Source organism: Trachurus trachurus (genome assembly GCF_905171665.1).
Source record: "Trachurus trachurus genome assembly, chromosome: 1".
Lineage (NCBI taxonomy): Eukaryota > Metazoa > Chordata > Actinopteri > Carangiformes > Carangidae > Trachurus > Trachurus trachurus.
Window position 1 is genome coordinate 15,256,860 of NC_139891.1, and position 128,328 is coordinate 15,385,187.

At 41.6% G+C, this 128,328-nt stretch overlaps 5 protein-coding genes across 5 annotated transcripts; 3 read left to right on the plus strand and 2 right to left on the minus strand.

Annotated features, from left to right (window-relative positions):
- Window positions 1-10,242: 10,242 nt before the first annotated feature.
- Window positions 10,243-87,050, plus strand: grin2bb (glutamate receptor, ionotropic, N-methyl D-aspartate 2B-b; the record flags this gene model as incomplete). The annotated part of the gene is made up of 14 exons (XM_083980249.1): window positions 10,243-10,941; window positions 48,507-48,650; window positions 50,413-50,683; window positions 53,318-53,510; window positions 63,085-63,199; window positions 63,376-63,581; window positions 65,888-66,059; window positions 68,418-68,571; window positions 69,615-69,740; window positions 71,095-71,324; window positions 73,603-73,763; window positions 75,536-75,723; window positions 80,782-81,020; window positions 84,648-87,050. The coding sequence occupies exons 1-14, from the start codon at window positions 10,261-10,263 to the stop codon at window positions 87,048-87,050; spliced, it is 5,283 nt and encodes a 1,760-aa protein (XP_083836375.1). The 5' UTR covers window positions 10,243-10,260.
- Window positions 87,051-94,046: 6,996 nt separating this feature from the next.
- LOC310987190 (uncharacterized protein) lies at window positions 94,047-97,325 on the minus strand. The gene is made up of 4 exons (XM_083973383.1): window positions 97,288-97,325; window positions 96,567-96,702; window positions 96,105-96,234; window positions 94,047-94,578 (listed from the first exon to the last, which is right to left on the minus strand). Exons 2-4 carry the CDS (start codon window positions 96,679-96,681, stop codon window positions 94,278-94,280), a joined length of 546 nt encoding a protein of 181 aa, XP_083829509.1. The 5' UTR covers window positions 96,682-96,702; window positions 97,288-97,325; the 3' UTR covers window positions 94,047-94,277.
- Window positions 97,326-99,864: 2,539 nt separating this feature from the next.
- Window positions 99,865-103,929, plus strand: nfam1 (NFAT activating protein with ITAM motif 1). Its single transcript, XM_083972263.1, has 6 exons — window positions 99,865-100,176; window positions 100,577-100,846; window positions 102,520-102,641; window positions 103,357-103,482; window positions 103,612-103,716; window positions 103,808-103,929. The coding sequence occupies exons 1-6, from the start codon at window positions 100,083-100,085 to the stop codon at window positions 103,868-103,870; spliced, it is 780 nt and encodes a 259-aa protein (XP_083828389.1). The 5' UTR covers window positions 99,865-100,082; the 3' UTR covers window positions 103,871-103,929.
- Window positions 103,930-104,501: 572 nt separating this feature from the next.
- On the plus strand, window positions 104,502-109,291 carry f8a (coagulation factor VIII associated). Its single transcript, XM_083972241.1, has 12 exons — window positions 104,502-104,611; window positions 105,048-105,094; window positions 105,240-105,312; window positions 106,507-106,666; window positions 106,904-106,972; window positions 107,080-107,200; window positions 107,334-107,426; window positions 107,675-107,739; window positions 108,228-108,309; window positions 108,453-108,499; window positions 108,951-109,006; window positions 109,124-109,291. Exons 1-12 carry the CDS (start codon window positions 104,553-104,555, stop codon window positions 109,203-109,205), a joined length of 954 nt encoding a protein of 317 aa, XP_083828367.1. The 5' UTR covers window positions 104,502-104,552; the 3' UTR covers window positions 109,206-109,291.
- A 1,530-nt stretch (window positions 109,292-110,821) lies between these two features.
- Window positions 110,822-114,247, minus strand: LOC310986390 (epithelial membrane protein 1). Its single transcript, XM_083972269.1, has 5 exons — window positions 114,132-114,247; window positions 113,145-113,235; window positions 112,555-112,654; window positions 112,218-112,358; window positions 110,822-111,097 (listed from the first exon to the last, which is right to left on the minus strand). The coding sequence occupies exons 2-5, from the start codon at window positions 113,217-113,219 to the stop codon at window positions 110,940-110,942; spliced, it is 474 nt and encodes a 157-aa protein (XP_083828395.1). The 5' UTR covers window positions 113,220-113,235; window positions 114,132-114,247; the 3' UTR covers window positions 110,822-110,939.
- Between the last annotated feature and the right edge of the window lie 14,081 nt (window positions 114,248-128,328).

Consider the following 128,328-nt stretch of genomic DNA (forward strand, 5'->3'; position numbering starts at 1 on the left):
CACACATTTAATGCTGAAAAATACCTGAAAATTTCACCATCGTATACATAAGACCTCATAGAGGGCAAGTGTCCTACTCCTCGTTACAGCCTGACCGCAGTTTGTGTATAGGTGGTGAATCTTTGTTCTCTGCTGTTTAATGATCTGTATGTGGTTCATCATTAACAGCTCTATTATCATCACATGTTACCTGACACTGCCTGTGCACCTGCTTAATAGTCGTCTACACTAAATGTAAATCTGATCAGATTATTACAGAAAAGAAAATACTAGGTCATGCTCAAGGTGAATAAGGGCATAACCCACCCTCAACCCGGTTTTATTCAAATATACACACAGCACTCTTTCACTGCTTGGTGAAATGGAGTGTAGTTATTAATAACTAATGCTCAGTCAGTAACATTTCTTGTCACACCTTTTATACAGCTGTGTGAATTACAGTGGTGCCTTGTGTGACTCACCAAATAGAGAGAGTAGAGTGCAAACCCAGTTCTCCAAGCAGGAAACGAGTTAGTGTGAGAACTCACAAACACAGCTAAAGCCGCATTGTGTTCTCCTTTTAAAGTTCAGTTTAAATTTGTTTGATTATTTCAATGTGAGACAGTGATGCACAAATGCTGGTAAATATGACTCATGGTTTGAAATGATTGATCTATAAAATGTGTAATAATCTGCATTATTCTGCAGTTACACATTTCTAATACGGTATGTACTTTTTGTTTTATCTATCCAATGAAATCCCAAAATATCAGGATAAGATTTGATTTGATGTGTGGTATTATTTGATATGACAGACCTGGTCCAAAATCACAAAACACTTCATTTGAATCCTCAAAAAAATATATAAGACACACACAAAGAGCATTTCAAGGACAGAAAAACAGCCTGACATGTGCACGTGTCTTTGCTCACAGATGGAATCGGAGCAGATGTTTTGTGGTTGTTGTGTGGTTGGTGACCAGCAGGCAGAAGGGCTTGTGATGACTAAAAAGACTCAGGATCTTTTAGATTTGGTCTGTATCAGTGGAGAACAGCCTGGGTGTATTATTTATATGACACTTAAATACATTTGATAAAATATTTTAGCCGGACATGGAGGGTTTTCTAGGAGGCGGCACAGCCACAGGTGTTAACAGAGGACTCAGGATGCCTTGGGGGAGACTCAGGTGGGGTCTTGGAGTGAGGACTCAGGTAATTAAGAGGAATTAAAGAAGATACACACAGTGGATATTTAGTCTGTCATTACAAATACTCCCATGGGTCCTAGGTGCCGTAGGCACGCTATCAAAACCTCAAGAGAGCTTTAGCATTTGAATACCAAAATTGTGAGAGTAGTTAAGTAGCAGATAGAGGAATGTGGACAGAAGATTCCTCTGTCAGATTTTAGCTTTTCAGAAAGACCACTGAAGGAAACATGTGAAATAAAATATCAGCTGTGGCTGAAAAGAGGGTGTAACTGGTTCTTTATAGACTGCGCTGCCTTGTATAAAATAACATATTAAATCAGAGTGAGTTATAATAGACTTTAGAAAGAGGGGAAGAAAAAAACAGGCCAGAACCAACAGTATCCAGCGTGAACCCTTCTGACATATTGTATATATTGCAAAAGTCTACATGTGCTGTATGAAACAGTGGTGGTCCAGACCCTCTGAGGCTCTAAAGGCCCCTGTATCGCTGCAGAGAGGGCCACGTCACTTTGCAGCTAAATTAAGTCCGAAGCAGGAGATATGACCTCAGTGGAATAAATGGCTTCAATGAGGTAATGAAGACCCTGGGGGATAGATGGATCCTGCATTTTCTTCATCCCTGTGTCTGTGTGTATGTTTTTGTTCTTGTGTGACTGTGTATATATATATATATATATATATATATATATATATATACTGTATATACACACACATATGTAAATGTATGTATGTATGTGTGCATGCATATGTATTACACTGGTGTGGCCATATGTATGCGTCTGTCTCTTGCAGTTTTGTGTGTGCGTGTCCTCCTAGTCAGTTTATTTGCCTCTGGTGAAGAGACCATATCGTGTTATTTAGAGAGCTGAGGCGACCTCAACGCAATGGTAGAGCTGTATATGTAGTGCTTCTCTTTGTAAGTGTAATTAGCAGTGAGAGGATTCTTGACCAGACTTAAGTGCACTTAATGAAACCAGACCAGAACAGTGATTCTTTCTTTCCTGCCATTGTGGTCCTTGTGCAAGACAGTAGTGAGATGGCGTGTTATTCAATAGGAAAGAGAATTAGCGGATCACTCAAACACCTCAATGATCTTACAGTACCTGCTGCTCTTGATGCATGCTGATGGTTTCAGCCCCTTATTTGTCATATATTGTGATCCCTTGACTGTTTTCACTTGCTGCCACCACTTTCCCAATTCTGCATCTTTCGCTCTTTCTCTCCCACGTGTCCAAAAATATCAGCTTGATTTAAAGGATATGGCTCTAAGTGTTCTGCACTTTTCACATTGCCAGTAAAAATCCCATGAAAAGACCAAAATCAACAATGAATTCATCCTTCAACAAGTATTGTCAGCGTATTCAGACTGAGACAGATATAGTTTATTCCTCTGTGCCATGGAGCTTTATTGTTGTCCAAAAACTGTTCCAGTAGCTGACATGTTCCATCATTATGATGAAAATAGGCATTGTATTTTAGTGTTAGTCCGTCTCACAAACACTCATATGCGTTAACCCACATCTGAAAATAGCCCTGGCAAACACCCTAATTACTGCTGTTTGAGTAACTTTTACTAAAAACTTAAGTACCAGTCTGTTTTAGGAAATTACTGAACCTTTTTTTAAGGCTTTTACCATTTTCAGTGGGCACAAATGGAGAAGGGGCTCATACACAAGATAGTAGGAAAGAATTAATGTACTGAAACGCACAATCACATTGTTGGTTTTGGTCTTTTCTTTGTTGACAAGAATAAAAACAGACTTTAATCTAACTATCAATCATTTTATCCCATGGTTAACAGTTGCACAGCCTGAATGTTTTTCTTCTGTTATCATTGTGACAGTATAGCATAGAGTGAATATATTTTGCGGTACACATTCACACCAAGAGTTGACTTTGTGAGAGTGAATTGAATAATTACAGAGGATGTAAATAGAGTTTGTGTTAGCTTCCACCACCACTGCAGGGTAGTCATTATAGCTGCATGATGTCTGATTACCTGAGCCCATCACGCAGCTCTGACTGATGAATCAGAATAAACGTCATTCATTCATTCTTTTGATCCATGTACGTTTTTTTTTTTTTTTTTGTCAGAAGCATTTGACTATTCACTCGTTATGAATAAAGAAAGCTCTTAGATGATTTAGTAACAGGCCAGTGATGGCACACACAGGTAATAGATTTCACACATTCAATTATTCATTTTTGGCAAGCTTGAAACGCCGTAAAAAGTTGATACGTTAAATATTTTAACAGACAGATTAATATAAGCATCAGCCTAATATGTTTATGTCTGATATTTACTCTCCTTTTATCTCTGGGTTGTTTTCCACCAACTTTTGGTCGTAGAAGGACCAAAACAGAAAATTTGTTGGTCAAAAAACTAAATCTGCATGCATACGGTGACGCAAAAGTCTGTGTAATTCAATGTTGTATGCATGCCAGGAGCCTAGGTGGCAGCATGCCACACAACACACAACACCACCAAGTCCGCACGCCTGTGTATTCTTCTTCCTCCTCTTGATCCCGGCAGGCTGTACGCCGGCCGTCGTTATGCTGCCCTCCGTGCCCTCCTCAGGTCATTGCAATCGGAGCAGAGGTTTTGCGTTTTCACCCTTTACACAGAGACGCAATGGCGGAGCGTTTTTAAGATTTCCACTCTGGAGGGTGGTTTCACTTTTTTGCGTTTTCAAGCCCCGAAAACGCCGTCACCGTCTAAACGAAAGACACATCCGATGAAATATTTTGCTGTTTTCATCCGCGAGCGTTGTCGTGTAAACAGGGCCTAAAACTGTGCAAAGAACTGAGGGGAACTAATACTGATACTGATACTGATACGAATACGAATACGAATACGAATACGGAATACATACAAATACGAATTACTTTATTAATCCCCAAAGGGAAATTCATTTGTCTGTCAGCTCAATTTGCAGAAGAATCAAAAAATCCCAATGGCTAAAGGTACAAAGGATCCTCTATATTTATCCGTCCTGCAGCAAAGAGAGAGGAGCTGTCCACCACCGCCGCTCTCCTGGTCCATCAAGGTGTTGTGAAGTGGTCATCTCTCCACCACATCCCCCAGTGAATCCATCAGGGAAACATGACTGAAGTCTCCTGATATCATTAAAAGTGCCTGCATTGGTGGCAGTCCCCACAAGTATGATTTGAAAAAAATGTCTACTTTCTGAGTCATCAACAATATCCCCAGCTCTTCATCACTCTTGTTGGGCAGAGAGCTGACATTTCCCATGATGACTGACGGCAGAAGATGTGCGGTACATCTCCACTTCCAAGCCTTCATCTTTGCACCGACAGCAGCACAACAACCACGAAAGCACCTCTTCATCTCAGTTGGAACAGGGTGACATCCTCCAGATCTGCACCATTTTCAATGAAAGAAGGTCCTCTCCTGAAGAATCTCCTTTCCCCACAGAAGTATCCATCAGTAGTTGACAAAATACGACAAAAACATAACAACAAATAAAGCAATGGTTTAGTAAAAACTCCGAGCTACCAGACTTTGCTGCTACCAGTTGAAGCGGATGTTCTGGAATCGTCTCTAGTTGATGATACAGTAGTTATGCTCTTGTTTTAGACATTTATTCCTTTTATGTATATCCTTTTTTATTCTTGTAATTAAGAACAGAATATTTGCCATGGAAACACAAGACTTATGTAGGAAAAACAGTCCCAGAAAACAAAAACACACACGCTTGTGAATTATAGATGAAATAATGGAGTTATGAAAGTAAACAGAAATGTCAATCAGTGTCTCATAGTTGAGACATTTACTGAAGCAATAATCAAGTCTATAATGGCTTTTATGATTCATTAAAGCAGAGCGTTTAGTGTGATTTGTTATAATTTATAAATCATGTCTGATGCAGCATGTGCTTTAGCGGAGATGACCAAACTACCACTCTTACCTGTAACTGACCACCCACTGAATGTAAATGCGCTCCTTAATAGATATGCCTGTCAGCTTATGTTATCCACAATGCCATTCAAATGCTATACGGCGCAGCCCACCACATCAACTCTCCAGGGATATAGTAGAGCCTGATAATGATGGCCTACGTGTGTTTTAAATAGCGTGGCAGATTCAGTTTTACTGTCTCTCAGGCTGCTGCTCAGAGGCTCTGCAGTGAATACACCACCGTCTGTAATCCACTGCAATATTCAGGAGAAACGTGACCGTTAAAAGTCCACACTTATACATTATAGTGGGAGGTGACGGGGGGGCGACTTGATCAGGGTGCACACTCCACGGCTTGATTGATCATGTGGAATCTTTATTGGCAGATCGAGAGTCCATGAGAGTGAGTGAGTGAGTGTGTGTGTGTCTGTCTGTCTCAAACAGCGCTGGTTATTCTATTGGTGGCTTGTGCCATTTGACAGAGTTCTGTGATCAATGCTCTTTGTAAATGTTAAGTGCCATATGACTGATGTCTCAGTCTTTTTTGCATGATCTAGCTCAACCCAGAGCCGCTTTATGCACATCAACATGATGTCTGTGTGTGTGTGTGTGTGTGTGTGTGTGTGTGTGTGTGTGTGTGTGTGTGTGTGTGTGTGTGTGTGTAAGGTCATACACAGGGCTGCACATGTTGGAAAAACAGAAGCCCTCACCTGCAAACCGTGAGGGCTCAGATGTCTGAGCGCATGGACACAAACAGTGTTTGACCTACAGTGCTCACGTTCAAACCATTTGCTCGTCCAGCTCTGCATTCATGCATGTGCGTCTGTATCAGAGCACCAGGGAGAGGGTTAGTCACGTCTGCAGTAAATTACTGGATACAAGCAATGCACACATGTGGGTGTTCTGTGTAGCCGTTCATCGCCACTTATCCATGTTTTCTCTGCACTGCATATGTTATTGTAATAGCTGTGTAAGTGCTGTAATGGGCACACGAGTGCACATAAATTCATATGTCAGCTTGGATTCGTTGGCGCCACGTTAGATTGTTTACTTATGTTCTATTATGCTGCGAGTAAATGATCCACTCTTGACACCCTCCATTTAAATGTTATTAATTGGGGACTGTTGGAGACGGGGGAGATGTTGTATGAAGGCCTGATTAGTCCAAATGTCACAGCAGCTCGTGCTCAGCCAGTTTCCTGGCTGGATACTCCATCCATCGTGTTATTTCTGTTTATTTGCCTGTAGCCCTTTTTGGAGATTCATTTTTAATGTGAGGTACACTAAAAGGCGGAGCAGTGGATCATCTCGATCTGCAGGAGTGCATTAACTTATCTTGTATGTGTGTATGTGGGTGTGTGCATGCGCATGGTTGTGTGAAGGCACTGTGCTATTTATTTTATGTTAAAGGCATTTTATTTTTGTCAGTGAGAGTCAGCGCAGCAACATGCACCAGCTTAGATGAAAGTAAATTGTGTATTATTAGGTGAGGGCACACGCTGCATGTAGTGTACTGCATGAATTGCTGCAAGTTGTGTATATCTTCCTGTCCATCACAGTGTTATGTGGAGGCATATTTGAATTGTTACTATGGAAACTGAGCACTGCTGTTATATAGAAACACATATCCGAATGGGCCTCTGTCTTTCTCTGCTGCCTCATTTACTGTCACACATCTTGTGTTATTTTTAAAGATTTATTTTCTAATAGTTCCCCTCCACTGCCCCCTGTTCAGTGGATTCATCATCCCCTCTGCACAATTTCCATCCGTGCATTGGGACCTTTTTTTTTCTTCCTTCCTGCTCTTTTCTTCTTTAGATTTCTTTAACCTCCCATCCACCCTGTGCTCTTCTTTTATCATCTTGTGCTAATCATGTCTTCTTTTCATCTCCCTTTCTTCAGCTGCATTGCCCCTCCACACCTCTCTCCCTCACTTTCTCCCTTCTCCCTCCCTCCCTCCCTCCCTCCCTCCTATGGTTTCTTATTGCTGTTCTTTCCTCCACCTCCATCTCTTTTGTGTATGTCTCTATTTATTCTCTCTCTCACCCCACTCTTCTCTTCTCTCTGCTGCCTTCCTCCCACTCGCTTCCTCCTCCTCCTCCTCCTCCTCTCTCTCTGTCTCTCTCTCTCTCCCTCTCCCTCTCTCCGTCTCTCCACTGGTGTGTTCTCGTTTACAATTAGTATGTGCACCTGCAATTAAGCCTGACAAACCTCTGATAATTAGACCTTTTAGACAAACAGTTTTTTATGTGAACATTTTCTCCTCTTTGAAGTTTCCACCCTGTTTGGCCTCCTCTCTTTGCTCGCTCCGTATTTCACTGTTTTCTACCTCTGTCAGATTTCCATTCCCTTTGCAACTTCTCTGTTTTCCCTTTGTTTTCTTTGGACTCTTGTTTTTTGGTGCTGACTGGATCGGCTCCACAGTGCACAGGGTACTTGATAAATAACAGATTAGTGAAGGTGTTGTGTGAGTGATGAGGAGGAACAAGCCTTTTCCTTTGCCCTTCGTTCGTCAATCTCTCTTCCAAAGGGCTCCTCTGTGCTTAATTTAGAATATGAGCATGAACATATATACTCATTAAGATTCCTTGTCTTTATCCGTGCAGAAAACATGCCCAAATTTGTACTCCAGATACCTTTGTATGTGCATGAGCTCACACACGCAGTATAAGAAACCACAATTTTCACATCAGGCTATGACTAATTGTGTTTCTCCCTGCCTGTCACCTCCCTCTGCTTAAATCTTTCTCCCCGCCTCTCTCACTTTCCTTCTCCTTTCCCCTCCCTCCGTCACTTCTCCTCCATACTCTGCTCCACCGCTCTTTGTATGGCTGATAATATAGAAGCAGTAAATAATAGCAATAAGTAAGGGATAATGTATAGTTCGGAGGTTGTTATGGAGAAATAAACCCCGACAGGTTGTATGGAACCCCGACGCGAAGCGGAGGGGTTTCATTCAACATGAAGGGGTTTATTTCTCCATAACAACCGACCAACTATACATTATCCCGCTTATTACACGGTTTACGAGTGAAATAATTAATTTGAAACATAATGTTGACCAAAATACGACTTTCATCGATTTAAAATTGAATTTAGCGAATCTGCAAGACCGGTCACTTCCGCTGTTTTGCTGAGCCTCCTCCCGTTCGTGCATTTGAAGCCTTTGATAATCAATCAGTGGATCGATGGATTACCATACACGTGTTAAAATGTGTGTATTGTGTATAGTCGTATCTGTCATAAACAAGATATTAACTTTACTGTTTATGGGGTGCGTTTGTGTCGCGGAGCCGCGGTGCCAGCTGCACCAAGATGAGAGGAGAGCTGACACCGGGTCAGAGGCTCTGATCAGCAGGTTTGGTTTCCAGCCACGATGTGGAAGGAGCCTCCACTCTCCTTGTAACAAGTTACCAGTCATTTATCTAACATCACTATTAGTCCGAAGCTGTTTAATGACGGTAAAAATGAAACACAAGGTAAATATCCTGCATAGTTTCTCTCTTCTGTGCTGCGCTGATCAGAGCGGCGTCCCTAGCAACGGTCTGTTATACTTGACGACGGTCATTATTCAGAAATAACAGACCGCAGAACGCAGCGCTGGACCAATCAGAGAGCAGGATTCAATAGAGCCGTGTAATAATAGTAAATAATAGGTCTGCGGTTGACTTCAAAGAGCAGTGTCGAGATCTCAGAGGGTTGGAGGGAGCAACAGAAAGAAAACAGGTTTAGAGGCTAAAGGGGAGAAAGGCAATACAACTAGTGTGGGAGGGGGAGAGAGACAGTCAGTGAAAGAGAGAGAGAGAGAGAGAGAGAGAGAGAGACACCAAGTTGGGCCCAGTCTGAGTGTCTAATGGTCACTTAGCCTGGCAGCTAGTCCATGAAGCTGTGAGGCTGTCAGTCTGTCAAAAAGCAGCCAGTGCTGTCCTGACTCACTCGAAACACACACACACACACACACTTTGATGTGTGCCACAGGGTTCCTCCGAGGAAGTCACAGCACAGTATAATGGATGTGGCATTGTCACTTGATGCTTACAGGCCTCTCTCTCTCAGTGTGTGGTTTGATACCCAGTTATGTGGCTCACTTAGTTATGTTTTTGTAAGACCCTGACCTATACTGGATTTTCAAGCGCTCTTTATTAGTATTAATAATATCGAGCCAGCATCGATGAGATTATTACACTTTTTTTTGTCAGTGAGCAGTACTCCACATAAAGTGGATCCATCTAATGAGGAGGTCAGGTCAGGTCCTCACACTGACTACACGGACTGACTGTTCACTTATCATCTGATGTGTCCCATGACGTGCAACGTTACGAGTTAATTAGGTTTATTAACGTCACCTGTGAGTGGTTATAATGTTTTGACTAATCTGTGTTAATTACGAAGTAAAGCAAGTCCTGCTTATCAGGAACTTAAGTCAACCATTTCATCTAGTCAATGTGTTTGACCATTCTCATGTAAACAAAGGTTGGTTCGGAATTTTTTCATGTGTTGAATCTTTGCAGCCACTCAAGCTCTGAACCGATGCTCATCTCTATTGTCCACTTTCCCCCGATGATACAGAATGATGGTTAGGAGGACATAGCAAAAATTGAGTCATAAAAGCTCCTTTTCTTTTTGTATACGAAAAGACCCATGAATACAAGTGGCATGAGTTTCTCCACAGTCTCTCCACAATTTAGATGAAATTGATTGATTCTTCACTTGCTTGAGGGGTGTAAAACAACATGCTTTTATCTCCCATGCTTGGACTTCATTTTGAAGCAGATACTAAATTGTTGTATTTGAGATTTAAGAAGAGACGGTTTAAATGACATATCAGCAAGTAGTTATTTATTAAACAGAACACATAACATAAACAAATGTTTTTGATTTAAGGACATTTTGCAGCTTCTAAATTACAACAAATACGTAAGGCATTTCTGAGCTGCATTTCTCAATGCTGCACAAGCCTGTGTGGTGATATCTTTGATTACCTAAACAGATGATATTGATCTGGAAGATTCAAATGCATAGTGTCTGATGTTTTTACACAACATGTTTTTAATATTTTGTGTTAAATATTGTTTTCTGTAGACCATTCATTACCTTTCTCTGTCTTTCTTTCCCTCTCTTTCCCTCCAGGGACGCCATTTACACTCCTTCACAATGCTTGTCAGCCTCCACCCTTCTCCCTCTCGTCTTCAGGACAAGCGCTTCGTCTCCCCGGCCTCCTCCCCCGACGGGTGTCCTCCCCCCTCTCATCCTCCTCAAGACCACTCTCTGCATCCTCCTTATCCTCAGCCTCGGCTGACCCCTCCCTTCCTCTCCTTGTCCTTCTCTCTGCTCCTCCTCTCCGTACTCCTCCTGCCTGTCTGCGAGTCTCGCAGGGGTGGAGGACCAGGTACAGGACCTGGAGGTGCCCCAGGAGGACAAGGTGGCCAGAGGGGAGGCAGCACCCAGAGGGGTGTCGTCATCCCCCCTCAGTATTCTCCTGGCTCGCCGGCTCTCCCACCAATCAATCCCAAAATAATCAACTCACTCAGTATTGCTGTCATCCTGGTAGGCAACTCTAGTGAAGTGTCCCTGGGGGCTGGACTTGAGAAGGAGGACTTCCTCCACATCCCTTTCCCTCCCAAAGTCGACGTGGTTACCATGAATGAGACCGACCCAAAGAGCATCATCAATCGGATCTGTGGGCAAATGACGAGAAACTCACTGCAAGGCGTCGTGTTCGGTGACGACACGGATCAGGAAGCCATCGCTCAGATCCTGGACTTCATCTCAGCCCAGACACACATCCCCATCCTGGGCATCAGGGGAGGGTCCTCCATGGTCATGGCAGCCAAGGTAGGAAAACTAAAAATGTATTTTATTTTATTTTGGGGAAAAAAAAGGAAGTGTGAACCCATGCATCTGTATTTCAAAGCTGCTGTGAACCATCACTTGTTGGTATTTATTTATCCAAAATTCATGACAATAATATTTTATATCTGGACATCTAGAATATCTAAAATACTACAAACTCTCGACTGACAATGGCCCTCATTTAGCAAACTCGTGCAGGATCTGGTGTAACTATCAGCGTGTGCCAGGTGTCACATGTGATTTACAATAGTGTGTATGATGCCAATTTCAGTGTAGAACCGACATGGTGTTGATAAATCTGGTGACTGAAAACGATGGTCACGCCCCGATATATTCCTGCTTTAGAGGCCTTGTCCTGCCCACTTTACGACATGGAGACACAGAAGACGGCCAAGAAGAGGGACCTTACTGACATTACCACATTCAACAGGGAGAGGGCGGCACCATAAATGATCTGAACATTAATAGAGTGATACTTTCTGTGATTGATTAAAGCATAATCAGTGGTGGATGGAGGCTTCAGATGCACGTATGTGCACAGCGATCTCATTAAATGCTCTTTTAATCACAGTTTGCTGAACATCAGTGTTTGGGAAATTATAATTAGGTGCCGTGAACATGACTTTATGATCAGCACTGATGACATGGTTCGGCTGATGGAGGGTTGTGAAACAACGGCCCAATGACAGGTCGGACACTGGAGCGGCTTGTCTCCCTCCTCAATCCCTCCCTCTCAGAGAAAGAGACTGAGCAGCAGTTCATCACTGCCCTGCAGGAGATCTTCTACCTGGAGGAGGTTTCTGTCTGTGATGTGTAGCCTACTGCTCTAACATTAATAGGTCTGTCACTGACTGTTTCTGTTTAAACAGCTGATTGATGAGCATCTGTCCTGTCACACAGTAGGCTATATCTGTCTGCGCCTGGCTTTGAATTCACATCAGTTGCTCAAAATAAAAGTCAAGTTAAGTTTCCAACAAGGTCTCCATGAACATGTGGAAAAGGAAAATTTTATTTAGTGTGATTTTTTGACGGACAACTCGCAAATGGAGAGTAACAGTAAGGATTTTCTCACATTTTGAAGATGCATCAACTTCTCACTGTGTCGAACAGCTTCTCATTCTGACTCCAGTCTCTCTGCTGATTGATTTTGCTGTTAATTGACCCCTTGTTGCTTCACATCGAAGGCAGGGCAAAGCAAGACGATTTTTTGGATATCCATTTTTTACAAACAGTTTGTCTCAAAGGTCTTTACATAGCATCATAACAACATCCTCCTTAGACCCTCACATCGACTGAGGAAAAACTCCAAAGAAACCCTGAACAGGGAAAAAAAAACAGGAGAGACCTCAGGGTAAGTAACAGAGGAGTTATCCCTCATCCACGATGGGCAGATGTGCAATAAATGTTGTGTACAGAAAAGAAAACAGTTCACAACATCGAATTTGGGATAAATGGGGATTGTTCAGTCAAGGAATAGCTGATGGAGGCAGCCTCTGACGGGTGGGCTGGGCCATATACAGGGAAAGCAGGGAGAACAGGCCATCTTAATGGGAGTACTGGATGGCAGGCTGGTTCATAGGAGAAGAGGAAAGGAGGTGATGCAGGCAGCGGTTGGTGCAGAGGGATAGAGCTCTGGAGAAATCTGTGGAAATCACAGAGAAAGTGCAAAGCCAAACTACAAAGTACAACAGATAATGACAGTTCAAAAAATGAGGAGGGGAAGAAAGGGAGTCCATGTAACCCGATGTGTCCCCCAGCGGTCTAGGCCTATGGCAGCATAGCTATAAAACGTTTCACGGTTACCTGAACCTGCCCTAACTAAAAGCTCTGTCATACAGGAAGGTTTTAAGGCCGGACTTAAAGGTGGAGAGAGTGTCTCCCTCTCTGACCCACGGAGAGAGCTGGTTCCACAGTAGTGGAGCTCTTCCTCCTAGTCTGTTTTTAGAGACAACAAACCTGCATTTGTCTTTAAGAGCCTTAAAAGTCAGTAGAAGGATTTTGAAGTCTATTCTATATCTTAAAGGAAGCCAATGCAGAGAAGCTAAAATGGGAGAGATGTGCTTTCTCATACTAACTCCTGTCAAAACGCTCGCTGCAGCGTTCTGGACCAGCTGAAGACTCTTGAGAGATTTTTTTGGACATCCTGACAAGAGAGATTTACAGTAGTCCAGCCTAGAGGTGATATTACATGGACCAGTTTCTCAGCATCACTCAGAGAGGATATTCCTAACCTTAACTATACTGTGCAGGTGAAAGAAGGCAGTCTTAAGGCTGTTTTCCACTAGCTCGGCTGGGCATCGCATGGCTCTACTCGTTTTTGTTTTTTTTTGCTTTTCCACTAGCCTCTAGTACCTGATACCTGGTACGTCTTTGGTAAAGCCTCAGCCCGGGTTCCAAGCGAGTCGGACGATACTAAAAGGTGACGTCAGCCGACTGCCTTCCACTATCATCTGGTTTTATCGATAAGTAGAGCTGTGTATCATCAGCATAACAGTGGAAATTGATGAAGTGCTTGTCCCCTAATGGAAGCATGTAAAGAATGTAGAGTATCGGCCCTAATACAGAACCCTGTTGTACACCGTAAGTAACTCGATTGTACTCGGAGCGGTCATTATTCACATTGACAAACTGAAACCTATCAGACAGATATGACTCGAACCTACTGTAATGGTTGATCCTTTAATCCCAATTTCATGGTCCAGTCTCTGCAGTAAAATACTGTGATCAATAGTGTCAAATGCAACACTGAGGTCCTGAAGAACAAGCTCCTGACAGTGAGCTGATTCGACTCTGAGGGGACTCGTAGTGTCAAATAAAAGAGCACTGTACCCTACATAGCAAGTCGAAACCCATCTCTGTGGGAGCAGAACACAAGAGATTTGGCACAAATCAGACTGCATGAGGATAATCTAAGATCCTGAAATGGAACAAAAGCTTTGAAATGTATCTTTAAATGATGTTGCATTAATGGGCTTAGCTGTGTTTACATCTCTCACAGAAGAATGATGAAATCCATACGATGCTGAGTTTGAGCTTTTATTAGCTTTTATGGTTGGTGCAACCTGGCTTCTGGAGAAAATAGGACAGTTGAGATTTCCTGCATTTTTCTTAGTGGTCTGGACAGTGGCTCTGGTGACGTATATTTGGTTTAGTTGACGCAGGATACAGAATGAAGGATGAAGGATGAGCAGGCTCAGGATAATCTTTCTAGTTGCAGACAGACCAATTGTTTACATAGTAATTAGTAAACAAATAACTTCTGTACACAGAGTGAAAAACATAATGAAAAAAAACTATTGTGAGTTTTGCTGTGCAAGTAGTAAAGCGTGTTAGTAGCTTGGTGTGAAATTTTTTGGAGAAAGAAACCTGCATAAATCCAGGTAAATCACTGGGTACCATGATTTTTCATTACTCCTTTGTCAACATGGTCACACTCTGTGGTTGCATTATATAGTCTACTGTTGGTTTTACTGTGTCCAGGCTGCATGTAACAGTAGGTTTTGTGTTGTCAAGAGTCATGTATAACTGTATGATGACATTTTTGTGAACAAATCAAAAAACAATACATATTGGGAACTAATTTTCCTCCTGTTGAGCAGCTAATCCGGTTTTGAACCTTGATGCACAAATCTATTTGACTGTAATTTCTTGAAATGACGTTTGTGAAAACCATCTTACTAAGGACATTGGGCCTCATTCACCAATATCTTCTTAAGAACCTTCTTAGATTCTTTCTTAAGTTGTTCTTAAGAAAACCCTACGTCAGATTCATCAACGTGTTCGTAAGCCTCAGAATTGTTCGCAGCTGTGTTCTTATGCCATCTCCTCGTAAGTTGAGGGCGTGTGCCAGGTGAGTCTAATTAACATAGGATTAGCATAGGTAACCGCCCCATCAATGCCCATAAAAGGGCATGAGACTGCAGGGCCGTGTGCACACAGAACCCACAGGCACTGAGCAGAGAAGGTGGAGTGAGAAAGAAAGTTGAAATGCTCAAATGAAAATCTGGGAGGGAGCACCAGACTCCAAATGTAAAAAGAACTTAAGTAGTGAAGTGGCGCTACTGCGGCAGGAATGAAACAAAGAAACAAACAAAAGGCTTATATTTAGTTTTAGCAGTGGATGCAGCTCTTCGGTTGTTATCAGAGAGACCACACTCTCACGTGTGCCATCATAAATATCATCATATTATCACATATGAAAAAAAAACTGTTGTGTGTAGTGTGAACACTTACAGTAAGCGCACTGTTGCAGCCCGCAATTAGGAAAAAAAAAATCACATCGGCAGCTGTATGTTAGGCACAACAACAAACAACACATTTACTACCCCACCCCCCAAAAAAAGCGAAAAAAAACTGATATGAATTAGGTGTCTATAATGTTTTTTAAGAGACTGCAATGATTTGTCAATTATTATTATTAATATATATGATTATTAAAAACATCATAAAAGATGAGAAAATTATTCTTATTCAAATCATATAATATCACACAACTGCAGAACAAAAGAAAACGCTATAATCGGTTATTACTGCAGAAGTCTCAGCACTTAAAAGTGCGTAAGTATACTCCTGACTGTTCGTAGATTTTGTTCTTAGTTAAGAACAAATTCTGGATAAGAAAACATTCATGAATGCCACAAACTTCGTAAAAACTTCGTAAGTGAACGGTTCGTGAATGAGGCCCAATTGTCCAGTGTGAAGAATCCTATCAGACAAATTCAGTCATCATCAGCTTATAAAAGAATGATTAAAGTGGTTGTGTTTGACACCTTACCCTCCCACTCTCCATATAACACATGAGTGAACATATCATCACCTTACTGAAGTAGTAATTTCTTCGGCAGCTCACTTTTCTCTGACTCTGCCACACAGTCCATGATTTCCTCACTATCCAGCATCTTCAGAACATCTGCTTAAGTGGCCATGAGCATAAATGCCTCCAGGTGCTGCTGAGAGAGAGAGTGCTCCTGAGCCTGTCTTTGATTCATTTTAGGGTGTTTTCACACATACAGATGCAAGAATGATACATTATTTCTTTTTTCAGCTACAGCAGTGCGGTTCCCGTCTACATGTGTTTGTTTTCACTCTAAACGCTGCACCACTCGCAGAGGTAACGCTAAACTTTAACAATGGAGACATACGTACATACAGTTCTGTCAGGACCACTATGTCAAAATAATATTTATTTACTTGCACAGTTTAATTTGGCGGTATGGTACTGTTCTGGGACCCCCTGCTCTTCCACGCGCTTGCGTGGAAAGCCTGAGGCAGGAAGAGCACCTCCCTGCCCTTCACGAGCCATCATGAACGGCATAAGCAGGGAGCGCAGCAGCAAAGAAAACCCAGACAGAGCAGAGCAACCACAAGATACAATGACAGGAGGAGCTGGGGTGGAGGTGGGTTGCAAAAAAGCCGGCAGCAGCAGCAGCAGCAGCAAGGGAGGTGACGTCGGACTAGAGCAGTTTAAATAGCGCGCTCTGAATGCAGTTCCCCAATAGGAAGCAGCCACGGGGAGTCAGCTGAGCCATCAGCTGAGCTGCACAGGTGAAGACAGTTACGCTTTGCTGATTAAGAGCTTGACGTCATGGCCTGCCAGAACTAACGCTATACGCTTAATTAGTACACAAGTACGTGGGTTATTTGTAGAGCTGGTCACTTTTTGGGGGACTTTGGAGGGAGATGGAGTTGCTTTAATGTCCTCGCAGCTAGAAGATACATCCAATGGCCTGTCAGGTTCAGACACTTGTGATTCCCACAGGGTTTTTTCTGCTGCATATAAAAGTCGAGTAGTGGTCAAAGAACGTGATAGAGGTAAAAATGATGGGAGAGGGCGGGGAGGTTGAAGGTTACGAAATAACACAACTTGTGTGGGTGTGAAGGAGGAAGAGGATTTTGCTCAACATATAATTACCACATTTTACAGCTGACAGAGACGGAGGGCACAAACGGAAAGTGACAGGAGGGAAATCGTAGACAAGAGTGTCACACACATAAAGCATTGCTGTTGGAATAGAGTACTGTGTGTGTGTGTGTGGGTGGAGGGGGAGGGGGAGGGGAGCTGCATTAGACATCATTTTCTACTCGCCATAGTTTTTGAGGAAATCTCCGTGTTTTCCCCTCGTTCACTTGGCTCGTTCTCCTTAAACCTTCATTCTTCCTCTGTTACACATGTTCACTGTCAGTCACACACGCACGCACACACATACGCACACACACACACACACAGAGTGAGGGTGATGAGTGCGGTAGATACTGTTGGCATGGCAACCACTTGCTTATATATTTCTCTCCATGTTCTGTATTAAAGCAGTTACAGAGGGAGAGAGAGAGGGAAAAGAAATGAGTATTTCTGAGTGTGACAAAAGAAGCACTTGAAGAGAGGAGCAGTGATGGGGATGGGGATGGGGATGGGGATGGGGATGGGGGGGGGGGGCTACAGAATAGATTAGGTGTAAAAACAGAGGTGGAAAGAAGATCAAAAATATGGTGTTAAGAGTGAATGAGAAGGATGTTGAGGTGAATTGCATTTCATTGTTGTAAAGTTGTCTAGTGTTACTGTAGCTGTTTTGATGTTCTTTTTTGTAATGTTTTATTTAAGCATATCAAAATACAAGAAAAGCATAAAAACACACACACACACAAAAAAAAACCCTGCATCCCGACATCAGTAGCCACCCATGTCCTCGCCTGCAAACAAAAAGAAAAAAAGACAATGAGTAAAAGCCTACAATAAGAGCTGAAACAGGTGGCCAGTTAATTGTCTGATTATGAAACCAAACATTTCATAGTCCCAGCTCTTCAAAGACAAATATTTTCTGGTGAGAGAATTGATTGTTTTTGTTTTCTGGACACTTCATCAAGCAAAATATGTGACTTTTAACAAGTTGGTTTGGGTCTGGGAAATTTAAGTATTTGCCAGACCAAACACCTTGTGGACTAATCAAGAAAATGAAAAATTAATAAAGACAACAACCTAAGTTGCATCTCTATGTAATACACAAACAGGAAGTTATTGCAGAATGAGATGATTACAAATAACAAGTTGTCTTACACATCATATCTTTTTCTGTACGGGTGCATCACAATGTAAAACATGTTGTATTTCACAACAAAAGTCTGTGGATAGTAGATAGTATCTCTATCTCATTGTTATGTAGCACACCAATTGACACCGTCTACAATCAAGAATGTCACTTCTAGTGAAGTACAGTATTTATCCTGAAGTGTTCACAGGCCGTCCAGTCAAAAACTGAAGAGAAATACCATTAATTCTTGTGTACAGTTCTGTTGTCATGTGTCTACGTGGTTCAGTCAGTCAGGATTATAACTGTGTTACAGATTGTCTATTTCAAAAGCATTTGAACTAATATCTTTGGAGTGATTTGACCTTTCCTTACCGATTTTGTACAGGCACAGCAAAGCTCATGCACGCGTCTTGGTGCCTCGACCTCGAAGCTTTGTGACTACTCACAGTGTTGAAGTACTGGATCTGACAAATTAACATGCAAGCTTTACTGAGTCATTTTAGGCCCCGAGCTTCCTTCTACCTTCTCTGCTCTGTGCTTTTCATGCATTTTGTCCACAGGATTGTCCATAATTGAATTCAATATAGGGTTGTACTGAAGAGGGAAGAAGCTTTCCCAGCGATCAAGCTTGCCAACTGTCATTTAGAGAGTTTATATTTTTTAGACATTTTTTTTTTGTTTTGAATCAAGTTGTATTTCTACTCTTAAGACAGGTCAACAAAATAGAGAGAAAGTGCTGCAGGATTTTCACAAAAGCAAGGAGGAACATGAAGCCTATAGAGTCATGAAGGGCAGTCAGATGAACCTACTTTAACCATGTGCACATGCCCGTGTGCATACATCTGTGAAAGAGCAGTTGAGTGATTTTCCAGCATCAATAACTCAATTCTCTCCAGGTTTCCAAGTCCATTACTTATCAGTTCATAATTATGTCTAATCTATTGTGCTCTAAATCCTCCTGAAGTCTTTACTCTAGGCCTCAATGTAGGGCAAACTACTTGATTTATCCATATCTGGTCACTGAGCAATAAGATTTCCATTTGAAAAAAAAATTGAACATTGAACTCACGTGTCCCTTTTAGGGGTGGGTATCGAGAACCGGTTCCTCTTCAGAACCGGTTCCAACTTGGATCAATTCCTTGGGATCGTGTGCGTGTCCGCTTAACGATTCCGCTTATCGATTCCACTTTTCCCATGGGCGAAAACTCACCAAACTTCACAGAAACGTCCAAACTCGTGCCAGATTTACTCAACTCCAAGGACATGTGCTATGTACAATAAGCGATTAAATTTAAAAACTTTAAAAATTCCTACCAAACCAACGGTAGATGCTACAGTTTTGAAACTTCACCACAATGTAGCCCAGATACTGCTGAAACTTTTGTCCACTTAAACTCATTACAAATTATGAAGTCCATCACTCTGTTTTTTTCAACAACTGTAAAACTTTAAAAATGTATATCTCCTCCCACAATTTTTGCTCAATTGACACCAAACTTGCTACAGTGCATCTTCAGACCGTCCTCCACAAAACTTGTTTCTCGGATTTTTGATTAAGCAAAAATTGAGCCTACAGTGCATGAAAACGTTTGACTGTAAACAGTACTGTAAACATATACCATCAAATTCTCAAACAAACCCATTTCTCTTTTATTCCCTCACCCAATGAGATTTGATAAGAGAATCAATAAGGAATCGGATCGATAAGCAATATTGATAATGGAATCAGAATCGCTAAATTCTTATCAATTTCCATTCCCTTTAATGACATTTGGTCTTTAAACTGCATTATTCCACATGCTTCACAGCCCCAGTAGACATAGTGTGGCCAAATGAACTGGATTGATACCTCGTAGCACTCCTGGCTTTATTTTCCTTTGCAATACCCCATTATAATAAATCAGTGACAGATGCAGGTAGGCCCATTATGCACCAAACAATTTGCACGCTTCCATTTAGCCATTAATTCACTCCGTGCCATGTGTTGGTATTGGCATAATAGGACGACAGAGTTGGCCCCGGCCAACACTCAACCCTGGCTCTGGAGACTAATGAGGTCTTCCAGATCTATTGTTTGGGACTTAAGCTGTGTGTGTACATGCTTTTGTGCATGTGTGTGTGTCTGTGTACATGTGTGGAAACGTACAACCTGCTTGTATTCAACGATAATGGCCTCTTTGCCTGTGTTTGGGGAGATTACAGCAGTTGTTTTCACTGCAAACAAGGTACCAAGAGGCGTGCGGTCTCCTGTACCATTTCTCATGAAAGTCTGCTCTAAAGTTGTTGTTTTTTTCTTCTAGGATTTTGTTTGTCCATTCAACACTGTCTACTAGCTTTTAAACCATACAGGGCTTAAAGTTCCTGCTTGTGGAATACAAATCTCTCTTGGGGTGAAAAACTGTGTGTCGGTTGGTCAATAGTAAAACTCATGGATGAATGGACCACTGTGCTGTGGCTCTCTTGTGGTGTGATTCTCCTATTGAAGGAAAGATAAAATACTGTGTATTAGAAGAACAAGCTGCCATTGCAACCCTTAAGAAATAAAATGTTATTTTGATATACAGACACAGCACTTTCTGCCAGCGAGGACTGATTCACCACTCCATGATTGATTACTGCAATTATACAGCCTCTCTATCTTAAAATAGGCATCCTTCGAGCACAAATGTGAGAGGACTTCTTGTAAAACAGGCATGACGAGGGAAGTAAATTGACCTGTTTGGTTACTACATTATTTGACGTGGGTCAGAGCAGCTGGTAGCTCCACAGTGATGTATAGGTCCGTGCCAATCTGTTGCAGCCGACATGATCGTCTGAGCCGAGGGTGCTCTCTGTGGTCTCATCTTATTGTTCTCATCTTATTGTTCTTGCTCCCAAGTGGTTTTATGAGTCCTCTCCTTTCATCCTGCATGCACCATGTATCCCATTATGTCTGGTGGTTGTACATGAGGGGATAATGGACTGCCTCCGTAATGCCCCCTTTTGCAATTAGGACCAATCCCAAAAGACAAGAGAATTAAAGAACAAACTGCAATAATGAACTGCACACTGCGTATTATACCTCATGCAGCCATTATCAGATATTATTCTTTAGTTTTCTTGCCTCTGTCACTCTCATTTGTAAGGCCTATTCAGACAGGATTAGTTTTCAGGAAAATGTGCGGAACGTAATCGTTAACGCAGGACATCAGTAATGTGAAAAGCCAATTTGCAAAGGAGATCTCTTCGATCAGTCTCAGAAATTGCACAGACGGGAGCATCTGCTCCATTTGTGCATTGTCACTGTGACAAAAAAGCTCCATATGTCACATGTAACTTCAAAAATTGATTCTTATACACTATGACAGCAACAATATAGCCTGTTTACAAGAGGAAAGAAAAGTCTGAGCAAGTTTGAACCAGTGGTCCTGCTCTAATCTTAGTAACACAGAGGTGGTTGTTATCAGTCTCAAAGACTACATTTATGACAGGACCTCTTTTTGAGATTTGAAATTATGACTAATGTGTAGTTGTGCACAGTGGCTGACCGACCCGCTTTGGGATGTGGCTCAAACAACAGATGTGCTCCAGTGGTGATTACTTCACCCATCTTCTCCCCGTAAAACTAATCCCACCCTATTAGAGTTTTAAACACACTTTCTTTCTCTCCCACTCACTCACCCTGGCTTTGTGAGATACTATGTCAGTCTGTGTTTGATTGATGTCCCTATTTTCCTGCCTTTGCATTACATTTAACCCTTTCAGAGTCCAACAGATTGGAGCCTGTGGTTAGAGAGAGAATCTGCCTTAAAGCTGTGTGTTGTGTGTCATTCCTGTGCTCTTTGACAGCTGAACGTAGATACTGTATGAGGATGTGATCGTCTGCCTCTTGGAGCGAAAAAATCAAAAGAGCTCACTATAATCTGCCATGTCATGAAACGACAAAGCACCGTCTTGTATGGAAGACGGCGTTTGTGAAAAAGTGACAACATCCACATGCGTTTTCTTGAGCTGTGCTTAGTGATTTATTTAAATTTTATTTTGAGTTTCTTAATAGATGACATTTGTATACCACTAATTTGCAACAAAAATACATTTGGGAGGAATGTAATGCCGCCTAGATCAGGATTTTTATCTCCATAATGTGCTAGAAAAAAAGTTGAGCAGTCATCAGAGTCATTAGTATTTGTCCTCTGGGGACCATGAATGCGGCCATCAGATTTCTAGTTGGTTGTTGTTGTGTGCAACATAGAGCTGCCGATACGAGCAGAGTTTTTTTTTTTTTTAATGTATTGCCTGATCCGCGGACCCTGTGCCCACGAGACATCTTTCACTTAAACGAGAAATATTGTAACGTTTTAATCTCGGCATGAGATCTGGTCAGACCCCTACCTTTTACCCATCATTGTAGTCCTTCTGTCTCATGGTGTGTACACAGCAGCAGCAGAGAGGACTGTACAGTAGGTTTACGCTGAAGGTTTGTGCAGCTGAATGTCAGTGCTTTATACTGAGAGTGAGCCAGTAAGATTGTTTTCATAATGCTCCCAGGATGAGACCGATTTGCTCGTCATATTTTCCTAGTCTCTCTCTCTCTCTCTCTCTGAAAACCAGGAGTTGGATGAGGTCAAAGAAGATGTGAGGCTGAAGTCCTCTCTGCCACTGTCTCCTCCTTTTTCTTCCTTCTCACTTTCACTATCCTCACTTTTATCGCATTGTCCTCTCAGATGACACCATAAACTGTTTATGAAAGTGGTCCAGCCCATCGCTGTCCAATGAATACACTCGACACAATAATCTTTTACTACTCTTTAATTTTTCCCTGATAAATTTCTTAATTTTAATTGTGTCCTTCAAATGGGCTGAAAATCCTTTCCTCAACTTCTCTTTCACCCCCCCACCCCTCTCTCCCTCTTCCTCCTTGTCTTTCTCTCCATATAATGAGTTCGTTTTATCAGCAGCTCTGCTGTGCGTGGACAGGATGAGTAATTTTGAAGATCACAGGAGACTTCTCTGCATTGCACTCGGTTACAACAGGTTTCAGAAGGCTGTGGGAGCCTTGCTGGTCTTTTAACATTCCAGCTATGAAGCCTAATTACCAACTAATTTTATTACGTATGGTTAAGATATGATGATATAGCATGTGATTCAAATGAAAGCAGGTAAGCCAGATAAACCTGATAATAACCAAGATATTTTTTTTTCAGATCCCTCACCTGCCGATCCATTTGAGACTTTGAGATTTTTTTGGCTCCTGACAAGCTTTACTGTTTGTTTCCATTTACCTGAAGCCAAAGCAGGCATGATTTAATTAAGATGAGTTTCTATAGCACTCCATAATAAAATGATCAAATATAAAAGACATGGTAAAGTAACTAACAACTAATTAAAATGTAAAAAGCAAGAAAAAAAACAGAATTTGTGTCATGGATGGTCAGCAAAGGACTCCTTAAAAACAAAAAAAAACCTAAACCACAATGTTTAGTTTATAACCTCAACCAAGTTGTTTGTGTAGTTGCAGCAGCATTTTTTTTTTGCATTTTGCATTTTGTCTTGAAATATAGTCACATCTTCGTCTAAGTATCAGAGATGACAAAACAAACTATTCTGAAAACACACAAAGCGTTGTGTTGTTCTTGTCTGCTGAATGACTGATTTGATTACCTCTGACCTTGTTCTCATGAATTTAAATCCATCAGTGAAATATTCACAGTGGAGGTTGGAAAAAGTATGTGAACTTCTCCGCTAATGGCATTTATACACTGGACTCAGCTAACTGTGCGTTCACACCAAAAGCTTCCAAAGCGTCAAAACGCCGGAAGTCAATTCATTTTCAATGAGAGCCCAGTGACACTGAGAGACCAAAGCGTCAACTGGCATCACTGCACTTCCAAAGCGTCCAAAGCGTCACCAGACGAGAAGTTGAGCCATGGTTAACTTTAGGGTAATTAGCTATGACGCGGTTCGGCGGCAACCTGTCAGAATAGAGAGGTCCTTCGGCTGCCTTTATTTTCTTTTTTTGTCCTCTGGCTCCCCAATTACCAACGCGATCAAACTTTGGCATCAGTCACGTGACGAGCAACCAAAGCGGCTAAAAATATTTGCCGTTTTGGAAGCTGTCTTGTCTGAAGCGCACCCTTGAGCGTTTTTGACGCTTTGGAAGCTTTTGGTGTGAATGCACAGTAACAGGTTCAGGAGTCAGCCTGGTGTCCAATCAATGAAACAAGAATGGAGGTGTTGGTAAGAGCTTCTTTGACTCATGAAAAACATTTTGAGTTTTGTGTTCATCCGTCTGATGTGAACCGTGCCTCATTTAAACAAAAGAAAAAAAGAGAGAGAAATCTCAGAAGGCTTACGATCAAGAACTGTTGATTGCACAAAGCTGGAAAGGGTTACAAAGTGATTTCAAAGAGTCTGAATATTCATCAGGCCACAGTTAAACAAACTCTATAAAAGGAGAAGATTTGGTTCTGTTGCTACTCTCCCCAGAGGTGGGCGTCCAACTAAGACGACTCCAAAGGCACAATGCAGAATAAACAGTGCCAGTGAAATAAAAGCAAAGCCCATAGAAGCAGCTAAAGGACTAAAGGAATCGTTTTAGCTGCTCATCATCTCTGTTCTTGAGTACGGTACATCATACACTGATAATGCATGACCTCCATGTCAGGACACCAAGAAGACATCTCATACAGGATGATGTTAGCCAATGATAAGACTGTATAACACTTCATGATTGGGGCTTTGCTGCCTCTCGTCTCAGACATGTCATTGTTGAATGAATCCTCAGAGTTTGTCGAGGTATCTTACAGGATAAAGTCAGGGTCTCTGTCTGTCCACCAGCTGATCCTGAGGTGAGGATGATGCCCTTAAACCACAGAATCTACCACAGAATGATTTTCTAACAAAGAAAATGGCCCAGTCAGAGCCCTTAACCCAGGTCAGGGTCACCAACCTTTGTATCAACATATTGCAATGGCAAATAAATAGTGATGATACCCCCAACAGACATCATATTGGGAAATTCTCAGATGTGTTACTTTGTAAGGAAATGACAAACAACGTGTTTTGTTCAGTGCAGAGGACTTGCTGGTATCACTGCGTGACAGACCTGTTCCTGTGACCTTTGGAAAACAAGCATTGATCAGATTGAGTGATGAACTGCTGTGTCGTGTGTTGTTCTGTTTATGTGCCAATCACAGCAGCTGTCTGTGTTGGTTTAAAATCAGAGCATCGAGTGGTTGCTAGTGGGACTGAACATACTAATGCTGACAGATGTCTCAGTTATGGCATGAAAACACTCAACTGTTCAGTGGAGTCTCCTCTGTGCGCACAGTATTTAAAGAGCAGTCAAGTATCGAGAGTCTTAGACTGATAAGCAGGTGGTGCATGCATATAGTACAGGACACATACTGATGATGGTCCATTCTGCTGTAAGTTTCTCCTCCATAGCACACTATTCAGCCCCCACAGCAACATCCTCAAGGCAGTGCTCGTCTCCTGCCTGAAAAAGTTCCAGATGACCCTGTCTGATTTTCACCATCAGTGTCATTCGGGGTTCAAACTTAAAACAAACTGTCACTATGTTTGGATCATTTTGTCAGAGGATGTACAAGAGGAAACTCTGGTGCCACCCTTCATGCAACTGAGCTTCATCATGCAACATTTTTTTTTACGTTTGGGGAATACAGAGAGGAAGAAATAGTCAGCGAGAGATACAAGATTTAAAGATAAGAGCCGGTGGAGAAACAAATTGTCACATAATGTGGTGGTTTTCATGGTTTTGCATCAGGCTGACAAAAGGCTCTTAAATATGGAGAGAGCCAGCTGACTTGTGGGTATTTAATCCCAAACAGGCAGAAAAAGGTTGAGTTTGGTCTAATTGCGTGGAGCATCGGAGTGCAGTCATTTACATTCATCAGTGAACTTCAATTTGTTGGAGCGGAGATATGGAAAGAGAGAAAGGGGAACAGAGGAAGCAGGGGAAAGAAGTGTTTGTTGCAGGAGTAAAGTTTTGTTCTGAAGAAGAGAAAAAGCAGAGTGAAACCCCAGAAAAAAGACAAAATGATCAAAGAAAAGTTTTTACTTTTGAACAATTCAGACAAGGTGGCATATTTTTCAAATACCCCTTGATGTTGCAGGACCTGCTTCTGCTTAGTATAGACAAAGTATTCGAGTCGAACAGCCACTCAACACCACGTCCACACATGGAGTGTTTTACTGCAGTTTTTGGAGGTCTATGTCACAATTGTCTAACAAAATCACAGCAGTTTTAATCAATGCATCTTTTATAATCTCTCACTTGTTCTTGTTTTTACTTTTCACCACAGTGACTGCATTTATCATACCCAATTTGTATATATTCGCAAAGAGCGAATTTCTCAGCCCTGTGTGTTGCTTCTCTGCTGCAGCCTGTGTGCGCTAGCGATGGAGAGCAATATCTGTTAGGGACAGCTGGTGAGCCTCTCCAAGAGCAGAGAATGACATATCGGGCTCAGTGGTCTTTATCTATGGCGAGAGTGATGCCCCAGTGAGTGGCACCTTCACTGGCACTCACTTCTCATCTCTAATAAGCCTTGGCCCTTTCTCAACACTCACACTACGCAGCACTCAGGGCCTCCTGCTGTGTGTGGTTTATAACTACATCCATCGACCATGAGTGTGCACTTGAAGCCTCGTTTTGCGTAATTTCTGTCATAGTGGCCCTCATTTATCAAACCTGTGTACACCCTTTGAATGGGTGATTATGCATTCATCGATCACAAAAACTGTTTCTCTATTAATGTAGCTACAGGTCATTTGTAACGCCGCCCTCTCCCGGTTGAATGTGGTAATGTCAGTGAAATCTTCTTGGTCCTCTTTCGTGACTCCGTGTTGTTAAGTGGGCTGGACTAGGCCTGGCTCTAAAGCAGAAATACTGCATATCGGGGCGTGCCATTTAAATTGTTTTCAGCCGCCAAATTTATCAACATCACGCCAGTTTTACATTGAAACCAGCAACATGCACTCCTTCAGTAAATCGCACGTGACACCGAGCAGAGGCTGATTTTAACACCAGGATCTACTACATAGTTTGATAAACGAGGGCCAGTGTGTGCAGCTTGTTGCAGGTAACTTCTCTCATTTGTCTGGACAGTTGTTGTTACACAGCTGCTGAGCTGTCAAGCTGTCACTCTGCAGAGAACTGAGTCCCCCAACTCCCGCTGAGACAGCTAAACAGTGACAATGACGGAGTTATAAAATGACTACCACATAATACCCCATGTACTAAATATCAGTGCCTCTCAACCCTGGGGGCTACTTTCTATATTTAGAACAAGGGATTTGAAATGCAAGTGCACAAAAATCCTGAAATACACTACAGTAAGTGTCAGGCGCTGCAGAGCTGGTTTTATATGAGCACATTGGAACCTCACAGAGAGGAAATCTTCCACCTTAGGAGAGAGATGTAGCTGGAAAGTCAGGTTAGCTCGTCGTTGGGGTGTTCACTCACTGAGGCTGATTATACCGGGGCGAAGGCAAGAGGTGATGTGACACTGCAGCTGTTAGCCCCTGCAGAGCGCTAACACACACAGTTCTGTTTATTCGACACGCAGCGGAGAGGAGCGCCAGACTCCAAAACGTTCAGCTGTAGAAAGGGAGTCTCTTCTTTTACTCTTCCTGGCTGTCTTTCTCTAATTTTTCATTGCGTTTCTGTGGATTCCTCAGTCTTCTTTCTATTTCAACCTTTTCTCTATCATTATACCACATCTCTCCCTCTCTCGGCTCTTCTCGCTAATCTCCCTTTCTTTCCCTTTTTTTTCTCTCTGTTCTGCATCAAAGTAAGCCAGCGCTCACCGGCAAACACCGGCTCAAAGCTTACATTCTCACCCTTCAAAGCCACTGTGTTGTGTATAAGTTGAGAAAAATGAAATGTCATTCAACATTTTTTTGTACTTAAGACAAGCTGAGCGAAAAATGCAAGAGTAAAGGGGAAATGAAATGAATGTGATTCATCCTCCACCAATGAATGAGTCAACACAGTACCTGAAAATCATGCATTATTGCATTATGTTATCTTTTATACAGCAGGTGATAAATCTATTTCCTCTGCTTCTACACATAATACAGAGTTACGCAGTAGCTTAACAAAGTCAGGTCTCCTCAACATCAAGTCAATAGGAATTAAATGTGTGCAGTAAGTGGGGAGATTCAAAAGCAGGCAGCTCATGTCTGCTTCATGTTTATTGGCACAGTGGGTGATGAGCATCACAGCGAGATTAGAAAACTAAATGTGTTGACCACCGCTACAGGAGCCGTGTCACCTGCCACAGTCTCATGCAAAGAAAACTCTTAGGTTTTACGTCTCTAAAGACTCTCAAATGTACAGTTGTTCTCAGAGCCGTCTAGCTTGTAAAAGCCAACCTGGAAATCCTGGGAGATCCAGTGACCAGATGTACAGAAAAGTCAAATCCCACATCAGGTTGTTCATGGATTCAAATACATGTGGTGTTAACGCTCATTGATTGATGTTTGCCGCAGTTGGAGGATCAGTTGTGTTGATGGGATTAACACAGACCTACAGAAATAGCATTTAAATCCACGTTTTGTTTTTGTTTTTTTAGAGCTGCAACAAAAAAAATGATTAATCAAAAAGTCACTCAGCACAAAATTAATTGGTGGCTTTTGATATCAATTTCTGCTTTTTAATTGTTACACACAGTGTGACGGTAAATTAACCTGTTATTAGACACGCTGCCCCTCATTTTTGTGCATACACCCAAAAGTAATGAAAGATTATTGTTCAATAACCCTTTTATTCAGTCATAACTAAGAGTTTTAAATAAATAAAGATAATTAAATTAATTTTATTTTACAATCACATATGTGAGAAATGTAGGTTTTTCTGCCTCTTCAGTTTTTTTTAAATGGGATATAGCCTAACGCCTGTAGTGTGACCTTTAGAGTGGGAAACAGTACGCACTTTGAAGTATAGCCACAAGTCCGAACCAATTCTGTGTCAAGGGCTGGTGTAGTGATATGGGGATTATAAAACACTTTGCACAGATACAATCAGGAGACTCTGAGCTTTCATACTATGTATAGATGTGTGAAAATTTAATCCAGTAGAGGCCAAGGTACAAGACATGAAACATGCTGCCAGTCAGGTGTGGCTCGTAGTCTTTTCTATTATAGTTTATCATCAGAGATTCAAGTGTTTGTCCATTAATCAACAGAAGATTGATTAGCAGCTATTTTGATAGAATTTGTTTGGTAAAATGGCTCCAGCGTTGTTCAGCACCGGATGCTTTTTTCTTTCTTACGGCACTGCAAAGTGAATATCTTAGGATTTTGAACTGTGCATTTCTCACTAGCTTGCAGCTTATACATCCATAGTATTTAATATGCCTCAGGGGAGGGTGTGGTGCCATGATGTTCAGGGACGTTTTGTTCTGATGAAGCCGTGACATAACTCAGTCTCTGTTGTTGTGATGAGATCTCATTATGTTGAATCATCAGCCATCCACCACAAATCAGCAGAGATGTTAGAGGGGACATCAACACATGACTCGCGTTTGAGGTTCATTACTGGCGTGACCCCGCAACCCCCACCCCGGCCGAGTGCATACAGTAAGTAGGACTTCGTATACAGTCCACTTCTGTCAGCCTGCGTTAACTTGTGCTAGTTATATATAGTAAGTGTGTGTCGATGAGTGGGTGGTCCCAGCCTGTCATGGTCAATGAGACAATATATGGAAAATTTGGCCCCTGCAGCTTAATCTGATAGAAGTAATTTGAAGAGTGAAGTCACAACAAAACTCACTAATGCACTAAAGCTACGAGTACAGCTAATAATATTAGCAAGACAATTTGTCACTTCTTCTCCCCAAAGGCCCAAACCTATAATTGAGCTCCCAATGTAAGTGGCCTGTAATTGAGCCGTCATAATTGACCTCAGGTGTGTCAGTGAATAAAACAGTGTGCAGGAATGCACTCATGTGTGTCTTCTCTCACATGTGCAGACTTAATGCGTAACAACGGATACGTTCCTATATTTGTGTGCATACAGTGCAGTAGAGTGTAAGTAGATATTTTTTCACACTAATGGCATCTTTAGCAAGGCCGTTTCTATGGAAACCGAGTTGCCACGGAAACACTGCATGTCTCTTTGAATTAGAAATGTCTTTCTCCATCCCTCACTCCTCCCCGCTCTGTGCGTCTCTCCCTCACTTTTTGCTTCCTAGCCCTCTTCTTCTTCTTCTTCTTCCCTGACTTCCCCGTCTTTGACAGGCCAGCTGCTGTCAGTCAGAAAGTCTCGGGCTGTTAAAGGAGACGTGCAGCACAAATCGAGGAAATGGAGGGATGATGGGTTCATGGGTTGGCATCTGTGCTCTCCAGGAAAAAAGAAAATTCTCAGGGAGGGAGGGAGGGCATCATTTTTTTGGGAGGGTGAGGGGACTTTAATCAAAGGCAACATATTGAAATAGGAAGGAAATGTTGAGTGACATTCAAAAGATAATGATGACGTGGAGGATGCTGCGAACAGAAGAGCGGGAAGATTGAAGGAGGAAGGGAGGGCTACAAAGACACAGAGGGAGAGGGAGATAGCTGATGAAAGAGAAAAAGGAGAAGTGATTGATTTTTGCTCTCTCTTGTGCCTCTCGTATCTGTCTAACCATACTGCCACACTTATCTGATTTAACAGCATGCGTGTTAAAGGGAAGAGCGATGAAGATACATGTACTGTATGCAGAATGAATTTCCCCAAAAGAGGAGAGAAAACGTACAGAGTCAGACAATCGAATGAAGTTATTGGGCTGAGTGTGCTGAATGAGAAGTGTGGAGAAACATACCCTCTTTCCCAGGTGCTGGTAAATGTCTCGTGGAAGAGGGGTGAGGGGTAGAGCTTCAGCAAAAGTGGAGGGGGTGAGGAGACACAGAAAGGAAAACAGAGTCAAGACATGCTGAAGAGGAGTGCGTCATGACAAGGTTTTGAACTGCGTGTCTCTCATTGCACGCTGCACTTGACTCCAGCCTGCACTTCTCACCCTATGTGCTTGTTAGAGAGGAAAGCAGAACTGAAAAGGCAGAGAGTATGGATGTCGAGAAGAGAGATGGGAAGAGGGAGGGAGGGAGAGTCAAAGCGAAGGAAGAGAGCAAACATGTGTTCTGACACAGTCAAAGGCTCACATTAAACCCTTACAACTGTAGATCAGCTAAAGAACATGTAGTGCATGTGCAATGCGCCGCAGCAGAAGTGCAGTGTGTGTGTGCCATTAGTTCACTTTAAGTCCTTGAAGGGATAATGCCCCTGAATTTGTTTTGTTTACAGGTATGGCTCTGCCTTGATGATTTGGCCCTATTCAGGCTTACTGTATCTCTTTCCTATTTAAAAAAAATATTTTTTGGGCTTTTTATTGCCTTCAATCAATAGCACAGTTGAGAGAGAGAGACAGGAAATGGGAAGGCAGAGAGGAAAGGGCTGCCCGAAGGGCTGCGGGATTCGAACCGGGGCCACCTGCAGTTAGGACTATAACTTCAACATGGTGAGCTAAACGCCACCCCTCCTTTCCTATTTGTTCAAAAAATAAGACTATGGAAACCAAATGAATTTTATTTTACAGCCAACACTTATACAAATATATTAATGGGTAGAATATTCAGATTCAACCAATAAACCTTGCCAAATATTACACACTGGACCTTTAATGTTAAGTCAATGAGACTCAACACCTTTGGAGACACATTTCACATTTTCACATTCTCTCCCTCTCCACCCAGCTTTTAGGAACGTGGCCACGCCCCCCCCAGCATGCACACCGGAGGCCCATGAGTAATCCTGAGGGAGAGAGACAGGAGAGCGAGAGGGCGCCACACACACACTCATACACACCCACTTGGGGTTGTCACAAAAGTAAAACCTTTTGAGGCTTTTGAGCCTGAATTCACAGACTACACTTTAACACTGCCCATAGGCTGAAGTGGAGCTCTTGTCCTTCTAAAGTTGGTGAGTCCACTCCCACATTTAACTGTGAATTATAATTAGAAAGCCTGTATTCAAACTAGAAGGGCGTTTGCAGAGCACAGACCTCTGCCAAGGCCAATGTCAAACAACATAAACATAAAAATTCAGATTAATGGGAAATGATTTGGATCCAACTCAAATAAGTCAGTTTGGTACTTTTTGCATAATCATGTTGACAAAAATGAAAACATAACCTTCTTGCCAGAGGTAATAATGATTTAAATTCTGTAATAACAGGGAGAGGTGGCCAGCATACATAGGACGGTTGGAGTTTGTGTTAACTGGGGCTCATTCCTAGTCGAAAATAATAAAGGCCTGGCTGCTAGTTAAGAATGGACAATGCTTCTATTTTGCAGCCCTTTGGTTGATTTTGGGATGTTTGTGTTATGATGATCTGCCATGTTCTGCCAGTCAGTCTTGTTAAGTTCTCGTTCCTAATATTCAATATTACTTTAGGATGCATGCCTCGCTGCAGCCCTCAGGAGCATTAATCTCATCACGCCAATCCTGATTGGCTGGTGAACGTGTCCGTCCGGATCAGGTAGTGTCGCATATGTTAAATAGCTCATGCGGACGGCACCACCTCATTCAAACACCTTTAATGTCTGCAACATTAACAGCCCGCAGGTTGTTATGGGAGGGGAGGTTTAAAAAAAAAAAAAAAAAGTCAGGCTTGATTCGAGTTTGGGCCTGATAATTCTGAAAACCTGTCGGGCCGGGTCAGGCTAGGGCTCCACCCCCTCGGGCCAGGGCCGAGCTCGGACCCCGATTCTAGGCCTGTGCAGGGCACTGACCCAGTGTGTGTGTAAGTGTGTACACAGCTTTAAAGGGATAGTTCACCCAAAATTCAAATTTCACTCATTATCTACTCACCCTCATGTCAACTAAGAGCTGTGAGAATTTTCAGAGTCCTCCGTTCCTTCTCTGAGTTACGGGGGGGTCTGCGCAGCAGTATTTGTCCATATAATGGTTGTGAATGGACACCAGAGCTCTTCGTCCAAAAAGACACACCAAAAAACATCCAAATACCTCCATACTGCTCGTCTGTAATGTCCCTCTTGTATTGAAGCCCCGACATGAGAAATTGTTCCGCTGGTCAGTGCAAATCACGTGAGATTTGCACTTACACAGGCAGAGCAGTGAACTGAGACACTGGGAGCTTCCGCTACAAACAAGCTTAAAATATAGACTTATTTAATTTTTTTCGGAACAATTTCTCATGTCGGGGCTTCAATACAAGAGGGACATTACAGACGAGCAGTATGGAGGTATTTGGATGTTTTTTGGTGTGTCTTTTTGGACGAAGAGCTCTGGTGTCCATTCACAACCATTATATGGACAAATACTGCTGCGCAGACCCCCCCGTAACTCAGAGAAGGAACGGAGGACTCTGAAAATTCTCACAGCTCTTAGTTGACATGAGGGTGAGTAGATAATGAGTGAAATTTGAATTTTGGGTGAACTATCCCTTTAAGTAGCCTAGCTCAGGTATCTGTCATCCAAAATGTCCACACTAGTAGTCGGGATGTGTTTGATTTGGAGAGGAGCAAACATATCTGACTGGAGCTGGGTCACCGTGACGACCTTACCTTCAACGTGTCAGTGCAACGACAGGAGAGCAGAGAGGAAGTGTCTGGCCTGCAGATATTTGGACTCGTCATTGCAGGAAAAGCACAGGTTCAGCTGATTACACTGACGATGGCTCTGTTCCATGTACACCGCGAAACGACCAGACGGCAGAGCCCAGTTTTACCAAAGAACACCTCATCACAACGCTGCGGCACCACTATCACAGATTTCACATGTTGCGTTTACTGATCACAAGCACTGTCACTGGATGTTTGAAAGATAATACAGTGAGCTCATCAGTAAAATGATGACAACGTTTAGACATTACTCGGGTCATTGTCTCTGCACTGTTGTTCTGTCTTTCAGTGAGTGCACAATGCGTGATGGTAGGCTATTAGGTTGTTTCATTAGTGATCATCAGTTGTACGCTATTTTTCACTGATACATTGTGGAACAATATGGACTATATATAGGGAGCAGTGAAGTAGTGAGAGATTTCAGACACAACCATGAGCAATAACCAGGCGCAGAGAGTGAAATTAAACAATGCTACTTGTTATAGTACAGTATGTCAGCCTCTGCTCCTTCTACCCTCATAAAAAACCCATAAAAGTTGAAAAACAGTGAAAAGGAAATACATTTTTAGCCATTTACAGTCTAATTTTGTATAACTAGGCTTTGCTGTCCCTCATTTTCTCCCTTTCCCTCTCTCTCCCACACATACATGCTAGCACACCAGTTGGTTAGTCAGGTCGTGTGGCAGCCGAGGTCAGGTCTCATTGGGTCTCGGCTTGTTTGGATTGGTGGGATTTGGCCCAATCAGCATGCAGTGCTCCCATGTGTCAGTGATTAATTACTTGCGTTCTCCGCTGTGCTAATGAGCTTAATCAACTCCTCGTGAAGGCGCTTCCCATTAAATAGTAGGGCCAAAGGTGATGCTAAATTGACTCACTCCCAACCCCCCTACTCACCTTCACTGTCGCACGGGGCTCGCTGTTTCTGACAAGTTCTTCTTTTGTGTGACTTTTTTTTTTCATCACAAGGATTTTTGTTGTTGTTGTTGTGCAGCTCTTTTCATTAGTTGTCATTGCTGTTTCACATCTGTTACCAGTTGCTCTGCGGACTTGATTTCATCTGTTGTTCTCCGTCATCATCTCTGCCACTCCGTGTTAGGTTGAAGCTTTGGGCTTGACTGACATGATGTGAGTGCTGTCGGAGCGTCAGATGTAACAGTGGGAGATTGAATCAGACAATTAATTTTATCTTCCTCGTGGTGCCCACAGTGGCGATAGCGGTGGAGTGGTGGAGAGAGCTTGAGGCAAACGCTACTTTTGTGTGCTTTCAGACAAGTCTTTACGCGCGCCTGCGTGTGTGTGTGTGTGTGTGTGTGTGTGTGTGTGTGTGTGTGTGTGTGTGTGTGTGTGTGTGTGTGTGTGTGTGTGTGTGTGTGTGTGTGTGTGTGTGTGTGTGTGTGTGTGTGTGTGTGTGTGTGTGTGTGTGTGTGTGTGTGTGTGTGTGTCAAGACAAAGAGATTTGTTCTAATTAGACATTCAGCTGATGATTACGTTTCAGGAGCTGGTGGTGCAGAATTGAAGACATGTTGGAGAGAAGATAATATAAACTCTCTAGAGCTTTAATGGAGTCTGATGGTTGAATGCATGCTGTGGCTTTATCACATTTGGCTTACAGTAAAAGGGAAAGATCACATTGGGGAAAAAAGAGAACTTCTATTAATCATAAGTCATTAAAAATTCCTTGACGCCTTGGCATACTTGGATGGTTTTGTTTACTGGAGTGAGCTCCAGTTAGCGTGGGAATAAGTCCCTTCAGAGATTTTTGTTTGTTATACGTCTTGTCCACTTTGCAGCTGTCTGAAAAATTCAAGTGCAGCACAGGAGTAATTCAATAAATGGCTTTATAAGCAACAATGTGGAGTTTGAAGTAAGAATGTAAAACCTCTGAACACTGTGCAGCACGAGGGACTTTCATTTCCTGAGTGAAGCGTGAATGCAGCCGCCTCCTCTGAGTCTGTCAGCAGTAGGATAACGCTCCCGACTTAGCCAAGTACAAGCCACGTGGCACTCTGCCTTGCTCATTTCCTGAGCCAGGGATTGAGCCTACTCCTCACTACTTGGTATGAGTTTGCAGATGATGTCATTGCTACCGAGTGTCATATCTACTTGATAAATCAGGATACAGTTGACCTATCTGGACAGCATGTAAGCATGTGGCTTAGCTGCTGGCTGTCACATTGTGGGTAATAGATACCGTGACGAGGTCGCAGCTTATTGCATGAAAACGACTGTAAACTAGAAAATGGGCTGCAGTATTTACTACATGTACATCGCAGTATAATGATTATTGAGTGTAGATCTTGATGTACAACTTGAGAGATTTAAATGAAACTCATTCATAATCTTGGGAGCATCAGTGTGCTCTGCCAATTTCAGCCAATATACCTAGATTTTAATATATTTAAATATCTTTGCAGAATATAATTTGTGCAAAGTTGGCATTTTATGCTGAGGGTGGAGCCGAAGGAGAACACATGGATCATTTGGAGTTTGAAAAACCTGGAAATGGTTCATCCTCCAGACAACATTTACTGTATATCCTTAGAAAATGTACAGTTTCTTATCAGATTTTAATATTCCCAGTGAACTTTGGTGTTGTGGTGGTGATGAGAGAGGAAACGTCAGTCAAACAATGAACATCTGCAGTACATTTAATATGCAGTCATTGGTCCTGACGTAGTTTTCAGATGACCCTATCAACCAACACCATCGTCCTTACGCTATGCAGCTGACGTACAGTAGCAAAAAACAAACATGTTTTGCCTGCCGCTTTGATTAAACCTACCTTTTGTATCAGCAGCGTACCAGTCGTACAAATAAACAAATATGCAAATAAAATGATGGCAGGCAGCATTGTTAAGCAGGAATATGCTGTTTTTAACCAGCAACAGCTTTCTGCGGGGAGCTGATGTGTTGAGCTTCTATAAGCAGCTACTGTAAGACATCATTTGCATGATTTGATTTGTGAGCTTTACTCACCAGGTGCGGGGAGCAAGAGAGAGAGAGCAGCCTCACAGTCACTACTGAGAAAATCAACATATAATTATTCCCCATGTGCTGTGCTTTAAAAGTATATTTACACGCTCGGCAGGTGATGGTTATTCTTTGCATGAAGGTATGAATGAGTATCAATAGATGTCATGCCACTCAGATTTCACCTCAATAAACTGATTCTTAAAATTCTTTATAGGTATTTTTTTGCCTACAGTATATAGTTTGTTGAGGGCGTAGCAGCTTGAAAGGCAAAGCAGCACATTGGAAATAACATGAAACAATGTTTTTTCTGTGATGATTTGTGCCCATCTTTCCCTTTGTTTGTGTTTAGATTCAGCACAAACACTGTGAACTCTGTTGGAGCTGAGGAGCTTCTTCTAAATTTCAAATTATTAAATCTGTGTGAATATATTGCTGTATACACTTTTTATAAACATTTTGATTTTGCATGGTAAGTGCGTGCATGCGTGTGTGTGAGATTGTTAATAGTCAGTGATCCATAATCACAGAGTTGTGCAGTTTTTGTTCAATCCTACAAGTTGTCTCCTGGAGGCTTTAGTTGGACCATGTGCTGGTTTCTAACACAAGGTTGCAGCAAAGTGGATTCTGGCTCTTCTGTGAAGGAGTCCAAACAGTTTGGAAGTAAATGTGCACTTTCACATGATGCAACAAAGACTCTTTTTTTGGCTTGTCTGTTTGCATAGGTCATTTGAGGTTCTTGTTGAAGAGTTGAGTTATTGCTGAAATTTTGAAGGATTTTCCTAATACTGAAAACACCTAAAAAAAAAAAAAAGACTTAAATGCAGTAAAAATGCTGCTCTTTCTTTACCCAAATGTATTAGAGTTCTTCAAACCACACAAATGAAAGACAAAGCAAAGAACATCAACCTCAGCTATGATAAAAGAGGCAAATCTATTGCCTTAATTTTTTTATTGCTGCCTTGAATTGTTCATTTACACACAACACCAGAATTTTAGCACATTTAGCACATAACGTTTTGTTATCCTGGCCTATGTAGATATCTTACCAGTTGCATACATCAGCAGTACAACAAACAAACAAACAAATACTATCCAAGAAATAATTTTTTTTTTTTTTTTTTTTTTTTCTGTTATTGTCACCATATTTCATATTCTCAAAATCAGCCTTGCATACAAAGGCCGTCCTGTGTGGAAAACAGCAGCACCATCGTCATCATCATCATCGCTCAACTGGCCACTGTGGAGTGAATCATATTTCGGTGCTTCTGAAATCATTTCCTCGACAAAAATAGCAGGAGTGTTTCAATCAGAACATTAAATGAAGTGCACTGAATGAAGCTGGGGAAGAGTCGTGGAAACAGGGTCATTGATAATTAAGCAGCCGAATATGAGATTAATTAACGCTGTGTGTGTGTTTGATTAGGAATATGATGATGAAGCATGTTGGGCTCAAATTGAGGAGGATTGACAGCGGCAGTGGCTGCGCTCAGACTGTGAGGAGGAGAGATAGACAGAGGGAGGAAGATGAAAGGTGGAGAAAGACGAGTGTGATGAAGTGGAAAAAGCTGAGTGTTAGAGGGAACAATGTGCATGCTGCCACTTGTGTGTGTGTGTGTGTGTGTGTGTGTTTGTGAGCCCCTGTCTCTGAGTTCCAAGGGTTTGCCTGTTTTTTCAAGCGAGGCTCCTCTCTATCTCTCTCTCAGCCTTAACAGCCTCCACTTCTCTCCCGCTCTCCCTCTCTCTCTTTCTTCTTTCTCTCCTTGTTCCTCTCCTGCTCTGCTCCGTCTCTCTACCCTCCAGTCCTCTCCCGCCAGGGCTTGTTGAGCGGTGGGCCAATATGTCGCTCTGCCTCTGCAAATCTAATTGGAGACAGGCTTTCACTGGCATGACATGGAGATGAGTTGCCAAATCCTTTTCAGCCCTCCTGTTTGAGGCTCGCTCCCCTCAGCCTCAGCTCCTGTACAGTACTGCACACTGACGCAGCAGCTGCAGCCGCCGAGGCAGGCTCAGCGCAGACTACGCACCCAAGGAAGTGTCCATGACAGTCTTAGCCAAATCAAACATACCCAGTGCTCACTGTCTTAATGGGTTTAAATCACGGCATAGCTGCTGACGCTTCACCGACAATTTAAATACATGACACCGAGAGGGAGAGACGTCAGCACTGTGGAGATCATGGAACTGTAAAAAAAAAAAAAAGAAAAGAAAGAAAACTCTGTGGTGTTGTATTTACACAGATGTGTGTGCATTAATATACCGTGTGTTTCTGTCATCTGCTGGGTCTCCAGTGAGTTCACTGAGAGCGCAGAGTCATCGTCTTAACAGGAGGTTGCACTCGTATGTTACTGTAGGCAGCAGCACTGCACCTCAGGGAGCGGGAATGAGACGGTAGAGGTTTGTGTTACTAAGCTGGCTCTCTGGTGCCATATCTGCACAAAGGTTGAATACTGCCTCAGAAATGATTCACTCCTCCACCACCAGCCTGTTGTCTTGGATGGGGGGAGTAATTCACACAACTAACTGTTGCAGATTCAGTGCAACTACACCTAGACTGCTTTGAGACTGAAAGCTGAAACACCAAGGCAACGTCTGATGGAAGTCAGGGTGAGCAAAAGTGAGAATAGTGATATAAAGAAACAAAGACTATAACTGACAATACACATTAGTTTGTTATTACCTGTGACAGAAGAAACTACAGTATATTTAAAAGTACATCAGTGCACATGTTTTTAAAGAGGATTACAGCCTTTTGTGGAACATAATAAAACAAAAAAGAAAAGGAAGAAGAAAAAAGACAGAAGGAACCTGAATACCAACTAAATTTTTCTCAGGAGATATACATGTTTTATTGATTAAATTACTTGCGGCGAACATCACATCTTTACCACATAGTCAGATAGTCCCATTTAACATTTAAACCACCTTGAAAACAGGTATGAAAATATTAAACTCCAACGTAGGTAGGAATCTTATAACCTTTAATATTAATTTTTTATATCTCAATGTTTGAAATGTCATGAATCATATTTGTCAGCTTGATCTTTCATCTTCATCAACTAAGTATATTAGTGTGTGGAGTAACAGGTTATCTGGATGCTATTAGAGTTTAGGGTGAAATTAGCCGCTCTGGCCTAATTTTTGGGACTTTGCTAAATATGAACAACGGTAAGATCCAGGGTAGTGTTACCATCGAGTCCTAGTCGTGAAATTTTTTCTTGCAAACTTGTGTTTTTTGTAAACACATCCAAACAGGGTTATGTTATAATGAAATACGAGTGTGAGCCTGGATTTTTTAAAACGTGCAATACCCTTCCTCAATTTGTCTTTACTTTAAAGTCTTCTTTGTGGATCATGCTCTGGAGAGGGGTGTTGACTGTTGGAATGACATACACAACTTTAACTAAACCACTGAAACCTTTCTGACTTTCTCTCTGCGTGTTCATTTTAAAAACAGATGTGACTGAAATACAGAAGCAAAATATTTGTGCTGGGCAGCAGCAGCTGGAAAATGGTTTTGGGGTGACATGCTGGTTAACGTGTGTTGTTTTAATTGGTTGTGTTTCTGTCACGTTTTCAAACGTCTTTTTTTGTCCTACAACAGAAACAGAAACACTGAAAATAAGAACATCTTTATTGGTGATTCAGCTGTAATAAAATACTGCACATGTGAGCAAATGGACAAAGACAACACAGTGATGTCATTTGTTTACTGCAGTTTCACAGCAGTTCCCAACTACGTCCTCTTTTTCACACATTGAACATACACCTCATCTTGTTAAAGGTCCTTTATACAACAACCAGACAGACATGTTCATGCCTGTCCACTCCGCACTCCCTCAACAGTGTCTAACCAAATCTGGCAGCACAAATGACGAAATGTAACCCACCTCACCGCCAGTAAATTGTGATCTATAGAAAGGAGACACACGCAGCTTGAAAATGAGGGGATAAACCACTTTCTAGGGTTCCTCATGGTTGAGATGCAGGGCCGCTGCTAGGAATTTTGGGCCTCCTGAAAGAATACTTAGTTTCTGATGTAATACAGCCATTTATTATTATTATTTTTCCAATTAACCTCTCAATAGAGTTACTGGACATTAGTATGTAAATTATGTAGTTGTCTTTATATTACATTCACAACAGTGACTTCAGATAAATCTACATTACAGAACTGAGAGAGCTGAGTCAGTAATGTGTAGTTAAGTGATCGCCAGTGTCTACCTCAGTCACTCACCATCAGCATCCTCTGAGTGCTGGTCTGGGTGAGAGGATGTCACAGCTGATTCTGTGAGTAGCAACATAAAGTTTTAATTGTTCCATTTCATATTGTTTTTGTACACATTATATTTTATGGAACAAATGATAAAGAACTTACCAAACCATATCGGTGTCATTCATTAGGCTACAGAACCAAACGAGCTGAATGTAATTGATATATAAGTAGAGGCACAGCAGTACTCTAGGCAGTGTCATATCTACCTCATTTACCATTAAAATCATCTTTAGTGTGATGGCGGAGGTGATCTGGGTCAGAGGAGGCCGCAGCCCAGTCTGTGAGTAGCAGCCAGCACAAAGGTTTAATTTTAACAAGAGGCATGTTAACAAGCCATCAGTTTAGTTTAACACTAGAACCACCAAGACCGTTTACATCAATACTACAATCTATGACTTTTCCTAAACATAATGTGTTTGATGGTTTCTGAAGCCTACAACTTATTAAAATGAAACACACGATAACTGAGCATGTATTCCTCAGGCCGCCTGCTTAAGCGGTCATAGACCGCTGTGGCCAGCAGTGGTTATAGAAATAATTACGGCACAATGTTTACACTTCATGGTTTTTTGTGTGTCTATTTTTTTCCTCACTAGTTGTTTTCATACAACATTAGTTTATATGTGAATCAGGAGTAAGCGAACAAGTGAGAGAGAGAGAGAGAGAGAGAGAGAGAGAGAGAGAGAGAGAGAGAGAGAGAGAGAGAGAGAGAGAGAGAGAGAGAGAGAGAGAGAGAGAGAGAGAGAGAGAGAGAGAGAGAGAGAGAGAGAGAGAGAGAGAGAGAGAGAGAGAGAGAGAGAGAGAGAGAGAGAACACACCAGATTACACATAACAGCAAAAACTAAAACATGTTTGTTAGAAATGAGAAGAAATGGAGAAGAAAAACACAAAGAATATATACATAATATACTGTATGTCCAGGAGACTTCATCCTGTCCTCACAATGTGAGTGTGGAAGGATCGGATAGTGGCACACAGACAGAACAACTATAAAAGACCTTGAGTAGATAATAAACTAAAGGCTCTGAGGGCAAAGATAATAATCCAGTAAATATCAGTGTGAACAGCGACACGACATGAGAGCAGCACACGTGTCCAGATGCAGATGTGTGTCAGTACAGGCCCATCATCATTCAATCACTCATCCCTACCCCAACACAACATATTATGAAGAAGGACTAACATAGTATTTTTTTTTCCATTTACAGAACTGTGTGTGACTGGAAACGGTGTAATTACATATGAGGTCAGGAAGACTGCTGAGGGGCTTGTAGGGGGGTGGGCACGCTGCTTCTAGTGTTAAGCACTCTGTTAGTAGCTGGCGAGCCCAGCCTGTAGGCTGCCGATGTGAAATGACAGGCAGGTAAGCAAGCAGGCAGGGAGGTAGCTCCTGTGATGACACATGCAAACTACACCCACTCCCCAGGGCACCTGCATGGCAATGGAGCTGAGGTCCTTTATGTAGAAACTGAGGACAAAGAGGAAAAGATCGGGTGAGGGGGTCACAACAGAAAAGAGAGAGAGAGAGAGAGAGAGAGAGAGAAAATGACACTACTGAATAGAGGACAGGAATTAAATAGGGGTGATTAGGATATGAAAGAGAAAGTAGAATGAGATGATGATTAGCTGCAATCTAAGAAGGAGCGAATGAAGTAAGTAGTGCCCTCACGATCTGGCTGAATAGTAGGTTTGATCTGACAAGTGATTACACTGCTCTGAGCCCACTTTTACAAAGAGAGACAAGGAGACTATGATACCAAGACAAGGAGGGAGTAGAGGTTGAAGGAGAAATGAAAAGTGTGTGTGTTTGTAAGGAAGTGAGAAGAAATGAAAAAAATTCAGTTGAGAGCACAATAAAGCATGACATGGTGTCTGTCTCTGTACACCTAAACCCCTATGTAGCGGAGGTAAGTGTTACTTTAGCTATTGTGATCACTGCATTTGAAAAATTAACTAATTCAGCAGCAATAATGTCTTCATGCGGAACAGTTTTCAGTGAAACCACGTTGTGCGGACATAGCCAGCATTTTAGAAACCTCCCTCAGATAGTTATGAGGCAAAAGGAAAGTGTCCATATTTTGAATTATTTGGACTTTTCATATTTCATTCATTGAGTTAACTGTTCAATTATACATGAAGGTCTAATGCTGTTTCAAAGCTTTCTCCTCATAGCAAGCATTAAAATTATGGCGGAGAAATGCTGAAGCATTTTATCTGTTAGTTTTGCTGGCAAGTAGTCCAATTTAGACTTGTTGAATCTAAGCTATTGGAAATGGCTTTTAAAGCAGCCAGCATGTGTAAGTCATTCAGTGTAGAATTCAAACTCAGGTGGCAATTCACAAATAAATAAATAAATGAAATACATCACATGGGGTGTCCTTAATTGTTGCCATAGCCCTTGGTAGAAGAAATAGTCCTTATGTGTTGACAGTCAGTTAATTACCCACATACTGTGGGCTCTAATTTGGTAGACTAGGTGCAGGCGAGGCGCATCTGCCCTGCGCCTCGCCTTCGCTTCGCCAACGGGGAGTGGCCAGGAGCAGATTGCGATTTTGCTTCGAGACGCAGCGGAGCGCATCCCGCCTACTTCCCTCCCACCGGCGCAAATGGCATAGAGGGTGGAGAGAAGGCGTGGAGTGGGTTTGACACAGCCGAGTCAGATCTTCACCAATCAAATGAGCTCCTCTCCTCACCTTTAAATCCGCCGCGCGCGCAAGGCGGACGTTTGATTTCACCGTGGAAGAGAAGATTTGAATCAGCACATACAGATTACAGCATACACATTCAGCACATCTACAGTATATCGATTGTCCCGTCACACTGATGACAGATCAAAGGCTGCACAGATGAAAGATGAGGATGGATTACTGCTGTGTTGACACTACACGATTATCTGCTATATTTATGTATTTACTTATTGATTTATTGAGCCGCATCGTCACGCGACCATAACAAATAAAACTGAAAACAAATAAACTATCATTTCTCACAGCAAACCACAATCAGCCTGGCATAGTGCTCATAGTGAGCAGATATTAACATCTCCCCTCTCAGGTAAATTCTAAAGAAAAAAGAAAAAGAGAGACGCTCCGCGATGCATCCATTACGCACAGCTGTTTGTGCACACGTGTTTAAATATAGGTTACTAAATATGAGTGTCTTTATTAATGGAAAAGGGGTGTGTGTGTTTTGTTTTTTGTTTTTTTTTACTGGGCAACAGCTCTCAATCTGTCAGAGCAAGTGAGACGGGAGGAAACTGATGTTCTGGTCCGGTCCAAGCTGGCAGTGTCAGGTCACGCGAACAGACCTCACGGGCTGATGGTGCAAAAGTAGTCTGGGAGGGAGGAGGTTATGATGTTTGCTCTGACAGATTGCTGTTGCCCAGTAAAAAAAAAAAAAAAAACAAAACACACACAGCCCTTTTCCATTAATAAAGACACTCATATTTAGTAACCTATATTTAAACAAGTGTGCACAGATCACAACATAACAAACAGCTGGGCGTAACGAGGCATCGCGGAGCGTCTCTCTTTTTCTTTTTTCTTTAGAATTTACCTGAGATGGAGATGTTAATATCTGCTCACTATGGTGCCGAGGCTGATTGTGGTTTGCTGTGAGAGATGATAGTTTATTTGTTTTCAGTTGTATTTGTTATGGTCGCGTGACGATGCGGCGCTGGCCCCTAATAAATCAATAAGTAAATAAATAAATAGCTGATCATCTGCAACGGCACAGTGTGTAGTGTCAACACCTGCTCTTGGGACATCCACGGCTGTCTCAGTCCCTCCCTGGTTTCATCTGTGTTAATTCAGTCAGGCTGAGTTTCCATTACGCAAGCCTTTGATGGTCATCAGTGTGACGGGACAATCTATATAGATATAGGTGTATGTGCTGATTCAGATACAATAAATAGGGGTTATTGTGATGATGATTATTATTATTATTATTATTATTATTAATTGCATTTAAATGTGCCTGGAAGTGTGGAAATCTGCCTGTGAGGTCTTGGTGACGTGTCTGCACTGCGCGCTGGGCAGTCAAATTGCCACTGCGCTGGCTGCGCTTCGCCTTGCGCTGACATTAGACCAGGTTGGAGCTGGCGAGCTTTCGGCGCACTCTCCGCGCGGTCTATCGGCAACAAATTGTCACTGCGCCACGGCGAATCTGTCGACACCTCCCCCTGCTGCGCGACCACTCCCATCTCAGCGCACAGCAGTCCACCAATTTACCGAATCCGCTGCGCACCTTGTTGCACTGGAGGAAAATGCCACTGCGCCAGCTGCGTCAGGGCTCGCTTCGCTGCGCCCCCGTGAGTTGCGCCAAGAAATTAGGGCCCTTCATGTTGAATTTTAAACACCACTTTTCATTGCAAAGAGCATCAGAAACCAAAATCTATTGGGTAAACTCCATTGTGGAGGCAAAAACTTAAAAATATCTCAACAATACAGTATTTGGACAGTGAGTAATCATTCAAGACTTTTTTTTTCTCATTCTGACCTAAAGGATGAGGCTGGTGTTATTTTCTATATTCTAGTCTATATATTCCATATTTGCAACAAACCCCATGGAAATAGGCCTACAAAAACCAATAATGCATTAGTTCACCCATCAATTCTTTCCTTATGCACCAACCCTGTCTGCAGCATTCATCACAAAACCCATTTGTTCCTACTGAAGATGCAAATCCATAAAATAGATCATAAATGTGCAATTTTAATTTTCACAAAATGGTCAGTGATTTTCTTAAACAGTTGGACACCGTAGTTTTTAACACACATTGTTCAAACAGGAGAAAATAGGGCATGTGCAAAGAACTATTTTCAGCACAATTTATGCTCTGGTGAATATTTACAGCAGTAGGACGGTGTATGTGGGATTGATTCAAAATAAATTACAGTGCACATGTTCTTAGTAATGAAGGAACATGTCATCCGGAGCAACAGTGTGAGTCACTGATACATTTTTAATCATTTTAGAACAATATGATGAATAAGCTATATAAAATGTATTAGCATAATTAAGTTTTGATCTTTTTATGGGGTTTTGTTGTCAATGAGAAAAATTCAGAATATCACCAGTCTTATCCTCCTTAAGACAGGAGGGAGTTTTCAGTGTGGTGAACAGATGGCAGGATGGATACTGGGAAGGGTTGGAGGAATTATACTGGATCCACAGATGGAACGATAATGTTGGGGTAAATCATATGTACAGTAGCACTCGTTTTTACAATTCATTTAAAACTCAGCATGTTGAAGCTGAAATCCTCAAACGGTGATTGGTTTTGATGGAAAGTGTCAGGTCAAAAGTGGACGGTGCATTAGCTGTCAGGCATGCATGAGAGTCCCTTCATTATCTTTCTGAACCAACCACAGTGTATTTACTGGTGTAGGTGACAACGTCAGCCTACACGCACTCACACACACACACACACACACACACATACACTCTCACACTCACACAGCCTGCTTATTTCCACCGCTGCCAATCCCCTCACCATCACTTGACACTGCTATGTTATAACCTCATTACAGTGAAAAGTAGGTAACATATCATTTCTGTCCCTGTGGGTAAAAACAAGGAAGACCGGGAGAGATGAGCTTTGATGTAGAGTGGAGGTAGCACACCTAACCTGGGGAGTGCTCAGCCTCCTGCATGACTAACATGTATGACTGATGTGGATGGATATACGTAGTTCACATATGTGCATGCTGAAACATAAACATCAGTGCGTGCAAGTTTAAGTTATTCTGGAGGGCATATCCAGGTAAATCCAGTACTGAAGAGTGAATTTTTGAACTTTAACCTTGTACAGTATGTAAACTCAAGTTTGATACAATCAAGAAAAAGATAATTGATTAAATAGCATGTGAGGTAATCTGTGCCATTGTGATGTACGGAGGATCCCAGATTTTACCTCAAGTTCAATCATTGTCTTCACCTTACGTAAAAAAGTAGAAAACAGAAACAGAGTAATTTCTAGGAAATTCAAGTACTGTTATTTTGAGAGTGAGACGAGAAGATTGATATCGATCACAGGTCTGTGTGTAATGTGTGAGGCTGGAGTCAGAACATGTTAAAGCTTACTACAGTACTCAGCTGTTCCCTGGCACAGCGCCTGTTCACATTTCGTACCATCTCTGAGCTGCAGTCAGGGATGTTGCAGGGCAGAATTATTTATATGTTATACCCTGTTTAAACAAGAGAACCTTAAAGGCAGTGTGAGATATATTTCAGGCCATGTTTGTGAAGTCTGTTTTTGTGTATTTCATTTTATACATGAAATAATACTCTTTTTAGAGGAATTACCAAAACTGCAGTTTCTCAGAAATGTTCCCCAAAATACAATGTTTGATCAAAAAGGGATAAACAACATCTGTTTGGTAATTGATTAATGATTGAAGTCATTTGGTAAACAAAAATGGCCTCCCTTGCTTTTCTGTTCTCAAATGTGATGATAATGGGCTGATTATCTTTAGATTATTGGTTGCCAAAGGGAAATAATAATCAGCTTTTTTTTGCCTTATTATAATAAAGTAATAATCAAAATGATTAGCAGATTAATTGATAATGAAAACTAGTGCTAGTTGTCGCCTCAATAATCACCCACATTTGTCTTTAGCATTCCTAATGAAATTAACCAACTTTACTTTGTGTTTTGTGGTAATAAGCTAATATAGCATGCTAATATCCTAAAGCGATGGTGAATATTTATTTGCTAATTATTGGATAAACTAATTTGTCTGTTTGTTGATGATAGTATAAAGTGTATGCTAAGCTAGGCTAACCATGTCCTCCAGCTCTGTGTTTTCCTCCCTATTGGGTCTTTTGGTATATTTTCAAATGTTGGACTATTGCTTTAATCCAGACACTTTCAAATTCATTGTCCAGTGTTTAAGCTTGAGCCAGTGCCTCCAGTCATCTCAGTCACATTTCAACAGTAGCCTATATTTCATTCTGGGCAAACAGAAGACCCCAGACATGATGCTGTCCTCATTACGGCCCCTCTAGCGTGTCGCCTCTGGTCACTTACATTTGTGAATAATCCATCTTGACTTCTATGTCCCGATGAGTTGCTGGCCCGCCCTTGACCAATCCATGACATGAGCCATCAGGCTCCTGCAGCTCCAAGAGCGCTTCTGACTTTGTCTCTTCCCTCTCTTTCGTTGAAGAAAAATGTTTTGACAGAAATGTGTCCAGGAGACTACATTAAACATCATGGGGCCAGGTGGTGGCCCTCTTACCTGTTGGGTTCCCTGTAGCATACTAAATGAGCTAAGATTTATCAGGGTTCCTTGATAATGAATGAGTCACCTTTTCTTGTTTTGAATATTCATAACTATAAAAAACTATACTGTATAAACTGTAAAAAAACAAAACAACAACAAAACATTTTGTCATTGCATGGGAGTACAAGTCTAGTTATAAAAAAGTACAATGTAACAAATATGTCATGTTATTGCATATTATTTTGTGCCGTTTCAAAATATGAACAGAGGAGACACTCAGAGCTACAAACTGCACTTTATTTGTTCCTGAGGCTTGCGGTAGCTGGACACGCTCCATCATCGTCTGTGCCCTACCTTCCAGTTCACTCTCATGCTGTATGACTCATGACCTTGTTCGCTGATCAGCTCCATGTTTCTGGTTTCTAGGACGACAACTCCATGTTTTTCCAGTTTGGTCCGTCCATCGAGCAGCAGGCCTCCGTCATGTTGAACATCATGGAGGAGTATGACTGGTACATCTTTTCCATCGTCACCACATACTACCCAGGCTACCAGGATTTTGTTAATAAGGTAAATTAAACGGCACTCTATAACAAACATGTACACAAATATGCCCCACAAAACAGTGTATTACCATTGATATGGCATGATTTAAGTATTGTAAATGCTCAACACTTGTACAAAATATACTGCTTATAATAATAATAATAATCGTCATTTTTATTTATAATGCGCTTTTACAAGTGCTCAAAGACGCTTGGCAATAAACTGAGGCCAGACTATTACCTGCAAAGATAAATATGTTCTTTTGATAAACACTGACTCCAGAGACAGCAGGACACTTATTACATATAAAGCTAATGGCCATAAACTTTTTCAAACACAATTTCATATTAGAGATTCATTTCTGCTCTGCATCCCAGGAACATTAGATATTATTACTTTTGTCTTTTGGGGACCCATTAGAGGAGGGCCTGACACTTCCTGTAAGTTTCACATCATTTCTTTTTAGTTTTCTTTATTATTTATATTGTGCAATTTATTTAGCAAAGCTATACAATGGATGGAATAATCGTAACAAAAGTATCTGCAGTATGTCTGAGTCTGGTTTTAAGCCTTTATTTCAAGCTTTTAAAAAATGATAAGGTTTGGCAGAGCCTGGTACAAGTGGGTTGTAAGTTCCATTTTCTGATTGCTTTAATGGAAATAGGAGATTGGCCGAACATGTCCTTTTGAATGCAGCCACTCACTGACGCTTCAGCCTCCTTATCTCCAGAGCTGAGAACAGACACTTTAAAGTGGATGGTATGAGATTCTGAACAGCTTCGAACATCAGACACTTCAAAAAATGAAAAGTTATTGAAAGTAAGCTAATCATATCTCCTAATAATACTGCAGCAGTGGCAGTGTACCCATCTGAAAAAAACAAAAATGAATCATGTAAATAGAGGTCATGAATGATTATAATTAGTGGTCATGGTCCTCTGAGGCGCTATGCTCAGTGAGCTTTATGCTGAAAGACTATACAGTAATGTACAATATAGACCCTTATATCAGCTCGTTTAGTTTGTATCATCTGTACTGTATATTTGTGTAATATTTGAAAATATTTTGAAAACAAGAAATTCACATCCCCAGTGAATACAGTAACAAGAAAAGCTTAAACCAGTGTGCATTTGTGTAGCCAGTTATTACCAGCGACATAAATCTCATTCCATACTACTGTCCTCTTGCTAGAACAAATAAAGTGTACAGAAAAAAACATCCAGGGTTTCTAAATAATAACATTTTAAAAAAGAAAAAAATTTAATTAATGTTGTAATAGTATGTCTTGCACACGAAAGCTTTGCTCTTGACTTATATTCGACTTTTATACTGTAACTCCCTTTGAACCAATTCCCCATAAAAGTCATGGATCCACAAATACAAATATAAATTTATAATAAATATAAAAACATTGTTTTGTGATCTGGGATTACAAGTGCCCAATGAAAAATTAAGTTAACAATATCATATCTATATGATAGTTTTGTGTTTGATGCGTGTGTGTGTGTGTGTGTACTGTAAGTGCATGCGTGTGTGTGTGTCTTTAGGATTTGGGAGCCATTTGAGGAACATTACCTAATCTCGCTCTTGTTACATTTACAAAAAAGAATCGACCAGTGCTTCCTACTCCCAGGAGACGTGTAAAGACAAAACAGTTTTGCAATCCGGGAGCTGGAGGAGGAGACATCTCAGTCAATTTTGTTCCAGTATCTCTCTTTAACAACTCCACTGAATATGTGCAGCCTACACTTTTTAAAACTACATCTCCCTTTCCTATCTACTGTAGGTCCGCAGCACCATAGAGAACAGCTTTGTGGGCTGGGAGCTAGAAGAGGTCCTCCTACTGGACATGTCTGTGGACGATGGAGACTCCAAGATCCAGAACCAGATGAAGAAACTGCAGAGTCCCGTCATTCTGCTTTACTGCACTAAGGAGGAAGCCTCCACCATCTTTGAAGTAGCTCATTCTGTAGGTCTTACTGGCTACGGCTTCACCTGGATCGTGCCCTCACTGGTGGCCGGAGATGCAGATAATGTTCCCGCTGTCTTCCCCACAGGTACGCCCAAACACCAGGGGCTGGTTTCATAAAGACTGACTTTTGACTGTCTATCAAACCTAAAGAAAAGTCAGACTTTAAACCTCTAAATTTGCACAAAGCGATGTACTTTCTCATTATTTTAACATAAGTAAGACCAAGGAACCATGTCAAATACTGAGCTCCATTCATGGGAGTAAAAACCTTCCTACAGATACACATGTATCTAGCCACTCATGAATCTGAGTTGTGCTGTGTTGAGCATGATTCCTACATCTGTACTTTGATTGGACAATTCTTTTCTAAGGGATTCACCAGCACTGCTTATTCTCACACATCTGTTCTCCTTTTTTGTTTCCTTTTACTCATTAAAGACGAGTCATAGAGAATTAGGAAGCCACAAGGCCATGCTGATCAGCCTGTCCTCCATTTTTTGTAAAGTCAAGTAAGTTCTAGTTGTTGGAATCAGGATGATTGCGACTGGCTCAAGTCTCTGTGTTGCAGGATATTATAATATCTAACCTTATATATAACCTCTTATATATAAGAAGGTTAAGTCTTACTTAACGTTTTCCTGTAGTGTTGCAGGGTGTTTCTCGCAAGTCTCAGTGGGAGGCACAAGGCTGCAGAGCCTTATTCACAGTTAGTAGCAGCCATCACTGCTTGCAGGTTTTGAATCTCTGATTGTGTGAAGAACTTGGTGACGAGGCAAAGGTGCCCTGTGGAAATGTAAAAGATGATGTCCTCGCTCCAAGTTAGTTACTTTCTCTTTGCAGCGGTTTCCACCCACATGTTCTATAGGCATTTTAAATTTGGGGCATGAAAAAACTGTGCGGACATGCAGAAAATGTAAGGAAAGTAGGTACAAAGACTAAGGTGAAGCAGGTGTAACACAAAGAGACTTAGTGAATGAGTCATGACATACTTGACACATGTGACTTCAATGTCCGCTGAAGCCTCCTCTCTACTGATGAGACAAAAAATAGTGGCAGATCAGATCTGTGTGGATTGATGAGACGGTTACTATGGAAATTGCTGTTGGTGTAGAGTTTGCATAGGAGTCACATAGTTAATCCTTTGCCTTAAAATAAGTCAGTCTTCTTTGTGCAGAAACTTTCTAAATTGTTTTTGATTCATGTAAGAGCAAAAATATGAAGTCTCTGGTCTTGGTCAGTCTAAAATATCTTCATGAAACCCACTCCAGATAAGTAGGAGGTGTTATTACCATTTCAGAGTTTAAATAGAGATCTCAAACAAATAATACCAATAGACTCTCTATCATCACACTGTGAATGGTTTTTTTTTCATCACTGTACATGACGAACAACCACTAATACCATTGATGATAAATCGTGATAGGTTTAGTCTCCACTCTTTTTAAAAAGGTGTAGCTTTTGTGCTCTTTCACAGCATCAACTGCATGTATCTGTTGCATCAATTTGAAATTCATTCAGTACCTGCATCACTAGATTCCCCATCTCCATTCACTGGGCCCATCTTGTGTGGTGACAGAAGTTAAGGGGTCAAAACCAGGATCAAACAACTCCTTACTGAGCAACAGACTTAAATGTACAGTACACACCACATTTTTCTGTGGTATGTTCTTAGAAAAAACTTTGTATTGAAATGCGGGCACAAATGACAGATGGGCCTCTTTGCATATATGCAAATGTCCTCCTAGTTTATTTGCAGTATGCTGTCCCAGTCAGTGGTAGGCTGCATACTAATTAACCTCAGGTAAGTAAGACTTTGATTTGGTCCTCTGTGGTAATTTTACATCCACTCCTTATGCAATACTTCACATAAATATGAGACAAATGTAGAATGACAAGGTTTGTGTTTTTTTATTGTAGCTATCAGGTCTAATAATAGTCTGAGCTTTGGCCTCACTGGAATCCATCATTAAGAGAATTTCCTGTGATGTTGTTTTGAAAATGTCTCCAGGGCTGCAGGGCATCGGGTCAAGCAGGAAAAAGACCTCTTTGTCTCTTCCTCGCACCTTTCCTCTCCACTGGTCACTTTGAAACAGTCCATTTGTATTGCAAGACAATCACTTCTGCACTTCCATTTGCTTGTCTATCCTATTTTATCGTGTGTGAAACCAGTAACTGCACAAACATTGCCTGAAAACGCAACAGATTTAAACATATTCTAAACCAGCAATGGAAAATGACCCAAAAACACAGTTTGGAAATTGATGTTGACATTTGATAGCCAGCAGTTATTAATGCTTGAAAAGTCAAGCATAACAAAATGAGCGGGAGGATGACTGATAAAGTTATATTTAGATATCTTTTTTCATGTGTTTTCAACCCATATGAGCTTTTTTCTAAAAGTAAATAGCTCCACTCTGGCTTGGAACAAATTAAAATATTGTAGGTACTGTATGATTACACTCTTAATTTTGTCTCAGTGTTTTGCCACTTCTCACATCCTCTAAAATGCTTTCATTTTTGTATATATTTTCCCCCTCTGGCTATTTTTCATTACACTCTGCCTCTGCTTCCCTATTTGTATCCTCCCTCTCTTTCTCACACTTTTCTGCCTCCCTCCTCCTCCTTTTCATCTTTCTACATTCTTCTTTCTTCTACTTCTCTTTCTTCCCACTCTCCATGCACCCCTCCTCTCACCTCTCTCCATCTCTCTCTTTCCCAGGGCTTATCTCAGTGTCATATGACGAATGGGACTACAACATCGAGGCCAGGGTACGTGATGCAGTGGCTGTCATTGCCACGGCGACCTCCACCATGATGCTGGACCGGGGGCCACACACCCTGCTGAAGTCGAGCTGCCTCGGGACGCCTGACAAAAAGAGCTCCAACACCGGCCACTCCAAGGAAATACTGAAGTGAGTCAGTGCAGGGCGGGGGTGTGTGGTGATGGGAAGGCAGGGCAGATGGGCTGGACTAATGCAAATATTGGTAAGATTTGGATTCCATGCCGACATGTTGAGCATTGGCCTGTCGTATTTGGAGGGTGGTGTCTTTTCCTCAGGCTTTACAACACCTGCTACAACATCTTTCTAAAGGCTTGTGGCTAGAGATTTAGTGTAGTTACAGGTTACTTAGAAAAAACACCTCTTAACTGCCTTCTGGCAGTGCCATACCAGAAATCCAAACCAAAAAAGGAGTAATGATAGTAGCTATGTCTCACACTTGATATGCTTTAAAGATGTTTATCCTTGAGCAGCTTTGGCCAAACTTGTGTCAGACTGTGTTAAAGTTAGCCAAACGTACATTGAAGCGGCCTTTTCTTAAAAAGTGTTGGCCGTGATTGGCCAGCTGTGCGCAGCTGAGAAAGTAAGCTGATCTTCTTCTTTCTCACTTTCATTTTGTCCCCCCATTCCTGACACAACTATTTCTGTCCCACTGCAGCACTGGAATATCTTCCAGGAGACACTGTCTGAAAATGTGCACAGTATCAGTTTTAAATGATGCCCTGTCACCTACTTCTCATTGATGGCTAGCCTTTCACTCTGCTGATGTAATCTGGTGTTAACACTTGTTGCTGAATGAAACCCTGTCACAAGTTCATAAAATGTGGCACCTTTATGTCTTGTTTTGTTCAAACTGAAGTCCACATTTCCAAAATACTCTGTACTTTACAATGATATGTGGCAGAGAAAAGCAGGAAAAACTTGAGAGTCTGGTATCAGACGATAATTTATTGTGGTTTTACATGGTTTTTGTTTTAAACTTAAGCTTTAAAGCAACACTATGCAGTTCTTCGGCCCTAATATAATGTTTTAAACTCATTGAAGTGGTAGAAAAATGGTTAATAGGATGAATGGTGCCACCGCTGCAGCCTGAGCGGAAACTGCGCTATGTAACTTCCCTGCACAGGTAGCAACACCGTGGTGAGCTCCAGAGACCGAGCTCAAGCCTGGTCTCCCTGCTCCTCTCACCCACACACCAGCGCCCTGTGCTGGGCCACACAGCCAACCAGCCTCGCTCCAGCCTCTGGAGCTTTGTTCGGCACCAGTACCGGCAACGACAGAGGCTGTCGACAGTACTGTCTATCGCCGATACCAGCAATGGCGGCGGCACCGGACCGGTAATGATGGCGGCGACGGCACCGGTATAGGCTCCATAGGCTCCTGTACTTCTCCGGGAAAAGACATAGTAACAGACAGTTGCTCTTCTGAACCAGAGTACCAGTAGCTACCGCAAATCCTACATACAGTAGTGTTGCTTTAAAAAGTCTGATGTAGCTTACACAAGCTACAACTGATGAAATTTGATTGAGGCCATGTCAGTCGCTAAATCCACTGTTACTGGATAGAGATGAAAAGCTGCTTTTATTTATATTTCTATGAGTGAAATCAAATAATGATTGTTCCGGAAATCACCCCACATTTAAAGTGGTAGATGCCAGCGTTATTATTGTTAACTACATATGTTCTGTTTGTTTTTACATCGTGCTTTCAGCACAGATCATTTCCTGACACTCCTCCTGCAATCTGTGCTTTTGATGAAATCTTGTTTTGAGTATGAACCCTGATCTACGAAGGATGAGGTCTCCTGCTGGAAAAAAAAAAAACATGGCAAAAGCAATGTGCCTTGTTCACCTACTTTTAAGGCTTTGAAATTTCTTTTGGTTCAGAAATTGAGCCGGGCATCATTCACAATGCTGAACAAAAACGGATGAAATTGTTTTTAATTCATATTAATCAGAGCCAAATGACCAGGCTGGTGAAACAATAGAAAAACATTAGTTTGGTTTTTAGTTGCTTATGTACAGTTTAAAAAAAAAAACTAAATGAATCCAACCAGACACACACACACACAGGGTGTAAATGAGAACAACTTTGCACAAATACACACAAGCATTAACAATGCAGACACCTTCCCCGAGGAGCAGCGGAATTTGTTTAACCAGCCAATAAAAACTCAAAACACAAGATGAGCAGAGACATTAACAGACGTTATAACAACATGTCGTCTTATCTTTAGCTTAACCCACAGCCATCTTTAAAAGGAAAACATCCTTCTTTTCCTCTTCCTCTGAACCTCCTTGTTTTGCTTTTTGGCACATTACAGAACAAGCGGGAGCATTGGTATTCAATAATTAATCCCCATTTAACTTCATAGGGCAGGCTTTTACTGTTCACATTGATCAGAGATTCCACATCTAATTGAATGCTTGGGGACAAGCGGATTAATGAAAACAGAGGTAAAGAACAACAGTGGGGTTATCGCAAGCATACAGACACACATGTGAATACACACACATACACACACACATATGCACTCACACGTGTTGTTATAGCATGACATTTAACTGCTGTTTAGGGCTTAGCCCTATAAAAGCTTACTCATGGCATCCCCTTATTATATATACAGTTTACTGAGCCTTACAAAGTGATATGCCAGCCCGCCTTTCATCTCTGTTGTTTCTTAATATTAAATATTTTCTCCCTTTTTAAAAAAAAAAAGTGCAATGTGATAAACTAAGGAAACATTATGCAACCTCTGCTGCCATCAGTATGTTAATCCCTTTTGTTGTGGTTGATGTATTACTGTAAATTTTGGTCTTGTCTTCACCAGCGTTTCTGTTTTTAATATCAGGAGCACTTATGCATGCCGTCTAGGATTCCGCCACCAACATGACTGAGATAACAATAACACAGCATCCATGAATATTTCAGTCCCCAAAGGGCGCTATCAGATACAGGGTTAGCTCTCAATCAGCCTTCAGCCACACACCTGGGACGCTACTTTGCTGTGTTTGTGTGTGTGTGTATGTTCAGAGTGGTGTGATGCAATCGTGTGTTTTCCAACCAACCATTGCATTTTTCTCCATTCGCCTGAGTGAAGGTGGAGATTTAGGATTGGTGGATCTTGGTTGTGACCCCAGAGGCTGGAAACAGCCTAACACACAAACACTCACATAATTCCACCTATTCCATCCCTTCACCCCCAGAGACTGAAGCAATAATAAGGCCATACGTCTCTGCGTGGTCCTGTATAGCTACAGGCCACCATGGGCTGCATGCACGCTGGATTAGCATGCCATCCTGTCAGCACTGATGGACGGAGATGGGAGGCCTCAGTGAGTCACGCTCTCAAATTTGTTTGGGGGCTCCTTGACCTTATAGGGCACACACACACACACAAACAAGTACACATATATGCATGCATACACCACATACACTCGTGCTTCAGCACGAATAAGCAAGCACGCACACACAGAGACACACACTCAAAGAAGCTCTAGAGGCCATCCATTGTTTCCTGCCTTACAGAGCGGACAGGAACACTGGGATAATGAGAAAATGTTCTCCAAGTGGTTTTGGATGAGGCGCCAAGGGGCTTATTTGTGTGTGGATGTTGCAGGGAAAGGGATGTTTTTTTTATGATTTGTCTGACTCCGCGTGCGCCCCTTTCTCAAATTCCTTCTCAAAACCTGGTGCGCACACAGCCACACCGGTAGATAAAACCTAAGAGATTATTAATATTTTGGAGTCTGTTTTCTCTTTAATGGGATCATGCAAGACATTTGTCTCCATGTCTGCGGGCTGAATGCTTGCGCTCCATCCAAGCCTTACAGGACAGCTCAGTAGATGGCCTTTTCTGCAGGCCATCTGACACTTGAGTGGCCTCTCATGCATGTTACTCTCATTCTATTTCACCTTTAAAGTAGTTTTTCCTGCAGCTGGAGAGTAGTATTATTGCATTTTTTAATGGGCACAATAAAAGTGTCTGTCTAATAAATCCATGCTCTGTTTATTAGAGTGCAAGCACGCCATTTCATTGTGCTTTTGGGCATCTAGAGCGAAAATGACCATGTCTTGTCATAGATCAGTCCTTGCAATGGAAGTGGGTAAAAGGATCAGTTTACACATCTGTGTCTCCTGGTTCTTTTCTTTTTTTTTAAGTCTCTTTCTATTCGTTGTGAATGCGTCATCTTTTGTTCTCAAATATCGTCCCCTTTGTTTTTATTTGTTTGTCACCCTCCCACTGTGAAGCTCCCACATCAGTCCGTTCTCACCAAAAAGCTCTCACAATTACATGAGGCTAAATCTGAAAGCAACGATGGCTCTTTTCTACCCCACTCCCCGTACCCTCTCTCTTTCTTCCTCTGTCAAAAACTGTTGATCCTAATTTTCTCTCTACAAATACATTGTAAGGAGGGAGGATTAGTGTGTTTAAGGACAGGATTACTTATATTGAGCATGAATTCAATTTCTCTCATTTAAGTCTGTCAGCTCTGTTCTTTTCCTATTTATGACTAATTCCTTTGAGGAACATTAAAATGCCATAGAAGTAACCAATCAATATTTCACATGGCCTTTTGCTTATTGGAATTAGAAAGATTTTCCCATATTGGGTCAGTGACCACTGCTGCACATCTGTCACACTGTGTGTGCTGCTCACTGCATGTTCAGCGCCTTACTGTATGTGAGATTATTACATGTTTCTCTGTTATTGACCTTTATTTTATCATGATTATTTGTAATTATATAAATTCACTATTGAATAACCTCACGCTAATTTCTATGTTAAAGCCTACTCAAGGGAATGAGGGACTTCTAATTAGTTTTAAGCAACAGCAGACAAACTAAATGACCATGGACTTATTCACATGTCGCTCTGCAGTTGGCCTGACTAATATTGGAATTTAGAGGCTGATATCAATATAGTTTAAGAAAGATTATAATATCAGATCACTAAGAACACTAGATTAAGTGGTTCTAATTTTATACTTGGGCTGCTACTATTGTGTATTTTTCTTACTCCTGTGAGAAAAATAAAGATAATGCAACATTATTTCAAATTAAATATTTGGTGTCAGTCCCAAATGAAAGAGCAAAGATTTATTTCTGCACTCACAAAAAGCAACAAAGTTTAACATACATAGGCAGATAAATCTGAGCCTATACCACAATGCAATATAAGCTAATTAATACAAAAAAAACAATAAATAAAATATTAATAACCAAATGAAATGTGTTAAATTACACATCAAATCAGATTATTGTGATTATCTCTAGGAAAAAAAAAACATCAGTATGTAATGTTTGTGGGCTGTACAAAGTCAGCGTCCTTGTCTCTGAAGTGCTTGTTCACATTTTAAATGAGAGTCGTCTCTCTGATTCAGTGCTCCTGACTCCACAGGTAGCTGTCTGATGTCTCCTGCTCAACAGGGGTCCTCATGGGCCCAGATCACATGGTGCCCCTGGACTCACTTATTAAAGACTGTAGCTCACAGAGGCTCTGAACATCTTTCCAGTGTGTAGTCCACACCACCCTGTGTGTGTGTGTTTATACTGTCAGAGCTGTGCCCCCAGCAATGAATGAATCAATAAATAAGCATTTTTTGAGTGAGTACATTTGTATGTACATTACTGAATCTTGACATCCGTTTTTTAAATTAAGTTTCAGAAAAAATAAGATTTTCAAAGTGACAAGTTTTATAATATCTGAAATTCACACAACTGAAAACATTTTGTCATAATAGACAATACATATGATTCACAAATACCCAAATCACAAATATTTATGTATGAATCTGGAAATTCATACTGAAACACATAATTCAACTTTTATTGCATTGCCCTCTCTCTACAAAATATATATTTTAAATTTTAATGTAGATAATACTTGTACAGAAAACAAAATAGTGTAATGAATGTAAAGAAATGCAGTGTGTAACTTCCTGTTTGTACTTGTCTTTCAGTAAAGTGGTTAAACACTTATATGAACTGAACAAAATGTGGCCTTCAGTTGTGTTGTAGTCACTCGTCACAGACTCCTCAACAAATATTTCTCTGGGGTGAATCTTGAGTGGCACAGCTCTGGCACCATATGTACACAACACTATTATAATTCACCAGATTCTGTAGTTGTATGTTTTGCTCTGTCTCCTCACAGTCACTGCTCCTATCCTGCAGGACTTGTAATGTCGGGGACACATTTCATCAGTAACTGGTGACTCTTCAGAGGCAGGTCTTCTGCAGTCATCCCAGATTATGAGTCATGCACCCAAACCTGACAGTGTACATGTGTTAGGGTGTGTGTGTGCAGACTTCTTTACAACCACAATTGCACACAGAGCAGATGTATACAGTATACATACATATATAAGAGTATGTATATTACTGTATATACACACATATACATGTACAGTACATGCCTGCATTGCAGCGACAGAGACTGCTTCAGTTATAGATAAAAGAAAGTCATATCAAATGTGTCTGAAATACCTTTTAAGAGATTTGAGGAAAAAAGAAAAAAGCGCTTGAGGGTGGCGAGTGGTGGGTTGTGTCCATGCCATTGATGATTCAGTGTCTCTGTAACTAAAAAATAAATTCCCCTCAGTGAAGTGATTAGTTGGGGAACAGTTGGTGAGCGAGGCGCACACAAGCGCTACATATGGCTGCGATGAAACCGCATGAGGTTGTGTTAGTAGCTCATCCCAGTAGTTTTCATTATTTTATTTTATTTTTTTCCTCTTCCAGCAGAGTCAGAGGGGAATACTGACATGAGAGGGGATCAAACGGCACATAAAAGCTACATCAATAGTACAGGGCTACAAAATGATAAACAGAGGAGGCTTCTCTGCTGTAAATTCACAGCATGCAGCAGCCTTTGTAAAGGTGCAGGTTAATGTACGGACAGAAGAATCCCATTGATGTGAGATTCGACGCACTACTCAGAGATGAGATGGAGAGATTGATCTGAGAGTGAAAGACAGCATGAGGGGAAGTGGATAAACACTCAGTTTTAGACCAAAAAATACTCCTTTTCTCTCCGTCTCTCTTTCTCCCTTTCAACCAGCCTCTCTTGGGTGAGATTACTGTTCCCATGGCAACGCAGCTGATTGCATGAAAATTGCTGTGGTTGTGGGTGCCATGGAAACACCTTACATTACATTATACTGGTGTTAAGAGCCTCCCTTGCATCCTTGCGTTGCGGTTTTAAATATACTTATACTGTATATGTCACCCCGTCATGCTGACACACAACACAAGCCCCCTCTGGTCACATAGGTCACCACGGCGTCAGGATGGCAACAAGTTGGACCCTGTGAGTCTCTGCCCGCGCTGCCTTGATCTTTTTGGTTCCCTATTCAAACTGAGATTATGCTTAGGAGGCTAATCCTATGTTACACGCGCATTACAGCACTTTTAGTGTGCTAGCCAGTGTGCAGCAATGGGCATTTCATGGAGGCTTGAGTCATATTATTGACTTACTCCAAGCATGTTGCCTACTGCAGCGTGCGTGCGTGCGTGCGAGCGTGCGAGCGAGCGTGTGAGGTGAGATATAAATATAGTCAAAGACATCACAGATAGAGGCACTCAGTGTTCTAGTAGGAGGTACTTGCAATACAATCTTGGGTTAGATTCAGGCCCATTGCTCATCTGTTGTCTGTTTTTTTTTATTCACTTGTGAATAGATTTATTGTCTTATTTTCACACCGTTGACTTGGTTGGAGATGATGGCGGGTAAAATGTGCTCGGCACCTCTTTTAAAAAGTCGGCACACAGCACCACACGCGCACGCACACACACACACGCAGCCCCTCACTCCTTGCATTCAGACAAGATATTTATTTCTCCAGTGGATTGTTTCAGAGGCAGAGCATCTCCATGGTGATGGCAGCCCACAGATCAGGACAAGGAAAAGTGAGGGAAGGAGGCGGCAGATAGAGAGCGAGAGAGCTGATTCCAGCTTATCTGCCACCGCTGTGCACTTGTTGACACACATATAGGATGATATGTATTCACACAGACGATTAATACACTCTTTACTCCCTTTACTCCTGTATTCTTCCACCTTTTGCTCCTGGCTTCCCCATGCTCTCTGCTCTCCTCACCCTCCTGACTCTCACTTATTCTACACAGTGTCCCTCTATTCCTGCTTTATATTTCTGAGTATGTCGGGTGCCATATATTCTACCACGTATCAAACTGAGTCATCATTGCCATATATATATATGTATATATGTGTATTTTTAGTATTAGTACAGTTATATACAGGTGCATGTCAATAATTTAATTGTAATTATTATGGCTTACTGTATTAATAATCATTTTTTTAATTGGTCTGATGAAATATTCAAATTTTTTGAGATACTGAATTTTGGGTTTTCATTAAATGAAAGTCATAATCATTACAATTAAACAAAATAAAGACATGGAATATTCTGGTTCGTGTGTGTAATGGATCTATATCATGTATTGGTTTCACTTTTTGAATTGAACTATTGAAATAAATGAACTTTTCCATGATATTCTAATTTATTGAGATGCACCTGTATGTATTATGTATATATATATAGTTATATACTAGTATATAGTTATATAACACCACCAGGTATAAATAACAAACCTATATAATATAGCCATATAATAGAATGCAAAATAGTACATGGTAGAATAGTAACTAAGAGAGTGTTTGAGAATCAACAAGGCAAACGTGTTCAAAAGGGTAATGTAAAACCTGTGGGTGTCACATGAATATACCAACACATTTGAGAAAAGGACATCACTATTACTACACTGCCAAGTGTTTGAACTTAATATTTGACAGCACTGAGTCATTATCAGCACTAGCAGAGAACGATTTGTGATTGAAATGTTTTGGCTTTCAATGTTCCAAACATTTGAGAATATTCAGAAAGGAAAGTCATTTTTTTAATGTATTTCTTCCACCACCAAAGAGTGCGTATGCCACACATCAGCAGCGATAGCGATACTGTATGGGTACACCTGTAACTCTTGTGTTGTAGCCTTAGCAGCTGCATTAATCAATAGCTAAAAAACGGAAGAAAGTGATTATGTGTGATGTTAAAGGTGTTGCCATGATGGACTCGCACAGACAAACATCACAAGACTCTGCAGTTCTTCTCAGCTCCTCAAGGCGTTTTATTACCTTTCAGCTCATTGTTTTGGCTGAAGGCCGCAACTTTATAGTTTTGGCTGCTGCAGATCTGCTCTTTATTATATACTATGAGACAGACAGCAACTAGCCAGCGAAAGTAGTGAAGCATGTAGCAGTTACAGAGCCAGATATTTCTCTCAGGAGTTGGTAGAGACCAAATCCAGAGCTAAAGGAGAGTGAATCTTGGAATTACAGTCACCAGATCTCTAGTAAGATGACTCTAAATGAACACTTATTTGACACAATGTCTTCTTATGTCACAGCGTGTTGCACTGCCAAGTGGCCTGAAAATCACCTTAAATATACAATATGTTGAATTCATCATTGTGTAACTTGTTCACTTGAAATATTCAACATTTTCACCACAGTTTAAAATTTCTTGGGAATTGGGGATTTCAGTTATTTACATCCATTGTACTTCATTCAGCCTGAATCATGTGTAAGAACTAATGTTCAATGTCAAAATGCTGCCCATTTTGTTTTCAGAACAACAGACATGTTGGTATTTGTAACTCAAAAATAATTTCTCGTTGTCAGGTACCTCATGAATGTCACATTTGAGGGCCGAAACCTGTCATTCAGTGAAGAGGGTCACCAGATGTTCCCCAAGTTGGTCATCATTCTTCTCGGCACGGACAGACAGTGGGATAGGGTAAATATTTTCTCTTCTACTAGCATCTCCTCAATCTAAACCCTTTACATGGTTTGTATTTTTTGCCCTCTGTGATCAATCTGTCACTTTTTCATTTGGAGTGTCTCCCTGCCACTGGAAGTGCCTGTTACAGTAGCCTGTGTAACTCACGGCCCTCCTCCCACTCACTCGTGCAGGTTGGCAAGTGGGAAAGAGGCTCTTTGACAATGAGGTACCATGTGTGGCCTCGCTTTGAGCTGTACTCTGGAGCAGAGGAGCGGGAGGACCACCTGTCCATCGTGACTCTGGAGGAGGCACCGTTTGTCATTGTAGAGGACGTGGACCCGCTCAGTGGGACCTGCATGAGGAACACTGTGCCGTGTCGCAAACAACTCAAACTCAGGTAAAGATTTAAACTTCTACAAATCAGCTTTTTCTTTTTCTTTTTCTTTTTTTTTTATTTTTTATTTTTTATTTAAAAAAAAAAAAAATTTGGCTTTTGCATGCCTTTATTAGATAGTGTAGTTGAGAGAGAGGGGGAATGACACGCAGGAAAGGGCTGCCCGATGTGGAATTTGAACCTGGGGCTGCTTGCAGCGAGGACTGCAGCCTCTACACATTGGGCGCCTGCTCAACCTACTGCGCCACTCGACGCCCCAGCTTTTTTAGATTTTAATATTGTTTCTACTGCTTCAATCCAGGAATTATATTGGTGCGGTAAGGCCTTAAAATAGAACACATTTTCTCAAGTGTGGAACATATTGATTTATACATCGATACTGCAATATTAATTATTTAGAACTTTTCTGGTGCAGCATATAACCTGCTCAGATCTAAAGTAATTTATGACATCTTACTCATAGGTAGAAAAATGCATTGAACACCAACAGCTGCTTTTGTGGTGTAGCAGAATATTATGCAAACGCAGGATGTACACACATGGATCAATTCTATAATAAAAAAAAAGGAAAAAGTGTTCACACACTGGTAAATGCTCCCAAAAATGTAATGAGAATGGAGTTGTGTAGTCAATATTCAGATCTTTACAGATATTCCTCAGGACTGAAGTCCAGTCCTGAAGAAGATCTGTAGCCTACATGCTAAAATAAAGGTAGTTGTGCGTTTTCCTTGCACTGTCCTTTTTTCTTTCTTCTTTGAATGTTTTGTTCGGTATTTCTTGATCTTCCCATTCCTGTTTTTTTTTCTTCTCTGGAGTTTGAAACAACCTATTTGGTCCTCTCACAATTTCTCAGTGTCCTGTGATTACCTCGACTGCACTCTGCTAACTAGATCATTGTCTTGGTTTCTGTCACTGTTTTCATCTTTCCCCTGCCTCTTCACCCTGACCCTCTTGCTACCCACTTCTCCTTGGTGTGTGATAATGAATTTTCTTTATTGGCCTCCTTTTCTATCACTGGCCTACCTGAAATCTCCTGAGGGCGTCCTACATCTTCTGGCTCAGTGGTTTTTTTATTGACTGATCTTTCACCCTGCTCTTTCTCTTTCTCTTCTCTCTTTTTCCCTCCTTCTGTCCGTCTGTCTTTCTATCTCTTCCTTCACAGACATTCTCACATGCAGTATTTCAGGAAAAGGCAGCAATATGCCACAGAGAATATGCAGAATTTCTCTCTGACCAAATAATACTCCACGAGCCAGACACAGAGAGCTGTGCAGATTTGTCCTTGTATGCACGAAAGCAGAAGTATGTGGACACAGCCTTTGTGCCAGATAGATAAACCGCTGTGTTCACATTATTCCATGTTCTCCAGCGCATTTTATCTCAGTAATCATGAAGGTTGTTCACTTGCAGGAGCTGAATTTATACAATCAATAATCAATCAATCAATCAATCAATAATCCCACAATTGTCCATAAATGTAGGTTGACACACCCTTGTGTGAATACAAAACACACTAAAACAAACACATTTGTCCTTGGTCTGGCACTGGCAACATACCCTAACTGTGCCAAAGCTGCCATTGTGTTGTTACCCACAGCTGTTATGCACCTGTATCTGCTGTGAGCCAAGACAACCCACTGATTGATGACTCAGAGTTTGTTAAAATGTGTCGCTCATTGTGCATTATTCTTATTCGGAGTCGCCAATTAATGTATAATTGAGATGACAAAATGTAACCCTGTTTACTTGTGCTAGAATAAATTTGTGTCAGTGTTAAGGTCTGCATGGGACTGACAAAAGTCTGGCCTTCTCTTTTCTACACTGCAAATCCCATTTTCACATTAATGCATGTGAGGAAGTGTGACATGGATCATTTTATATTTTAGATGTTGGATTTTGTGCCAGGGGATGCATGTATTGTACATTGTAATGGCCCGGAACCCAGATGATGTCTTGCTTTGTCTAACCAACTGTCATACATGACAAATAACAAAAGCATACCTGTTCATGTGTTAGGCTACCAATTGTCTATTGGTTGACATTTCCTGCTCATATCTGACTCTCCAGGTGGTTTACCTGACAGCAACACTTCCTGGTGTCTCACGTGTTTTAATAGGTGGCGATCAGCCTGGTGGAGTTTTTGGTTGGAACAAAAACCTGCACTGTCTACAAACTGAGCACATCTTTGTTCTTGTCCTCTCTGCTTTGAATAATCAAGTATATAAAGACCAAAGTCAAAATGATCCTGATTTGCTGAAGCTCATTTTTGCGCCCCCTTGACCGCTTCTCCTCCTCTCACTACCTACCAGCAACCAGACAGGGGATTCAGGGATTTACATCAAGCGCTGCTGTAAGGGTTTCTGTATTGACATCCTGAAGAAGATCGCCAAGGCGGTCAAGTTCACATATGACCTCTACCTGGTCACCAACGGCAAACATGGCAAGAAAGTGAATGGAACGTGGAACGGCATGGTCGGAGAGGTGAGGAACTCTCTTTCACACACAATCACTCCACTGCACCTGTTACAGATAAAGCACTGGCCCTGATGGTAACTGTTTCACCGCTTTCTAGCGAGCATGTGTTTTATTGAGATTTGTGTGATGTATTGAAGAGGATGTTGTGTGGATGTTTTTATAAACCGAGCACAGCACCAGTGTGAAGCAGCTTAGCATCAGCTGTAAACGGCTTAAAAATACATAGACAATAACAGTTTGGTTGATTTCATACAAACCTGCAGGCAGATGAGCTGATCACAGATTTCACATCTGACAAGTCACTGGAGACCTCAGCATTCAACTGAACCATTAAAGTGTGTAAGGCAGTACACTGCAAATGAAATATTGATATTCAGAGTGTGTTTCTTGACATGAATCAAGGCCAGTGTGTAGTACACCATTTAGCTCATCATTGTCGGTGGTGTGTCAGTGGCGGTGTACAGTGTCCCTACCACCTCATAGCTATTTTCTTAAGCGCTTAGTGCATTTAGCATGCCTCCTTGAGGATGTGCAGCGCTATTTATAATGACAGCTAAAAAATGGACAGTAAAGCTGCTTCAGGTGTCAGGATTTAACATCTCTTGAATTGTAGACTGAGAAGAGGTGTCATCTCAGGTTATGTGAGGATTCAATTCCCAAGTTACATTCGTTCACAGTGGCCTGGTGGAAATCATTTGGGAATTTGTTACACTAGGAGAAACTTGAGGGAGGAATTGCACCAATTTGAAAAATCTCTCTACAGCAGCCTGCAGAAGTTAAGCGAAACCACTCATTTACTGTTGCCCTGTTTCAGGAAATATTGAGCCACAGCAATCAAACTTAAAGGAATATTAACCAAAGGATTAAACTGTGGTAATTTAAAACCAAACACAGTGCATCTTTGGTCATAAATCCACCAGATGTCCTGTGAGAACATGGCACAAAGATACAAATTTGGAGGCTACTGCAGGATAAAGAGTAAAACAAATATACATTAAATCTTCTTCTTTTTAATCATTTTTTTTATTTATTCATTCAGCCTACATGTTGTGCATATTTGTTGTTTTTTCATTATATTTTCCTTCACTCATCACTTTTGCTGCTCTTATTTTCCCAAGTTTTACTCGCAAACACTTTGTTAATGGCTTACAATATGTACACAGGATACAGAGAAATTGCATTTCTAGATTACAAAAAATGTATGAAACAATAATGTAAATACCTTACGCCATCTAATTGAATTGCCACTACAGCTGTGGAAAGTGTTTTGGTGCCCATAGGAATTTATTTTTACGATAGGGCTAATTGTATTGTCTGAATGTCTCTTTCTTTCTGTTAGTTTCTCTGTCACGCCATCAAGCTCTTGTTCCCCACAACCTGGCCTGAGGGGGAGCTGTGATCAGCTCCGTAAAACCTCGGGAGGAGGATGATGAGGCTCCTAATCAGAGCTGGAGAAAGAAAAAGACATTGAGAGAAAGAGAGAGCAAATGGGAGAGAGAATGAGAGAGAGGGAGGGAGGGAGAGCGAGAAAGCAGCCTGAGGGAAAGACCCACTTCTCTCCTGCACACATTACACATTAGAAATCCAGTAAGAGGCAGCCTTTACAAATCAATGTGATGTCCAACTTAATTGATTACGACATCGAACGAGCGACTTTATTATTACCTTAAGAACACAGATGAGAGAGGATGTGCAGGGTCATGTAACATTTACAGTAAATGTACAGTATTTTAGCTCAATCTATTGTAGATTGTCTATTTTTAAAAAAAAGACGTACATCATTATATAGACAAGACTATGCAAATGTGCAGTGCATGCATGCGTGGATGCATTAATCCACATCCTTAAGTGCTTAAGCAAGTAGCTAATGGTTTAATTTGAATGGGGGAACAAAAGAAAGAGAGAAAGAGAGAGAGAGGCCTCCATAAAGAAGGGCGATAAATGAAGAGAAAGAACAGTGTGTAGGTTTTCTGTTCACTGTGGCTTACACATCCCTCATTAACATGGTCGTTTGTGCTCCATTTTTATTCATGACCCGAGGCTCCAGAAACTTAGGGCTAAATATACCTGAACACGCTCCCTATATGGGAGACCAGAGTGATAAGGAGTCAAACACTGACCCAGTCGTAGTAATGATCCAGATCATCATCCTTGTTTTATTCTACCAAAATAGCCTGTTCAACATGTGTCAGAGATAGTGGCTTGATAAAGACCTGCAGCATAGCACAGAATTACTTTCATCATCACGTCACCTTCACTAATCTGTTTTTCACCACAGTCCTAGGATTATGCAATGCTGCATATTGCCCACTGACCCACTGTTTCCCTCATGTGTGTCTCTGTCTACCCGTGGCTGACCCACAGGTGGTGTTGAAGAATGCCCACATGGCAGTGGGTTCGCTCACCATCAACGAGGAAAGGTCGGAGGTTATCGACTTCTCTGTGCCGTTCATTGAAACAGGGATCAGTGTCATGGTCTCCCGTAGCAACGGCACCGTCTCCCCCTCTGCCTTTCTTGGTGAGGAGATGCGCACCTGGTGCTTCTGGCAGATGCACAGCACACAATCGAGACCACTCACATGCACAAAAGCACGCTCGCATTGTGGAGGAATAGCAGAATATCAAAAGAGGTTCAAATTAGTTTTGCACTCAACAACTCAAAACATAAAGTTCAGTTCCACAGATTAAGTTTCATCAGGTAACTGACAGAGAAGTCATAAGCGACATTTCTGATCAAATATCTTTTTCTCTCATGATGGATATTTACACACTTTTTTGACTTTTCTAGAACAAACTGTTAATCAAGGAAATTATCTTTTCATTATTAGTTATGAGTAATTGTTCACAAAACAATGTCTCTGAGAGGTCTGTTTAGTAGCAACTCTGGAGCTTTCAAACACATCTCTCTCTCAAACACACACACACACAAAAATTGTTGTGGAATAAAATTTCATGGAGTTATTGATTAACGTGGTTTCTCATCGGGCTCTGGTTTTGATGATAGTTACTTGTAAAGAGCTGCAGAGATTGTTGTGATTATAACACACCCTTTTGGCAGTCCTTCGTGGAGCCATCGGTGATATAAAATCTAAATCTCAATGCTGGACGTTGGGCATGGCAGAAACAATAAAAGCAGTACGGCAAAAAGAATAAAAACAGTACGGTCACACTGCTGTTTGTCACTGCAACTGCACTGTGTGAAAATTGCCAAGCAGGATGCAGAGCAAGCTGAGGAAAAAGTGTCCATTTCAGTGAGTACATATGTCCATTCACACCTTCCTACCTTCCTCACGCGGCCTCTCTCCTGACAAGTGCTTGTTAGCGTTCACACAAGCTCAGATGAAATCCTGCAATTTGTAACAAGAGCACACGGTCCATGATGTCTGAGTACAAATAATCATGTTGATTCCGGGGGGTGAATTGGAAAAATTTTGTTTAATTTGGTTTAATGAACTTCCTCTCTCTGTATCCCCACAACCATCCCTCCTTTTTTCCGCTTCCTCTGCTCCCCACTGCACCCTCTTTTCCTACCCCCCCCCCCCCCATCTCTCTGTGTTTCAGAGCCCTTCAGTGCTGATGTCTGGGTGATGATGTTTGTGATGTTGCTGTTGGTGTCAGCCGTGGCCGTGTTTGTGTTTGAGTACTTCAGCCCGGTGGGTTACAACCGCTGTCTGGCAGACGGACGAGGTGAGAGGACACACACATCTACAAACACACACACACACACACACACTCACACACACACTTACACACACACAAGCCCATGTTCCAGTGAATCAATTGCTGCAAAACGATGACTATGAGGTTTATTTGCAGGTAATCGTGTGTGCTAAAAATGAATGCCTAGTTGGCATGTTTTGTTACCTTGAATGCACCATTCAGAGAGCGCCCTCCATGTGCTAAATAACATTGACAATCCCTTCTGAATGAGTCCAAGTGGGGCTCTAGGACTGCTCGATGTCTTGGAGTACTTATCTACATCTATCGTCACTTAAGCTCTTTTACTAATGAAAAGGATAATTGACAAGGAACAAATACGTGATCTTAAGTCTTTGTAGCATCAAGGATCAAGGTGTGAACAAAGACTTATATAATCTTCTCTCACAGTGTCCTTTTTTTATTTTTTATTTTGACATCCTCCAATATTACACAAGCTTGTAAAACTGATGAGTCAACTTTAGTAGATCTATTACCATACATTGAGAATATGTGTGAGATTTAACGATCTTTGACAGTATGGAGCGAGACTACCCTCTTGAATCAAATATATACGGTTCCAGCCGGCTGTTGAAATCAATTTGCCCATCAAAAGCAATGGTTCAGATTCAATCTCTTTTTTTTTTCTTTCTATGTTTTATACACCGAGCTCTGTTGGACTCTCAGGATTGCATTAGCCTGATACAACGGCAGCCACTCAAGATAAAATCAGAAAGTGTTACATTGCTGCTTGCAGCCTTTTCATCAAGGGCCAGAGGGGGGAGGGAGTAATAGTGTTTGGTTTGGAGTTATTTTTCACACAGCACTGTTTTCTGAATGTCTTCTGTCACCGCAACAGCGTGTGTGGTTTAATCGCTATGTTATGTAAGGTTGTTGTCCTATACCGCTGCTCCAGCTGTAGCATAATTGTAGCCTGCTGTGTGCCCATCTACCACCACCACCCCACCTCTCTTTCTCCCCATCTCTGATGCCACGCAGCTACAGTAGGTAGCTTGTCATACTGCCATAGAAGTAGGTGGAACAGAGTTGGTCTGTAACAGTGGGTTGTCACGGCGGCGGCTCGAAGAGTGGATGTGGACCGTACAGCTCACCCTGCGATCACTGACAAACTAAAGGATGGGAATAAATCTAGTCTTTGTCGCTGCCATCCATCAACTCCCTCCCACAACAGCAGTGATGAGTAAATGCATATAGAGTGAAGTAGTTTCTATGATATGTGAAACTGATTTTTTTTTTTTTTTTTTTGCATCTTCTTTCTTCTTTCATCTTTCTCTCCAACCCTCCTTTCACTCTCTTCTTCCTTTTCTGTCACTCTGTCTCCCAGAGCCTGGAGGTCCCTCCTTCACTATCGGTAAGGCCATCTGGCTGCTCTGGGGTCTGGTTTTCAACAACTCTGTCCCCGTGCAGAATCCCAAAGGTACCACCAGTAAGATCATGGTGTCGGTGTGGGCCTTCTTCGCTGTCATCTTCCTGGCCTCCTACACTGCCAACCTGGCTGCCTTCATGATCCAGGAGGAGTATGTCGACCAGGTGTCGGGCCTGTCAGACAAAAAGGTGTGAATTCAATGCAATGTGGGGTGAAGGTGCAGGTGTCTGAAAGTGCACGGTGTCAGTTTATAAAGGAGTTCATGGGGTTCATGATTTAGGGCTGCAACTAATGATCATTTTCATGTCTGATTGCTTCATTTTATGTAACCTTTATTTACACAGGGTAGATGTTATTTTACAGCCACAGTCCACAACCTATGTAACAAGACCAGAGTTATTAAAACAGAAAAGCTACTTCTCTTTTGATTAATCCATTGATTGTTTAGTTTAGTGGGTCCCAAACCTTTTACCTGACATCCCTGTGATTAATTACACAAACATAGTTAAATACAGAGACATTTCCACAGCTCCGAGAAAATAAGGAAAATCCATACCAAAACCTTGAGTATGATTACTTTCTTTTTTTTTACACTGTAAACCTTCCTCTGAATGCTGACTTTTTTTTATTTTTTTTTTTATTGTATCTGTAGCATCAGAAACTTTTCCTCCATCACTATGGTTCGGTTTGTCCATATGTACATTATAAATGTATCTGGGGGCTCAACACAAGTACCAGGTAACTTTTATCTGTGAGCACTGAGCAACACATCACAACATGCTGAAGCTTCATCCTCACGTATTTGATCTAGGAAGCTTCAGGTTGTTGTACAGTGTTAAAACGCGAGCATGGGATAACCATCCAAGAAATGGTGTAGCTGATTGTCCCGTGCTTCATTGTGCCTCTGGGTATGTTTACTCTGTACATATCGACAGCAGAAGCACCCTCTGCAGCTTACTGATTGATGTTTAATGCATTGATACCAGTGCACAGCAAGAGAGAGGCCAAAGACAGTAGATTTAAATCTCTTATATACTATGTAATACAGAAGAGTAATGCTGTGGGGCTTAACCAGCAGCCTGTGAATTTTTTGGCAAAAGTTAGAAAGAAACAGACATTCATGTCCTGCAGTCCAGCTTTAACAATCCACATTTTTTATTTTCAGGAAGAAAACAAACACATTTAGCAAGTGGCATAATCATAAATAGTTATTCTCAATAAGTAATAAACTACCAGCCATAGCAGAGCCAATGCACAGGAAACCTTTGTCACGACATTTGAGAAGGTGGAACCAGACTTTTTTGCTAAATTATTCACTTCTTAAATTACCAAATAATTGTCAGTATTGTAGTGGGTTGACTATGATCTTTAAATAGCTTTTTAATAAGATTTGTACCCCATGCTAATCAGCTTAATTAATTCCCTAATTTAGTTTTGAGATAATTTGTTAATCAATAAGGTGAACAGCAGAGAATGAGTCAGCTGATATTTTGATAACTGATTAATAGATTGAAAGTACTTTTTCAAGCACAAAGGCCAAAATGCTAAATATTACCCAGTTCCAGGCTCTTCTCATGGTTTATCTGTGTAATCTGAAAGTCTTCGGTCTTGTGTCGTTACATAGAGCAGAGGTGTTTGGACATAATGATGAACATTTATCATTTTTGTGGTTTCACTCTTTTCACTCTTTTCACTCTATCGGTCTGTCTGTCCTATTCTTATTAATACAACATCTCAGGAACACCAATAAGGGATTGTCTAAAATGTTTGATAACTCCAAAATTCATAAGTCAGTAACGCCAAAACTTAAAACAAATAGGATAAAATGATGAACCATTTACATTTTAGAGCCCAAAGCTGACACCAAAGGTCACATTCACTGTGGCATCACAATGTTCTGCAAAAATTATTTTGTGGCCATTGATCAATACTGTAAGTGAGGAACAGAAGCTGAGGGAGGGGAGATTGTGACCATATTTCACAATTGGTTGGGTTCTGAATTGGTGATACTAAGTAAAGATCTTCTGTGCTGGGGGCTGAAAAGTCTTCTCAGCATATACTGTATCACAGATATAAGTCTGGACGGACATGAAAGCAGCAACTTGACTTGTTGGAGGTATACAGCTGGGCAGTAATTCTAGTTCTGAAACAGAAATAACAAATCAGTCAATTGAGAAATTAAATTGATTAATCAGTAATGAAAATGATGATTGATTGCAGCCACAGACTAGTTGTTTCAGCATTTTACACATCTGATCTGCATGGTGGATCCTAATTTTGAACTTGATCTGGTGTACAGTGCACGTTTGTCTAAATATGTGTTCGACATTCACTTGTCTGTCCATTGAGCTCCTGCTCAGCGGTGCATTGCAGGCTATTTGATGTGGCTCAGTGCCTTTTCCATGCTAATGAGCACTCCTCTGTCATTTTCTCTGTGTGGTTTCTTTTCCGGAAAACCCACTACAGTTCCAGAAGCCGAACGAATACACACCGCCATTCCGGTTCGGCACGGTGCCCAATGGGAGTACAGAGCGCAACATCCGCAACAACTACCGGGACATGCATGCCTACATGACCAGTTTCCACCAGAAGAATGTAGATGAAGCGCTGTACAGTCTGAAGCACGGGTGAGGAAGAGAAATAGAGGGGAGGGTGGAGAGACAGATGGGGCTGTAAGGAAGGAGGGAGTTGAAAGGATCTCAGTGGAGAGAAATGAGACAGTGATATGGAGCTGTGAGGTCCTGTACTGATGCAATACAGAGGAAAGATGATGAAGGATTAAGGAGAGGGAGACAGAGAAAGAGGGAGCATTCTGGGCATTGTGGGTGGGCAGCCGGTGGAGCTGTGTATCTGCCTGCCTCTGGTGCTCAGAATAGCAGCGGAGCCTGTGGATGATGTGAAAGCTAGCTAATATTCAGTCTCTCTGGCCGAGGAGCCTATCTAATATCTTCCCTACCTCTTTACGCTCTCTCTCTCCTGTCTCCCACTGTTTCCTTCAACCTCTGCTGAAGACTTAAGACTACCTCTGGTGTTTGGTGAGAGTTTGAGCTAAATGACCACAGAGGCCTGGGGAGCCCTGAGGCACCATTTGATGGCGGTTTGTCAACAAGCTAGAGACTGTCATGTTAATTTATCTGTGCACTCACTCAGGACATATAGTATAGGATACAAGGGTGTCCTCAAAAAAGCTCAGTTAGAGCTCAGCTGGTGAACCACCCAGGACCTGACACAAACAAAATTCAACGCAAAGTCCAACTTGCTCATTGTTTCTGAAGCTTTTGACCAGATTTGCAGCCTTCCTCGGTTGTCATGGTAGTGGTTTAGGTTTTACCTCGTGGCTGAAATTTAAACAGCTAAACCATTTCCATGATAACTGAGCAGCTCCATCTGCTTGGGAAGGCCAAGTGATGTAGTTGAAAGAGTAGGAAACAACATTTTTTTGTTTTCATAGAGTTCTGTTTGTGGATCAATGTTATTAAAAGTATGGCATTAACTGTGTGTGAAATAGTGCTGCTGCTCTTTTTTCTTAAAGATTAATGTTTAATTTCACAGAACATAATTATTTATTCATGATGTCAACAGAGGTTGTCTTTGTTTCGGGCAAGGCGCCCCATCTTAACTACACTATGCCACGGAAAACCCAGGAATAAAGTTTATTGTTTTGTGACATTTTATCTGGATGTCTGAATTCTAAGTGGATGCACAATAACCTTTCTTAAAAGATCCCATGTTGCACTTTATTGTCTATGGTAGTAAAGCTTTATTTTTGGGGGTCCATACATTTCTAACAATTTCCTTGTAAGTTTCCTTAAAAGAGAATTGCAGTTTAATTTGTCATAAATTACAGCTAAAATAGAAAAGGCATTCAATTGGTAAACTTCCAATTAATTAATTCCAATTAACTGCTAAGCTAGCGTATCCTTGAGTGTTAGTCAATGCGCAGCAGGTCCACTGAATGTGCAGAAATGTGCACAGGCAAGCACATAATTCCTTGTGACTCCAGAATACAGTTTCCAATAGTAAATGCATGATGAATGAGCATTTAGTTTGGTTTAAATGGAGCGGTACTTACAACTCAATACAACCACCTACACCAACTAATATAACTGTCTCGGAAACGCTTTCTGTAAAAATTGAATGATCATTACCTAGAGATTAGTAATAAATCACATTGTTCCTCTCAGGCAACTTTCCAAGAAAGACGTGAACACTACACTTAAGCAACACAAATTATGGTGATTCATAAGTATGTAGTATATAAATAAATGGGTATAGTGAATATCGGAATGAGGGGGTGGTTTTGAGCACATTCATTCACAGTCACTGTGATTGGTGATGGGTGGTAACCACAGGCTCCATCGCACTCTGTGAAACATTTTCCTTGCATTGTGCCCCACAGCAAACTGGATGCCTTCATCTACGACGCTGCAGTGCTGAACTACATGGCGGGCAGAGACGAGGGCTGTAAGCTGGTCACAATTGGGAGCGGGAAGGTGTTCGCCTCCACTGGCTACGGCATCGCCATTCAGAAGGACTCAGGCTGGAAAAGAGCTGTGGATCTTGCCATCCTCATGCTCTTTGGAGATGGTAAATCAAATTACATTAATTGTTGTCCTTATTTAATACTCATGCAGTGAACATCCCACAGATAGAGCCTGGACAACACACAGAGGAGGTATAATGTAACAACCATGTTAATGGACAACCAAGTATATAAATAGGGATTGCTCTCGTCGTTGTAATTTCACACGGTTTAAAGAAAACATGACTTAAGTCCCTTTAGATTTGAATCACTCATCAGTGTAATGGTTGGAGTTGTTGAAGTGACTTTGAAGGAGCTTACTGCTTGTTATGGTGATAACTCACCAACCTACTGGTGGATCCAGGCAAGGTACTGTACCAGCAGCTGGAAAGAGGCAGCTGCTGTTCTTGTTGAAGTAAAAGCCAGAGTGTGGAAGGAGTTGGTTAAGTTGGTAACTCAGGAACTTCTGGCAGCACAATGTAAAGGCTGTTTGGGCGGAGACAGCGAAAACATTGACCTTAGCTGAAGAGGGGGAGGATGAGCTCTGTGGAGCGCTGAAATGTTGAAGTCTCTGCATATTGTTGGACTGGTGTGATTGACATATTTCACATGTCACATGGATTTCAGGAGCAGGACCCATGGACTGACAGACTCAGGTAGTGGACTAATAAATCTGCCTGGGAAACCTGGAGTATGTTTTGATTTGTTCTTACTTGGTCGATACTGTGGCATCTCGTCAAAAGAAGTCTTTCAAACTTTACAGTGACTTTGCAGAGGATTTGAGGGTGTTAGTGAAGTGTTTCCTATGAAACAATTTTGCATTTTTACAGTCTGGGTCAATTTGTTTTGACTTTTGGTCCCAAATTTCTTTGACATATTAAAAGTAAAATCCCCTCCAGGTTGAGATTAGTGCACAGTTGTAGGTTGTTTTTTCTGACAGCCAGTAAGCCATGCACACATAAAAGAGATGCACACATAAAAGTTGCAAAGCTCAGTCTACGATTTAGAAAAGCACATAAATATTTTAACCCTTTTACCACCTACACTGGCTGATAAGTGATGTGCAAGCAGTGCATGAGTGGTCACGACCAGTACATTTGTCTTGGTAAAAATGATTACTTTAGCACTGTGACACCAGCTCGTCAATTCAACAATATGGTGTCAGAGTCTCTCTGACTACACCAGCTCTATTTGATATAAGCATTTATATAAGAGAGAGATTGGTCTCTGGGTCTGTGTCCCACCATTGTGCAGCAAGTAGAAAGCAACACTGATGACACTGGCTGCAACAAGGGATGTTGTGTGTGCCACGGAGCAGCTCCCTCAATCTGTAGGTCGGGTTTTGTTTCAAACCTCAGCCATTGGTGTGTGCTTTGGTGGTGACCAAAAGAAGCAAGCAGGGAGTCTGACATCACTCTGAGAGATTGATGAGTGCAGTGCTGCATGAGGGCTTGTGTATCACAGAGGACCAGGCCAGTTGAGTTGGTTTAGGCACATGGTCATTTTCAGACTTGGCACCTTTTTTCTTTTGATCAAGGCCTGGCTACAAACTACTGCCTGTAGTCGTTTATGTTTGGCAGCGCACCATCATATTCCCGCTACCTGTCAGAGAGTCAAGGACAGCGAGTCACTTGCAGAGTCAAAGCTTACTCAGAACATTTTTAAAGTTGTTACGAACAAAACAGGCCTGTAATGTGTACGTGTTTTCCTGGAGGTAAATGGCACTACAGGAGCCTGTACAAGTATCTATTCTATATGCTTTAAAAACAAACTGTCTGTCACATTTTGTTGCCATGACTGAATCACAACTACTTTCACCACACAGCCATTACTGTCAATGAACATTTCCACCACTGACTGACAAATGTGTACACTGGACTACTCTCGCTATAAGATCTAGTCAGACTGTGTTGACTAACCACCACAATGGAATATTAATATTATCATAATCATCATAATTATTATTATTACTATTATTATTACAAGGGATCATAAAGAAAACTGAGTTGGTGACACATGATTGGCCTGTTTTTTTGTCATGAAAATCAGCTGCAATGCTTTATGATGTGTCAGTTTCCATCCTTAAATACAACAGCTCAGGTTGGTGATGAAATGTTTTGTCTTTTGACCTGAACTGCATCTACTAACACTGGAACAATATTCCACAGATGTGCTGTAGCATTGCATTCCTGTTAGATAGAGTCATTTTTATCCCAAGCATTTTTCTTCCTTATCAAAATATGGCACCTACATTACCCACAATGCAACTCCACTGCTGACAGTTGGAAGTCAGGTGGAAATTTGAGGCGTGTTATGCTAGCTAGCTGCCGCCAGCCTCAAGCAGAGATGAGGAGCGGGCGACAGGTCTGGTAAGCTCACTTCTTTCTAACTTTACACCTCCAGATTTTTTCTTCATTTTTCAAACTTGTCGTCTTCAGAGTCGACCTGGTGCTGCAGCAAGTGGCATCATATGACGCAGTTTATCAGACTTCATGCAGCTCCTTCTAGAGCCACAAAAGGTTTTATTCTACTTCTTTATTCTTGATTCCTCAACATTTGTAAATCAACTTCGGTGTGTAGCAGAGGTGGAGTTCCCCTTTAACTAAAAGAGCCAAACTTTCCCTTGGTCACATGTTAGAGCAACCAGTGAAAACGCTGCCAGCTGATGACTTCTGTATGAAAGCTATGATTGCTACAGTTATTTATGTATATCAGGTTTGTTGAGTAAGATTCACCTTTTAGGTCATTTTATTAGAAAGATTGAGGGCAGCTTAAACATCCCTGCAAAAAGTTTCACAAGCATATACTATATAGATAAGATCTCTTTATTGTCACTGCAATAAAAATACAATTGCAAAAATACTGCATGTTGTTAGCTGACTAGTAATGAGTGTGATAAGATCTATTTTTGCCATCAGAAAATTCAGTTTTGTATAAATACAACTGACTTGAGCAACAATTACTATACCAACTACATAATTAACAATATCTTATAGTATTTTGTGTACAACAGGGGATGTCACCGATGTATGTGAGACATGGAAATGAAATAAAAGATGTTAAAATGTTACCAGCCATGGTTTTAGCGGCACAGCATTTTGTGTCTAATGAAAAGTTACATGAAAAATGGAATGATGAATCCACTGGCAGTATCTGCTCCTCATCACTCACCTCATGTCATTTCATGTCATAAATTGTGAAGCACATTGACACACAGTGGCCTTTGATAGAGCGGGTTGGTTATGAATGGAGGAAGTAATGGAAAGCAGAGATTAGTTATAATAATATTGATTTCAATTCCACTATAGATTTTCTGTATTGATCTCATTCTTAATCAACCCCTTAAACTTTGATTGACTTCACTGGGTCAAAAGAAAGCACATGCACATTTAACAGTGATGTTGATAGTGTGCATTCAGGAGAGCATATACATCTTTGCCTTACGTTGCTGTCATTTAAATCTCCAGACTGAGGAGAGAATCGATACTGTCAGAAGAGTCGGGAACTGGGCATGGAACCAGTTTTAAATGAGAATCAATCTGCTGGTCCCATCCTTGGCTTTGAAGATGTGAGATTCTCAGGCTCCCTGGAGCTGATCTTTGATCTGATCTTTTTTGTTGTTGTTTTTAAACAGCAGATGCTTTGACTTGTCATAGAATTCAAAGCCTTGTCATAGTACTCAAAAGCACAGGTGTTGCTAATTACATGAACAATGACTCCATGAGACAGGCACTTTTCTTTCCGTCCTTTGAAATGCAGCTATCGTTAAAACTTGACATTTTATTCTGAAAGGAATGGTTCAGCATTTTTGGAAAATTCTGTCATTCTTATGTCATTACATTGAGACGGGACCTGGTGACTGCAAGTGTTTAGCTCAGACTGCAAACATGGATCCATAGTGTAAATGAAACAAGTTATGGTTTTACATCCTCTAACTACTTCTTTGTAAAAAAAAAAAAAAAAAAAAAAAGTGGCATGCTGAACTCAAATTGTCACTGTGATTTTGGCCAGTGTGGCCCCACTGAACCAATCGAAAGACCTTTCCATTTCCTTGGCCTTTGCTCAGTGAAAACCAATGTGACCACCAAAGACACTGCATAGAAGGACTGAGCTTAAGAAGTGTTTGTCAAGAAATAGTCTAACTCGTGTTGGTTATGCTTTTCTATTTTGGTATGATTTAAATGAAGGAGTAATTTATTTTTTAACGTTGGAGAGATCCAGACTTATTGTTGCCATCTTTCAGTCTTTATACTAAACTAAAATAATCATCAACTAATTTTGAGACTCTGAGACGTGAGAGTGGTATCGGTCTTCTCTTTTAAAGAAGACTGTAGTTCACAAAATGTTTAACTATTTCTTTCCTAAACCAAATACATGGAAGACACCTCAGTCTTGATTCCAGAATATATGTTTTTGTGCCTTAAGTGCTTCCTGTTTGGTGCCCATCAGTATGATAACAGCTGTCAAACGCTCATCATGCTGTGAGACTGTCTTTTCTTTCATTCATGTTTGTTTGTATAGGTAAGAAAGTCCAAGTGAAAACTTGTTAATAGCTGTTGGAATAAAACAGAAACCATTGTCTGCTCAAACATCCATACAGAAGTGTTATGCAAGCATTAGGAAAATGTATACCCCCTTGATCTCACATAGATATGCACACACAAAAAAGGACCATTGGGACATATCAAACAAATCTCTCTGGACGTGTCCTCCCCCCTAAGCAACGCCTCACAGGGAGGGGGACACATGTTAGAGCGGAAACACTCGTCACATGATCATGTGCACTTCCTCCCTGAGGAATGTCAAGTCCCAGCAGGCAGTTGTTTTATTTCCCACAACAAAAAAAAGGTTTTTCCTTGCATAAGCAATCCTTAATGAGGATCATCCTTGGGGGAGAATCAAGTCAAAATAATTCAGCATGACATTTGTTACACGTACATTAGACCTGAGCTGTTTTTGGCATCAACTCCCCATCCCAAAAATGTGTCCTCTCTTTTTGTACTCACACTTTACATGGTCAGACACCTACGGGCAAACCCATCCAAGTGTGCAGGACACAAACAGCAGCATCAACAAACACATCGATACAGTAACCTGGGTCCATGTGTGTCTCCTTCCTCCAGGTGACATGGAGGAGTTCGAGGCCCTGTGGCTGACAGGCATCTGCCACAATGAGAAAAACGAGGTGATGAGCAGCCAGCTGGACGTGGACAACATGGCGGGGGTCTTCTACATGCTTGGGGCTGCCATGATTCTGTCATTAATCACCTTCATCTGTGAACATTGGTTCTACTGGCAACTGCGCTTCTGCTTCATGGGCGTGTGCTCCGGACAGCCTGGGGCCACCTTCTCCATTAGCAGAGTGAGTGTGTTTGTGTTTGTGTTTTATTTTAGGTCTGACCTTTGTCCTCCTGACAGAAAGATCACAAGAGCGGTTGTTTTAAAACCACTGGCTGTGGTTGAGTTGTCAGGGTTAAGTAAGTCAGGGGCATACGATGACTCACCTGACTTACCTGTGGCTTTTTGAGCCCAGGCAGTTGTTAAACAAAGGAAACTCAAGTCACGGGCCTCCTGTGTCATACAAAAGATCCTCAATGTCAATTGTATATCAATTTTACATTTCCAATTTCATAATAGTCATAAAAGTAATAATTTAGTATAAGCTCCTTTTCAAGATTTCAAAGTTTTAAAAACTTTAGACTTATTATACACAGTAAAATTAATTTAATGCCATCAGTCTAAAAGTATAACAACTAAAAACTATTTGTTTGCCTTTTGTAGTTGCTTATTTGTTTCAAATAACCAGGAATACTTCAAAATGAGGAAATGTTAATAATTTTATTCTAGATTCATTATAGATTATATATTATATATAGATTTCACTGAGCTCATTGAAATCTGTGTGACTGACTGCAGCTGCCTGCACAAGTCTCAAAATTATTCTATAATATCAGCAAAAACAAATGAAATGTTATGTTAAGGTGGCAGCACCCTTAAAACTAACTAGTTTTTACTCGTCTGGAGGCAGATGCTGCGTTCAAAACAACTTACAGGTCGTAATTCCCAACTCGGAAATTTCCGACTTCCGACATCATTGCGTTCACGCTGCAGGAACTCGGAAGAAAAAAAACATGGATACCTGAAGGAAGTTTGGCATATTGTGGCTCATAGCTGAATACGAAAAATAAATGCAGCAGTAAATTATGTTTATTTTGGAGGAGAGGAGACGCCGCAGATGAGTGCACATATAATGTTATAGCCTTGATAACAGTTAAACGTTATTTCCGTCACATATGAGGACCACAATTTCACACCATACAACAATCACAGCTAAATATAAACGTACTACTGCAATAATACACAAAAATATGCATTCAAACCTCAACAAAGAACTTAAAATGTCTAAATTCTAACCGTTTAAGACGAGGGCTGCCATGTTTTGATGTTGTCGTGGCGTCAAGTCAGAAAGTCGGAGCTCTGATATGATACCCGAGTTTCCGACCTGTAATTTCCGAGTTCGACGCCATTCAATTCATTTTTTACAACTCAGAGCTCTTTTTTTCCGACTTCCGAGTTGTCTTGAACGCAGCAAGAGTTCTTCATTGTTTTGCACATCTTTTTACACAGAGACAGTGACAGAAGCCTCACCTCAGCCCTTTTCATCTCTGCACACCTTTCCAATCACCACCTGATGTGAATGGGATTTTTCAGTGCCATTTTGGAAAGTCGCAGCAAATAATAGGCAAAGCAGTAGGGAAACAGGGTTTCAGACACACTGTGATCATCCACCACACACATTGATGGAAGCATCCTGATGCACCTAACTTATATTAAGCTTTTATTTAGTCGAACTATGTCAAGAGTTGCACAATAAATTGCACAGGTAACTATTTTGTGAACTCTTTACAGCCACTGAGAAAATCCACTGTTCATCAACTCAGTCCTTCTGAAATAAAAGCCACTTACTATGCTGCACATTCTCAGCTGCTGACCTGAAGGCGTGTTGGTGGATGTCGATGAGCTCATCTCAGAGTAGTTACGACTCTGCTCAGATGGGTCACTTAACAAGGTGTCTCCGTGTTATTGATGCAGGCTGTTTGGGTCCTGATAAATAATTGCTTGAGGTGCAATTCATTTACATAATGTTACCTTTTAAGAAGGGAAAGGAAGGTGTAGTTGCATACAAATTGTCTCAGTTATTATTTGCTTGAGAAAAGGACACAAGTGTTTATGTGTTTGGTGCTGAGACTGAAGGTGTTTCTAATTGTAGTGACATTTGGTTTACACCTGCTCAGACTAACCTGACACAACTTGAAAGGCAGATCCGACCTTGAGCACTTCAAAAACAGACAGGGTTTTTATCTCTGTTGAATTGGCAGCAGTCTTTGTAGCTTCAGAGGCTGTAATACTTTTTCCATGAAACTTAAGCACAGTCTTTTTTTTGCAGGATAGGTTCTACTGTAGATTCACTCTAAGCTCTAATGTGTTTGATCTAACGTCTTGAATTGCAACATCCATTTGAAGTGAAGACACAATCTGTCACGGTGGTTCTATAACTATAACCACTTCTATAGAAAATGGACCTACAGCCAGATATCCTTTATATACTCATGCCTTGTTAAACACTTGAGGTTGTATTTTGAGAAAGGAATAATAGGAAAGATTATGAACCACTCAAGAAAATTGTAGATCATAAAGGAAGTGAAAGGATGGGCAAACCATGAGACCACAAAGGGCTAATAAGATACAGAGGCAGAAAAGGACACAGGTTAGTAAGAGTAATGATAAAGAATAAAACCGGTCGTAGGACAAAGGCAGAGTAGAAAAGGATAGACAGTGATGTGCCAGTACCCTCTGTTACATTACCTTTCACAGCAGCCATAGTAGCTTTAGATGTAGAGAGATAAAGATGATCCCATTGGAGCTGCTGCTGCTCACCTGAGCACCCAGAAACAGAGATAAAACAGACACAAAGAGAGAGAGGAGGCATAAAAGAAAGGAGGGTTGACAATTCAGATTCATGAATGTAGCTCTGTGACAGGGAAAGTGACTAAGAGAGACAGAAACTGTTTCTGACAAGTTGACGCCTTTGAGGAACGCTGGCCCGCGCGCTGCCTGGTGGGTAGTGTATCCTCGACCTTTCGGATTTGGCTGTCGCCTCGGCCACAGATTCCCTCAGCCCTCATTTGAACATGCTTGTTTGACTTCACTGGCAATGGCTCCCCCCTTGCTGGGAAAATCATGCTTTTGCCAACCAACCAAAACAAATCCACAAAAACTGGTGGATAATGACATTTTAAGCAGATTGTTAATGTCTCTGTCTCAGAAAAGTCCAATAAACTTTAAAAAAAAAAAAAAGAAAAAAAAGAAGGGATCCAGCCCCTTGACAGTGTTTTTTTCTGAAAGGAAAACAAGTAAAACACTTGTGATCTAGAAAGCCAGTGGCACCAGTGTCAGCTGAATTTAAATGGCATTGATTAATCCTATTGATTGGCGGTCAAAACCATGAGTTTACTGCCTCCCTTGTGTTATCAATCAAGGCTTTGATATGCTCATTCCCCTCTCACTCAGTTCTCTGTGTCTAAGGTGGAGTGCTGAGCAGCAGCTGTGAGGGTCCATGCTATTCCCCTGAGAAAAGTCATTTATGAACTCAGCCCCTATTACTGTTAAATAGTGTGTAAACAAGAGGGTGGTCAGAGAGAACATGTTGATGCATTAACCTCTCTCTGCCTCTGTCTCTGTTTGCTTCTCTCTCTCTCTCTCTCTCTGTCTGTTTATGTGTCTGGTGTCTGGCCTCGTCTCTCTATCATTAAATCCCCTCTGGTTCTTGACTCCTCACTACTGCCATGAGTCTCACTGTTGTTTTCCTCTCACTTGAGTGTCATACTCTACCACTCTCACTCTTCTTCTTCCTTCCTTCCTCTCATGGCCTGTCTCACCCTCTCTTTCTCTCTCTACCTCCCTTTTGTCTCTAATTGTCACACTCCAGGGTATCTACAGCTGCATCCATGGGGTACAAATCGAGGAAAACAAGTCGACCATAGACTCACCTTCGGCCACCATGAAGAAGAACATGAACAACACCCACTCCAACATCCTGCGGTTGCTCCGCACTGCCAAGGATATGACCGCCGTCCCCGGCATTAACGGTTCTCCGCACGCCGCCCTGGAGTACAGCCACAGCGGGCGTGAGTCGGCGATCTATGACATACAGGAGCATCGGCGCAGCCTGGTAGGTCACCCCGCAGACTGCAAAACGGCGCCTCCCTACCTGCCAGAGGACAACATGTTCAGTGACTACATCAACGAGGTGGAGAGAACTTTTGGCAACTTGCCCCTGAAGGACAGCAACCTGTACCAGGACCATTACCGGCACCACCACCCGGCCTCGGCTCTGGGTATGTCCGGCCCCCCGCCTAATAGGCCGCGCAGCTTAGGCAGTGCTAGCTCGTTGGAGGGGGGCATGTTCGATTGTGACAGTTTAGGGGGAGGGGTAGCGCCCATCTTTACCACCCAGCCCCGCCCCTCCATGACTCACAGGAATACCAATAAGTTTGACCTGATCGCTGGCCACCCCCCTGCGGAATCGAACCAGGGTGGGTTCAAGGGGAGCAATGTGTACGGCAGGTTTTCTTTCAAAGGAGGCGCATCCAGCACAGGGCTCATCGGGGGTCATGACAGGTACTGTGGTGGGGGCGGGGGAGGCTCAGGGGGTGACGATGGCAACATCCGCTCCGATGTATCGGATATCTCCACCCACACCGTCACCTACGGCAACCTGGAGGGCAACGCCAAGCGGCGTAAGCAGTACAGGGACAGCCTGAAAAAGAGGCCGGCTTCGGCCAAGTGCAGACGGGAGCAGGACGAGATAGAGCTGAGCGCCTTCAGGAGGAGACCCCACCACCACACCGTCCACCACCACTTCCCCCACGGGCCCCTGGCGCACCGCACGGTCTCACCTCCCCTGGAGCGGAAGAGGGGAGGAGGAGGGGGTAATTCTTCACCTTACTTATTCCGCAAAGACAAAGAGAATCTGAGGGAGTTCTATGCGGACCAGTTCCGCTCCAAGGAGGGCAAGGCCAAGTGGGAGCAAGAGGGTGGAGGTGGAGGAAGCGGTGTGGGCGGCGGTAGCGGTGGTGGTATCTGTAAAAGCTTAGTCCCCGTGGAAGACTTCCTCAAAGGTAAAGGCAAGAAACAAGAGTGTAAAGGTGGGATGGGCTCAGCGTCGGCAGGACAGCAGGCCCACACCTGCTGGGAGAAGGGGGTTTCTGGGATAGGAGGCGGGGGCATAGCAGGGGGCGACTGGGAGTGTCGTAACTGCCACAGTGTGTGTCACCACAGCGGAGGCGTAGGAGGAGGCGGCACATGCTCAGCTAGCGGAGTTGGGGGGAGCAGCAGTCGCCCCAGCTCCGCTAGCAAGCGCTGCGATTCCTGTAAGATTCAGTCAAGCAACCTTTACAACATCAGCGAGGATAATAACATGGTGTTCCCGGGAGGCAAGAGTAGCGTAGGACCCAGTCAGACACAAACTCAGGCACAGCGCAGGAAGCTGGGGCCGGGCGGGAGGGTGCTAAGGAGGCAACACTCATATGACACATTTGTGGACCTGCAGAGGGAGGGGGCGGGCCGCATGGGAGGGGCCGGTGGGGGCGCTGGGGGGCAGTTCGGCCAACCCCGAAGCGTGAGCTTGAAAGACAAAGACCGCTTCATGGAGGGCCCCAGCCCGTACGCTCACATGTTCGAGAGGTATTCAGGTGACAGAGAGTCTCCCATGTTCGGGGGAATAGGCGGGGACAGGGCGAAAGGAGGCTCCTCCTTCAGCCTGTTCCGAGGAGGCGAAGGTGGGTTGCATCGACGGTCGGTGGGGGAGAGAGACCTGAGGGACAGAGATAGAGCTATGATGGGAGGTGGGGGCTGTGGTGGTGGTGGTGGTGGTGGTAGCAGAGGGGCCGGGACTTACTCCTTGTCTAAATCTCTCTACCCAGATAAGGTGAACCAGAACCCCTTCATCCCAACCTTCGGCGACGACCAGTGTCTATTACACGGTGCCAAACCGTACTACATCAAAAAGCCACAGACGCAGCAACAGCAGCAGCAGCAGCAACTTCTCAACAACAGCCGAGGAGGAGGGGACTTCCGCGGCTCCATGGGAGCAACTTCCTATTTGCCTGCGTCCGCCACAGCTGGGGTGATCTCCAATGTGGCCCCCAGGTTCCCCAAAGAGCTGTGTCTGGGCGGGGTGGGAGGGCCCATGGGGAACCACCACGGGGGCAACAAGCTACTGCCTGGGGGCAGGGACACGTTAGGTTTGGGGCAGGGACAGAGACCCTTCAACGGTGCCAGCAACGGACATGTTTATGAAAAGCTTTCCAGCATTGAGTCAGATGTCTGAGGGTGAAGACGGAGGAAGAAAGAGAGAGAGAAAGGGAAGGTGAAGTGGGTGAAGAAAAGCAGGAGAACGGAGAAACATACAGAGGCCAAAAAAAAAGAGCGAAACGGCTCAGGCTGATGACCTCTCTGTGAAGAGGAGGAGACGCGATGCTGTGTGCGTTGTTCTCACTCCACTAAATGGAAAGAATTTGGACGATACACAGAGGCCACTGCAGGCTAAGCTGTGGTGAAGTCCGGCGGGAGACAAGTTTTTAATGAGAGCGGAGGATTCTGGTGCTGCTTCGACGCTCAAAGAGAGCTAGGGAGGGAGGGATGGAGGGGGGAAAGTGAAATAAAATCTCCAGTCTCTGCGCTCTTCACATGCTCATTGTCTTTCCCTCCCTCCTGCAGTTCCTTAACACCAAAACAAACATTTTGTTTAACAACGGAAATACAATCATGAATGAGAAATCAACGCTTCTGTTGAAGTAACAGGGTAAACTAATAATAATTGTATTGATAATGTTAATAATATTATTGAATATTATTCTAGTGTTTAATGATGATCGGTTTGGATTGTTTTTAAATTTTATTTATTTATTTAAATAGTTCATGTTACATATTTGTATGATGTTAATTCTTTCTTAGCTTACCAATATTACAGGAGGCTGGTACACCAGTTGTCAGTATGGATCTTTTTGAAGTTCCTGTAATTTGGACTCTTCTTTGCTATTAATTATTCATGTTTGCTTTTTTACTTTTCTTACTTTTGAGTGCTGTGAAGTGTATGTGAAAGGCATGACTTGCTGAGTACATTCTATGTACTCATAAATTTGCAAAGGAGGTTTTTTCTTTTAGCTGCAGAAGCAACATCATCATACTGATTTGCCATTTCCTCTCATTTTTCTGCTTGGCAGCACCAAATGGGTCTCGCATTTTGAGCTGGATGTGCCTTAAAGGATTAATACTGATTTTCTACACATGCGATCTCTTCTGTTGGTCGACAGATCCACCTGCAAAAAAAATTTGGCACGCGATCTGAGTGAAAACACATCTGAAAGAGTCTGATACAAGAGTCGAGTTTCATGAGCGTAACAGGCTTTTTTCGTATCTAACAGGTGTGATACTCAACAAAAACTGCTGCAGCCGAGGAAGCTTAAATTCCTACATCGACCCCCCCAACAATAAAAGTTACCAACAGCAGTATTATAAGGGTTAAAACCACAGTGCCATGATAAAACAAACATTCCTGTTCCCCCCAAAAGTCAGGTACGACAGAGCTGTGCTGCTGTATGTGAAGAAATAACGTATATCTTCTTGTACTATTAACTCCACAGTTAACAGTTAAGTCATTTTCCTTTAAATCATTTTTTTTTAAGTTCAACAGCAAGCTTTATCACATCACCTCCTCATAACTGATATCCCAGGATCCAACTATCCATTAAATACAAATCACATTTAAAATGTCTGCTTCTTACTCATGGGGTTTCATTGGGTCTGACTCAATTGGCCGTGACAGTTTTGCAGCTATAAGCCCTGCCTTCTGTATTAGATGGTGATGAGCATTTGTGTGTATGGATGTGAGGAGTTCCAGTGGTTAAAGAGTTTTTTCATCAGTTTTAGAGGAGCCACAACAGGCATAACATCAACTGCACTGGTACACACAGCCCCAAATAGTCACCACATTGTTTAGTCTTGCAATTATTCAAAATATACTTTACTCAACTTTACTGTTTTTCACGTCATTTTTTTTTGTCCTAACAAGACAGTTGTTTCTTTGAAGCTTGATATAGCATGTAAATTAAAAGCTGCTGTAGCTTACTCACCGTACAGCTACAGAACAGTGTCCTCCTGCAAGTAAAGTAAATTAATTATTTTGTGAAATAAGCTTGTTAGCGTAGTTGCAAGGAGTTAAAGGAAAAGATAAATAACACTCATATCTGTCTGGTAAAAATAAAGCTACTGCTAGCAGCAGTCTAGTTTATCTTGGCATGAAAACTGGGAATAAAGAAACATCCAGTCTGGCTGTGCCCTAAGGTAATACATCCCACCAACCAACATCCCTAAAGCTCAGCCAATTAACAGATTATGAATTGGTCTGCACAACCACAACCTACACACTACACACAGCTGCTGGAAGACACCTATGGACGTAGATAGGCTCTGTTTCCTGCCCTTGTGTTAAGCTAACTGGCTGCTGACTCTAGCTTCATAATGGATTAATGGAGAGATATGAAAATGACATTTATCATCTTATATAACTCTGAAAGCTACTGTCTGAGCAGCTGTCCTAACAGGGCAGGTAGTCATCATTGTTCACCATGTTGCTCAAACTCACATTTTCACCACACAGGAACATCACAGTATGTAATGTAACCTTGATTTCTCCCTCCAGTGGGCCATAATCTCTTTCACATGCTGAGATTTTGATTAAGGAGAGAACTTGCCCTCAGGTCCAGGGTCCTGTGTGGATTGTGTCAAAAGGAAACTGTTTGTGGAGAATAGGAATGAAGAGGAAGGCAGGAGACAGTAAACGGTGTCCTAAAAATAACTAGTATCAGTTGAGTTGAGTTATTATTCATCAATAGGCGGCTCCCAGGTCCACAGCATCAGACACGCAGGTCATCTCTGCTGACACTATAATGACAAGAATAAGCTACTGTATGTTTTCTCTAATTTACAGCTCTCACCATTAATTATACAATTTTACTATTAAAGACAACTATACTGTCTATTTTCAGTTATTTATTATCATTTAATCTTGACTTTAAATCATCTTGCCAAACCAAATTCTTATAAGCACAATCTGACTGAATGGATCTAACATTTAGTTTGTTGTACATCCCAGTCAAAACTTCAAGACTTTCCTTCTCTTGGTTGACAAGTCAGTATGTATGATATTAAGGCATTTGTAAGGACTTGCATGTATACTCTTAGTTTCTTTCTTTCAGTTTTTTTTTTTAAAACTTTAAACCTTTAGCCCAAGAAAATGGGTGTTTCTGAACGTTTTTTGGAGTTTTATCAATTTCATTGGTACTGATGATCCATGTAGTACTGTGAGTGTGTGTGCGCGTGTGTGCTTGTTTGTGCAAGAGAAGACACAAATCTAATAGTCTAAATTTTGATTATACTGAAATAAATATGGCTAAATTGATTAAAGAGTTTCACAAGGATAGAAAACGTTTTTTATTGTTAATATTATACAAAGATCGATTTTCTTGATAGTTTGTGTAAATGCTTTTTAACAAGGTTGAGGTCTTAATACATTCATTCATCACTGAAGAAGCCTTTTTTTTAATTTAATTTCTTTCTTTTTCTTCGATTATTTCTTGGTACGTTTCATTATTTTCGGTTATTGTATGTGCCTGAATACATACGCTTGATTACCTCTGTGTGTGCTCATATGGAAGAGAGACAGAGTGTGTGTGAGATGTAACTGTTTATTGTACATGTAATATAGAATGTGTATGTAAATACTTTACCTCACGCTCATGGACTTTTGATAAAAACTGTACAAAACAGCAGAGAATAGATCTATTTGGGATAAATCATTGATTCGTAGGTCCCCTTGCAAAATTGCTTTTGTAATGACTTCGAGCCAGGATATGTGCAATCATTCATTATTAGACATGACGTGCACGTTTAAGGTTTGTTGATTCTGTCTTTATTATTTTTGATTTGGTCAAAGACCGTCTTAGGCAGTTGTTTTTCCCAAGGGAAAAATTGTAAAGCTCCATTATTAATTGGTACACAGAAAGCACAATAGAATATCTATTGCATATTTACACAGGTAGCCTCAGTTGTTTTTCCCTATTTGGCCACATCTTCTGTTCTTATGTTTTACCACAGAAGGACAAACATATCCATCCCTGACCTGTACAGATTGTGAAAATGTACATATGACAAAAATCTAGTTCACCCTCACATTTTTTGTATGGAGAGAAATTACTTGTGTGAAGAGAGTATTTCAAATTTGATTGAATATTTAGTAATATTGAAAATGAGATTAAACACAGTCAATGTGAAAATAAGTGCTGAGAAATATTATTCTTCTGTCTCTTTGGAATAAAAGTGTTGAGTATTAATAAAAAATAAGAACTCACACATGTGTTTGTCTTATTCTTCTATTTCCCTCAAGCTGTTTGTTTTTATGATTTGATGTGTCCACAGGTTGGCAGTCGGCAATAAAAACTTCTTTCATGCGTGACCCATTTATATTTGACATTCAAATACACTGGGTTCATGTTGTAACAGATCATATTGTTATGTCCCACAGGTCATCAGTGGATCAGAGATAATGTCTGCTGCACGTCATCTTCTGCTACATCTGTTTTTGTTCCTCTCATCCTTTTCATAAACATCAATCTCATTGTACAAGATTGATGTTACTCACCGTGTTGGACAAGTGTTTTTGTAGACTCGAGAGGCGAGAGAATAAAAAGGTGCAGTGAGAGGGAGAAGGGGGGAAAAACAATAATGAGAGATATATTGAGGGAAATGAGAAGTGATGCAAACTGCACAGAGCAGCCAAGATCAAAGTCCCCCCCTCTCCTCCAAAACCTCACTCCCCCTCACTACTCAGACTCTCTCTTTAAGCCTTGTCCAGCAACAGGAGTTATTTAAAGAAACCAGCAGGTTTGAAAATGCACCGCTCCCTCATGTATATATTTTTGGTGGGAGAATTTTAACATCTGTGTTCGTGGATGCCGACACAGAGCAAGGTGAGGCTGCAGAAATAATCTTTTAATCAGTTTTAACTCCTTTATCTAAAAATCCACTCACCGCTCTCCACTCTTCTCTCTCTCTCTTTTAGCCATCTATTCTGCCTAGCCGTTCACTCCCTGCACCAACCCAACAACCTCCGGATGCATTGCAACACATGTAACTACTTCTTGACAATTAACTGTTACCTAGCAACTGGCTCTTTTTCCAGAGACGGGGAAGGAGGAGATAGGTTTGGGGAGGAAGGGAGGGGGGTAGAAATAGAGACAGGAAGAGAGAGAGATTTATACAGTATTCCCACAGCATCTTAACTGGATTGGATGCAACAATGCATTGACAATACAATACCAAAATGGAAAGTACAGCCTGAGCTTAACGCCCACACATAGCAGTGTAGAGAGGAGAGAAAAAGAGAAGAAGGGAGAGAAATAGAGGAGACGAAGCGGAGGAGGGGTGATGGTGTGGTTGATGCACAGATTACAGTATGAAACAAGGGGGAGGGTGGGAGATGAAACGCATGCAGGAGAATCACAGGGAAACAAAAGGGGAATTGACAAGTGGTGAGTGTGCAGAGTAGACGCAGGCTGGAAATGAGTGAAAGTGTGAAGAAACAAAAAAAGAGGAGGGACATGCCACACTGCAGTGTGTGGTGTGGATGATGAGCAGAGTTGTAGAAGAGGAGAGAAGCTGGTTGCTGTAGAAACACTTGGCAAAGTTTTAATGAAGCCATAAAGTTCTATGCCTGTGCCCACAGCATGCACGCACACACACACACACACACACATATGATCATCATCTGCAAACAAACAGTATAATTATGTTAGCAGATAATAGGCACCCCCTGCTGGGCACACGAGGACTGTGCCTGACTTCAGCTGAGCAAAAAACAAAAGATCAAACCTCCATAAATCAGAGTAATGTCTCGTCTGATTGTGGCAGCAGGTGAGCACTGACACCCTGTGGCATAAACATGGCATCCTCCACTTACTGGGTGTAGTTAAGGACATAGAGGCCAGGTGGACGTCTGAAATTTCACACAATAATTATGTCACTTATTTTTTAACGCAACCAGCTTGAAGTCTCATTAACTTAAAGCAGATATCAGCTTCACGGCCGTTTCGGCTAATGCTGCGTTCAAGGCAGGCTTTTGAAACCGTAAGTTACAGCTTCAAGTCACAACTACGACTTGGTAGCGTTCCAGGTAACCCGTAGCTCGTGTTTTTACCATCCTGTTGTCTGTGAAAGTTCCCTATAACGGCCACTCGTAACTTCCGACCCGTGAACTCGTACCAGATCGAACTGGTATGACTTCACAGGAAGGAAAAACACAAAGTACGAGTTTCTTTGAACGCACCATGAGTTAGCAGCCCCCGCCCTTGTCAGGCATCAATTGGTCCTCGTGCTACGTCACCACATTCACGCGCATCCCTTGGCTGCACACACAGCCCTTCATGCCGTTCTCTCTCCTCATTGGATAACACTGTATCCCACAAGGAAAATTTTCTCCTCGGGTTACAGCAGAGCAGAGTGACGGAGAGACTCGTGTTTAGGCTGAAATACTTCATGTAAGTGATTGCTGACGGAAAATAGGACTATTTAGGACTTATATTAACAAAAACATTCCACTGATATCTGCTTTAAGATAAACTCTAGGTAGGATATATGTTTCTTGTAACAGTTTTAGGTCTGTTATTTCCAAAGAACCATAGTCTCATTGGTATTAAGAAACATAGAGACAGTCCTGTTCAAAGTATTGATTTTATTTTTGACCTCAAGATGAATTTCCGTGAATGAAATTTCCATTTGAAACTTTTTTTTCTTTATTTATGCAGCATTTTATCTTTGCATGTGTAGCTTACAATGGCACACACGCTATAATTGTAATGATTTTCTAATTTTTCTTTGGATTTTTTTCTCCAATCATTTACAATAAAAAATAAAAAAAAAACTTTAGGTAGGTAGGCTATCTGCAATGGCTTGGAAGATTTTTTTTGCCGTTTTATTTGTCACTGTTTTTAAAGTCTGCTTTGACAGTGCCCCCATAACAGCAGAGTTAGGCTATTCACTTTTTAAAACCATCTGTCGTTCTCGAAGCACAGTGCTCATATCACTCATTTTGGTCAGACCAACAACCAGTCAGGCTAAATTCAATTAAAAACTTAATTTTTGATTACGTGTCAATAAATGAGAAGAAAAAAATAGGAAAGGAAGACTACATCACATAGCCTAATAACAGCATTGTGTAGAGGCCTTGTCTTGACCTCAAACTGACATGAACAGTTCAACAAAGACAGACTGATAATCACCAGAGTTTATTACACAAGATATTAGTTATCTTTTGATTATTACAAACCATTATGCATGATGGTTCCTGCACACAACAAGGCCCATCTCATGATATTTTTCCTCAAAAAATGTAATCTATAGTTCATAGATGGATATTACACATTCCATAATATAGCTAACATAGGTAGAGCACCTTCTTCTCACAAAAACTTTCTCACCCTTCATGTCCCTCCCTCCTTCTCTATGTGTCACTCTGGAGCAGCTTCATCCCCCCTGCCTTCTTCAGGACTCTGACCCGTCTCCTCCTCACCACCCGGCTGCCCCTGGGCGGGCTGGTCCTGGGGGTGTAGCGGGCCAGACTCGCCACCTCTCCGCTCAGGCTGCGAGGCGCGAGGGCCGCCTCCTCCCCCTCCCCCCGGTAGCCGTGGTGACGGAGGAACGGTTCCAGCGTTGCTAGGCGATGAGAGAGCTCGGTGATGCGCCGGCGCAGCAGGGAGACTTCTCTGAACAGGTCGTTGACGGACTCGGACAGAGGGCGCACCCTGCAGGACGAACACAGGAGGCTCAGGCTCGAGTTTATCACTACAACAGGACAACCGTCGACGTGATGCAGGCGTGAGCGTGGGCGTGAACCGGATTATGAGACACTGGAGCACTGGTAACTGACTTGAAGCGAGTCTAAGGATCCCAAACACCCACCCACGAGGCACAAAACACACAAACTAACCGGAAGTCATACCTAACTAACTAGTGTCTGCATCTCTTTGAAGCCACTTTATGAACTTTAGAGCTCTGTGCCAAAGTGCTCACTCTGTAGGCCTAATTCATTGCAGGACACAGCTATGTCATCTGAAAATAATGTTTCAACAGCTGGGAACCAATGGAAAACATAACATGTTCATTTAGCTGCGGGACCATCATTTTTACAACATCTTGTTTTCACTGTCATTGAGACACACGGAGTCTATTTGCAGGCTGTAAAGGTGCCAAGAGGTCTAATTATTTAGCCTATTCTTTGTGCTGCGTTGTGTTAACCTTCTGCCTGCTGTCACTTCATATGGACAGAAATAACAGTGGTATCAGTCTTTAAAGTCGCAGCAAGAGAGTGAGTAGGTGTTGGCCTATTTCCCACAATGTTGAACTATTGCTTTAAATTTGCTACGTCCACAACTCCATGGCAACTGTCTTGACTGCTTCTGCCGATGATGATCATGATTTGTGATATGATCAAAAAGCTCCAAGACTAAATGGACCTTGCGGTGAGATTGTTGTCTGAGCCTCTGTTTTTCTGTGATCTTCAGTTTTTTTTGTGACTCAGCCTTAAATAACCCATCATGTGTAATTTGTGTGTGATGTGTGATGATGAAATGTAAACACCTCTTTGGGTCACTGAAGCTGGTGCAGCAGCAGTCCAAGCACAGTTTTTTTGTTCATGTCTAATATCAGTAACACACATACAGTCACAGCCAGTTGCAGGCTCAGTTTTTATTTCAGCACAGCATCCATTCCCCAGCCTCATGTTACCTCACACTGAGATGATTCCCATGAACTAGCACTAATTTTGGATTGGCGCTTGGTTTCTGCAGATAGTACTCATTGGTATTAGGCTGATGATGCATCTCTAATTTATAACCCACAACACCCAGACACATTACTGAGGACATGACCTCTGTATCCTCAACCAAACTTGACTTGCAAGACTCTTAATAAAATTTGGCAGACTTCTGGGCAGATTTGTGCCAGTAAACACAAGATGAGATAAGAAGACAGCTAAAATATGGATGAATGGGGGGGGGGAGTTGTCATAAAAGTAGAGGAAATGACACAAGCATCTTCGATAGGTCGGCCCAGTATTGGTGAGGAGTCTGAAAAAAGGTCAGACTGGGTCACAAGGGTGTAAAAAAAGATCTGTGATATCTAATTGCCATCTGACAGGTCATGATACATTAAATAATGTAAATGTCACAGATGTCTCTTTGGGGAGGTGGCGTAGCACCGTGAATCAAACGAAAGCTGCTCATACAGCATGGGAGATGTTAGAATGAGAGCTGTAAGTATTTAAAGTTACCTGGAGTAGTCTGGCAGCAGCGCGCTGGGCTGTGAGTGCAGAAACGTCTTGATCTCATTGAAGATGCGTTTTCCCCAGGTGTCTAAAACTCTGGTTACGCTGCGCACCGAGGCCACATTCACACTGTCGGCTGAAACCAAAACATCAGGCTTTGATTAACAAATTAAAAGGAAAAAAAAGAGCCTGAATGAGTCATACAAATCAGCAGGGCCGGCAGCTCACATAAACACTGTTTGTTCATTCAGATGTAAGCAGTGTGTGTTTTTAGGGCAGAGAGAGAACCATATTGTAATTATTTTAACTTCCAAACACATCTCATCTGTAAGTTTGTTTTAAATCGCAACTTCAACTTCACCAAGAAATTGTTCTTAGAATTCCAAACTTCAGACATTTTGCCACTCAGCGATTTCCAGGCCCCTTATCTCTCAAACATCAGGGATCAAACAGCGGTTCATGATTTACCTCCTTCTCTGTAGTTCCAGTACCCATAATCCAGTTCATTCTCCTCGCTGGCAGCACTGGCCCCAGTTACTATGGCAACCACCATCAGCAACACCAACAGAGAAGGAGGGGCCATGACGAGCAGACACACGCCCCCCTTTAAAAGAAGAAAAGAGGCGAAACAAACTTAAATGTGCCCTCTGGTGAAAGTGTACAGGCAAACTTTTATTTTAACTTGCAAAGAGATGAACCAGTGCGTCAGTGACATGGAAATAAAAGAAGTGATTGTTGCTGCACTAGATGTTGCCTAACAACAACAACAACAACAACAACAACAACACATAACTATGGGCCATAATAACCTGCACATATGACCTATGGGCTTATTTTTGCACAAAATTCAGTTTACAAATTGATTCACAGGCAACACCACACGCCATATTGATATTATACTTTTGATACTTGTTGCTGTTACACTCATAAGTTAGACTTTTACTTAGACAGTTAGACTTTACATCGTGGTATTTCTACTTTTGCTTGAATAGGGGTCATCAGGAGTCATCCATTAATGAATTAACACTTCGATTACTAAGACACTTCACAATCAAGGGACTGATACTAAAACTCTTGAGATCTGTTTAGCTTCCAGTTACTCTCAGAGAGGATTTGAAGGAAACAGCCTTTTTGTCTTTGTCATGCTATAAGTGACTACACTCCAATCTAGCAAAATAAAGCAACTTACATATTTTTCCTTACTCCAATCCCATGACTCCCACTGACTACGTTTGAAGGCAAACTGATTAAATGAAAGAGGGGAGACAGAGAAAAGAGGACAGCTATAGAAAAAAGCAGGATTGTGTCCATATGACAAAAAGAATTATAAGCCAATGAGTCACCGTGGAGGTATTATACATGTTTTCAGAGTCTAAGAATTTGGAGCATGATCAAAGACGACGTCAAAAATGAGCCAAACAATAATCCTGAACAGCTTGTTTCACATCTGGTAAAACACATCAACAACAACTGGAAAATTAAACGACAAACCAGAGAGTCCCTTTGCTCTGAGGTTCATGGTGGTGTTTGTGGTGCAGTGACTATACTTTTTACTGTGCAGACAAACACGACACTCGTGAAAGTATCACAAGCTGGAAACAGAGAAATGGAGCAAATTAGATGATACTCACAAGTTGTAATGATGATGATGATGATGGTGATGCTTCAAAGTCTCAGCAGGAAATCCTCCGCAGAGGTAGTTTGAATAGCAGATGCCTCCTCTTCCCTCGCCTCTCCACTCTGTCACTGCCCTGCTCTTTTCCTTATTTCCTCCCCTCTCTCTCTTATTTTTTCTGATGCTCTCTCCACCCTCGACTCACAGCTGTAATCTAATTATGAAGAGGGTTTAGCAGGTCCGGCCGGGCAGAGGGGCTTTGAAAACTCTTCATTTGTGGAGAGCCGCACTTGTACTTTTATAATCCCCCAACACAAACCCAACTCCCACTCTTCTCTTTCTTTCACACACAAGGACATCCAGCTGCTGCCAGATGTGTGGCACATCCTCTTATTACATATAAATGACCATCTTTTTTGTCTTTCCTCCTCTTCACCCTTCTTCTTTAGAGATCAGACAGGTATGTGTGTATGCACTCTGTGCTGCAGGATCAAATTTCTAAAGTAATGTACTGTCTTCTCAAAACTTGAGTTATGGACCTTTTTCATCTGTCTCTGCCTCCTACCACATGCCCTTTACCCTCACTAAAGCACTGCAGATCAGAGCCTTGACACACCCTCCACTAACAGCACTCACTTCTTTTTAGCTTCTGCAGGTGAAAGTTCTGCTTCTTTGAAATGATGTTACTACTTCAGCATTGCAGATGTATCTTATCATACAAATAATTTCACTACATTTATGTGAAAGCTGTAGTCACACTGCAGATCAGAGTTTACATGCAACAACTTTTGATTGATTTTGATTTGATTTCTTGGTTAATGTTTGTAAAAGTGTGACATGTGCATGTTGTTCTATGACACAATAAAAAAAAACGTAGTTAGCTCTTCCATCAATAACATTAAATGCTGTCAGCACAACTATACAAAACAATATACACTGCCACTTTTACATTTTATGTTTAATGTGGCTGTAAGACATTATTGATTAATTTAAGATGGACCTAAATGGCTTTACTGTTGTTACTGGTACTTTTAAATGTTGATATTTAATATGCTTTTGGGCAGTGGTGGAAGGCAATTAAAAAAGACAATTACTTATATTTCCCCCCCATATTTATTTGGGTTTAGGCTTTAGTTATTGTTAAGATTCAGATTATTAATAAAATATATATAGGCTCAACAAATAGAATATGCTGTATTATGATTATGTTACCCAGCAGTTGACATGAATGTGTCACAACTTTAAATGGATGTATTTAAGCAAAGTTCGCTGCTGAAAAGCTAGTTGCCCTCCACTAAAACAACCTGTTTTTTTGTTTCAGTCCCTCTATCTGAAAGAAACATTTTTATTAGGGTTAGATTTGTAAGAACATTAAGGAGGATCTGAAGATCTGTTGAGTGCTAATCTATTTGTTTTTATCGTCAGTAAGGATTTGGATACTTTACTCCCCAGGAAAGAGTGGAGATAAGAAGTGGAGGAGACGGGACTTTAAAAAATGGAATGAATTATTCTGTATTGACTGGCATCCAGATGTTATTCCAACTCTCCCTCTCCCTCTCTCCCTCTCTCCCTCTCTCTCTCTCTCTCTCTCTGTCTGTCTCTGTGTCTGTTTTCATGCTGTGGCTAAGGTGAGGTAAGAGTTGGCCATCAATACAGCCAGAAAGAAAATGGTGAAAACGTCAAGTGAGGAGGCAGGGAGGAGGGAGGAGGGAGGAGGCGTAAAGGCAAAAAGGAAAACAGACAGACAAATGGGGTTAAATAATGATAACCGCTGCGCTTCAACATCTGTGCGTCTCTCCTGGCAGAGTTACTGCAGTGAAGAAGTCACACCACAAGCTACAGCTGCTTCACATTAACAACAGGCAATTTGTCACCTTCAACTGAATTCCAGCGGCGAGCACGCATGTGTGTGCACGCACACACACATTCACACAATGCTTTCTCCTTCCCTGCTTGAGTCTTTTGCTTCTTCTGTCTTTAAAAAAAAACACATGACGACGAGTGTGCTTGTGGCTCACACTCCTATTTCCCCAACACTGTCTCTCTGTGGTAAAAAGCCAACATTGCACTTCACCTCACATCTCAAGCCTGATGTCACAAAAGTATTGCAATCAAAAACACACCCTCTTAATGCTGTTTTTGTACCTTTCCTTTGGCTACTTCTGGATTTACCCCCAATGGTGTGCACACTGTAATCTTAAATTTCATCACTCAAACATTTTTGGTTGTGCTCTGGCTTCTTTTAGTTTCCCCAAATTGTCACAATCCAGATTTTGAGGAAGTGCCTTTTGCTAGAAAGAGGAAATCCAACATTGAGTTGACACACGAAGCAAACTTGTAGAAGAAGACAACGAACACTCCTCAGTGAAATGGAATCTCAAAGATTGTGTCGACTCTTCTTCATGCTGACCTGGATGTTTGTGTTTTTACTCGCCTATGGTTGCTCAGGAGCGGTGTTACAACGTAAGACATCTAATTTTTGACTGACATAGCCTACTGTCTATCTGACTGACTTGTATGACATGTTGCACTTGTGCTCATAAACTGTCGCACAGTAATCCAAATATGTGTTTCTTTAGCTTTATAATCAGTTTGTTTATTTTCATTGTCAAATATTTAGTTTAGATTTTTGCCTAGTGATGTAAAAAAAACAACAACTGAAAAATAAAGTTAAATTGATGGATTCCAGGTCTATAAGCCAAATGTAGTTATTGATTAGGAAGAACCACAGAGACAAACACAGCAAATTGAAAAAGTCATGCTTTTAAATAATTATTTTGTCCATCCATTTGATCAATGTTCTTTTGATTGACAGATTGCTAAACAAATATAATATTGACCTGTATGTTATGTCCCCTCACAGAGTTATTCCTGGACACTCCTGTCTTTGTGGCCCTTGCAGGCGAAGAGCTCACCATTAAATGTAATGTGACAAAACTAAACAACAAACCTAAAGACACAATGACCTGTTTCAATCCTCACAACATGGAGATATATAGCTGTGACATCCAGGCAACGACTGAGAAGACTGAAACTATTCCACTGGAATTGCAACTTAGACATCTGAATGGTTCTGGAGAATACTACTGCCAGTATCAAAGCTCAAGGGTGTACTGGTTTCTTCGGGTCAGAGGTGGGTGACATAAGAGGAGAGCAAGAATGAAAAATGAAACTGAAAAGGAATTTTAGAGCAGTGAAGTAACAGTGAAGTTTTGCAACTAGAAAGATATTGTGATACATGTAAAACAGATCCATCAGTTCTTGACTGGTTTTAGATTTTCAAATTAAAGGTTATGACACGGCGTGGTGTTCAAACAAGATTGCTATAGGCATCGCTAATGACTGTGGAGCCACTCATAGAGTTTAAGTATTCATCATTGTGTCTCAACCTTTTTAACTTGTTTCTAAGTTACAAGTGACAAGTTAAAAGTAACAATATTTAAGAGGACTGATTTGTGGTGATACTTACACTTGAACAAAAAGTGAGCAAAGCCTTCTGCTGGCAGACTTACTAAGTCCAAGCTTCCATAGGTGGATGCAGCCATGGTAAAATGTTTCATCTCTCTGCTGGGTCTAAAAAACAAAAAGAAGAGATCTGGATGGAGAGACCCTGTTTTTGCCTGTCTTGCACGTCATTGGGATCAGCCCCATCTGGGCCATCTTGGCTAACATCTATAAGCTTTTGAGGGTGGCAGGTGGTTGTTGCCTGTCTACTGTCAGAGGTTTACACAGAGCCAGACAGGGGCTCAGTACAGACCCTGCCCTACTGCCCCACTGGGCCCAGTCCATCCCTGTGTTGGCATGAGGTTTCACAAGGTTCAGTTACAGTTTTCATTTTAACTTCTTCTTAAATTAGATTTCTAAAGGACATATGACATGTAATGACATTTTCTGATTCTACTTCCAATGCTGGATATTGAGTTTATAGTATATCTAATTTATTTCTAATCTTAATCTTCAGAGAAAAAAATAACTGGTAACATGTGGAGTGAAAATAAAACATTTTCCTCTGAAAAATGACCAGTCCAGTTGGGTTTAAGATAAAGGAAAAATGTACGTTTGGTTCAATGTAAATATTCTGTCTGACGTCTTCTCAAGACATGAAATGAATATGTTTTCTCTGAATATTTTCACAGAACATATTTGTCACTTGCTAAATATGCAAATTAAGAACATTTCCTCACAATGAGATACAAAAAAACAACAACAACATCTGATCATAAATATGTTTTGTGCAGTTTGCATATTAGTACAAACATGAATTCCAGGAGACAGTGTTGGTACCCATAGGTTATTGACACAAACAACAAAAAAGTGCCGTCTGACATTTAAATTGCTAGATAAAGTTGTAAGCTGATTAGATTTGCTAGTGAGCAAGCTATTGGTTGCTCTGTGAGCATCAGCAGGCTAACAAAGGGCAGGCTGTGCAATCAGTTAGTCTCCAGTGGTCTTCCTTGTTAGTATGGACATGGACAGTGAACCAAAGCAGCCAGTATTTCCCAAGAAAAACCCCTGAGAAAAATCTGAACAAATAAACATAATTTTGTGTCGTGGAGACGTATGTTTTTCTTTCTCAACCTTTTAATCATTTTGTGACCATGTTAATTTAGCACGGGACTTAATAGACTAATACTGATGCTGACAAATTATCCAGTTGATTAAAACACGTGCAAAAAGTATGTTGATCTTGGACAACTTAAGCCAGTGGATTTGTTGCTGCAGGGTTAGAGAGATTTCTTAGTCTACCTCTGCTGTCCAGTTATGGAGCATTCCTGACAGAGACACTGATCGGTGTGTGTTTTCCAGATGATGGCTACAGAGATCCTGTGATGTTGGATTACACAGAATTCATCATACTGGCCGTCTTCACTGGTGTGCTGCTGGTTTTCAGCTTGCTTGGATCAGTGTATGTCTTCAGAGGACTTCCAGTAAGATGCGCCTTGCACATTACTAAGCATATTACTTTTTTTTTTTTAAAGCATATTACTTTATTTCCTTTACAATCTTCAGAAGGTCTATACATGCAAAATGAATCGGCAACTAATTGGCTACTGCTGATCATTATTCCTAAATTTAAAATCTTGTTGGACAAAACAAGATGTCACCCTAAGATTTAGGACAGTGATGACATTTTATTATGTTGCATAATTATAAATATAATATAAATGAAATAAATAATATAAATCAATCATGTAAATAACTCAGCTACCTCATGGCTCAGCTTAAGATAACATACTAAACTTATCTAATGAAATGTTATGTGAGTCCTGCACATATCATATCAGGAGAAAGTTCAGCTCTTTTTAATCTCATAGCACTGCCTTTGTCACTGTTGATCGTACACTATAATGACTGGAAAACTGTGCTGGACTCTTAAACAGAGTCCTATCTCTGGAACAAGAACTACTTTGTCTTTCTAAGTAACCATGGCCTCTGCGACGAGGCAGTGGAAAATCACTGTTACCTCATGTTCTCAGTTTGTGGTGTTGTCATGGTTGAAGTCTAAAGGCCCTTTGCTGTTATCCTGTCAGATTATTAGGTGCAAGTGGTGAAAAATAGCTCAAAAGGAGAGAGATACTGTGAGATAAATGCATCCAGTTCATGTCAGTGTTCTGTGTTTTTGATGTGTGGTCTTGTTTTTAGAAACAACAGAATGAATGTGATGAAACAAGAGGAAAACAAAAGCAGAAGAGAGAGGAAAGGAAGCCGAAAGAGACAAGGGAAGACAACAAAGAAGTGACGCCAGCTTCGTCTGCCTCTGTCTATGCTGTAAGCACCTTTGTACCAGTGTGTACACACGAAACACATTTCATTTGAAATAAATTGCACCATGTCATTTCGATCTCAAGCGTCCCTGCATTGTAGCCTACTCATCTGTTCATTTTCATACTTTCTCAGAGTCTGGAGCCTCGGCCCAGGTCCATTTATGATGTGCTGGACCGCTCAGCTGCCAACAGAGACTCAGACCAACAGAAGCCTAAGAAGAACCAGCCCCCAAAAACAGTCAGTGTGAACTTCAGATATTTAGTCACATTTTCTGTCGTCATTAGGGGAACACATCCAGTTTGTAACCTGCTCTCTATTTCCTCCACAGACAGAGCAAACAACACAACACCAAGAAGAAGGCGTGTTTGAGTCAGTCTATGAGAACTTTTGAGTCATAAACAAATTTACTTACCCAGACTGTGATATTTATATCAGTAGCCAAGATCATCCTATTGCTTTGCTGTGTCATTGTCAGATTATTTAGAAGCTTATTTGAAAAACACAATTGTAAGCATATTCTGTTAGATCGTCTTTCTGAATGAAAGCTACCAGTGTACAAAATAGGCTATGTTAGTATTGGTACAAAATTACCTGTTGTGTAGGTAAAATAGCCTCTATCAATCAGTGTTACATTACAATGTGCCATACATTTGTATTAATGTTATGAATGTATTATCATTTAAGCAGCATTACAGTGTTGTGCCTATGCACTAGGGATAACTCTATTGTATACTGTAGGGAGGGTTATGATGAACTGTGTGAATTGTACTAATGTGCACAACAAATGCAATTCTCTAGTTTTGTCTCTGTACAACTGCAGTGATTTAAATAAATATTTAATTACAAACTTTTTCCGGCTTGAAAACATGATTTCTGTCACTCATTGTACTAGTACGTGTGCGTTTCCCTCAGACTGTAAAAAGGTTTCCCTGCCATATGAGCTACACTTTTGCTCACGAGGACCAATGAAATTGCGAGGTCTTAATTCTACGAGCCAATGGCAGCGCTGCTCCTCGTCGGACTTCCGGGTTTAAGATTTTGGTTTGTTTTGCTCAGGTTTTGCTACATTGACAATGGCTGCAGAGGGCGATTTTCTGGCAAGATACCGCGCTGTGTCAAATAAACTGAAAAAGTAAGGCTTTTAATCGCATTATTTCACTTTGAAAGAGGCGACAATGTCGGGCGTTAGCCTGGCGTTGATGTTAGATGATCCATACAGCCAGCGTTAACAAGCTAAGCTAACTGCTAACTGTTAGCCTATCATTGGTGTCAGCGTCGTGTATTTAACGCATTTGTGTTTATGTTGACGCAGTTATCGTGTTGATATAACGTTAGTATTTGATTATTTACTCGATGCTCGTGAGATGGAGTTAAAGAAGATGTTACCAAGTTATTTGGCAGCTAAACATCGTCAATGCTAGTCAGCTAAAGATATGGTCCAGCTGCCCAAGATGCCTCTTTCTCTTTAGCTCGAATATATTTGACTCAATTTGATTAATGTTTATGTGATAAGTGGGTAGTTGGAAAACTTTTAGAAGAACTGACAGTGTTGCAATTGTTTGTTGCAGACGTTTTCTCCGGAAGCCCAATGTAGCGGAGGCAAGCGAGCAGTTTGGTAAGTGTCCGTTTCCTAACCTGCTGTCATGCGTCAAAAATGACAGTTCAGCCTCCTCTTCTATTGCTTGTTAGTAGGAGGATGTGTGTCATTAAGCTATGTCCTGTCAGCTTGGACTCATGTGGTTTTCTTCCTGTCCTCTCAGGTCAGTTAGCCAAGGAGCTAAAGCAGCAGGACTGTCTGCAGTATGCTGCCTTCTGTAACCTGGCCATGGCTCGGTGAGATGTCACACTCATGTACCTCTGGGCAAATTATTATGTTGACTTGTCTTTCGACAAATAAAACTCAAGTAAATAGCAATTTTAAGTGTACTCTCAGTGTTGACATACTGATAAACTTAATTTCATGAAGTTAAAAAATATATAAAATTAGAAGTAACATTAATGGACATGTGCTAAAGTTTGCACTACTAGGTCAATATGACATATATCACAGTTTGCAAACCCTTTTTCAATTAACTAAGAGTCTTTCTCTGCTTTATTTATGACTTTGCCCCCACTGCTCCCTCCTGTTCTTAGGCTTCTTTCATGCCATAGCACATAACAACATTTTTAAACAATAGTCTGCTTCCAACTTTGTGGCAGCAATTTAACAAAAGGCTCTTCCTGTATTTGCTGCCATGCACATATCAACGTCCGTAAAGAATCAGCTTTCCCTGCTTTCTGTGGAAGAACTTTATTAGGTTGCACAGCAACTTGACCTCAAACCCACAATACCCTGGCCAGTGGCCAAACTCATCACTGCTCATGTGGCTGAGTGGGACCAAACCCTGCTGCCTGCCAGAGTTCAATATCTAGTAGAAAATCTTCCCAGAGAAGTGGAGGCTGTACGGAAGCGTATTGCATTCACAGTTTTAAAAAATTACTCAAAAAAACAGAAAAGAAATTACTCTGAAAAACAGACCTTTTCTTTTTCTTTCCCAGTGAATGCAATACATCTAAAAGCAACTCATTAATGCCACTGGGTTGGGATGATTAAGAGTTTCAGCACACCACATGGGTTTATATTGTTCATGTTGTCACATACTCCTGGTTGTGTAGTGTGCTCAAAGTCGAGGGGGTTTAGAGTGTTTCACAACAACCTCATCATGAAATATTAATCAAATAATTAAAAAAAAAGAAGTTTGATTTGTACAAGCACAAGGTTAAACAGGGGTTGTTTTCAGCAGACTGTTGCATTGTAATGTTAAATATTTAATAACTATTTAGATCATCCTACAAAGTTGCACTCCAGTGAGTGATTAGTCTTCTCTTGTAATTGTTGTGCCTCACTATAAACCACCGCAGGGTGACAGAGAGGTTGCTAATTGGTCCAGAGGGTGCCTGTATTATTCACAGAGATGACATGTTTACTGCTGACATGTTCACCAGTGCATCTGTTGTTCTTACACATCCTGAATGTCTTGTCTGCAGGTGTGAGCAGACTCTCTTTAACGCTCCTGGTGAGGCTTTGGCATTAACTGATGCCGCTCGCCTCTTCCTTTCATCTGAGAAGGAGAACAGAGCCCTGCAGGCCCCGGGCTTTGATGAGCACCTCCAGGCTGCGCTCAACTGTTACAGCTTTGCAATCAAGGTGCAGAACGATTCCTAGTGTCTGATTATATTTTTAGTTCACACAGCATTAGTTGTGCTGTGAAAATATCTGGAAAATGACTACATTAATTGAATTCTGTAGCAGTTGTGTCCTGTAGGTTTGTGGATTAATGAATGGATTAAAGATTTCCAGAATAGATTTTCAAATGCATTCCTGAAGTGTGACCACATTGCTATAGAGACAGTACTTTAATGCAGATGTACAAATGGCTTACAGGTGTATATTGAGATGAACCAGCCTGTGATGGCAGCCAGCCTTTGTTTAGAACTTGGCAACGCACTCAAGGTAAAACTCTTGATCAGAGATTCAATCTCTGAAGTCCCATATGGTCATGATTTTTTTTTGTGCATATTTAATGTATTAATCTCAGCTCTTCCTCTTGTCACCAATAGGAGATGAACAGACCAGGAGAGGCAATTGTTCATTATCAGAGGGCTGCAGAGTTGCAGACACAGACACCGATTGAAGCGCTGCTATCAATGGGGGAAATAGCCACATGTAAAATTCTCACACGTGAGTTCAGTCTTTCCATTCACGTCTGAATATGTATGTGATATCACTGTTATTTTTTCTTAATCTGCCTGTATACATATAGATGAGTTGACTCGATTTTCTGTAGTTCAAGCTTGTCTCCTCTCTTTCTCAGGTGACTATGATGGAGCTCTGTCAGTGTTCACAGAGACGCAGCTGATGTGTCAGGAGAGAGGATTGCAGCTACCAGGCACCAGCACCCCAGTTGGTGAGAGGGGAGCATCTATCTATAGAGTCATCCTTTTCATAATCAACTTATGTGGACAATATGTTTAATGGGAACTGCATGCAATATCTCATAGACAAAATTAACCAAAAATATTTTTATAGTTAAAAATTCCAGGATCAGTATCTCACTTTGCATTTTATTGTATATTCTGACTGCCTGGAAAACGGTTGAATAATGTGCTCTCAGCATTAATCCTCGGTGTCTTCATTTCCCCTAAAATTCTCCAGGTGCATTTCTGGACATTGTAGCAAAATGTGAAATCTCCAGGGTACTACTGCTGATGCTACTTGAGGTAAGTATGCCATGCATTGACATCATGGTACCTGTGTAATTTAAGGGGAAAATACACACCCAGCAAGGGGATAAAAGTAGGAATCAAACTAGTTCAGTTATTATTCACTTCATTTATATAAATCTTTGTTTTTGACCGGGTTTTATATGCAGTTGTGAAACATTGTGAACCCTGTGCAAAGTAGTTTTACAACACAGCAACATGAATGCCTGCCAATATTTCAGTGTCAAACATGCATCAGTCAAGAAAGGGATGAACTGCTGGAGTGGAGTGGAGTGCAGTTACATTTTGTGTAGCGTGAACACCTCCACATCAGCAATGCAATAGAAAATATTTCATTACTTTTGTTAAAAGTATCAGCATTGTTTGACTATTTTGCTTCTTTATTCCACATCTGTACATTACTTACTATAAGTCTTGCAACAAAAAAAAAAAGTTGGATTGCTTGTTTAGCAAGACATTAATGACCTTGCTGTTTTCCTGTGCAGCCTCCACCTCAGAAGTTGTTACCAGAACATGCACAGACCCTGGAGAGATATGCATGGGAGTCCTTTGACCCTCACAGCCAAGGTAAATACACCTCAATATTTAATGACTGTAGAGAAAACATGACAGGTATTCTTGTGACGTGTAATTCACAAAAGTATATTATAAACCTTGTGAACGAGATTTGTTTGAAGTAATGTTTACGTGGTCCTTGACCTCTCTATCAGTGACCCTCCTGCCTGAGAACGTTTTCCTGCTCCTGCAGTCAGTCGTGGTGAGTTTCGTCATCCACATACTTGCACAGTTCACAGGATTTCCTGATCATTCCTGACTCGTACAGGAAAAATCACGGCCCTCATGGCATTCACATGACATTCACATGACAATGATAAATGTGGTGGAGTTTGTCTTCGTTTGCCAGTGGAATTATTTTTTTTCCTATTCGTGGCGCTTGAAGTGGTGTGTATGTGTGTGTGCGTGTGTTTGTTATGAGCCATTTTCCTCAGTGTGTGGCAGTTGATATTATTAGACACTGATTGATGTTTATTCATGACTTAATCCCCTTAATAAAATAGATTCTGAGAAGCAACTTGCTCTGGATGAACAGACTGGATCCATGTAATTGGAGTAGTTAAAAGAGAGCATAATCATTGACAAGACTCTGAGAACTTGTCAAGGTTATGGTTTTATTTGTGCAGTGTTTTAACAGCAAATCTGTTTTGCAGATGGCGTGTCAGGAGAAAGACACAGAGTCCCTCAAGTCTCTTCAGACTGAGCTGTGGTGAGCATTTGAAAATGTTAATTTCCATGATGTTATGAGAATTAAGACGCATTTTTACTGCTTTTCAGGCTTAATTGTTCATATTTAGCATATATTTGCGGGTTTCTTCCCCCTCAGGCCGCTTCTGACAGCTGAGCAGAATCACCTTCTCCACCTGGTGGTTCAGGAGCGCATCACACCGTCTGGCCAAGGCATTTAGCACAGTCCGGTTTTACTCACTTCCTCTGGGAACGATACTTTATATAATGGAACATTCCTGTTTCTGACTGGGTCTGTTGTAAGGCCTGAAAAAGTGTTTTCAAAACTTCGGTGTTGTAACTTAATATAAAACTTTGCCCTTATTAAGCAAAGCCATGTTGATTTAGAAATGAGTCCAAATCTATTAGCAATGTCTAGTTTTGTGTGTTGTCCTTTATCACCCAGGTTTCTGTCAGGATGCTACCTTAAGACTAAATTTCAAATAATTTTTCAGCAAAATGGCATGTCAAGTAAAGGCTACAATGCTTGACCCATTCATACATATTTATTATGTAATAGTGACTGTTTTTGCTTCTTGTGTTCACACCCGTTGAACATATGAAACATGAATGCCTTGTGTTATAATTTGTTTTATTAATAAATGATATGGCTTTTATTCCAATGTAATTACAAACAAAACCTTCTATTGTATAGCTCTGTGATATGGTGAAATGAAACACCACTGTCCTCCATCCCTGGTTCATTTTATGTTCACTTGTACATGTTGCATGTACTTTTCTTTGGATAGCAGCCAACTACAGACATAAATTCAAACATGATTAAAAAAAAAAAAAAAACACTCCATACAAAATCTTACAAAAATATAATGGTTACAATGTACACAGATTAAAAAAAGCATACAGTATACTTCAGTTGTAAAATAAAGATACATGATTAAAACTACCCAGTACTCGTACTGTAAATTAAGGCTTGTCTCTCCTGATTGTTCAAGTTCTGCAACAGGAATCTTGCAGTTTTGCCAACATGCCATACCTTCTCAGATACAGTTTTTTTCCCCTCCGTTCCTCCACTCTGCAGTAGTAGCTGTCAGCCTCACAACATGATTATACAGGATAAGTAGCTACTATAATCTTACAAAATATATTCAACTACTACATCTCAAAAGGGCTCTGTAAATAGACCCTTCTCACACTAACCTTATAATGATACAGAAAACAGTAGTGAGACATTTCGTGATATACACTTATTCCCTTTCTTGTTGAGCCTTGAATTAGAGAACCATTAGTACTCTCATATCTGCATCGTAAATGTGGACACTCCAAACAAATGAGGTGTTCATTAAAAGTTAAAATAATGACAGTTTGTCAATCTTAGAGAGACACACGGCTAGTCATTTCTCCCTGGCTCTAGTCTTTGTGCTAAACTATTCTAACCTGCTGGCTGTGGCCTGATAGTCAAACGTTCAGTGTGTAGATGCTCTTGTCCTCTCCATTTTTCTTGTCAAGAAAGCGAGTAAGTGTATTTTTCAAAAAGTCAAACTATTGGGTGTGAACTGACTTCAAACGTTCAAGTCGATCTAATGATAATTCTATGGCTGCAATGACACAAAAAATGCTTTTAGAGGTTGCATCCTAACACAGCCATAATTTTGCTACCAATACTGTCCTTTCCGAAAAGTATTGCTCTTCCCTCTTCTCAATTGAATCAAACGGAAATTTACGACTAAGAAATTGTTCACATACAGTTCAGCCCTTCATGTAATGTCAGCATAAGTTCTATTCCCATTCACAACATTCAAAATATAAAAACAAATGGCTCTTGTTAGTGATTGAATACAACTCCATTTTCCTGGCTACATGTGTTGATCAACCATCTTAAAAAAAAAAAAAAAATCCCATTCTTTAATTTCCCATATTCAAAGAAAGCCCTGCCATTAATTCCCTATATTATCCTCTTACTCGCTCTTCTTCCGCAGGACGAGGTAGATGACTGCTAGGAGGAAAGTGAGGACAAAAGAGATCCAGGCCAGGACATAGGAATGTCCGTACCCTCCTGCTTGACTGGTGTGAAGCTCAGCCGTGTAAATCGAGGCTGCTATCATTATACACAGGCCTGCAGGAGAGAAGAGGGGAATATTGTCATGTGCACCCATTCAAGGCAATTAAGAAGTAATTACTTTTCCTATTATGAGATAAAGCTCATGAACAAGGATTGTGTAGCAAACGGTTCCACCGCGAGCAGTGCACGACGAAAATTAGAAACAAGACAGTTTCACCTTAATAATTTTCTAATGATATTAACTCATGACAATACATGTTAAAATCCCATTACTTCTGCTCTGTGTAAATTTTGTATGTATCAGTAGCAATTTGAATGATAAACCATAACTAATCCACTTTATTTTACTGTAATGTGACAAAAGTCTGACATGAAGATATTATTCAGTTTTACCATCCGGCAAAGCATAACTTTAAACACACACTGACACTTTTCAGGCCTCACCTCTGCATCTAAAATATAAATACTTGCTAGTTTGTTTGCTGTCTGTGGCAGAAATAGTATTCTGAAGCCCTTACATGTTTATTTAAAAAAGAAAAGTGTCTTGAAAGATTTTTTAAAAATCATCTCTGCTGTGTAAAACAACCTCTCTCCTCCACACATTTTATTATTTTGGTTTCTGACACATTTGACTGATATTTATCAAACATTTCAACATTCTGTCTCAACTTTACTACAGTTTATTTAACCTGGGCAACATGTTGAGAAAATGCCATCTCAGTGCTCACATTTAACACAGCAAGGCAGAAGTTTAGCATAACCATAGTCACCCTAATGTTGATCCAAAAGACACTGAGGGTCACAGTTTAGTTAACTCTAGACATTTTAGGGAAAGTGCCATCACAGCCTGAGAGCTCACCTTGACATTTTCACTCACAATGTGGTGAGTGAAAGTTATGTAAACTGACTCCTTTCTCTCAGTTTCAGACCTTTGTCTGGAATGAAGTGCTATTTTTTTCACCCAGAAACTGAACTCTCTCAAAAACTGTCTCCAGAGTGTGTCTGCATTCATATTAAACACAAATGTAACATTCTGTAAAAAAAAAAAAAAAAAAAAAAGGCCCACATCCTCCATAGAAACATTAAAATCTTAAAATCTTAGGTCTGAGAAACAAACTAATAAATCAATATTTCTTCTGCTTGCAGGTCAGACATTTGACTCAAGGTTACTTACAGGCAATTAGCTGTAAAACGCCAGTGAAGGTGAACCTCTGGCCTTTGGGCAGGGTGAACAGCTGAGCCACAAACACAAACAGGGCCAGGATGGCAAAAATACAAGCCAGCACTGAGGTGGCCTGCACCGCCTGGAGATATTCTGCAGCAGCAAGACAACAAAACACAGTCAGTCAGAAAAGGCCCATCTTGTTCATCTTGATGCAATGTTTAAGCATTATCTTTGTTATATATGATATATTAACATTCATAAATTTGTTAACAATAATAGCTATACTATATTACGCCAGTTCCAGTTTCAGTCATCTTTGTCAATTGTGACAAAAGTAAGAGTTTACCCTCTGGCACGTCTTTCACGGTGGTGTAATGCCAGCCAGAGCTTTTCAACTCCCACCTGCCCCACAGGTCAGTCGACACTGTGTCAGTGATCCACCAGGCCTGAAGACACAGAGGAAGGATAAACACATACATTGAGGAAATCAAGGTACATACAAAGGTTAAATCACATTTAGTGAAAAAATATACATACACAATATGAAGACATTTACAGAGTTTTACGACTTGTTCACATCCGCCACATGTAGGCTATGTCTGTGTCCTCTTACAGTGTAATTGTTTTTAAACAAAGCATAATGTAAAGGTATAGGTGAACACGTGGGTGGAGAGATGTGTACATTTTCAGCACTGTGGGTGGCAAAACACCCCCCCCTTCCAAATTATATTCTGACATTTGACTCCTGGGTATTTCCAACTGATGTAACAACACGTGCTGGGCCAGACCTCCAGACAGAAATATATGCCTTGAGGTGCTTACATTTACTCTGGGGAGGGGAAAAGTGTGAGAACCTATTGGCATTCTTTAGCTCATTGGAAACCTGCTTCTCTATCTGTTAACCTATAGGCTGGAGAGTGAGTGATATGCACTTACATTGTCAATGGTGGCCACCAAAAGCAGGATGATGGTGGTAATGTGCAGAACAACGATTCCAGCCAGCATCAACATTGTGGGCTTCGGAAAGCTGATAACAGGGGGGGAAGCGGAAGGATGCACATTATTATTTATTTTTCGCGCATGGTCTTATGTAACACAAGTTTGTACAGGAGGAAACAAACACACACACACACACACACACACACACACACACACACACACACACACACACACACACACACACACACACACACACACACACACACATCTGTCCCAAATAAACATTATCTCCAAAAAAAAGGAAAAAACGGAGAGGAAAGCTGTTGCATTCAAGTCGAAACTCGCCCCAGAATTTACAGCCGCGTTCCTGAATAACGCATATCTGATGCACAAACACAAGCCCCTGCTTTAGACATAAATGGCTTAGGCTATCACTTAAACCGTATTCTCTGTAATTATGTAGCTCTAATAAATTTCCACCTCTCTGCAGCTCCTAGAAATCCCTTCTTCCTTCGCTTAACGACTCGATTTCTACGGCTTTAGACTTCTTCCGTCGACAAGAAAGGCGCGTTTGTTTGGACGGTGTTAGGGCATTCCCTAATGGGTGCCGCTCCGTCACACACAGGCCCTACGCTACAGACAACATCTCTTTGAAAAGAGCGCGAGAATACGACGACAGAAAACACATAGTAAACACACCTCTATATTATATACAGATACATTGCAGCCTACACACTATACTGTTCGCCTCTGTAGTAAATCTACAGTTTGGAGCCGTGCGTCATTTTTCAAACTTCTTTGCGCTCGCTCAGTCACAACCGTCCAGTTCCTCAAAGCGCGGCTGAAAATCTAAACTACGCATAAATTCACTTTTATAGATTCAATAGAATTTCAAAACACATAAATACTGTTTAAAAATGTCTTATGCAGCATACAGTCCATCAGATACAAGTTTCCAAAATGTAAACAATGGATAAACGTTACCTGAAAGCGCTTTAACGCACGGCCCGGGAGATATTTGGGAATGTGAAACACTGTAGACCCACCCAGCTTTGAATTCGGAGCACACACATCAGCCTATTTTCCCTCTCCATTCCCTCTCTTTCCCCTCACAAAGCCCCACCCATAAAGTTTCAGGGTTTTTTTTCCCCAAGTGAAACGTCCAGGCGAACCAAACACCCTCAGGTCCCAAAAGCTGGTTTCTTTCACATAGGTGTCTTATCTTCTCAGTCCACTGGCCACAGCTGCGGAATCTGTGCTTTTATCATGTGAAAATTAAATAATTATCATCATCATCCGTAACGGTGAAAGCACAAACTCGTTCTTAAGCTTCCAGACTATTTCCACACACACTTGCCGGTTCATTATGCGCGTAAAATGAGTTGGGACATAAACAAATGATGGCGCGGTACAGTACAGACGCAGTACAGTGCGTCCTGAGCAGCATACAGGCACTGGGGACAAGTTCATCTTTTGTAGCAGCAGTCACGCTCTGATGGTGGCATGTTTCCAAGCAGGTGGAAAATTAAGTAAAACAATGGTAGGTGGAGTTTTGAAAGCTTTGAATAAATTGTTAATACGTTTTGTCATCATGGAAAGGACGTGTAACCAGTTGGAGGGAGGAGAAGGACCAGTATAAGGGATCCTCAACCTCAGTGAGATTCTGTCTGTCTAATAAACTACCGTGATAGTCAAATGTTTTCATCAGGACAAAAAATGCAAGTCTGGAATTCACCAGAGACCCATGTGGAAATAATCTACTGCATCTTCAAACCCCAAACACTGTGTCCAGCTCTGTTTATTCTTTATTTCAACCCCACTTTTGCAGATGAAGCAAAACCTCCCTCCAGGGTTCACTGAAAAAAACAAACATGGAGCTGTGCCTTTATATGAGCTCTGAACCTCAATCATTTCACTAATCATGTGAATGGGAGTGTAACTGTACACACACACACACACACACACACACACACACACACACACACACACACACACACACACACACACACACACACACACACACACACACACACACATTTATACACATGCACACACTCACATTGACATTTAATATAGGTTTAATAACATGTATGTAATTGGGATAATACATATTAAAACATTTTTATGGCATTTACAAACAAGGAATATCTATGTTTGTAATAAGAATATGACATTTGGTCTTTTCCTCTGTGCTCCGGCCTCTTTTACACAAAGGGTAGGAGTGAGCAGAGAATTAAAAACTTACATTATCGGCTGCAGCCACCAAAGGCAGGGCAGAGTTTATTAACATACTAGAAATTTCAGATCTACACAAACTGTCATATCTGAAACAGATAGATGTTATTAATGGCTGCAGTCAAATACTACCATGCTGTTAGGGGATTATTTAGCCGACAGTGTACATCTTGTAAAGCCTTTTATCACCTGCCTCGGATGAGAGTAAGCTTTAGTGATTATGGGTGTTCTTGTTTGTACAAGGAGAGCATTTTTATATTCACAAAGCCTTTCCTTTCCTGTTATGTTAGGTCTGGGCTCATCTCTCCCTCTGTCTTATCTCCCCTCAGGCTGTAGTCTCTCAGTGAAGACCATGTGGACTGAGGAGGTCCTGATCCAAGTACCACAATGGCTGCCTTATACTCCTGGCGGTGGGATGAAGATAGACACAATAATTGCTTCCTTTGCTCTTTCACTGACCGCTCCCACATTTGTTGACAGTGCAGATTCACTCCGTGTGGGCAGCCTAACCTGGAAACATATCAGGATCAGGAAGTATACTCACAGTTTCCCATTCAGGTCATCTGTGTATGGTACAGTAGCCTACAGTAATATGAGGCTAGAGTCAGATACCCTGCTGAAAGAGGGAAAGGTACAGCTCCTGCGATTAAGTAAAATAGGAAGTAGGATTTGTTTTCCTGTGGTTTGGCATCAATACAGACTGTATTGAAGGTTCCCCTCTCCTGCACAGTTGTTAACAGTATTGTAAATATATCTGTGTGTGTGTGTGTGTAGTAGTAAATAAGTAGTACTAAATACCCCTGTAACTCAGATATGATTCTATGATCTCTATAATCAGACTCAAAATATTGATACATCAATGTGTAAGCAGCATTTACTATATGTCTGATTATCTAATTATCTGCTGATCAGTTTCTCAATTAAATAATGTATTAAATTACCTCAGAGCCCTAAGTGACAACTTCACATTGTTTACCTGGTCCTGCCAAGAGTGGGACAAAAAAGGATACAAAACCTCATCGTTCATGAGTTGACCACTGAAATGTTTGATATTTTTTGAATAAAAATGACTTAAAGGGTTAATTAATTAAAATTATAATTTAGATTATTGTAAAAATAATTCATTCATTTTCTATCTCTTCTCTCGTATCTGGTCTTACTGTGGATGTTTAATCAATGCATCAAATTCTTATAAGTACATATACGTATGTAAACTTTGCTCCGTGACTTTATTATTCACATAAATGTAGTTATTTACAAAGCAGTATCAGATACTCGAGTGAATGTATAGTTACTTTGCACCACTGTGTAACTGGACAACTTAAGAAGACAGTTTAAAAAACTTTTGTGCAGCAGACTACTGTACTATATTATATCTATTTTTATTGTTATTATTTTGCATCTTTTTTTCATTGTGATTATTAAAAGAGTCTTTGAGTACTCTGTGCCACACTTTTGGGAAATTGGATTCTTGGCTCTGAGGCTTGAATGTAATGGTAAAACATGAGGGGCACAGACTGGGGCTACGCTTTATCTGTGGATCAGGCCCCATTGAAAGCAAATATCTCCTTTATAGTGAATACATCCCTCACAAGTGCTGTGTTACATAACTTTGTGCAATGCTGACCAGGCCATTAGTGTAACTCTCTGTTTTTATTATAGTACGGCTGAGGTGAAAATCATTCAAGAGCTACATTATTGCCAGAGGGTGTGGGAATAGACCAGGGGAAGTATTTTCTCCAGGCAGTAAGTCTGAATAGAAGTCAAGATTGAAACCATTATATCTGACCCCTGATGGTTTGTCATATCCTCACAGTGAACAGTGAGTGGGTGCTGAAGTTTTCTATTCCCATCACAACATGTGGGCCTCTACAAGAACAATCTAACACTCATTGTACCATCCATCGGAAAGATATTATACAGAAGTAGCTGCTGCTGCTGAAATGGTCTCATTTAAGACAGAGAAATCTCTCTGGGATAGACACTGACAAGACTTTGAATTAGATCTAGTTTTACAAACATGTCGGCTTGCTTGAAGTAAATAAACTTCTCCGTGCATGTTCGAGTAGCCATCTGACGCTATCTGTGGAAAAAAAATCGCGGTTTTGAGGGATGTAAAGGGATATGTTCTTTTAGACCTAAAATGTTAGAAAAATACAGCCCCGAGTTGAATTTGCCCGGAATTGTCCTTTAAATCGGTGAGTGTTCTATAGGGGCGGATTGGGATTAGGCCCTAGTGTTCAGCCTCACCATCTGTGCGCCAGCCAGCAGCGTTTTAATTGGTCCCTGCTTGATGACTCTTAATTGATCGCCCTCTTGTTCAGGTGACGCCTCTGTGCGCACGTGAGCAAAAAAAGCATCAACAATCCGGCGATGTCTTGCAAACAGAAAAGAGAAATAACATTGTTTTTATCAGCGGTAACAGTTTGTCTTTACACGTTTCAAGTGTGTCATTCGGTGAGTTTAGGGCAGTGGGGGGATGGTTTTAATACTGATCAAGGTCAAGAGTCAACAGCCACCAGGTGGGCAAAGGTTAAACAAGACAAAAGCGTCCGGCTGGGAAATTGGCACTTGGTCGAAAAGGTTATACAGGGCACAGATCTGCGTAAAACCGCCCAGCCGGGTCTCCAGGAGATTTGGCCTGAATCTGACGCCCTTCCCGAGGATCTCACGGTGCCGAAACTCGATGAAACAGGCAGCAACTTCGCGAACAACAGCTCGTCTTGGTCTGTTGGTAAAATCAAAAGACAACGAAGGACTTCGGCTCCAGACTCCCAAGATGGATATCATGCAGATTTAACAGGTTAACGCTACTTAAAGGGGAGCTGCACCTAATTTAACATCAAAATGCATTTATAGGTGTTAGGCTGCAGCTCACTGTGATACCAGGGTGCTGTTTTCAGAGATGGAGGGTGGCCATGACATGCAGAAGTAGAAGAAAAACAACTAACGTATCCCTTTTTCTTGGTTTACAATGCTATTCGATATCCTTTAGGTTTCCATGGAGTCCAGGGGAAGGTTTTGGCTCCATCATTTGACTCCAGTCCACATTTCTCTGAGTGGCTGGCAATGAGGCCTTTGGTGCAGTGTGATGAGAAAGTCATGACCTTCACTGCCTCGGGACAAGGACTCGCACACCTGCTAGTCGACAGAGGTAAGATAATGATTTTATTATTACTTCAGGAGGCAGAGGTGTTAAAACTGGCAGTGTCTTGGTGGAGGTTAACAATAGGCACAGATTGAGTATGCAAATGAAAGGAAAGTGCATTTTATTATTGCCCACAGCAAAACTTGAACACAAGTAATTAAAAGTTGGTGTGAAATCCCCATCCCTATAGTGCACCAATGATCTTCTAAAAATTAAAAGCTGTGGCATTGATCTGTTATTTGATTAATCGGTTTATGCTGCAAATGTCAGAAAATGGTGAGAATTCATCGTTATTCTCCAGAGCACAGGATAAAGTGTTGCTGATTTGATGTGGTCAACTGATTGGAAAAGGAAAATAAATCCCATAACAATAAGCAAATTCTTAGAATTTGTTTATATTCTGTATAAACTAATTGATTTGTCATGCATTTGTATGTGGACTAAAATTAGCTGTTTAACGTTTTCTCTGCACAGAGGGAGCCTCTCCCATCTCTCTGTTCCAGTTGCCTCCACTCTGTAGGTACTCGGTCAGGACGTCATGGAGTGACCTTGAGATGATGGTGCCTTATGACGCATGTTACATTACACAGGAGGTACCTGCTGCACCTGCGTTACATTTCCACCTTTAGCTGATGGCGTGTCCTGTGTTCACCACCACCTGTTTGTTTGGCTTTTCTTTTTGTCAGAATGACAGTTATGTGTTGCCCATGTTGTGGTGGGGCAGCCCTCTGAAGCTCTCCTGCCCAGTGCAGATGTCCTCTCCTGCCCCTTCTTCCTCCCTCTCTGCCCCTTCAGTCTTCTGTTCCCCCTTCGGCATGGCAGTGCAGATGTATGGCCAGGAGCAGGATACACCTCTGCTGGGAGTCATGAGTATGTTGGCTTGCTTGGCTGTTTGATCATTTGATGACTCTTTTTGAATGTCTTTAAATAGTTTTTAATTGAACTTTGAACTTTTTTTTTGTGATTAGAGCTTTTTTGTAGATCTCTTTTCACACCATACAGTATAAAAACCTCCTCTATTATTTGGAAATATGCAGATTTTAGTAACAAACATAGACAACATAATCTCAGAAACATCAAAGTCCCAACTTTTCATTAACTGAATGAAACTAACATGTAATCTGCTTCACAGTGAATGATGGCTGGGGCCCATTTGTATCTGAACAGTGTGCGTATCGTGTCCTTTCCCGGCCTGATGAGCTTACCTTCTTCATCTCCTACAAAGCTCCTTGTATCACTAGTGGGGTAAGTTTTTAAGATTTTTTTTTTTTTTACTTTATTTATATTTAATATTTTGATATTTATCAATATTTTAGTCAGTCTTAATTCGTCATGCAGTTACTTTTTTTTCTCTCAGGACGGACTTCATCTCTATCTTTTATTAGATGATAAGGAATACATCCTCTCCTGTTCAGCCAGTCCTCAGCTTCCTTTGCTCCCTGATCCTGTAAGCCCTGTACCCACCTCCGCTCCCCCTCCTCCCCCCCCTCCCTCTCCGCAGCCTCCAACCAAGGGGCAGACTCCCCAACTTCTGGACCACCCTTACTACCCATACCCTGGGCCCCAGTACCCCAACCTTCCTCAGCTCTACCCCCCTGGCCCACAACCTGTCCATCCACCACAGCCCACTAAAGACGGTCCTCCAGGACCCCAGCCCCAGCAGCAGTCCCTTTACCCCACGGCGCCTGGCAAGTTGCCCTCTTCTCCTGGGGCACACCCAAAAAACCCTTCCCCTCCTCACCAGGCTCCTGTGGTGATACAGGCTACATCTACCCCAGGTCTTAGCCCTGGCAGCATTTCACAATATCAGTCTGGTCTGTATTACCCTGGCTTCCCATTCTACTATCCTGCTGTGACCCCACCCCAAACCCCTGCACCTAGTACTACTGAAGTTCCTCCAGCCACTGACCCACCCAGACCTCCAGCAAATTCTTATTACCTTCAGTATTACCATCAGATGCCATACTATCCTCAACCCTCTGCAGCACCGGTGACCCAAGCGCCTGCTCCTCTCCCTCCCAGCCCTCCTCCTCCTCCTCCTCCTCCTCCTCCCCCCTCTCCACCAAGACAACCAGAGGGTCCACAGTACCACATTGGTTCATTTTATGCACCTGGTTTTTATGGCTCTTACTATCCATACGGAGCAGGTTCCTACCCAAACCCCGGTCTTGAGGTGCGACCACCCACTGCTTCACATCCTTCTACCACGCCACCTCCTGCCACCACAACTACAACCGTGGTTCCCAAACATCCCAGCTATCAAGCTGCGCATTTTTACCAGCAAAAACCCTTTTACTTTCTCCCACCCACACCTCCACTGCCTGGTAAAGAGATATCCCAAACTCCACAAGCCACCTGCCCACCTCACACTCACGCCATCTGCAGCTACTACTCTTATCCCTATTATCCATATTACCATCCTTTCTACCCTCCACCCTACCATCAGCCTCATCCCCCTGTGCCACAGTATCCAGCAGCCCATCCACCTCCAATGGCCACAGAAAAGCCTTTCACCACCACCACTACTACTCCAACTCCCACCACTGAAAGTACAACGATGTCCACCCCAATTCAGCCATCTCCGCAGATGCCCCATCTCAAGTGTCTGCCGGGGAGGGTGGTTGCCTTGCTGCCTTTTGCTCACCCAGACTCCATTCAGGTCAGAGGTCAGTGTTTGGGTAAACAGAAGAGTTTTGTTTTCACAAAGAGACAGATGTGGGAGGTTTACCTGTTGTTGCCCCCGATTTATTATCAACAAAGAACCTCTCCAAGTCCCAACAGTTCTCAGAGAAACAAACACAGCTTACCTATTACTAACAATGTGTATGCATATTAATATTATTTTAGTATATAAGATTAGTTTCAGCAAATTAAATTGATTTGTGTACAGATCAGATTCTCCAAGAATTGATTTATCTATAAAATGTCAGAAAATCATGACAAATTCCCATCATGTTATACCGGAGCATTCATCATCATTTCAAGTAATGAAGAAAATCCTGACATTTGAGAAAGCCAGAACCATATGTATGTATGAATATTTAGCATTTTTACCTGGAAAAAACACTTAATGACTCATGATGTTATACAATGTTATTTAGCTCAGCAAACTTATATTTCAAATCTGAAATGCATGTTAGTTGAGACACTGTAGAAAACGCCATAACCTTATGATGACTATATTGATTCAAGCACCTTAAAGTACATAATATACTCAGTGTTACTAGACCAACCTTTATCCGTAAATTAAAGTTTATTAACAGATATTGAATATCTAACAATCATTGTGTCTTATGTCAGACCAAATGAAGGCATGGCTGTTCCTCTCCAGTGTGTCCCGCCTGTGTGAGTACATGCTGCAGATGGCTGAGGGCTCTGGGGTAATCCTTCACTCTCCTCTGCCTGCCTGCCACAGCCAGTCACGGGTAAGTTCCTCTATAATGCTTCGTCACTGGCTCTGAATACATCATCCGTATATACCGTAACTGCTTGACTTTCACAATGAAAATAGTAAAAAGGTTTCTCACCACCAAGGTGTCAGACATGGCCTCCATGCACACACACCATGCAAGACATGGAGGCCATGGCGGTTGAGTGCATTACTTATTGTTTTCTTTGAAACAACTGTACCTGCTGATTCCAGGTCTTTCTGAAGCTCTCCACCAGTGTCCTGGACTGTTAGGGAACCCTTCTGATTATTGTTTTGACTCTTCTGTCTGAAATCTTTGGTTGTGTAGGTCTTTAGACAGCTCTTAGACAGCTCTTTGCCATTGCCCATCATGCAATACTTATTGTCTGACACCTTGGTGGTGAGAAACCTTTTTAAAAGGCATCAATCAGGACTAAACCAGCAGATATTACTTTGCACTGATAGGAGACAGGATTACATTCTAAATACTGACAAACTCCAGCTGCTTTCTTGGCTTTCCATACCTTTTTGCCCCTCCTTTTCTTCATGTGTTCAATACTTATTCCCTGTGTCATACACTTTATTACACATAACTTAATTTATGGACATTAATGTTCGGATTTCTTTGTATGTGTGCGTTACTTGGGTTGATGCCGACATCTGGTGAAAATTTCATGTCAATAGCTCTATTAGAAATATATTTTCTGAGAAAAATGTTGACGTGTTCAATACTTATTTTCCCCGCTGTATTACATTTTGTCATTCTTGAAGCAGTATTGGATATGCTGTATACTTTTTTAAAAGTATATTCCTAGAAGTTGTTGTATCTTCTCCTGGTGTCTGTATGAAATACAAGACAAAAAGGAGGGAACTCGCCACCAAAATATCAAATAGTTTATTAGAGGATTACATGATAAAAGGACAAGGACAATGTATGAAATACACACAATACAAATCAACTCTTACACACAATAATTCTGACAATACAACATTAAACAATTACATACATTTAGACATTAACTGAGCTGCCTCAGTGTCATCTGTCTGCTGATCTAATCCCAGACTGATTCCTTGTCACTGGAGATGGTTCTTGATGATTGGGTTTGTTGTTGGGTTGCTACAGAATGACTAAGGAGAACTTGGGTGCCTCCCTGGTGGTATTGTGTGAAGAATGTAAACAATCTATATACTTGTATGGTGAAAACACTGAAACTGCCATCCAACACAATGACAACATTATCTTGGATTGCTGTAGCTGGTGTTTTTGTCCCAGTCAGCATTTCATATTTACGATTAATCCCATATGGACTTGTATGCAGCATTTGGTCTGTATGCATTTGTACAGGATGGAGTCTTTTTCTGTACTATGCAGCCCAACTGGTAAGAGAACATGCTTTTTTTTTTGGCAAAATGAGCTCAACTTGCATACTCTATTTTTAAATTCAGGAGCTGGAGACCATGCGTGGTTGTTCATACTGACTTTATTGATCTCTCTCTCTCTATCTAGACTCCCACAACCATTTCCTTACCTATTAGGTTCTGGGATCTGTCCGTGGCACGATATAGGACTGTGGAACTTCAGTGCCCATTTGATAGTACCCCCGTAACCCCAGCGCCAGTTACCCCACCTGTCTCCCCTACCCCACCCAGTACTGTGCTGAAGCCAAGAGTCATCTGCTCCTCCCATCAGATGACTGTGGAGCTCCCTTCTGGCGCCATCTCTGGAATTCTTCTTAAAGGTGTGTGTGTGTGGGGGTGTGTGTGTGTGTGGGGGGGGGGGGGGGGGGGGGGGGGGTGTTCCAGGTGCATATGGTTGCCATCAGTACTGCATGGGTTGAATTTTAACTGGCTTCAGGGAGGCTCCCCTGGTGTACAGTTGAATGGGGGTGGGGGGAAGTGTCCTTTTCACTGGGCAGCACTTAAACTCTTGTCCTCACCATGCTGAGAGCTGTAATTGCGCCATTTAAAGCCTACACAAAAATTGTATGTTTCCATGTGTACTTTTTCAGACATCAAAGGGAACTGGATGAACCTCCAGGATGCCCCAAAGCACTGTGGGTATTCTGCAAGCAAAGGCAAAAATGGCAAAATCCATTTGAGTCTCCAGTTACACTCACGCTGCCACATGAGCGTGCAGGCAAGTATTGACTCAGGTTTCACACTGAGCACAAGACCTTTTGTATAATTGACCATTTGCTTTAACTATTAACTCTCATACAAACGTTTCTGTTTAAAAGGGTAAAATGTACATCATCACTGTCGTCTACATGACAGTAAATGGGAAAAAGGAGACTCAGCTTTCTTGTCCAGTTCCCATCCCAGGGTCCGGAAGAGGTAGATGGACTTAATGTTTTCACCCCTGAAAGGCTATTCAATTTGCCAAAGGGTGTTTTCCCCAGGCCATTCAGAGTTATTTTAACCAGGCGGCTGACATTTGTCGTGCTGTCCCACAGAGTGCAACCTTCCTAGCAAACAGCGTCTCCCCTGCGGACCCGCATCTGTATCCCAGCCACAGTGCCTCTCCATGGGCTGCTGCTTCAGCAAGCACCCCCCTGCCTGCTACTACCCCATGGATGGTGAGCTGCAGTTTGTGTCCCCACTGGCATTTTCACGCCACTTAACTAAGTACAGTTGAGCTGTTTTGGATACGGAAATGTAAGCGCTACAGTGGCTAGATGCGTGAAGAGGCCTATTCAGGGCCAGCACAGCGTGATTCAAGCTGGCAGTGACACAGAATGTGAAAAGGGTATAAGATACCTTGGGTCTCATTATCAATTGCCTCCTGAGATTTCTGACCTTTTGTTCATCTGACCTTTACATAACTGTGCATGTCTATCTATATATTTGTGTGTATGTGTGTCCTCCTCCAGAGTGCACTATTGACCGCCACTTTGTCTTCTCCGTGCCTGCCTCCCTCACCGAGCCCCCTCTTTCCCCTGCCCTGCTTGTCGCTGCCAGCAACTCCACCTGTACACCTCAGAGAGTGACTTCTGACTATGCTTTGTTCAAGATCCCAATGGATGGCTGCGGGGCACGCAGAGTGGTGAGCTGTGATTAATGAACACCTTTCCCAGAATATCGACAAGTTCAGGGAGACATCTCCCTGAATAGGAACTGTCTGTTTATTTATTGTCAACAAATACCATGAAAAGAACAAACTGAACAAGAGACTGATCTTTAGCTTCTTTTTTTGGGGCCATAAACTCCCATGACTGTCTAAAACAAACTATTGAGCCACAATGGTGCACTGAGTGACATGTTCCTTTACTACTGAACACAGCTACGGTAGTTTATTTTGATTCAGTGACCTATTTTCCAAGATATGTCTTCAGTAGGAGCCAATGGCTGTGGGGCTGAGGAAAAAGGCAGGGCAGGGTAAACTGAAAATATTGAGGCAGAGTTGTACACTTTTCATGGGATTTATTGATATTTTATTTTTTACAATTACATATTCTAACCTATGTGTCCTGTTCTGTCCTGACAGAGAGTGGGGAAAATGTTGATCTACATGGTGGAGATTATTAACAAGGTTCAGGCAATCAGCCTCAACTATGGCACCATCACAAGAGATTCTCCAATCAGGTTGGAGTGTGTTCCTTTGGATTATCACATGTCTGAAACACAGAGAGGATGCAGGAATTTCATTGTTACAAAACACTGAGTCCGTTAATGTCATTTGCACCCCTTTCATTTACCTATTGTTAAAGAAATTTGAAGAGATAAACCTGCAATGATGCAACAGATTGTTCGGCCCGGCATTTCTGTAGTAACCAATTACTCATTTGTTTTTGTTGCCTAAATAATGTATCCGTCTTTGGCAATAAATATATTCATAGAATCGATGTTAAGTGGTCTAAGACTCGTAACATGTGATCCCAATATTCACTGTGCGATTTTATTATGGGATGGTTGTCACTCCCCTTGCATCTACCTGCATTTTGTGTCAGTATTTATTTTCAGCTGTTATGTATGCATAGATTTCCATGACCATGTTTCCTGTGCCATTCTCAGGTTATTGGTGGAGTGCCGGTTTCAGCCGGGCACCGTCCTGTCTGTGAGCTACCTGGTAAAAACACCTACCCTCGGCCCTGAGGTCCATACCCAGGGGATGTTTGGAGTCCAGCTCAGGATTGCAAAAGGTGAATGCTCTTCATTTCAGCACTGACAGCTGCTTTGCATAACTTATGTTACTCCAGTCGAGATGATTGCATAACAAATCTCACATTTCCGCGTTATATGAATGCTTCAAACCCATTCTGTATCGGCTGTACTCAAAACCTCTACCTCGTTTTCAGTGGGTGAAAGTTGCTATAATGATGTCCAGTTATTCCAATACACCTCCTTTTTGTCCCAGATGCTCAGTACAACAGCTACTACCCTCAGTATCACCAGCCCCTGCAGATGCTGCTGGGGAAACCCCTCTACCTGGAGGTGCGGCTGCTGAACGCCCCTGATCCCAGTTTGAGGCTGCTGGTGCACTTCTGTGTGGCCTACCCACGCTCAGGAAAATCTGTGTGGGTGCTGCTTTATAACGGGTATGTTGAAACATCTCCTGCATGAAGAGAACATTGACAAAAAATATTGAGCCAAGCAGGGGGGAGCGGGGGTGTTACTGCAGAAGCATGAGAAATAAAGATTTACCACACACATCACATATTTTTAGAGTTTTCCCCTTTCAAGTAGACAGCAGGGAAAATGAACAGAACTATATTTCTATTGTCCTTTTTATCTAATTGTTTTAATAATCCAATTTTAATCCCTAGATGTCCAAACCCATTGGACCCAGCCCCTCAGCAGGCTGTGGTGTCTGACCCTCGCCCACTTTCTCAGGGTCAGACTCGACGCTTCACCATCAGCACCTTCCAATTCCTTCCTGATGGTGAGTTCAAGGACCCAAATGAAGAGGTAAGCATGAGCGGAAACCCTTGCTGAGACTTAGATGAAATTATCAGTATCACTATTGTGATTGCAGGATAAATGTGAACCTTTAGTAAGGAGATTGTTAGCTTAGTTTAGCATTGGTGCTGAAATCTATGGGGAATGGCTAATCTTGCTCCATCCAGATGTAACACATGTGCATAACATCTAAAACCCAATCAACACATTGGTTTTCCACAGACTTGAATAAAGATCCAATGTGTGAGAAAGTTTTGGTTATAAAGCACTGGTAGGTGGGAGGATTTTTCTTTGGACAGAGCCAGGTGAGCCGTTCTCCTCTCGTCTTGAATCAAAAAGTCAAGCTGTTTGCCTGTACCTCTGTATTTTATAGACCAACAGGAGAGATGCATCAGTCTCCTCTAACTGCAAGAAATCAAATTATGTTATTTCTCAAAAGGTCAAACTGTAAAACACTAAATGTTTTCTGCCCATAGAGCTTGTGCATTTTGCCCATGTGGTAATTCATAAATTGCTATCTTAGGGTGGCAGACCTTGTGTTTATTTTAGGCAAAAGTAAATGTAAATCTGTGCAAGAGTATGGCTGTTTCCGTCCGCAAATTCAGTTTATCGCTTGAGTCATCAAAAGCACAGAGTGGAAAATGAAACCATTTACATCTGTATCTCTGAATCTCAAGTCAGCATTCATTACAAGGAGATGTGGAGAGGCCATTTTGTAAACTGCACATTCTGGCCAAATCTTGATTGCCAGCAGCTGTTTGTCACAGTACATTGTGCACACTCTGGAGACTGGACGCTCCATCTAATCCTCCTTTGCTTTCGCCTCTCAGATCTACTTCATGTGCTCGACTGAAATCTGCTCACCACGTGACGGACCTTGTGTTGAGGGATGCTTTGGCCAATAACGGTGAGGAAAATTGGCTCTGTCCTCAGATCACCCGCCACACCCCTCCTGAACTCTGGGGGATCTCATGAATGAGCACTTTTACACTTGAAACAGCCTGAGAGCCAGTAGTGGCTGCAGTTCCATACGACAGCAGGACAATGATTTAGTAATGAGGACGGTTTTGAATTATTAATTAACACTGATCCACTTCCTGTTTTTCCAGTTACAACAGGGATAATGCATTGAGTTGGATGATGATGACAATGATCTGGTAAGCTATGCTACAGTTGTGCTTAGCAGCTGTTACAATATACAACAGTGTGGCATGATGACCATTCTGACCATATCTTGACTACTCTGCCCTTTTCCAGGCCTCAGACATCACTCATTTAACCAGCCAATAAAAGCTCTTAAACGACACCAGGGGTGTGTGTATGTTTTTTTTTCTACGCTCTCAGACACTTGGTTTTACCGCAGGAAGTTGCACTCCAATCAAAAAAAGGGAGGCAGCTTTGTTTACATGAACACTTGGCCCTTGTTACCCGAGTCTGACAGACTCAGACTGTCCTTCTAGTTTCTCTTTACGTGGATCTCATACCGTAGGTTT

What these genes read in the sequence shown, in the direction of transcription:
- LOC310986390 (XM_083972269.1), bottom strand. Translation starts at nt 113,219, where the DNA reads ATGTTGATGCTGGCTGGAATCGTTGTTCTGCACATTACCACCATCATC. An exon ending in CGTGAAAGACGTGCCAGAGG is followed by an intron (nt 112,359 to 112,554) that starts GTAAACTCTTAC and finishes TTGCTGCTGCAG; the next exon opens with AATATCTCCAGGCGGTGCAG. An exon ending in CGTTTTACAGCTAATTGCCT is followed by an intron (nt 111,098 to 112,217) that starts GTAAGTAACCTT and finishes TCTCTCCTGCAG; the next exon opens with GCCTGTGTATAATGATAGCA.
- LOC310987190 (XM_083973383.1), bottom strand. Translation starts at nt 96,681, where the DNA reads ATGGCCCCTCCTTCTCTGTTGGTGTTGCTGATGGTGGTTGCCATAGTA. An exon ending in CTGGAACTACAGAGAAGGAG is followed by an intron (nt 96,235 to 96,566) that starts GTAAATCATGAA and finishes TTTTGGTTTCAG; the next exon opens with CCGACAGTGTGAATGTGGCC. An exon ending in CTGCTGCCAGACTACTCCAG is followed by an intron (nt 94,579 to 96,104) that starts GTAACTTTAAAT and finishes TTCGTCCTGCAG; the next exon opens with GGTGCGCCCTCTGTCCGAGT.
- f8a (XM_083972241.1), top strand. Translation starts at nt 104,553, where the DNA reads ATGGCTGCAGAGGGCGATTTTCTGGCAAGATACCGCGCTGTGTCAAAT. An exon ending in GTTACAGCTTTGCAATCAAG is followed by an intron (nt 106,667 to 106,903) that starts GTGCAGAACGAT and finishes AATGGCTTACAG; the next exon opens with GTGTATATTGAGATGAACCA. An exon ending in AGGCACCAGCACCCCAGTTG is followed by an intron (nt 107,427 to 107,674) that starts GTGAGAGGGGAG and finishes AAAATTCTCCAG; the next exon opens with GTGCATTTCTGGACATTGTA.
- nfam1 (XM_083972263.1), top strand. Translation starts at nt 100,083, where the DNA reads ATGGAATCTCAAAGATTGTGTCGACTCTTCTTCATGCTGACCTGGATG. An exon ending in CTCAGGAGCGGTGTTACAAC is followed by an intron (nt 100,177 to 100,576) that starts GTAAGACATCTA and finishes GTCCCCTCACAG; the next exon opens with AGTTATTCCTGGACACTCCT. An exon ending in CGTCTGCCTCTGTCTATGCT is followed by an intron (nt 103,483 to 103,611) that starts GTAAGCACCTTT and finishes ATACTTTCTCAG; the next exon opens with AGTCTGGAGCCTCGGCCCAG.